At 37.5% G+C, this 124,320-nt stretch overlaps 8 protein-coding genes, 2 long non-coding RNA genes and 1 pseudogene across 46 annotated transcripts; 9 read left to right on the top strand and 2 right to left on the bottom strand.

Annotated features, from left to right (window-relative positions):
- Window positions 1-10,263: 10,263 nt before the first annotated feature.
- On the bottom strand, window positions 10,264-14,595 carry LOC103413298 (phytosulfokine receptor 2). Of its 2 annotated transcripts, none has more exons than XM_008351773.4 (3): window positions 14,234-14,595; window positions 14,000-14,135; window positions 10,264-13,897 (listed from the first exon to the last, which is right to left on the bottom strand). In XM_008351773.4, exon 3 carries the CDS (start codon window positions 13,654-13,656, stop codon window positions 10,495-10,497), a length of 3,162 nt encoding a protein of 1,053 aa, XP_008349995.3. In that variant the 5' UTR covers window positions 13,657-13,897; window positions 14,000-14,135; window positions 14,234-14,595; the 3' UTR covers window positions 10,264-10,494. The 2 variants fall into 2 exon arrangements, with proteins under 2 accessions (XP_008349995.3, XP_008349996.3); XM_008351774.4 differs by having other exon boundaries at window positions 14,000-14,106; window positions 14,234-14,523.
- A 5,512-nt stretch (window positions 14,596-20,107) lies between these two features.
- LOC103413299 (uncharacterized) lies at window positions 20,108-23,199 on the top strand. Its single transcript, XM_008351775.4, has 4 exons — window positions 20,108-20,627; window positions 21,822-22,043; window positions 22,237-22,349; window positions 22,506-23,199. The coding sequence occupies exons 1-4, from the start codon at window positions 20,433-20,435 to the stop codon at window positions 22,873-22,875; spliced, it is 900 nt and encodes a 299-aa protein (XP_008349997.1). The 5' UTR covers window positions 20,108-20,432; the 3' UTR covers window positions 22,876-23,199.
- A 3,050-nt stretch (window positions 23,200-26,249) lies between these two features.
- Window positions 26,250-27,456, bottom strand: LOC139189719 (uncharacterized). The gene is made up of 3 exons (XR_011573587.1): window positions 27,333-27,456; window positions 27,143-27,199; window positions 26,250-26,474 (listed from the first exon to the last, which is right to left on the bottom strand). It is a non-coding gene; the product is annotated as an uncharacterized lncRNA (long non-coding RNA).
- A 695-nt stretch (window positions 27,457-28,151) lies between these two features.
- On the top strand, window positions 28,152-31,078 carry LOC103448706 (protein DETOXIFICATION 19-like; annotated as a pseudogene). The gene is made up of 7 exons (XR_011573586.1): window positions 28,152-28,572; window positions 29,011-29,536; window positions 29,616-29,702; window positions 29,782-29,838; window positions 29,929-30,167; window positions 30,287-30,405; window positions 30,616-31,078. The product of XR_011573586.1 is annotated as a protein DETOXIFICATION 19-like (transcript).
- Window positions 31,079-40,792: 9,714 nt separating this feature from the next.
- On the top strand, window positions 40,793-43,918 carry LOC103448705 (protein DETOXIFICATION 18-like). The gene is made up of 7 exons (XM_070808876.1): window positions 40,793-41,317; window positions 41,500-42,041; window positions 42,329-42,415; window positions 42,499-42,555; window positions 42,658-42,896; window positions 42,977-43,095; window positions 43,181-43,918. Exons 1-7 carry the CDS (start codon window positions 41,009-41,011, stop codon window positions 43,319-43,321), a joined length of 1,494 nt encoding a protein of 497 aa, XP_070664977.1. The 5' UTR covers window positions 40,793-41,008; the 3' UTR covers window positions 43,322-43,918.
- Window positions 43,919-45,525: 1,607 nt separating this feature from the next.
- On the top strand, window positions 45,526-47,041 carry LOC103448835 (B3 domain-containing protein REM10-like). The gene is made up of 4 exons (XM_008388097.2): window positions 45,526-45,606; window positions 46,065-46,314; window positions 46,418-46,548; window positions 46,736-47,041. Exons 1-4 carry the CDS (start codon window positions 45,526-45,528, stop codon window positions 47,039-47,041), a joined length of 768 nt encoding a protein of 255 aa, XP_008386319.2.
- A 913-nt stretch (window positions 47,042-47,954) lies between these two features.
- On the top strand, window positions 47,955-55,750 carry LOC114819795 (B3 domain-containing protein LOC_Os12g40080-like). Its single transcript, XM_029089441.2, has 4 exons — window positions 47,955-48,171; window positions 54,348-54,747; window positions 54,827-54,957; window positions 55,123-55,750. Exons 1-4 carry the CDS (start codon window positions 48,091-48,093, stop codon window positions 55,405-55,407), a joined length of 897 nt encoding a protein of 298 aa, XP_028945274.2. The 5' UTR covers window positions 47,955-48,090; the 3' UTR covers window positions 55,408-55,750.
- A 464-nt stretch (window positions 55,751-56,214) lies between these two features.
- Window positions 56,215-58,301, top strand: LOC103448703 (B3 domain-containing protein REM10-like). The gene is made up of 4 exons (XM_008387973.4): window positions 56,215-56,501; window positions 56,919-57,282; window positions 57,405-57,532; window positions 57,848-58,301. The coding sequence occupies exons 1-4, from the start codon at window positions 56,436-56,438 to the stop codon at window positions 58,154-58,156; spliced, it is 867 nt and encodes a 288-aa protein (XP_008386195.2). The 5' UTR covers window positions 56,215-56,435; the 3' UTR covers window positions 58,157-58,301.
- A 3,131-nt stretch (window positions 58,302-61,432) lies between these two features.
- LOC139189324 (uncharacterized) lies at window positions 61,433-73,647 on the top strand. Of its 25 annotated transcripts, none has more exons than XR_011573126.1 (13): window positions 61,475-61,843; window positions 62,898-62,982; window positions 63,072-63,201; window positions 63,382-63,475; window positions 63,566-63,634; window positions 64,040-64,123; window positions 65,495-65,580; window positions 65,783-65,874; window positions 65,961-66,120; window positions 67,148-67,288; window positions 67,765-67,902; window positions 71,989-72,230; window positions 73,366-73,647. It is a non-coding gene; the product is annotated as an uncharacterized lncRNA (long non-coding RNA). The 25 variants fall into 25 exon arrangements; XR_011573141.1 differs by lacking the exon at window positions 71,989-72,230 and adding an exon at window positions 63,738-63,770 and having other exon boundaries at window positions 64,040-65,397; window positions 67,765-67,897; XR_011573122.1 differs by lacking the exon at window positions 73,366-73,647 and having other exon boundaries at window positions 61,464-61,843; window positions 71,989-72,355.
- A 10,905-nt stretch (window positions 73,648-84,552) lies between these two features.
- Window positions 84,553-89,546, top strand: LOC103430137 (B3 domain-containing protein At4g01580-like). Of its 8 annotated transcripts, XM_070808790.1 has the most exons (7): window positions 84,553-84,773; window positions 85,924-86,001; window positions 86,325-86,454; window positions 86,784-87,488; window positions 87,982-88,390; window positions 88,509-88,642; window positions 89,102-89,546. In XM_070808790.1, exons 4-7 carry the CDS (start codon window positions 87,423-87,425, stop codon window positions 89,408-89,410), a joined length of 918 nt encoding a protein of 305 aa, XP_070664891.1. In that variant the 5' UTR covers window positions 84,553-84,773; window positions 85,924-86,001; window positions 86,325-86,454; window positions 86,784-87,422; the 3' UTR covers window positions 89,411-89,546. The 8 variants fall into 8 exon arrangements, with proteins under 8 accessions (XP_070664891.1, XP_070664892.1, XP_008366490.2 ...); XM_070808791.1 differs by lacking the exon at window positions 85,924-86,001 and having other exon boundaries at window positions 86,784-87,483; XM_008368268.4 differs by lacking the exon at window positions 85,924-86,001 and having other exon boundaries at window positions 88,009-88,390.
- A 15,398-nt stretch (window positions 89,547-104,944) lies between these two features.
- LOC103448701 (protein DETOXIFICATION 19-like) lies at window positions 104,945-108,170 on the top strand. 4 transcript variants are annotated; one of them, XM_008387970.3, is made up of 8 exons: window positions 104,945-105,185; window positions 105,841-106,067; window positions 106,185-106,729; window positions 106,951-107,037; window positions 107,134-107,190; window positions 107,281-107,531; window positions 107,641-107,759; window positions 107,870-108,170. In XM_008387970.3, exons 1-8 carry the CDS (start codon window positions 105,173-105,175, stop codon window positions 108,053-108,055), a joined length of 1,485 nt encoding a protein of 494 aa, XP_008386192.2. In that variant the 5' UTR covers window positions 104,945-105,172; the 3' UTR covers window positions 108,056-108,170. The 4 variants fall into 4 exon arrangements, with proteins under 4 accessions (XP_008386192.2, XP_028944860.1, XP_017191257.2 ...); XM_029089027.2 differs by having other exon boundaries at window positions 104,946-105,185; window positions 105,837-106,067; XM_017335768.3 differs by having other exon boundaries at window positions 104,946-105,185; window positions 105,833-106,067.
- The last annotated feature ends 16,150 nt before the right edge of the window (window positions 108,171-124,320 follow it).

Genomic DNA, 124,320 nt, shown 5'->3' with positions numbered 1-124,320 from the left:
GATCAACCTCTGATGCCTCCTCCTTCTAGGGTTCTGTCCAGTACTGAGGCTCCAAATGATCCCCCTCCGGTGCCTTCTCTTTCTGGGGCTCTACCGACTGCTGAGACTTCTCCTAAGCAACCTTTGTGAAGGCTCCCTCTTGTGTGTTTATTTTGACTCATGTATATGTACATATTTGTAGCTTATCGGGGATATCAATAAATAAGCTTTCCTTCATTTCAACGTATTGTGTTAAATACACCAAAGCCTTCTTCGCTAAGTTCTTTGAATTTTCTTTTGTTGAAGCTTGTATGTTGAAGCTTTATGAGTGGAGCATGTAGGTTGGGGTAGTGTTCCCTTAATTTTCCGAGTGAGGAAAACTTCTCGGTTGGAGACTTGGAAAATCCAAGTCACTGAGTGGGATCGGCTATATGAATCTTAGAACGCCATTGTGCTCGATCCTGTGTCATGTCCTTCGTTAGATCCAAGTACTCTAAGTCTTTTCTTAGAGTCTCTTCCAAAGTTTTCCTAGGTCTTCCTCTACCCCTTCGGCCCTGAACCTCTGTCCCATAGTCGCATCTTCTAATCGGAGCGTCAGTAGGCCTTCTTTGCACATGTCCAAACCACCGTAACCGATTTTCTCTCATCTTTCCTTCAATTTCGGCTACTCCTACTTTACCCCGGATATCCTCATTCCTAATCTTATCCTTTCTCGTGTGCCCACACATCCAACGAAGCATCCTCATCTCCGCTACACCCATTTTGTGTACGTGTTGATGTTTCACCGCCCAACATTCTGTGCCATACAGCATCGCCGGCCTTATTGCCGTCCTATAAAATTTTCCCTTGAGCTTCAGTGGCATACGGCGGTCACATAACACGCCGGATGCACTCTTCCACTTCATCCATCCAGCTTGTATTCTATGGTTGAGATCTCCATCTAATTCTCCGTTCTTTTGCAAGATAGATCCTAGGTAACGAAAACGGTCGCTCTTTGGTATTTCTTGATCTCCGATCCTCACCCCTAACTCGTTTTGGCCTCCATTTGCACTGAACTTGCACTCCATATATTCTGTCTTTGATCGGCTTAGGCGAAGACCTTTAGATTCCAACACTTCTCTCCAAAGGTTAAGCTTTGCATTTACCCCTTCCTGAGTTTCATCTATCAACACTATATCGTCTGCGAACAGCATACACCAAGGAATATCATCTTGAATATGTCCTGTTAACTCATCCATTACCAACGCAAAAAGGTAAGGACTTAAGGATGAGCCTTGATGTAATCCTACAGTTATGGGAAAGCTTTCGGTTTGTCCTTCATGAGTTCTTACGGCAGTCTTTGCTCCTTCATACATATCCTTTATAGCTTGGATATATGCTACTCGTACTCCTTTCTTCTCTAAAATCCTCCAAAGAATGTCTCTTGGGACCCTATCATACGCTTTTTCCAAATCTATAAAGACCATGTGTAAATCCTTTTTCCCATCTCTATATCTTTCCATCAATCTTCGTAAGAGATAGATTGCCTCCATGGTTGAGCGCCCTGGCATGAACCCGAATTGGTTGTCCGAAACCCGTGTCTCTTGCCTCAATCTATGCTCAATGACTCTCCCAGAGCTTCATTGTATGACTCATTAGCTTAATACCCCTATAGTTCATGCAATTTTGTACGTCACCCTTATTTTTGTAGATAGGCACCAAAGTGCTCGTTCGCCACTCATTTGGCATCTTCTTCGTTTTCAAAATCCTATTGAAAAGGTCAGTGAGCCATGTTATACCTGTCTCTCCCAAAAGTTTCCACACTTCGATTGGTATATCGTCTGGGCCTATTGCTTTTTTATGCTTCATCTTCTTCAAAGCTACAATCACTTCTTTCTTCCGGATTCGACGATAAAAAGAGTAGTTTCTACACTCTTCTGAGTTACTCAACTCCCCTAAAGAAGCACTCATTTCATGTCCTTCATTGAAGAGATTATGAAAATAACCTCTCCATCTGTCTTTAACCGCGTTCTCTGTAGCAAGAACCTTTCCATCCTCATCCTTGATGCACCTCACTTGGTTTAGGTCCCTTGTCTTCTTTTCCCTTGCTCTAGATAGTTTATAGATATCCAACTCTCCTTCTTTGGTATCTAGTCGTTTATACATATCGTCGTAAGCCGCTAACTTAGCTTCTCTCACAGCTTTCTTCGCCTCTTGCTTCGCTTTTCTATACCTTTCACCATTTTCATCGGTTCTCTCCTTGTATAAGGCTTTACAACATTCCTTCTTAGCCTTCACCTTTGTTTGTACCTCCTCATTCCACCACCAAGATTCCTTTTGGTGTGGGGCAAAGCCCTTGGACTCTCCTAATACCTCTTTTGCTACTTTTCGGATACAACTAGCCATGGAATCCCACATTTGGCTAGCTTCCCCCTCTCTATCCCACACACATTGGGTGATTACCTTCTCTTTGAAAATGGCTTGTTTTTCTTCTTTTAGATTCCACCATCTAGTCCTTGGGCACTTCCAAGTCTTGTTCTTTTGTCTTACTCTTTTGATATGTACATCCATCACCAACAAGCGATGTTGATTAGCCACGCTCTCTCCTGGTATAACTTTGCAATCCTTACAAGTTATACGATCCCCTTTCCTCATTAGAAGAAAATCTATTTGTGTTTTTGACGACCCACTCTTGTAGGTGATCACATGTTCTTCTCTCTTCTTAAAGAAGGTGTTGGCTAAGAAGAGATCATATGCCATTGCAAAATCCAAGATAGCTTCCCCATCCTCGTTTCTCTCCCCAAAACCATGGCCACCATGAAAACCTCCATAGTTGCCTGTCTCCCTGCCCACGTGTCCATTTAAATCTCCTCCTATAAATAACTTCTCCGTCTGAGCAATTCCTTGCACCAAGTCTCCAAGATCTTCCCAAAATTTCTCCTTCGAACTCGTATCCAACCCTACTTGAGGTGCGTACGCACTAATCACATTGATAAGTTCTTGTCCTATTACAATCTTGATTGCCATGATTCTATCTCCTACCCTCTTGACATCTACAACATCTTGTACCAAGGTCTTGTCCACGATGATGCCAACACCGTTTCTCGTTCTATTTGTGCCCGAATACCAAAGTTTAAACCCTGAGTTTTCTAGATCCTTTGCCTTACTACCAACCCACTTAGTTTCTTGTAGACACATAATATTTATCCTTCTCCTCACCATCACTTCCACTACTTCCATAGATTTTCCCGTTAAGGTTCCTATATTCCACGTTCCTAAACGCATTTTGCTCTCTTGAACTCTACCCTTCTGTCCTAGCTTCTTCACCCTCCCCCGTCTAATAGGATCAAAGTACTTCTTTTGTGTGTCCCGGGTAAAGTTGATAGGAGCATATGCTCCCAAACAACTTTGAGTGGAGTCGTTCGAAAAGAAGTTTCTATGGCCCCCTTGCTCATTTAACACTGCATCCGGGTGCCGATGGAGATACAGCGACCCTTGCTCACTTATCACTGTGCTCGGGCCACACAGCGCGCCACTTACGGGTGACGCCCTAGCTTTAGCGCGATTTTGTTCTGGATTCATTTTCATAAGGATTCGACGTGATCATGGAGTGCCGGCTGTCGACTACCTGACGCCCTCCCCCTCCTCCTTTATCCGGGCTTGGGACCGGCCATGTAAGACATAGGCAACATCAAATAAAATGACTTATGATAATAGTACAACCCAAATGAATAATCAAAGTTCAAGTAAATATCTTATGGCATTAGTACAACCCAAATGAAAAGCAAAGGTCAAGTAAACGCCTTATAGCATTAGTACTACAACCCATATGAAAAGGCAAAGTTCAATTTCAAGTAAACATACTATTAAAGTTCAAAGAAATGCAATGCAACATAGTGGTTTACCCCTTATGCTTGACATCCTTGGTCGTTGAAGGTTTGGGAGGCTTTGGAGGAGCCTTTGATTTTGATTGTTGAGCATTTTTTGAAGCTTGAGGTGGCCAGGTAGGAAGAGGATGTATAAGGAGGCCGGCTAGGAACTTGTGAAGGTGATGCTTGTTGTGGTTGTGGATTAATAGAGATAAAAGAGATGTAGACAAATACACAACTTATAAACTTACAAAATAACAAAATTCAAAAGATTATAACAAATAAGAAGAGAAATAAGAACTTTCGTAGAACTTTAGGTGGTCCAATGAAGGTGCATCATCTCCTAAAGAAATTATATCATCACCCTTCGACTAATTTTGCATGCAAATTAATGCCTTCACCAGTTTAGGAGTTAAAGAACTCCTAAAATCCGAAATTACTCTCCTCGTAGTGCTAAAAGTCACTGTTCTAAAAATCCCCGCTTAGGTGTTAGGCCGGTCACCGCCCCAATTAATACTTAGCGTTTGAAAATTAAGAAAGGGTGCCTAGACCTACAGAGACGTCTGCCTAGGCACCCGCCTAGATTGCAACTCACTTAAACAGAAAATAGATAACTTTCATTTTGCATTTTATTTTTTTTCAATAAATTATAAAAGACTTGTTGAATACTTAAATAAACACACATTATATGTTTGTTTCTCATGTTTTCATTATGTTCCAATAACTCATAATATATATGTCATTATATTTTGTAGTTTATGATGAAATTATATATATTAAGTATAAATAAACACTTATTTATACAAAATATAATAGATTTAATTAAATTCGTCTAATCCGCCTAGGCGCCTGCCTAGACCCCACCTAGCCACCTAGGTGCTGATATATCTACGTACATAGAAGAAGTTCAGGAATATCAACTTGTGGTTCCATATGGCCATGATATATCTACGTACATAAACAACTAGTTAATTAAATATTAAAATTTTGGTCTCCAAGTTTAATAATGGTGTGATTGATCCCATAATTATTTCTCGATCTTACATGATTGATAAATAAAACAAAATACACAATTAAAAAAAAATGCTCCACTATATTTGGAGATTTAATGATAATATGGTTCTTAAGTTGGAGATCAAGTTAATTAGTCACGAATATGAACGGGAGAGCCAGGTCTAGGCGATGAACTCCGGCCAACTTCAGGAATCGCGACCCATGATGAGGTGACCCAGCGACGGCATATGAACACAGTTCGTTCAAATATATAACAGCCAGCCAGAAGAAGTTCAGGATCATCAATTTAAACTCACTTTTATCTCATTTGACTCTCTTCTTTTGTATGAACTTCATAGTTTTTCTCATTTCATGGCACAAGCATTATGCATTAACACTCCAACAGGGTAAACTGAACATACATATACCACTGTTTGGACCCGATTTTACACTATTGGTCCGAGTAATCAAGGCCGTTGAATGAACATTATTTTAGACCGCTGAACGACAAAGTGGTTGAAATGATTTTTAATTATTATTAAGAAATAATATTGTGATTTTAATCATGATATTATCTCTTAGTAATATTTTAAATTATCTTAACCTAATATTATTCTAAATCCGGGATATGCACGGCATCAGATAATGAAGCATGCATAACAAGACGATATTATGATGTCACTAGGAAGCTGTTAATGGGGTTGGATTTTGAATTAATTATTATCCATTTTAAATTATGATGATAATTATTAAAAAGTGAACGGGGATCAGGATGCATGCATGGATGGGTGCAAAGGTGATGGAATTTATGATGATGAGATAAGAAGCCTAGGTAGGCTAGGCTATGATGGTGAGATACGAAGCCTAAGTAGGCTAGGCTGTGATGATGAGACAAGAAGGCTTTTGGTGGATAGGCTTTCATTTTGTCAAAAAGTCATGGGTAGCCATCTGGAAGATAGGCTTTAGCCTATGCCACAGATCAGTATTTCAGTTCCGCAAGTTAGAGTTGCAGTTAGACTCTACAAAAGTATCTGGTCGAAAAAAAAAAAGTATCCAGCCGTGCTAAGCAGAAGATATGAATGCTATAAATACAAGGTGCGTTGCATCATTTAGACCATCTCCAATTCAACACACAAATTGCCCTGCGCAAACTCTCGCTCTACGTGAAATCTCTCAACAGCCTTGAGATTTTTCTTTTTCTTTTTCCCTAACACATCACCTTTTTCACCAACACATCTTCAGTTTGGACAAACAGCACTGTGAAGGCAACCAGTAAACATCTTCAGTTTGGATAAACAGCATTATAGAGTTTAGATAAACAGCATTGTAGCCGTAGAACCATTCGACCGCGAAGCACCTTCAGTTTAGATAAACAGCACTGCTCCAAGACCGACTTGTTACTTATCCAAGTCTCGGTCAAGAAGGATTTTCGAGTCCTTATTGGCAGAGGTCATCTCATCAGCCTTCTCGACAAAATGAGGTGTTACCAGGTTACTACATTCGGCACCCTGAGTGCCGAATTTGATATTGAACTTCACAGAACTATCAGCCTTGTCTTTAGGCTCTAGAACCCGAAGGCCGAGACGTTTTCATTTCTCGGCCGCAATCGCGAGATTCAAAAGTCAACAGTGAGCCCAACGTAACATTAATACATTTTCCCCGATCGAGCTCGGCCAACAAGTTGGCACGCCACGCACACAACCGAATGACGTAGTTAGTTTATTAATTACTAGGCATGCGCACCACATAGGCTTGGTAATTCGTCAGACATACTAACAGGCAACTCGCTGGGCACATTTGATCTGTCGTCAGTAGAAATAGTTTCGGGAATGACAGGTGACCAATCACTATCTGTAGCCAACTGATCAGTATCACGCAACATAATAGGTTATGTTTCCAACTCTGCCTGTAACACATCATCCATACCATCTCTTTGAATCTGCACTTCACTCCCTCTCTCCTCCTGAAATAGAGAGTCGGAAGAGAGCTTCACAAAATACGAAACTTCCTCATGGAAGGTGACATCCATGGTAATATAAGTTTTTTTAGTCGGAGGATAATAACATTTATAACCTTTTTTATTGTTAGCATACCCAATAAAGACACATCGGAGAGCACAAACATCAAGTTTACTCCATTGATGAGAGTAGACATGTACATACGCAATACCACAAACACTTTCGGATGAAGCTTTGATACAAAAACAAGATAAACATGTTTTTGTAGCACATCAAGCGTGTTTGAAAATCAAGAACTCTACTTGGAACACGATTGATCAAATACATATCAGTCAAAACAGCATAATCCCACAAATGATTAGGAACACATTTATCCAACATCAAGGAGCGAGAAACCTCCATTATTTGACTATTCTTCTGTTCGGACACACCATTTTGTTGTGGTGTAAACGGAGTAGTCGTCTGGTGAATAATATCATGATCACGAAAAAAACATGTCAAAGTGTGATTCACATATTCTCCTCTGTTATCAGACCTGAAGACCTTAACCTTGGTTTGAAACTGAGTAAACACCATTGTACAAAATTTTTGAAGAAGTAACGAAACATCACTCTTATTCTTCATCAAGAACACCCAAGTTAACCGAGTACAATCATCAATAAAAGTAACAAACCAACGGAATCCATTAGAAGTAACTTTCGCTGGACCCCACACATCAGAATGTATCAAATCAAATGGAAAAGTAACTTTAGAATCACTTACGGGAAAGGAAGCACGATGACTCTTAGTCATGCCACATGTTTCACACTTGAACTTTGAATCACTACAAATGCGAAACAAAGAAGGAAATAGATGTTTCATATAACTGAATGATGGGTGTCCCAATCGTCGATGCCACAACCAAATTTGATGTCTATCGTCCACTTTAGCACTTAAAACTTGATGATTATTTGAACCGGAAACAATAATATCCTTTATAGTCAAGATGTACAAACTTCCTATTCTTTTACCACGACCAATTATCTTCTGAGTTTGAATGTCTTGAAAATAACAATATGTAGGGTAGAAGTGAGCTGAACAATATAAAGTATCAAGAAGTTTTCCTACCGACAAAAGATTGCACTTAACATCGGGAACAAGTAAAGCACGAATCAGTGATAAGGTTAGAGTTAGAGGGATAGTACCTTCACCCTTCACATGGGAAGGTGCTCCATTTGCACTAGTAATATACGGATTTCAAACATAATCACATAACTCATCAAACACTCTAGGGTCACTAGTCACATGATCAGTGGCTCCAGTATCAATTATCCATTTATTTGTTCCACAAGATGCATAACAACACTATGATTATATTGAGTCATTGAACAAAATCACGAACAATAAAGGCACAAAAGATACGTAGCGGAATGAAAACAATTTATCAGAGCAACTTAGCAATCACTGTTCACGTACTGTAGAAGAGACTATTCATGGACTGTAGCAATCACTGTTTAAGACACTGTAGAGGATCACTGTTCATGCATTGTAGCTAACGTTATACTGTAGCGCGATACTATTCACTTTTCTTTTTTTTTCAACGAAGGAAATCACGAAAAATGTGGGCACAAAATTAAAGGACACAGGTCACCAAGAGCGAAGTGCTCTGATATCATATCAAACTAAACATGGTAAATACCAAAAATATATATATGACAATATTTGAGAATTTCTTATATATTCATTAATCTCCAAAGTGGAGTATATATAGGAGTTACAATTAGTATTACATATATACTTCACCAATGTGGGACAATAAACTACTATTTACACTTTAACTAATATATAACTCGCAACAGTTTTTAGGGTCAACAACCACATATAAATCTTGAAGCATTCTACGACGGTGAAAATGGAAAGGAAAATAAAAAGGAAAATTTTGAAACTTCCATGTAACAGTTGTATACATTTATATGTCTATCTCTTGAGAAAAACTTGCATAAATCCGTGTAAATGTGATTGGATTCCATTTGTGTGAGATGTGGATCAGTAGATTTTTTCTCTACTGATATGAACTTGATCAAAAGAGAAAGGATTCCTTAATATCCTAGTGCTTAAGATAAACACCCACCCTAACCCTGGTCCACAGCAAGAGAGAGATACAACCATGCCATCTCCTTTCATTAGTTTCTATCACTTCACAAGTCAAAAGACTTGGATTTTCATCATCAAACTTTACATAAAGGAAATTGGAAGCTCAAGTGCCACAGAAATGTTTTTTTCTCCTTGTCACAAATTATCTATAAAGATAAATGTTCCATATATATATATATATATAGAGAGAGAGAGAGAGAGAGAGAGAGAGAGAGAGGTTTTCTTGCCAGACTGAAGATGAACACTTTTGACATGTTATGAAAACAGACAATTAATCATGTCGATTCTTGGTTTAACGTACAATCAAAATTCAAAGTCTGACAATACAAGAATATTTCTAGCAACAGATATGCGTATAAAATACGCAAAGAAATATCGTTATATAACTAATTCATCTGAATGTGGACATTGTAAGGCAGCAAATTCATGCACAGAATGTGCTCAGTCCATTTTGGTTGTTAAAAGGCAGATGAGTGTAGCATCTGCTTTTGGAATCACCATCCTTTTGAATAACCGTGTCCAATGAGAACATATCTGTTTCGATAAATGCTACAAAGCTATTGTTGTCAATTTTTCTATTGGAGGATGGTGGTTCCCCAACTTTTACAAGATATCCCTCTCAGATTAAGTAAGGGCCACAAAGCCAGTTTATCAGTACTGAGGGTTCTGCTCATAAGGAAAATTAATAAATATGGCAGAAACATTTGAAAGAGAGAGCCATTAATTAGTTCAAGAGAAACTTACGGATCTTGAATTATGATGAACAAGCCAGCTTTCTGATAACTGCAGCAAATTGAAGATAAAACTGGTAGGGCGTAGACGAAAAGTAGTGGTCAAGAAAATTCAATTAATTCGAAAAAACAATTGCTATACATAAGCAGAAATTTACCATGAATTGTGAATGCGGATGACCAAAGCTGAACACATCCTTGATAAACATGAGTAAAGGCAGGAGAATATCCGGGAGCAAGTAATCACAATTACGGAAACTATTTATAGTCAGGGGATTAAGAGAAACTGAGACTTCAGGTATAAAAAACATGAAAGTATGTGTAGTTATAAGGCATAGATTCACATAACTCCTAAAGTGAATCTGTACAACCAGTCAACATAACATCATGTAACTGAAGCTCTCGGTCGCTCCAGACTATGTAGAAATTAAGGGATCTTGAAATGCAAAATGTGAGAGAAATCAATATCATACTTTTCCTACGACATAGAAGCGTACTTCATGCTCATAGAAAGGTGCTTCTGTTGTCACCTTGTTACACTGAGTTCATCATGTATGTACAACGAAATGAAATCAATTAAAAATCTAAGAAAACAAAATTAACGCATTTCAGGAGAAAAGAGGACGGAATTTTGTAATGCTTATTTCAGGTAGAAGCGGCCAACATGGCCGTTGTATACATATTACATCAGTATAACATAGTACCAAATGAGTTCTTTTTATAAGAAACCAAAGACCCCAACTATAGACTAGCAATAGTGTTGCTTTTCAGGTATACCTTTCCATATTGGGATGCTAATGGAACCTCAGCTGAGTTGCTGAGTTCCATAGGATGGAAATGCAACAAGGATGGTCATTGTTTCCCGCTCTCAAATCCTATACCGTCAAGGCATGACACAACTTCTTCAATAAAGGGCCTCTGCCTCGGATTGGGATCCAGGCATTTACAGGCAACACCAAGAACATCTAAAAGTTGCTTCTCATGATTCTTATTCCAAATTGACGAATCTATAATCTCTTCATCTCTCTTCTCAAATCTCATCTGAAACATCCACGATACCAAATCTCTGCAGTTTTTTCCTCTGCATACTTCTACAGGCCTCCTACCAGTAAGAAGCTCAAGAAGAACAACACCAAAACTGTAAACATCGCCCCTGCAGGTTGCTGTTAATGTCTGACTGTACTCTGGAGGAATATAACCCAAAGTCCCAACCAGATCTGTTGTAACATGGGTATCGTAAGGACGAAGTAACCTTGAAAGACCAAAATCAGCCAAGTGAGCTTCAAATTTTTCATCTAGAAGAATGTTGCTTGTTTTTATATCTCGATGCACTATATTTGGCTGACAACCCTTGTGCAAGTAGGCTAGCCCACGAGCCGCACCTTGAGCTATCTTAAGTCTTACATCCCATTTTAGAAGCGAAACACCATCAACACTTTCATGCAGCCAATAATCCAAGCTTCCGTTCTCCATGTAGGAGTAGATTAACAGTCTGTCATTACCATGCCGGCAGTAACCTTGAAGAGAGACAAGGTTCTTGTGCTGAGCTCTTGAGAGGGCTTCCACTTCAGCTTGAAATTCACGTTCCATCTGTCCACAATCCCCAGAAAGTCTCTTGATTGCAGCTTTTGCTCCATTCGGTAGGTTGGCTTTGTAAACCAGTCCATAACCACCACAACCAATTATGTTGGCTTGGTTGAAATTGTTTGTAGACTTTAACAAGTCTGACACTGTAAAATCCTTACAGTCTGAATTTTGGAACAGCACCAGTTTTGACGATGCAAGGGCTCCGGATATCCTGTGCGGCCTGCTGTCCTCATCAAAATCATCAATTTGATCCTTTGCTCCCCTCCTTGACATTTTAAGCAAACCAACTGCAAGAAGCAATGCAACCCCAACTCCTATGCTGATTACTACACAAAGGATGCTGTTTCGACCAAATCTACTGTTTGAACTGGATGGAGTTACAGGCTTGAGACTTGTACTGCTGATATCACCACATGGAGTGTACATTGCCCCACAAAGCCCCGAGTTACCGTCAAAACTTGAGCTGGGAAAGCTTAAGAACTGTCCTCCATTGGGAATCACTCCATGGAGGTGATTATTTGCCACGCTAAACTTTGACAAGAATGTGAGCTTGCTAAGTGATGGAGGGATCGAACCATAGAGATCATTGAATGATAAATCCAATGCTTCCAAGTTCTCCATCTCCGAGATGGAGCTTGGGATGGTCCCACTAATGTTGTTCCGGCTCCAATCCAAAACATGGAGCTGCTTCAATCGTCCGATCTCAGGCCACATTGCTCCATTTATTCTGTTATTGCTCAAGAGTATTGACGGAGGAAAATTTGAGACCTGGTTGTACTGCAGGCCAGTAGCACTCCTATTCCGTTTTACAAATAACGGGATGCCAGCAGAAGCAATAAGGTTTGCATGAGTGCAATTTGTAGATATGAGGCTTTTCAGCTCTGTCATACTTTTTGGGATTTCTCCCGAGAGTGAATTATTTGAAAAGTCCAAATAAAACAAGTTTTCCATCTGACCTATCCACAAAGGGATGGGACCATCCAAGCGATTCCAAGATAAATCAAGGACTTGCAACTTCCTGCAACTCAATAACCAAACTGGAATTTGGCCTTTGAGAGCACAATTCCCGAGTGCTAAAACCATTAAGCTTTCAAACCCACTTGCATTTTTCGGAATCTCCTCACCAAAGAAATTTTTTGAAAGAATTAGAGTTGTGAGATTTTTGCATTGCTGCAGCACAGATAGTGTCTCAGATAAGTTCACAAAACTGTTATTCGACAATGAGAGGAAGAATAGGGATGTGAGTTTGGCAAAGTCTTCCGGAATTGAACCCCTTAATTTATTCCTAGCAAGGCTTAACGTTTTCAACTCACGACAATTAGAAAGTGAATTTGGAAGGAAACCAGAAAAATGATTAGTGGCAAGATCAAGTGTGCAGAGTTTTGGAAGTCCAGTGAAATTTAGATCAATGGAACCGGATAGAGAATTGTTTCGAAGGTCAAGCACTCGAAGATTTGAACAGAGTGCCAAGGTTGAAGCTAATGGGCCAGACAACATATTTGAATGTGCAACTAACTGTTCTAGTCGTCTAAGGTTCCCAAACACATTTGGAAGTTCACCCAAAAATTGGTTTGAAGAAATGACTAAGGTCTTGAGGCTAGAAAGCTTACTCAGTTCCTTGCTTATCTGGCCGGAAAGAGAGTTCCCAGAGACTGAAAGCTGCTCCAAAGCCGAATACGTATACAAAGATTCAGGTAGATAGCCTGAAAATGAATTGAAGTCCAGGTGCAATTGTTGGAGAGACCTGCTGCAATTGTCTAAGCCTTCAAGACTTCCCACCAAACGGTTCCAAGACATATCTAGAATGTGGGTTTCATTGGAAGAGCTACAAATCCGAGGGTTGAACTGACCAGTGAATGAATTATTGCTTATGTTGAACACAACAAGATGTGAGAATCCTCCTCCAAGCTCAGACAAATCATCATGGATTGAATTGCTTGAAATATTCAGAACTCTGATCGAATTCAAACCGGAAAGCGCACCTGAAACTGGTCCGGACAGCATGTTATTGCTCAAGTCAAGAACCTCCAGGTGCTTCAAGTCTGAGAGCTCTGCAGGCAATCCACCTTCAAGATGATTCAGAGAAAGATTAAGCAACTTCAGCTGATCCAATCGACCCAAAGAGCGTGAAATCGTTCCACTGAGACTCATGCTGGGAAGAATCAACTGTGTGACTCTACTAGCAACAACTGTCCCATTGTTCACATTCCCACAGACAACACCATCCCATTGGCAGCAAGTTGATGTGTTGTGCCATGCTGTGATCATAGACCCATTTGTGAGGTTTCCTGCAAACTCCCTCAATGCAAGAAAATCATTTGGATAACAGGATTGGGTTGGGGAATTAAGACCGAAAACTGAACCAATACAGCAGGCCAAGAGAACCCATTTGAGGAATGCCATTGGAGTAAACCCCAATACCTCCATTGATGAAACCAAAGAAAATCCCCCCAACTCAATTCAACACCAACACTCCCATAAGAAATTCAAACGAAGAAACTTTCAGCACTCAAATCCCAAAAGACCTTAACTTCAACAACCCAGCTTTGCAACTTCAAGTGAAGCAAAACTTCCAAGTAATTCAGTAAAACAAGTGCAATCACCAATGCCCACTTGGGAATTGAGATCCCAAGACCACAAATATGGAAGTGCAGAAAGTTGCTTCAATCTGAATACACACAAACAGAAAAAGAAAAGAACTTGATAAATACTCACATCCCAAAGCAGCTCATTAAACTAACAACTTGCAAGTGAAGCAATGAAAACTTACCTCTTAAAAAATCAGCAAAGAGTCAAAGACCCACTGACCAGAAATCAGCAAACCCAAGAGCAAAAACCCCTTATTTTGCTGCAGAAGCAAGCATCCTCCTTCTTCTCCTTCACACCAAAAGAGAAATACCCAATTGCTGAAATTTCAAACCCACAACCCAAAACCATCAAAAAAACCACAAAAACAAAGAGTAAAGAAAAGGAATCATAAAAGGAGGAAGCTTTTATGGCCTACCTGAAACCTTGAACTCTGAATTCTCAAAGCCTACAGTGAAATGTGAAGAAAATAAAAAAGGTTCAGAATTTCACAAGCACTGGCATGCCTTTATGCAACCTAACATCTAACAGTGCGTGAGTGTGAGTGAGTGGCTACTTTTTCCACAAATGGGACTCCTCCAATTTCAAAACCCTCCCCCAAATTTTTGATTAAAAAAAAACAAAAAAACAAAAGAGAGAATAAAAAAAGGAAAGAAAAAAGCAGGGAGATAATTCAAATCAAATAAACAGTAGCGCAGAACAGAAAAGGAAACTTCTTTCTCTTTCTTGAGAATCTTTATTTTATTGGACAAACACAAATCCACTTTGGATGGTTTCGACCAAAGAAAGATGAGGGTTAAGGGCTGGTTTGGTATTGCTGTGTTTTGAAAAAAAGCTGCTGTGAGAATAAGCGGCTGTGCTGTCAGAATAAGCGGCTGTGAAATAAATCAGCAGAGTGTTTGGTAAACTTTTTTGTAAAAGTGCTTTTAGAAAAAAAAAGCAGTCTGATAGTGGATCTTTTCATTAAAGGAGCACTGTAGTTCTATGTGCTTTGAAAAAAAGCCAGTTTTCCAAAGCTACAAATTGCAGCTTCAGCTTTTTCCTTTGATTTCAGCTTATTCTCACAGCAGCTTCCAAAATAAGCCATTTTTTTTAAGTTTACCAAACACCAAAAACACTCCTAGCTTTTTTTCATAGGAGCTTTTTTTAAAATCACCTCAACCCCAAACTGGGGCTAAGTGGACTCTCTTAAATGTAATATTTTACATTTTTGTATTACATTTGTGCATCGTTTAATGCAAAAAGCAATGTGTGTATGTCATGTTAATTAACGACTTTATTTTATTAAAAGTTGATTGTATATATCACTTATTACATAAAATAGTATATCAATATTATACACGTAATATATGGATAATACTTAGGTACTCAATAGTGAGTATTCACCTTTTAATTTTACCCGATGATATTGTAACACATGTTTTATGATTTTAAGAAAATAAACATGTAATTAGATTTTCTTGAACTTAACAAAACAAAGAACACTTGACATTTCCTGTTTGAGCCAAATCAGAAAATGAGTACATAGAATATTCACTAGTGATATCTAAGTATTGTCTCTACTATATTATTTCGTATATCATAATAAACATGTACAACATAGATAATTTCTTCTAAAACTTTTGTATTGAAAATAAGTAACGCTACGTGACTGTGTCAAAATATCATAAAAAATCGCATATTTTAGATTTGAAACGGGGGACTCATTTCTCAAAGAGCTGACTTTTTTTTGTTCTCATGGCCAAATTTTTCTTGGATGTTTTCGGAGTTTGCTGAAGTCACACTCTTTGTCAATACCCCGATACCAACATCTGTCTCTTTCTTTCCCTCTTTGTTTCGTGGTGGGGCCCGGTTTGGTGAGGTTGGGCAATGTTTGGGTGCGGTCTAACGAGGATCCCTACTCTCAGTTTCACGCTCGCTTGACTTGCGTTGGAAGCACTTTCGTTAGTTTTGTCTGTGACAAGGTGTGGGAGGATTGTGCTGCGTGGTAAACACGCGTTGTAGTTGAGGGTGGTGGATGAGAGCGGTGAGAGTGGACAGTCAAAGTGATTAGATCGGAGGAGATTTGATGGGAGGCGGTGGATGGAGCGGCGCTAGGCGGACGTCACGGGTTTAGGTTTAACGGATTAGCCGTGATCCGGAAATATGTCAAGTTTTTGCCTGGGCCACCGGATTTTCGGGTCAACTACTCAACCTTCCACGTGAAATTACCCAACACATGTTTTATTTTTCTACTTACCATTTTTACAAATTTATTTTTAAAGAAATTAAAACCCAAATTCTTTGTTTGGGTTTTGTTTGGTTTTGCCATCTGATTTTTTATTTAGCTTTGAGGAGTTTAAATTTTCGATTCATGTCAATACATTCATGCACTACATATGAGCAAATTCGAGAGCATATACATCAACAAAATGTTACGTTCAGAAGAAAATTTAGTACCTGAATTCTAATAATTGATTTATGAAAAACAGTAAGAGGGATAAAGAAAGATAGTATGACGGAGGAAAATAAATAAAAACTATCATTCATCCACAATCCTTATTGTGACTTTCTCCTTCTACATCTCTCACACTATCTTTCCTCCACCCTTGTATAAAAAATTTGAAAAAATGTCATATGAGGTTATATACCTATTTTAATTCGTTATATAAACTAAAATTTTAAGTGATTTGTCATACCAACTTTTCGAAATCAATAATTTGTTATCTCACCCTAACTTTTTTAAGTTTTCCATCCAAAATAAGTTGCACAAGACTTGTGTTCAGGATTATTTTGATCATTTCAACACTCACTTCCCTTCTAATAAGTTTTCTTCGACAAATAATTATAGGGCTTCTAAAAAAATACAAAAGAATGGTTGATCTTGTATACGATGATCTAAGAGTTATCCGTTTGAAAAAGGGGAACGACATGTACTCATTTATCTATGTTTTGAAGTGAAGATGACTCAAAATATTGTCACTGGTGACCCTCCAATTTATGGTAAAGTTGGATGATATTCTTTATGTTGAAATGTTCGAAATAACCCTGAATACAAGTTATATGCAAGACACATGACTTATTTTGAATAGAAAATTTAACAGAGTTAAGATAAGATGATAATTTAATAATTTGGAAAAGTTAGTATAACAAATTGTTTTGAATTTGAATTCATATAACAAATTAAAGAAATATATAAGTTCATATAATATTCAACAATTTCTTTGTTTAAACTAAAAACAAAAGGATTATTACTCAATCTCAAATGAACAAGAAAATATAAATTGTGTGATTTGATAAATAAATTTTCGTTTTGTGATCCTATCATGAATTAGTAAGCGAGGTAGGTGTACTATCAATCACATCATGTCACGAGTAATTCAACAAATACATCAAAAGGTGTGCGTTTAGTTGAAAAGAACTTGATCCAAAAACTAAAACCAATACAATTATATATGACACCTTCATGCTTTGTTTTCTTTGTTAGGTGGGTAATAACAACTTATGTCAAAACATGTTTTCTTCTTGTAAAACAATCATGGGGTTGAAGTATGCAATTCAAATTTTACCTAATACAGACGTAGGGTCATATTTAAAGTAGTTAAAGTTTTGATTGCAATATATAACATATAACTAAAGAAATGTAAAATATCATACAAGATACTACAAAGAATATCTAACCACTAAGGTCATCTCCAATCGAAAGCTGGTTAGATGGTTCGTTTTAGCTCTCTGGCCTCCAAGAAATTAATAATTTAATGAATAGTGCAGGACCATATTTCTTACCATCTCCAACCGATGGCCAAAGGGTTATGGAGCTCGTTTTAGCCATGTCACAAAAAACCGTCTTCAACCAAGGGCCAAAAGGTCATCAGGCCAAAGGGTCATTAGGCCAAAGGGTCATCAGGCCAAACATAATTTATTATTTAAATTTAGAAACTACAACTACAAGAAATTAAATGTAATATAATTAAATATTTAAAATAAATTATGAAAGGAACATGCTTATGAAGGGAACTACAACTACACCCATTATAATTGTCCCACATCGGGCGTGGGAGATGAATGAGCAAGGAAACATGCTTATAAAATGAACACCCAAACTTGGACCAAATCACCTTTCTCGGCCCAAAAAATCTAAAACCATAATTAAATATTTTTTAGAAAATTTTGGCCCAAAAAAAAAACTGTAAAAAAAAAAACCGTAAAATAAATATGACGTCATCATGATGTCAGCCTGTGGCTTGGCCCGGGGTTGGCTTGCTGGTTTGGGCCAGCTGGTTGGCTCTTTTTTGTCTAGTGGGGCCTACGAGCCCTTTGGTCTGGCCTTCGGTAGGAGATGGCCTAATGAATGGCTCGTTTAGAAATGCTTGTTTGAAAGTAATTTTAAAATAAATGAAAGTGTTTTTTGTGAAAATATTTTTAGAACCAATTCTTAGTAAAAAAAATAAGTGAGTTCTGAAAAAAAACACTTGAAGTACTTTTTGGAAGAAGTGCATAATCGGCGCTTCTTCTAGAAAGAAAGCACTTCAGGTGCTTTTAAGACCCAAAAATATTTTTTTCCAAAATAATTTTCAGTCATTTTTAAAATACTTCCAAATGAACCCAAATTTGACTGCTGATTTAAAGAAGAAAAAAAAAACTCTGTCAAAAAATTGACAAAAAATCTTTCAACCACTAAAATTTGACTTTTAACGTTCAACCATATTTAATTTCATATCACCACTCCGTTCTTTATCCGAACATGTCGATGAAAGTCAAAGATTTTTTCAATATTTTTGGGGCACGGTTGGTAAAAGCTATAGCTAGTAAAGTTGTAAGTTGACATGGGTGAAAATTTTATTATGTTATTTTGGCAGTTCACAAATTTCTTTTCTCCTTGTGTTGATGTGTTCATAACTTTTGGTAAGTCTTGATGATTAAGCCTCGCAACTCACAAGTAAAGGCTTACACAAATCAAGGATTCATCCTTAAATTGATGACATTTTCCCACGATAGAAAACATCATGATAGCTTATTGATGGGATTTGCCTTTCAAGTAGTGGGATGGAAAAGGTTAACGCACTTTCAATCTGCATGCATATTTTCTTTTATTAAGAGGTGATGCTATCCGTACACCAGTTTTTATTTTTCATACACATTTTGATATTTTGCTTTTGAATTGAATGAAATGAAAATGATTTAAGGACAAAAATTAATAGTGCGAAGGATTAAAAAAAAAAGTATGAATAGCACTACTTTTTTGTTAATATTTATTTTTGCCTGTCCTTTGGCTAGTGGATTGAGTAATTGAGTTGAGTGCCCACTTATTTTTTAAGTTGAGCGTTGTGTATTGTCACTATCGTTTATAATATTTGAATTCAGAATTTCTTCAAAGTTTAGGGTTTTTAAAAAAGTCTTCTTCTTAGTAACATCCTCTCACCGAGTAATTGATATTCTCGTTCGCACTCTTCTTCTTTGTTGCTGTTTGATTGTCAATATCCATATGAAGAAATTAGGTTTTCGAATATGCATGGTATACCCTTCAAAGCTGGCAATAAGGTAATGAAAATGGATGAAATGTGTTGAAGTTTGGAACCCATTTGCTTTGACTGAAATGTTCCTCAAAAGTTTTGTCATTAGTCATTACTGTCACAATTTTGTTCTCATTAAACACATATGAAAAATTAGATTTTTAATTTTATTATATAAAAATTATACCGGGGAGGAGAAATAGAACATAGGATCTCAAGGGCATAAATAAGTACTCTTAGGTCATTTCCAATCGAAATGACTAAATACAATCTCGTCCATAATTATAGCCTTACAAAAATGTATTTTTATTAGTTTTAAGTTTATTCTTTAAATTTATTGGTTAATTTAATTAAACTACTATTAGATGTTTTCAAATCTAGCCGTTGAATTAGAATTATTTATTACAACTAAGGAGCTAACCCCCAAAAAAGGTCTAAGAGAAGGGTTAAATTTGGTCAGCATGATGCCCTTTTGACCAAATAATAGTCTTATGGGCTCCATAGAATTATAGTCTAGCCATCGGGTTGGAAATGAATTTTTCAGCAAATCAAGTTAATTTTTTGGCTTTACATTTTTAACCCTCTCTATTGGAGATGACCTTAAAGCTTTTACTACAAGCCCTTTACCAAAAAATAAAAAATAAAATAAAATAAAATAAAAAACCGGTTGGAAAAACATAAAGTTGTGTGTTTCACCATCTACATCCAAGTTTGGCTAAAACAGTGTGTTTCACTATATGCACTCAAGTTTTTCTAAAATAGTGTGTTTCACTATCTTTACCTGAGTTTGAATCTCTTTTTTTTCATCCTAATTTAGATGAATTACTATAATTATCCAAAGGTTTCTTAAAAAATAATTTTTGTTAGTCATAATTTGAAAAGTAAACACAAAAAATAAGACTAGGTAAGAAGGCCCAAAGCCCAGATATTAGGGCTTTGTTCCGTCTGGACAACCCGTTTTACAATTGATAGTTTGTCCTGACTGGACTCAAGAGACCAACAATGAAGATACTACTAGCACGCACTTATCCAGCGCGTGAGGGACACCGCAAGGCTTATCCAGTCGTCCTGTCGAACCCATTTGTACGGGCGCAGTGACATTGCAGAGAGTTCAGCGTTGAGTTAATGGCGGAGATCAAGAAATTTAAGACAATCGGAGTGGTGGGCAGCGGCCAAATGGGCTCAGGAATAGCCCAACTAGCCGCCACGTATGGCTTCGACGTTTGGCTCCTTGACACCGACCCGGAGGCTCTCTCAAGAGCCACCAAGTCCATCTCTAGCTCCATCCAGCGCCTAGTTTCCAAAGGGCAGCTCAGCCAGGTTGCTCTCTCTCTTTCTCTACTTTCTAATTTGGTTACCAATAAATATGATAAGAGGGAAGAAAATGGAACAAAAAGATTGAATTTTTTGGTTCTTTATGTTGATGTGGATATTTGTACTTTGTTAACTGGATAATCATATGCATTAAACTAACTGTAGTTGCAAGCTAATTGAGTTATTAAATTTAATAGTTCGTGGGGTGTGAGGTTCCTTGAATTTAAAGTTTGTAACATGCTATAATAGGTGATTTCTTCTCATTGATCATTAATTTCATCTCGTTTACCGGTTGAAGGTGGTGCCTTCTTCAAGCCAATCAGTCTTTGTTTTATGTAACTTTGTAGAAACCCTACCTGACTTTCTCAGGGCTTTAACAAAGTAGATTATGCATGCTTGGAACTGCTTCTTAGCAATATTTCAAGCTGCTCTTAAGCTTTAGTTTTATGACAGACTTACGGAGTTATTGCCATATTGGTGAAGAAAAACTATAGTTACATTCAATATTTTGCTCACAATACATGTATAGAATTAAAGGAAAACTAATGAAAAGGATTTGAAAACTTTGAGTTTTAATGATAAGGACAAAATAAAAGGTAAAATGAATAGTACCAGAATTGACTTTTTAGCGTAAAAATATGGTTTTTGTTAAAGTGAACAATACCGGGTGCTTTTCGTTAAAGTTCCCTAGAATTAAAGGAAATCATACACATGTTAACACAGATACACTCGCAATGGAGGGCCGTACCACGAGAATGGTTTTTCTTTTGAGATACCCTTATATTTTAATGGTACACTACATCCTACGTAGCCATTTGGAAAGGATATCTTAGTATTTATCCTTGAGGTAAAACTAAGATGGCGATGATGGCAACTTTATGCATTTGAGCTTGGAAAGCTCTTGGCACACTACTAGTTCAAAGTAAAAACCACTAATTGGAACCATTTTGGGGGAGAAATTCAAAGTTTCCATTATATAAATTAGAGTTTATTTCCCTAATAGGAGTTGGAGGGTTTACACCCATCTCCTTCCAAACTCAGAATTGATAAAATGTGAGAACATAAATGTTCTTCTTGTTTAAGGTTTCGTTGGTTTCTGTACCCTGTTGCGATTTGTTTCCTCCCGGTTTGTGGATTCATGCAAGTTATGCCTGTTCAATTATTGATGTTTTGACAAAGCATTTGTTTTCCATTTAACAGGATGTAAGAAAAGATGCTTTAGAGCGTCTACAATATACGTCAAATGTTGAAAATTTTTGTTCGGCAGATATTATTATTGAAGCTATTGTGGAATCTGAAGATGTGAAGAAAAAGTTATTTCTTCAACTAGATAAGATTGCAAAACGTTCGGCCATACTGGCTTCTAATACAAGTTCCATCTCCATTACTCGTCTTGCATCAGCAACTAGCAGACCACACCAGGTTATGCTTCTTCTTCTTATTCTGAGATTATGCTTATGATATGTTCAGAGAATAATGTGTGAACTGAGAACAAGTTGTGAAAGTTTTTTTCTTTTTAGTTCTTTGTTTTCTAATTTCTCGTGTTGATTAACCATCAACCAAAATATGTGACGTTAGAAATCTGATCGTGTCAAATTAACACTGTGATCTGCAGGTGATTGGCATGCATTTTATGAATCCTCCTCCTATAATGAAGCTTGTTGAGATTGTGCGAGGAGCAGACACATCAGATGAGACATTTGATATCACAAAAGCCTTGGCAGAGAGGTTAAGGGCTTGGATATGTTGAATTGCTTAATGAATGAAATCTTCCTTTTGTTTCCCGGCATATTCCTTTCACAATTATACTAAGTTACATTTCCCACTCATATACCCAAATAAATCCTCTGCCATCTCTTTAACTGTTGGCTGTTGACTTTGCAGGTTTGGCAAGACCGTAATATGCTCTCGAGATTATGCCGGGTTTGTTGTGAACAGGATCCTAATGCCGATGATAAATGAAGCATTTTATGCACTTTACACAGGTGTGGCGACCAAAGAAGACATTGATGCAGGAATGAAGCTGGGAACAAATCATCCAATGGGTCCTCTTGAGCTTGCAGATTTTATTGGATTGGATATCTGCTTGTCTATTCTGAGAGTTCTTCATGCTGGCCTTGGGGACAATAAATACGCTCCGTGCCCCATTCTTGTACAGTACGTTGATGCAGGTCGCCTTGGAAGAAAACGAGGTATTGGGGTATACGACTACCGTCAAACGCCTGAATCAGTAAAACCTTCATCTAAACTTTGAACCTGTGGCGTTTCGAGGATAGCTTACTGCGGAAAGAGATCCTTTCCGGATCTCTTCCACCAAGGCCACCGAATCAAGTGATCCGGACCTTCCAAATTTCATCTAACGTCCCACCTGTTTTGACCCCTTAAAAGTTGTGATAATATTTGGCCGTTGGATGAAATTTGGTGGAAGAGATCCGTTACTGCCATCATCTATAAAGTGGTTGTGGATTGTTTTACAATTTTCTAATAATGATTGAAAAGTAGTACCTTCTTTTTCCAATCAAAACGTAAACCACATGTAATTCCCTGGATTACTGCATTTTGCTTCTCGTTTGTTTTAGTTGTTTTGAACTTTTTATGAAGTGTAAAAGTAACAGTGATAGGTAATACTAATATGCACTCTATTTTAACTAGACAATGTACTGCAAAAGGGATTTAGATCCTCACCGGATCCCATTCCTGGGGATCCATCAACGAACACAGACCGTTGATAAAAAATCGTGTGGTCTTAATTAAATGTTTTTTATATTTTTAAAAGTAAAGCATCATCGTTTTGCGTGAAAAAAAAATAAAATAAAATTGTGACCGCATGATTTTTAATCAACGGTCCATGTTCGTTGATCCCTAAGATTCCTAGAGAGGGGATCTGGCAAGGATCAAACTCCCTGCAAAAGAAGTTAAAATCCATCAGTACATTGTTGTTGCAAATCACACGGAACTTGTAACTGAAGTGGTTAACCGCATTCACTCATGCACCCGTAGTCCAGCTTTGGATTCATTATGCTCTAACACCAATGGAGAATAGTTCTTTCCCCAAGTGGGTTGGAACTCACATGGCTCCCTCACTTTTTACCCGGAAGCACTGGAGCCAAATGGGGGATATTGTCGAGCAAAATACGATAACTCTATGGCTATAGGCTAGCTTGCATTATTTGTTTGTCAAACATCATTAGTTGTTGATTAACATTAGCAAATAATTAGTGTTGTAAAACATGTTTGCATTTAGTGCTTGCCAGCTCACTGATAGACCTGAGTGTGAAAAAGAAAACAAGAGTACTTGCTCTTGCTCAGTATGCATGGTTCATCATGACCCCACAAGGGACAGCCTTTTCAGAGAAGGGGAATGTTACTTACTTTTTCACTTGCATTTTTTCTTTTAACTATTTTGGTTGTTTTTTTATTCTGCAATGATATTTGATAATTTGAAATGTTATGATTTTTAGGCTACCCTTTAAAGATTAATTATGCAAATAACCAACAAAATAAAATGAAATCGCTTAACTGTTCATATAAAGTTGTCAAAATTTCAGTGTTGCAGTAAGAAACATAATTTGTTTATTTATTGAATTTAGTTAAACTTTTGCGTATATGTATTTTAAAAAACTTTATAAAAAAATAGACGGTTCAAATTGTCGTGCAATATTACAAGATGAAAAAGAGATTCGAGAAAGTAAAATAAAAATGTGTAAGAAAATTGCTAACATTTTTTTGAAGAATTACCTTCATTTGCTGATCATGGCCATTGGCGAGCCCCACTGAGCCCTAGCCCCAGTCCCATTCCGAAGCTGGCATTATTAGGCAGAGATCACCTTTATTGCTACTTGAGAGTGATTGGAGTGGAATCCAACGGTTGTATTTTCTCCTTTTTTTATTTTTTTTTAATTTCTGCAAACCCCACAGGTTTAATAATTAGATAAGAAAGAAGATAGAAATGCAAGGCAAAGCTCAAGTACTTTTGCTACACATAAAGTTCTGAGGAAAATTTGAGAGCAGAGAATTATTAGGTGAAGGAAAAGCTATGAAGTTCTTGTTCCAGTGTCCATGCTGTTCTTGTTTCTGCTTCATGAAGCCGAAGAAGGGCAAAGCGAGGGTGAAGGCGGCGGCGACGGAAGTGGCCAAGGAAGAGAAGAAGGTTGAAGCAAAAGAAGAGAAGAAGGTTGAATCCAAGGAAGAGAAGAAAGAATGACAACAATGCAGCTACCTACAACATCAGATTATATATGCTTATCAAACATGTATTTTGATTGTTGATTGTTAAACCCTTCTTTAGTTCTTCAAGTTCGATTTATATTAAGTGTGTACGACCATGAATGACGAGTTTGATATGCTAATAAGCGTGCATGCATTTTCGTGGTTCGATTCTAATGTGGGAATGCTGCATTTTGTTGTAATATTTGAGAGCTGGGGTTTCAAATCAAATTTCCAGTAGTACTCTCTAATGCTTTCAATTATACATGTTTTCTTTCAAATTATTGCAGATTTAAGGTTTAAGGCAATAAGTACTCGCATAATTAGCGCATTCATCATAGTAGAAGCTCCAGCTCCGTATCAAAGTCCCGGTTATCACTATCATCGATACCATATCTAACCTGATTAATGTATCACCAGATCTGTTTCTAAAGATTGTTCAGAGTGATTATAATTTGCTTATAACAGTGTACATGAACTAAATTTTTATTTCTTTGGTTTAATGCAGAATATGCAGATTCCACAATGATGTAAAATAATAACCAAATTCAAACGGTCCCTGCCTTACAATCTTCTGTACTTTTGCTATCTGGGTTTGAGATCGAATTGTATTCCAGACAGAATGAACAACTGAATATTCAAGGAAAATTCAGCTGTAGTATAAAGAGTTATATATACCTTTAGGAAATTAGATATTTTAATTTTGGTTTTAAAGATTAAAAACGTGTCATTAGTATTAATGAGAGTAGTACTCTTCTCTCAATTCGTAAGTAAGAGCTCTCATGTTAGACTATTAATGACGAGTTGGATACCTACTATTATGGCTGGTCTATGAACCAGCTGGGTTTTAAATGGATCTGGAAAGAGTATAAAATCCATTGTATCAGTAAAAATAGTGATTAAGCCGTCTTTATTTGGTATCTTTGTTACAACGATATCGAGAGGGATTTGCATTAATTCACATGTTGAACCAACTGTAATTAGGTATCAAATTCACCATCTACATATTAAAGTCGGACAAACTTAAAACAATATTACTTGATCAGATTGTTAGTGAGTTTTTTTGTTTAAATAAATCAAAGCATAATTAAGTGAAAGAAACATAAATGTATGCAGAGGAGAAACAGAATTCAGTACCTATAATAAAGAAATAACAAACAAATAAGTGATGGAAGCAAAATTGATCTCAACCACTATATAAAAATATCAACACTCTCTCTAGTCAAATTTCCTTTTTTTTAATGGGAGAATATAAGTTTTAATAAGGCAAAGGATACGTTTCTGTATTGAATTGTTTTCTTATCGAAAAGAATACTTCAATTAGAATGAGTGACACGCCCCGACAAGAATCAAGGTATGATAGCCGTCACGTGAATGTGACGTAACCAAAAGTGCAAGTGATGTAAGAAAGATGTGAATAAATTAAAACCGAAACTAGAACTTAATTAACTAATAAGGCGAGTGCACAGTAGTGGTTACAACCCATAACTACAAATATTCAGTGCATAGATAACATAAGGGTAAAACAGTCGAATTAGAGATGTACTTAATACACAATTGGAGATAAGCTCCTACAATATGAATGGGAATATGTCAAAATCACTGGGTAATCCTCGAACGCCACAGAGTAGGTCAGTTATCTAGGACCTGGAGAGGCGAAAAACAGAAGGGTGAGTGCACAAAAATAAAAGGTTTATAAAATTCATTTATTTTCTAAACATACTAACCCCTTGCTGTAAAACAATAAAATATCTCAACGGCAATATGAATAAAATCATGTGCTCAACAATCTATACTAGCAAGCATTCGGAGTCACCTAATATGACCTATACAACTGCACCTATTGCTCATCCATCTATGCTAACACACGAGTCGGAGTCATCTAATGTGATATGTACGACAGGACTAGCACCTACTTGGATCCAAGGCGAGCGTGCGAGGTGAACATCACGTGAAGGACTGACCCTGGCCCGGGGCGAGCACTAACACCGGTGTAGCAATGATGAGCGAACTATATGAATATGAGCATGCCATACAATTCAATCATTCCAAACAACACAATAAACTCACCTGAACTTACCTGCGTTTCCCGTAATATGACTTGGCATTACACAATAGCATAATATTTATGAGCAGGTAAAATGCATATGAATATGCCATAATCAAATATAAATCTCAACCACCATGGCATTATTTTAAAAGTAAGTAAAACGTGGCATAACATGCATAAATCAACTTAAAAGCATTTGTGGAAACTATACAATATATATATATATATATATATATATATATATGAAAAGAAAATACCCACTCACTGGTATGTCTTAGGATCGTAGCTCCCTAGTCTCGCTTGTCCTGGGGGTAAGTCTCCCCTTATATGCAAAACAACTAAATTAAATTAGTTAATAAGGACATAGACAAAAACTAGGAATAACTCCCCATAGTTTGCTTAAACAGAAGGTTTGAATATACGAAAATGTTCTACTCGAAGTCACGAACCCGTACATAAAAACCACTCACTGGCCGAAGGCTGGACGCGCCCTCACACGCCGCGCAACCCATGGCCACAGGCGTAGGCACGTGCACAGTAGAAGCTGACGGAAATATTCTGTTGAACAGTTAATGGACGTTAACGGCGTTACCTGACGCCGTTTCCGTCAAGTCTGGCGGAATATTCGTCATCTTCTCCGGTGGGTCATCACCGGTCGCGACCATCCGCCACCGTCTGAACTCGTTGGAAACTGGAAATCTTCGTCGGTTTCTGGGTAAAATTTCAAACCTTAATATCTTGCTCATTTCTCAACCATTTTTCACGAAATTTATATGGAAATGAAGCTCGTGAAGAGTAGAACAAAGTTGTACCTTCCAAAAGTCCAAAAGTGGACGGGAAATGGCCTGAAAATGGCCTGAAAATGGCTTGAAAATGGCTCAAAAGCTCAACTCCTTGAACGTGCCTGTTTCGACATCAACGCTTCTCCAAAACTAGTCTAATGGCCACGAGGAGTTGAGTATGAGCTTCCCCACATCCTAAAACCTTGTAACTCGGCCGGGATCACGACGACGCCAACTCGACCGAGTCGGAGCTTCCGAGTCGCTCTGTGTTGACCACTCAAAACTCAACCATTAGAGAATCGGTTGGTATGGTCGTGATCGTGAGGATGAGAGGATCACAATGGTGGTGTTTTTGGACTCGATCTGTGAGTGGTTGTGAAAGTCCAAAAAAACTTCTCTTTTAACGAAAAACTCTTTTTAAAGGTATAGTGAATAGTGCCAGTTAAAGGTAAAAATGTGGTTTTTCGTTAAAAGTGAACAATACCGGAAGTATTTTGTTAAACTCCCTTTTATTTATATATGTTCTATCTTTCTTCCCACACACCACACACCACATGCCATATCTTAATTAGAAACAGACGACATATTGATATTGCACAGCAGAAGAATAAAAGAAAAGCAGGACAAGACAACAATGGAGAACAGAGACATGGTAGCAAACACCAACAATACGACCCCGTTGTTGGACGCAGGTAATCACGAAGGAAGAAAAGAGGGGTGGTGGAATAAGGTGCTGGACTTAGAGGAGGCAAAAAACCAGGTGTTGTTTTCGTTGCCGATGATTCTGACCAACGTTTGCTTTTACATGATCCCTCTGATTTCTGTCATGTTTGCCGGCCATCTCGGTGAGCTTCAGCTTGCCGGTGCAACCCTTGCAAATTCTTGGGCCACCGTCACCGGCTTCGCTTTCATGGTAAGGTGATCCTTTCCCTCCCACTCTCTTATATCATGTCCTCCCATGTATGTACTGTTAGGAAAACCAATAGAACAGTAATCAAGAAATACGCAAATAGAACCGGTCAGAAACTTTTAATAAAGAATATAAGCGGAAACATGAAAAAACAATAAATAAGCAATAAAATGGGAGTTTTATACGTGGCTTATTGTTTGTTTACCATCACCCAATTTTATTTTTGATTAAAAGTTCGTAACCGAATTTCTTAGTGCGTAGTAGTATATCGAGACTTACATGGCTTTTTCAATTCACTTGCTTTTGTCTTTCAATTTTTCTAAATCAAACGTTCTCTTTTTTTTTTCTTGGTACTTTAGAAAGGCGAAGAACAGCGCTGATTAATAGATTGCAGGCCTCTCTTTGAACTGTTTTCTTGTCTATTATTATTTCTTGGTTTAGGTTGGATTAAGTGGAGCTCTAGAAACGTTGTGTGGGCAAGGATTCGGCGCAAAGTTATATAGAATGCTGGGGATTTATCTACAAGCCTCTTCCATCATTTCATTCCCGTAGTCTGGTTCTATACAGAGCCAATACTTATCTTAATTCATCAAGACCCTCAAATTTCAAAATATGCAGCGCTTTATATGAAATTTCTTATCCCGGGATTGTTTGCATATGGCTTCCTGCACAACATTTTGAGATTTCTTCAGACGCAATCTGTTGTCATGCCACTGGTCTACTTCTCGGTGATCCCAGTGGTTCTTCATGTTGGAATTGCATATAGTCTGGTACATTGGACAGGTCTTGGTTACGTGGGAGCTCCGCTGGCAGCTTCGATTTCAATATGGATATCGATGCTAATGTTGGCCTCGTACGTTTTGTGCGCAAAGAAGTTTGAGGTTACGTGGGAAGGGTTTTCATTAGAATCATTTCATTATGTCCTCACCAACTTGAAACTTGCTCTACCCTCTGCAGCAATGGTATGGTAAGTGTTCTTCAGTTTTTCTTACTCTCTGAGTGTATGAGATCTAATTTGCAAGTCTTCAACTTTTTTGTCTTTCCAGTTTAGAGTATTGGGCCTTCGAGATTCTGGTGTTCATGGCAGGAGTGATGCCAAACGCCGAACAAAACACTTCCCTAATTGCAATCTGGTAAGCATTCGGCTAGCTCTAAACTTATAATTTTTCGCTTGACTCTAGGAGATTTTTCCTAATCTAATCATATCTTCAGTGTGAATACAGAAGCAATTGCATACATGATTACATATGGCCTCAGTGCTGCTGCAAGGTTGGTAGAACAATAAATTCCAAGTTATCTCTTCGAGTTTTTCGATTCTGCAACACATTGAATCCAATATTACTTTTATTTTGTGTTTAGCACAAGGGTGTCAAATGAATTGGGAGCAGGCAATCCTGAGAAAGCCAAGAATGCAATGGCTGTGACTCTTAAGCTTTCTATACTTCTCGCTCTCGTTGTTGATCTGGCTCTGGCATTTGGTCACAATTTATGGGCCGGCTCCTTCAGCGACAGCAGTGTAATAATAAAACTATTTGCTTCCATGACACCATTGCTTGCAGTTTCAATAATTGCTGATTCTGTGCAAGGCGTCTTATCAGGTTCGAATCATCATTCTCATTTCTATTATGATGTTGTCAATCTGCTACTTTGCATTTGAGCTTATTCTCTTTCCCTTCTATTTCTCAAGTATCCATGAGAGCGAATTTTTGTATTTCAGGTGTGGCCAGAGGATGTGCGTGGCAGCACTTGGCTGTATATGTAAACTTGGGAACATTCTATTTGGTTGGCATGACAATTGCAAGTGTTCTTGCATTTAAGTTGAAACTATATGCTAAGGTGAGACCATTAACCTTATAGCTTAATTTTACACACCCATAGGATTAAATCCTTGGGTTTCTAAAAAAGTTGAGGCATTTGCGCACTCAATACTAAGATTACCAAAACCTTTAGCTGAACACAGAAGTGGAGCAAGCAGCTAGCTAGTAGTTGATTTGTTTTGTTTATCTAACTCAGTTCACGTTTTATGCTTAATTTCTTCTGGTGCAGGGGTTGTGGATTGGTTTAATCTGCGGTCTTTCATGCCAAGCCGCCCTACTTTTGGTGGTTACGCTACGCACAAAATGGACTCAACTGGATTTACCTCGTAATGCAGATGCAGTTTTGGCCTAACTGAAGGTCACATAGAAGTAGTAAACAACATAGACCACATAGGCAACCTATTTGACTAGTTTATGGAATTTTGAAGAACTTATTTATTGCAGAGAAAAATACTCTGGATGTTGGAGTTTTCTCGAAAGTAAATTATCAAAAATTAGTCAGTCGAGCGGAATTTGGGTGCTACTGGTGAACAAGTTTTACAGATTGAGAATTGGAACTATAGCTAAAAGAAACTAAGATGCATATACGTTTCCATCAGGTGGTTGTTCATTTCCTAGTAGCAGGAAAGTGACTACAATAAGAGAAATTCATGTAATATTTGTTCCATTCAATACAAATTCACCACAATAAATCTGAGGCATAATTGTATTAATCTTTATAACAATGACCACAAGAGTTATACACATGTATACTATCCCCTAAGATAAAATAATAGAGGAGATTGAGTCTCAACACGTTTAGCATGCCCTCGCAAGCTGGACGGTTGTGCTTGAGCTGGTCCATCAGGAGCAATATGGCCCGTCTCATAGATGTAATGGTAGTCGACTTCAACGTGTCGAGTGCGACGTGGGTGCTTAAAACAGGGGATTGGAGGTAAGAGAGATGACGTTGCTATTACCACACCATAAACCAGGACATCGTAAGTGCATATGAAGATTTTGTGAACTTATGATCATTAGGATCACCGGCATAGTCTGCATATGAATACGAAACAAGACTACGATACAAGAGCGGAAAGTGGCTTAGATCAAGTACATTACATTTATGCGTTTTTCTTTAGTACACATGGCTAATTGCACATGCTATATTATATGCACAATGATATTCATCAGCAGTTAGATCAGTCTCAAAAAATGCAGGCCCACTATTTGTTTCAAATAAAAATAAGTAGGAGGTCTTGGATGCTTCGAAGCCTTAATCTTCGTGATGAGTGGAGAAACATTGTTTGAGCTCGACTTGTTGAGCTTACACAAATAAAAAGATAAATTGTGGATCAAGAAATCTATTAGGTTGCTATATATAAGATTTCTTTTAAGGGGCTTGAAGTGTCAACAACGTTGGCATAAGTAATCTCATGCATAACATATTTAGTAGATGTTGTTGATAGGTAATTATTGATGGGTAAATACGTTGTTAGTATAACCGTTACAAAGGAATCAGGATGGTCTCAGGCTCGTGTTGGTTTTACAATGAAACACTACATTTAATTAAGCAGCATATACATCAGTTTGGACATCTTTAGCATTTTTGTTGTTGGATATATGTACTATATGCATTTAGCTAGGTTAGTCCATATGGATCATAATATTTGTATTAAAATAGATTATCAATACATTAGGCTCGTTCTTTTCCACAGTCTACAAAACATCTTATGCATGAGATTACACACAAAAATTCTATAAAACCCTAACCTTTTTTTAATTTGTTTACTGTTTCATTCAGTTTCATATCTATTTTCACAGTAAAATCTTAAGATGTGTTTCTCCTTATCGAGATGGAATGAGGATGAACTAAAGCTTTATGAACTTCTTTTATTTTTCCTCTCTCTACGAAAGTTGAGAAATTTATTAATCAATCTCTTGGGTATCATATGAGTTTCAATTATTTTTCTTATATGTCTATGTTGACTTTAAAAACTACTTAAGCCTATGTAGTGCGAAGTGCGTTTTTCTGCTGAATGTGGGTGTGCCAACTCGCCACCGAACTCGGTCGGCTAGTAGAATTGATGTGGTAGCAATAGTGATGTCGAATGCGTTGCTGATTTTTTGTATCCGAGCGATCACGGCCGAGAAAGGAACACGTCTCGGCCTTGGGTCCTAGAACCTAAAGACAAGGTTGCTAGTTTCTATGAAGTTCAATAAAGGTCCAGCTTTCAATGTGCCGAACACTAAGTAATCTAGTAACACCTCACTTCGCATCTCACTTCACCGAGAGGCTGATGAGATGACTCTTTCAATGAGAGGATCAAGGATTCCTCGTCAGTAGAGACTTGGATAGGTAATCAGCCGAACTTGAAGTAGTGTTGTTAATCCAAACTGACGGTATTTTCTCCTCTTTTTTTTTTTTTGTTTTTTTCATTTCTGAAAACCCCACAAGTTTAATAATTAGATAAGAAAGAAGATAGAAATGCAAGGCAAAGCTCAAGTACTTTTGCTATACATAAAGTTTCGAGGGAAATTTGAGAGCAGAGAATAGTTAGGTGAAGGAAAAGCTATGTAGTTCTTGTTCCAGTGTCCTTGCTGCTCTGCTTCTGCTTCATGAAGCCCAAGAAGGGCAAAGCGAGGGTGAAGGCGGCGGCAACCAAAGTGGCCAAGGAAGAGAAGAAGGTTGAATCCAACGAAGAGAAGAAAGAATGACAACAATGCAGCTACCTAGCTACAACATCAGATTATATATGATTATAAAACATGTATTTTGATTGTTGATTGTTAAACCCTTATTTAGTTCTTCAAGTTTGATTTATATTAAGTGTGTACCACCATGAATGACGGAATTTTATTTTTTAGAATTTGTGAATTTTCTTGTTTTTTTTTTTATCTAAGTAAATTTTCTTGTTTGGTTTGCCTAAAAGAACAATGTAATTTGAAATGGAAATTTGTTATTTTTAAACTCTCACTTATGGAAATTCTGAAATGACACATATTTACATTGAATTTAAACTTAGGAATTGAAAGTCCCAAATTCCAAGTTTCTACGCGGAAATTCTAAATTTCTATATTTATGAATCCAAACAAGGAAATTGATATACGTCAATTTATAAATTCTGATTTTTTTTTCAAAATTCCAAATTTATTTTCTTCATCCAAACAAAAATTGGATAGTTTTAATTTTGGTTTCAAAGATTAAGGAAACTTGTTACTAGTATTAATAAGTGAGAAGTCTCAAATTCGAATCTATTAATCACGAGTTGGATACTTACTATTATGGTTGGCCTATGAACCAGCTGGGTTTTAAATGGATCTGGAAAGAGTATAAAAGCCATTGTAACAGTAAAGATAGTGATTATAGCCCTTTTTCTTTGGTATCTTTATTACAACGATATCGAAAGGGATTTGAGTTAAGACACATATTGAACAAACTGTAGTTAGATATTTATCAAATTCACCATCTACAAAAAGCGGACAAACTTAAAACAATATTACTTGATCAGATTGTTAGTGAATCTTTTTAGTTTAAATAAATCAAATCATAATAGTGAAAGAAACATAAAGGTATGCAGAGGAGAACCAACCTATTATTTAAAAAATGACAAATGAGCAAGTGATGGATGCAAAATTGATCTCAACCACTATACAAAAATGTCAAAACTCTCTCTAGTTAAATTTCCATTTGTTAATGGGAGAATATAAGTTTAGAAGGCAAAGGATACGTTTCTTCATTGAATTTTGTTTTCTTTATCAAAAAAGAAAACTTCAATTAGAAAGGCAAAGAATACTTCAACTAGAATGAGTTTACAAATGTGTTTTCATGATTTGAGTAACTGAGTAACTGTTTGAATAATAAAATTCATATTATCCATAAAAAATGTGGTACGAAAATGTGATTTTTCTAATATTTTCATGATCACCAACAAAAAAGCGTAAACGACTTGGTGACTAATAAGCTAACTACGTTCTTCTGGTGAATGTCATGCATGACTCAGTTGGCGAGTAAAATTGATGTGGTGGTGGTGTCAAATGTGTTGCTGACTTCAGTTCTCGGCCTTGGGTCCTATAACCTAAAGATAAGTTTGCTAGTTCTGCGAAGTTCAATAAAAGTTTAGCTTTCAATGTGCCGAACACTAAATAACCCGGTAACTCCTCACTTTGAGTTTATCTTTCAATGTGCCGTACACTAAATAACCTGGTAACACCTCATTTTGTCGAGAGGGTGACAACTGATGACATCTTTGATTTGGATTAACAGCATTGGAATCATAGATTCAGGCGACCGAAAAATACCTTCAATTTGGATTAATAGCTATCCAAGTCTCTAATGTTACTTCAAACATTAGGTATGAGAGTTAGTGGCTTCTCAGAGAATGAAAACGATTCGCGTAGAGTGAAATTTTGCGCAAAGTATTTTTGTGTTAAGTTGAAGTCTTTCTACGTTGCTAAACCACTTCTATTTATAGGAATTGAATATGTACTTGGACGTGATGTAGAGTCCATGTCGTGGATCACCAGAACATCTTTTGATGATAAACCAAAACTCTTCTTCCGATAACATCACACATCTGTCAATTAGTATTTCAAATATATAAGAATGGGGTGTGATATCCACACACCCCATTTTACTTCTCACACACTTTTTTAATTTTTGGTCGTCGGATAAAATGAATTGAAGAATATCAACGGATAGAAATTATCAAGAGGTGTGTAAGAAGTAAAATAAGGTGTGTGGATATCACACCGCTATAAGAATGGCATATCCCATTTTTATCCATATGTTGATCATCCCATGTTGCCTAGCTACTTGTGCTAATTACCCTTGTGATTCTGCATGCAAACTCATTCAAATATGCAATTGACTTGATATTATGTTCACTTGAGGATCGCAATACCTCCTTGCTGCACATGTTAACTGCATGGGGTTGGCAAATTGCCAGCTACGCAATACCCTTTTACATAGGCTCAGCAATATGCCACGAGTCCAACCGATTACCTGCTTATTTGCAACAGAGTCCAAAGACCCCCACAACTTTGCCTTTCACTCACCAGATAACTTTTCCAAACTTTGCTTCTATCTTCAAACCTAAAGATATTTATATGATATTACTGAATAAAATCAGTAATAATGCCAAGAAAATCTCTTTTTAGAGCTATCCAACGGCCTAAGTTTTATGATTAGATGATGCGACATCGGGTCCAAACAGTTTGTACAAGATCTCTCTTTATGTAAATCTTGACTCCCTTACTGAGTATAACGTTGATATTTAATACTAATATCGTTGTTTATATCATTCAAGTTGCTCGATCACACTGTGCATCTTACCCCTGCACAAAACCTCCACATTGTATACGCTCCCGTTTAGTCATATGCCCAATTTAAACGAGTCGGCTGGGTATGTGTCTACTTTGTATTGGTTTGGTACCGAGGGAATTTTTTAAAAAATGGGTATAAAAAAAATTGAAGCTCTAAAAGGTGTTTGGTAAATACTTAAAAACAACTTATTTTCACAGTTTTGTGTGAAAAAAGCTGAAAATGTGAAGCAGCAAAAATAAGCTTATTCTCACAACACAGTAAAAACAATTTTTTTTTAAAGCATAGCAATACCAAACCAGTCTTTTATCATATCAGTACGACGGTGGCCCTCTTTATCGACGATCATTTTGTGTGACCCAATCATCGATACAAAATGATGATCTTTATATATAATTTTGCTGTTTATAAGGGTAAATTATATTTTACCCATTCAAGTATAGGATCAATTACAATTACATACAACATCTTTAAAACATTTCAATTTCATACATTTAGTTATATTTCTTTTCAGTTTCATAAATCCGTTCAAAAATCTGTTAAGTTAACCGTTAAGTGATAATGTGATAAATATAAAGTCCACATTTGTGCTGAAATAGATGCCAACTTTGCACCTTGTGAATTAAAAATAATGAAAAAAGGATTCGTTGATGAAAAAATCAAGGGTAAATTACATAGTAGCCCCTCAGGTTTGAGGTCTATTGCAATATTATACAACATCTTTAAAACATTTCACTTTCATACCTCAAGTACTAATTTATTTCAATTTCATACAACCATTACATTTTCCATCCATAGATCTGTTAAATGCTGACGTGGCTGCCACATATATGTCACGTGGTTGCCAAATGTCTGCCACATGGCAAATAAAATAATTTTTTAATTTTTTTTTAAAAAACCTGTCTGCCATGGATCTGTTAAATGCTGACGTGGCTGCCACATATATGCCACGTGGTTGCCAAATGTCTGCCACATGACAAATAAAATAATTTTTTAATTTTTTTTTTAAAAAACCTGTCTGCCACATATCTTTTTTTTTCTTGCTCTTTCTTCTTCTTCTTCTTCTTCTTCTTCTTCTTCTTCTCTTCTTCTTCTTCTTCTTCCTCTTCTTCTTCTTCTTCTTCTTCTTCCTCTTCTTCTTCCTCATCCTCCTCATCCTCCTCCTCCTCCTCCTCCTCCTCCTCCTTCTTCTCTTCTTCTTCTTCCTCCTTCTTCTTCTGGGTTGCAGGGGGTTCGATCATTCTTTTTTTTTTCTCTTCTTTTTCCTCCTCCTCCTCTTTCTTCTTCTCTTCTTCTTCTTCCTCCTTCTGGTTCGGTCCTTTTTTTTTTCTTTTCTTCTTCTTCTTCCTCCTCCTCCTCTTTCTTCTTCTCTTCCTCATCTTTCTTCTTCTCTTCTTCTTCTTCCTCCTTCTTCTTCTGGGTTCGGTCCCTTTTTTTTTTTTCTTCTTCTTCTTCTTCCTCCTCTTTCTTCTTCTGTTCTTCCTCCTCCTCCTCCTCCTCTTCTTCTTCTTCTTCCTCCTCCTCCTCCTCCTCCTCCTCATCTTTCTTCTTCTCTTCTTCTTCTTCCTCCTTCTTCTTCTGGGTTCGGTCCCTTTCTTCCCTTTTTTTTTTTCTTCTTCTTCTTCCTTCTCCTCCTCTTTCTTCTTCTCTTCTTCTTCTTCCTCCTTCTTCTTCTGGGCTGCAGGGGGTTCGGTCCTTTTTTTTCTTTTTTCTTCTTCTTCTTCTTATTCCTCCTTCTTCTTCTGGGTTGCAGGGGTTCGGTCCCTTTTTTCTTCTTCTTCTTCTTCTTCTTCTTCTTCTTCTTCTTCTTCCAATTTCAGGTTTTTTTTAAAAAATTAAAAAATTATTTTATTTGCCACGTGGCAGACATTTGGCAGCCACATGACATATATGTGGCAGCCACGTCAGCATTTAACAGATCCATGGATGGAAAATGTAACAGTTGTATGAAATTGAAATAAAATAGTACTTGAGGTATGAAAGTGAAATGTTTTTAAAATGTTGTATAAGATTGCAATAGATCTCAAACCTGAGGGGCTACTATGTAATTTACCAAAAAAGGGAGACTTTAGATGCGGTCCCTAGTTATGAACAATCTTTGACTGAAACCTTGTTGTTTTTCAAATTTTTATCCAAGTCCCTAAAATTAATTGATAATTTATTTCTATGTACGTTACTATATTTTTTAAATTAAAAATTAAAACTTATAGTTGTTTATAGTAATGAGATTTTAAATAAAAAACCATAATTTGTGGGATTAAAAATATTAAAATATAAATATACTATTGTGTGTGTGTGTGTAAACATGGGTACATTCATAAAAAAATAACCAAAAAATTATTGTATCAAAACATGGGTACATTCTTCAAAATGGGTACATTTAGCAAAAATAAAAATGGGTACAAATAAATAAAAAAATATGGGTACAATACAAATAAAACTTTAAAAAATATGGGCACAAAAAGAAATTAATATATGGGTACAAATTAAAATTGAAAGGAAAATTGGTACAAATTAAAAAAGGGTTGCAAATTAAAAATGGGTACAAACTAAAAATAAAAATATATGATAAAAAATTTAGCCATAAATATAAATATACTAATTGTAACATTTTTAATATTAAATGAATATATTTAGAAATAAAAAATATTTTATTATTGAAATAATTAATGATATTATTAATACAAAGGACCTTGATCAAAAATTGAAAAGTAATAAGGTTTTAATCAATAGAGTAGTAAAAATAAGGATGAAAACCTAATTACTCCTAATTAAAAACTAAAAAAAAATTGAAAAGAGGATCTGGGCAAAGCTTGCCCCAATAACCCCATCTTTTTCTCGACTCCATCCCATTTCCTATGTGGTTGTCCGTAACCAAGAATTTGATTCTTGGTTTGGGACGCTTCTTCTGTCGCCGCCTCCTCCTTGATTCGACTCCATCCCCATCTGCCTGTTCGTCTCCAACAAGTCCATCAACGACATCCTTACCGGCTTTGCCGTCCCCGACGCCGCACCCATCTCTCCCGACGACCTTCTTCTCCCCCCTCGTCGGCTTCTTCCGTCACAAACGATGCCGCCGCGGTAGCTTCATGCACTGCTACAGCTTCTTGAACTGACAACGATCCGTCCTCATTCAGCGTCGTCCTCAATCACTGTCTTGGCGAGTCTTTCGTGACCTCATTGGCCGCGAACAGCACGGAGCTTTAGCATGAGAACATCAAGGCGGGGGTTGTCCACATCCACCTCGTCGGATGGAATTGAGGTGTTGGGGTTGAACCGAGTGGAGCCCCTCCATCGGATCTTCCTTTCGCCCTACTGAGTCATGTTGAGATCCAACTCGAGAGTGACGGAACGGACCCAGCTACGAGCGAGTTGTGAGATCGTGGGTTCTGGTGATGGTGATTGGAAGTGTATAGGAGAGTGAACTGATGTAGAGGACTGGATTATTGGGGACGACGGCAAAAAATAAATAAAAAAATTCCTTCACCAAGCTGCCCGATCATCTTTTCAAAATTTTAAGTTTTTAATTATAAAAAAATTGATTTTTTATTAAATAATATTTTATTATTATTTTTTATTCACATGGTTCAAAGTTGGCATTCATGTCAGCACAAATATGAACCTTACATTTAACCTGTCATCATTTAACGATTAACTTAATTGATTTTTTAACAGATGTATGAAACTAAAAAGAAATATAACTAAATATATAAAATTGAAATATTTTAAACATATTATATAAGATTGCAATTGATCTCGTACTTGAAAGGGTAAAATGTAATTTACTCAAGAAATTATTTAGACATGACTACGTTAACTAGCTACACGGATCGAGAGATCTCTGCTTATCGATCATAAATATATTTTGACAAAAAAGAGAAGATCATAAACATAAATGAAATAAATGTGTGTTCTCAGAGCATTTGCTGCATGCGGCCACCAGTGGCAGCGTCTCCATTATTTATCACGTGAAGGTTAATCCTTTGTCGGCCAACTACAATTTCTCAACAATTATTTGCCTTGATTTATTGTTCTTTTGCTTTTGTTCATCAATTCTGAAAATCGTGCTTACCAGAAAATAGACAATTGCAGAAGATAAAAACAAATGATAGCTGAAAAAGCTGTTGGAGTGATCTCAGGCGGTTGGGAAGATACAATGCACGAGTCGCACGAGTGGGAGTGGCTCGGATATTGATGAATCCAACCAAACTGCTGCACAAAATTGAAAATGTTTATATATAATTTGAACAACCTAGTATTAGGATATAGGGTTATTTCTAGCTTCATTTGTGGATGAAATATATTGGAAGTGTGAATTTCACGTTGGGAAAATGAGGTATTTTACGTGTACTTATAAGTTATTAGACTAACTTTATATATTGTCAATTAGTTTTGTGATGGAACCTTAACTTACTGTAAACTTATTATGGTTTACTTATTTTGTGGTTTATCCCAATTCACGACTAATATAATTGGTTGAAAGGATGTCGGATAGTATGTAAACCTTAACATCAACCAGTCGCTTTTTCATTTGCAAAGTACAAAACCTACTAGATATTGGCCGACTAATTTTTCTTTCGATTTGTAAATCTTGATTTAATCCTTTTTTTTTTTAATTTTTTAAATTTATTTATTTAATCAAAGTAAATTCAATTACCCAGAAAACATACATATTTGGAGGCCTCGATACACTTAAAACAAAGATACAAGAAAACAAACCTCAAAGCAATACCAATATAATTTTAGACGGTGGGATTTATGCTACTTATTATACTGACAATATGATTCAGACTGTATGTTTGACACATGTAAATTTGATCTAAAAAATAGTTGGGTATTGGTCTATTCTATGACGAAGCATCCGAAGCATAACTGCATACTCTAGCCTTAACTCTCTTATTACTTTGGTTAAGTTAGCACATGAGATGAGATTCAGTATGTTGGTGGATCCTACCTATATTAGAGAAATTGTCCTAATGTTATATATGAAAAATGTGGTAAATGTAACATTATTTTGATCTCTTGTGTAACACATGTAAATCGTACCTCTTTAGAAAATTGATACAAAATATAAAATATGGGGAATATGCCAATATGTGCAGATATCAAATTTCTTTTCCACGTAACAAACCGAAGAATACAAATATTAATTTTGGACGATAAGTGGTAAGTCTATAAACAAGTCAGCTTTGTCATGTCACCTTATAGTTTTGCCGATATCTCTCAGGAACAGTTAGGAAAAGTATAAGAAAACAAAGAGAAGCAGCAGCAGAAGAGGAAGGGGAACATATAGAAAAGAAGAGGAAGTAGAAATATAGCAATGTTGGCAAGCTCTGGAGGTTTAGAGAGGAGTGAAAATACTGAAGTGCTCTTAGTAGAGGCAGGTGGTGGCGGTGATGGAGATCAAGAAGGAGCTAAAAAATTACCAAGGTGGTGGTGGAAGAGAGTGTTGGATGTGGAGGAGGCCAAGAAACAGGTCATGTTTTCACTGCCAATGGTTTTTACCAATCTTTTTTACTACTTGATCACTTTGGTGTCAGTCATGTTCGCCGGCCACCTTGGCGACCTTGAGCTGGCCGGTGCAACCCTTGCCAATTCATGGGCCATTGTCACTGGCTTCGCTTTCATGGTAACTTTTCCACTTTTCCTCACTCATACCATAGTAATATTTTTTAATTTCTTCAAAATCTAATACAAATTTTGGAAAATGGTAGAAGGACAAACATAACTAAAACATGAGTGTAGGGAGAAAAAGAATGTGTGGTTATTATTTTGCTTTTAGTATTCTAATTGTTTGAAACTTTGGTGTAGGTTGGGTTAAGTGGAGCTCTAGAGACGCTTTGTGGCCAAGGGTTTGGTGCAAAGTTGTATAAAATGTTGGGCATTTATCTACAAGCTTCATGCATCATATCTTTCTTTTTCTGTTTCATCATATCTATAATCTGGTTCTATACTGAACCTATACTTATTTTACTCTATCAAGATCCTCAAATTTCCAAATCCGCTGCTGTTTTTATGAAGTTTCTGATTCCGGGATTATTTGCGTATGGATTCCTGCAAAACATCTTGAGATTTATTCAGACACAATTTGTTGTCCTGCCGTTACTCTTTTCGCTTGTACCCGTTGTTATTCATGTTGGCATTGCTTATGGTTTGGTACATTGGACAGCTCTTGGTTACAAGGGAGCTCCACTAGCAGCTTCAATTTCGTTATGGATATCCGTTGTTGCGTTGGCCATGTATGTCGTCTGCTCGAAGAAGTTTGAGCATACATGGCAAGGATTCTCTTTAGAATCATTCCATTATGTTGTTTATGATTTAAAACTTGCCCTCCCCTCAGCACTAATGGTATGGTAAGTATCACATTTTTCATTACTTTTAGTGTTAAAAGTTAACAATGCTGCATTCAGCTTTTTGGAAACCTTTTCTGCATCAGATATAGAACCGTAACATAGAAGATACAACTAAAACTGAAAGAATTTCAAAACCGAATTATAAACCAAATGAAGGGTTTATACTTTAAAGCATAGACATCAGATTCAGGTGCTGCATAACAACTATAATTTAGCAGAGTTATTGTCAATAGGATTCAGTACTTAATTGCATTATTTAACTTAAAACTAGTGCAAAATATATCCAGTTTGGAGGAATGGGCTTTTGAAATTCTGGTGTTGATGGGAGGATTGATGCCGAATTCGAAAGAAACCACTTCACTAATTGCAATGTGGTAAGCTTCAATGTACCTTTTTTGTCATCTAAACGTATTCTTGCTTCCTACCTCAAGTAACCTTTTTATAATCATCTCTTCAGTGTGAATACAGAAGCAATTGCATACATGATTATGTATGGCCTAAGTGCTGCTGCAAGGTTGGTCGACTAACAATTCTTGTGTTGTGTTTTCCCTTTAATTTGTTCGATTACTACGTTCTGTTTCGTTCATTAAAACAAGGTTTACTTATTGTGGCGTAGCACAAGGGTGTCAAATGAATTAGGAGCAGGGAATCCCAACAAAGCGAAGAATGCAGTGGCTGTGACTTTTAAGCTCTCTCTGCTTCTTTCTTTTGCTATTGTTTTGGCTCTAGCACTTGGTCACAATACCTGGACTCACTTCTTCAGCGACAGCCATATAATAGCAGATCAATTTGCTTCTATGGTACCATTGCTTACAATTTCCATAGTCGTGGATTCCGTTCAAGGTGTCTTATCAGGTTAAGATCAACCACTTTTTTGTAGGGTTAGTTCTACATTGCTCTTTTTCCCGTAACTTAGAGGATTTTCGGTATTTCAGGTGTGGCCAGAGGATGTGGGTGGCAACACTTGACTGTGTATGTAAACTTAGCAACATTCTATTTGATTGGTATGACAATCTCCAGTCTTCTTGGATTTAAGTTCAAATTACATGCCAAGGTAAGATAATACATTAATAATTTGATTGTTTTGGTTTTATTTTATTTTTTCAAATCACATTTCGGTGCTTCATTTTTCGTTGCAGGGTTTGTGGATTGGTTTGATCTGTGGCCTCTCCTGTCAAGCCGGCACGCTTTTGTTCTTAACACTGCGCACGAAATGGAGCGTGTTGGATTTACCAGATTTATCAGATGTTGAAGAGAATGAAAAAGCAGTTTTGGTGTGAACAAATTTTCAGAAATTAAGACGTGATAAGATCATATAACCGTGAGAAGTTTATGCATTGTTAGATGCATGCATTGCTTAATAGAAGGAAGGACGTTAGACTGACTGCAAGAATGGAATCCGTGTGTTGTGCTTAAACTAAGCCTAAAACATGTATTTTTTTAACAGCTTCTAAATAGACACGTAGGGTTTGATCCTTCATTGTGCGGTTCTTTGGAGAAATACTAGTGCAGTCACTTTCTCCCAATGTTTCAAAAAACGCGCCTAGACGGCTTTGGGGCAGGGTGATGATGAAAACGCCTCTGCCGAGCGAGAGTAGGCTTAAACTTGCTTAGACGTGCGCTTGAGGCATTCGACTGGGCCTTTTTTTTTTAATAGAGACTTGGCAATGAAGAAGATGATGAGACTCTAAACTACTGAGCCGACTGAAACTCTTATGGGCTGTTAGTTATGGTATTGTGGGCTGGGTATTCCTTAGGTCCATTTTCATTTGGTCATTTAGAGACACGTGTAGCTAGATGTAGTTATAGGCTACAAGGAGTGGCCTTTTGTGGAGGTTTTGTACTAGAATAATGTTGAGATCAAAATTTTTAACAAATTTGCAGACTGATCAAAACTGAAGTAGTCATTCAATAATAAACATTCATATAATTTGGTTTGCAAAACTTGATCTCTTTAACATTACCCTTCATAAGGGGTCCAAACTTTTTTTTGAGACCGTTGAATTTAACCTAACAAGGTAAAGTTACTCAAAGAGAAAGGGAAATCTTTTTGTTTTTTTTAAAGAAGAAATGATATTATCTGCACTAAGGGGAGGGGATGAGTTTAACCTCACAATAGGCTAACAATAATGTGGTTCAAATTCGCTTTTGACGAGAATCGAACCTAAAACCTCTCACTTACAAGTGAAGAAGAATATCACTAGATCGTAATACTAAGTGGCAAAAAGGAAAACTTTTTTAATTGAAAGGGAAGGCTCCTTTTTATCAAAAACTAAAGGATAATGTTAGGGAAACTAAATTTGTAGACAAAATTTCAAAAAAATAAAGAACATGAAAGTTGATGATTGATTTATTACTTAAACGTTAATTAACGTGTTCATTCTTATTGGTAACACATCATTTAGTTTGTAAATTTTATCCATAAACTTAGCCTTCCTAACTAGGAAACAAACTTAAAAGTAAAGTTACCCAACAAGAAAGGAAAAAGATCTTTTAATTAAGCCGCAAGAGACCGATATATAAGAAGAACAAATAGGAGTAGAGAAAAGCAAAAACAGGCTGCATATATCAAGCAATAAACTCATAAAAAGGTCTAGATGCAGTGCCATTAATTGTGGTTTGGTGGCCGCTTCAAATTCGATTTAATATTCCTAGTAACTTGGTTTCTCTTAAGTAGTGTTTTAATTAGGAATTGTGTTGTCATTTAGTAATAGTCATTTTGATGCAGTGTATTAAGGAGGTTGATTAAGTAGGGATCTTGATATTCGGGATGGTTCTTTAAGTTTTCAAATCTAGTTAATATCCCTAGTAATCAAGTATTTAGAACATTGTGTATTTTAGTTATGTGGTTGAGTTGGAACTTGGTGATTATTATTTCTTATGTTGTAGTGGACTAGGAAGTTGTGCTAGTATTTAATTAGGTTGTTGCTAGGCCTATTAAAAGGCTAGAATTGTTAAGGAAGAAGGGATTATGTATTTTGAATTATTTTATATAAACAGAGAGTAGTTCTCTAGGGTGCGTTTGGTACGTGGGACGGGACGGGACGGAATGGGACGAGGCGTTCCGTCCCGCGTTTGGTGCGCCAAAAATAGGTGGAACGGGCTGTTCCACGGGACAGATTTTGGGTGTTTTTGCGTCCCACCTGCCCCCCTGGAACGGGTTTGTTCCACGTCTGTGGAACACAATGTTTTACCATTTTAAGACAGATATACCCCATGTCTTTTTCAAAAATTACACCTTCGTTCCGTCCCGTCCCGTTCCGTCCCGTCCCGTCCCGTCCCGTTTGCATACCAAACGCACCATATATGTTCTTTGGGTCTAATTGTGCTTGAGATTTCAATAATCATCTCTCAGTTTTCATCCCCGCATTACATTTACTGTGCTATAGTGGGCTAGGAACTTGTGTTTGTAGTTCTTACGGTTGTTGGCTAGGCTCTCTAAATACTCGAACTATCTAGTCCGAAAGGAATACCAAACGTCAGAATGGCAAGGAAACTAGTGAAGCAATCACAAAAGAAACAATCTTTCTACACCATCCTACTCAGTGACTACGCGCGGCATCTGGTATGTAACATCCTCAGACTTTTTTCTCACTATAATTACCAAAAGCCGGGTTGGGCAGTATCCTTGTGTGTACCATGTTTGTATTGCCGTATTATATTGATAAAGTGAATGCAATCTCAGCTGGAACTGGGACTTGCTCAAGGAGTTTGTAGACTTGTAGTAACTCAAATTTAACAATCAGTGTTATGTTGTTTTTGGTAACACTAACGTGCCATATATTCATCAGATCAGATGAGTTTCCATGTTCATAGTTTAGTATTGAGAAGCACATATATATTGGTTTTAAAAAAAGCAATTAAATTTTGTAGCGTATACCACCTAAGTTCGTCAAGAACTTCAATGGATGGTCACCTTGCAAATGTGTTCTTCGAGGCCCCAGTGGATTACGAAGGACTGTGGAATTGGAAGAGAGAAATAATGGCTTATTCTTCAATGTTGGTTGGCAATATTTTGTGAAGGATCATCATTTAGAAAACGGGGATCTTTTGGTTTTCAAATATGATGGCGAATCAAAGTTCAAAGTCGCAATCTATGATACTACTGCTTGCGAGAAGGATGTAGAGATAGCTGATAGCTGGAGGATTCGCAGTTCTGTTCCTTTGTTTAACAACGGACATGCTCGAGTAAAAGAAGAAATTGTTGAACTTGAAACTGAAAACTACAACGAAAACTGTGAAAACAAAGTGTTCATTTCTGGAAGAAAGAAATGTAAGTTATTCGCTTCGACATTTAAGAAAGATCTGTATGTGCTATTTATTTTCTCTAGCAGCTTTGTTTGTTCTTTTCTTCTTAAACTGTTGGTAATGTACAGGGAACCATCTTATATCGGGGAAGATACCTTCACACGATCAAAGAGAAGCAACATCAACTCAACCCGTCTTGTCCAAATCGAAGAACTCGTGTTTTATAGCAATCTTTAACAATCCAAGGCGATATCGTGCGGTGAGTACGTTAATTATCATCCAATTCTGAAGCTAACTAACTAACTAACTATATATATATACATATATTTTTGAAAACTTTCCCTCTTATGATTGCAAATGGTAAAAGAGATCGTTAGAATATCATAAGCACTGCACTATATATGGAATTTTTTCTCCATTGACGTCGTTGATGTTCTAAATTGTAGACAATCCCAAGGAAACTAGCCGTAGCTGAAGATGTTTTAAATAAGAAGAGTATAATGATTCAGGATTCAACTGGGAGATCATGGCTCGTTAAACTTAACGTTCGCGGCAAAGGTTCTCAGTGTCGTGTGGATATGGCAACTGGTTTGGGAGAATGCGGTAAAGCCAACCAGGTTTTACCTGGGGACGAAGTCGTTTTTGAGTTTGTCAAGCAAAGTCTTTTGCAAATTCATATCTACAGAGTGGAAGCATTAGGAGGCAAATCACTGCGATTACTTCCTCGGAATGTTAGAGAAAACGAGCCTTAAGATTGGTATAAGCGGCTTTGAAGGCGGAGCAATGATGAAAACACCTCTGCCCAGCAGAGCAAGCATAAACTTACCTAGACATGAACGAGGTGCGCCGAAACGAACGACTGAAGCGCAGCGTTTGACTATGAATTTGTTTTTTTTTTCTTTTGGAAATGCTTGGCAACGAAGAAGAAGAAGATATTACCTTTAATTTAGATGATGAGATTTGGATGAGTGATTCTTTTTTTATCTTTTTTTTAGTATGTTTGTGAGTTAATTTTTTTTGTGATTTGCACATTTTTAAATGACAATGGGCATTTGTTTTACATATTATATATATATACACACACATTAATAATTTTAGGTCTCGTGAGAGTATCCCCTAATGCCTCAAAATTTTCGTCCAGAAGAAGCTGTCCATGAAATTACTTAACTTTGCCATCGCTTTACCTACTTGTGATTCTTTCATTTCATGCCATCAGCATTCCATTTGAAAAACCAGACCAGCACATATTTTAACTAAACAAATTAAAACATTTGAAAACTAGCTTTTTGGCAATTGGCATGCTGTCATGGTGCATCAAGATTGGACATTTGATTAGACTCCCAGCTTTTGGGCCTACTGAAAATCTTATGGGCTGTCTGTATGGCTATCGTGGGCTAGGTATCCTTAGGTCCATTCGCATTTGGTCATATAGAAAAGGTTAAGTTACCCAAAAAGAAAGGGAAAGCTCTTTTAATTGGAAGAGAAAGCTCCTTTTGTGGAGGTTTTGTACGGGGTGCCAAAATTCTCGAAAAAAATAAAACTAGGAAACATAAAGCTCCCCAAAACGAAAGGGAAAGCTCTTTTAATTGAGCCACAAGAAACCGATATATAAGAACAAATAGGATTAAAGAAAAGCAAAAACGAGCTGCAGATATCAAGCAGTAAACTCATAAAAAGCTTTGAAGCGTCTGATTCACTGAAGACCAGAAGGGTTGTCAGCTGCTCTTGTTTCAATAAGCCAATCATTTGTTCGTAGAGTCCCGAGCGAACTATCTAGTTCGAAAGGATACCAAAAGGCGGAATGGCAAGGAAACTAGTGAAGCATTCACAAAAGAAACAATCTTTCTACACTATCCTACTCGGTGACTTCTCCCGGCATCTGGTACGTAACACCCTCAGACTTCTTTCTCCCTATAATTTTAAGATTCATGAATCAAGAATCAAGAATCTCTCTCTTCTTTCTGCTTTCTTGATTTCTGTCTGTTCGGTTCTTTTTTTCTTCCAAGACAAATCTTCGGCGCCCTTAAGTTTAATCAATATGTTAGATTCTGAAAGATGCCCATGAATTCTAGCTAGTTGAAGGTTGATAATAACCTGTTCATGGTTCGTGTTTGAAACTACTTCTCACTAGCGGGTGCACATTAAGGAGGCAAATTTGCCACCATAGCACGTCTACCGGAAAAGTGAGGTTTCTGAGGGTCATACTGTTGGAGTATGTGGCCAAGTGGCCAACTTTTGATTAAACAAATCAAAAAGGAAAAAAAGACAAAATAATTATGTCTCTTCCTTGTTTTGGGGAAAAGAAAAGGGAATTTGTCTAAAGTTTTCTTGGTCTATGTGGGAAGTCACGGATGAGTTTTTGAAGTAGAAGTAATTGCTACTTTTGATGAAGAGTAGTAATGAAGCCATAAGAGAGGAAAAAACGTAGCAGAAAAAATAGAGCAAAAACAGAGGTGCTGCACCCCCATTTTGAAGAGAAGAAAGAAAGGTGATTTTCTTTCTTTGTTGGTACTCACTCAATCAAAGTTGTATTTGTGTATTAGCTTTGAGCTTTGTATAGAGAGGAAATTATTCACTATATTTCCCTCTCTATTTGTTTCTTTGGTGAGTGAGAGTTATTGGATGTATTGGGGTTTTGGGTTGTGAGATTGCCAACACTTTGTAAACTCCCATTTGGTTGATAGTGGATTATTGGGTGAGCTCCTACTGCTCCGAGGACGTACTCCAGTTACACTGACTGTTGAGGAACCTCGTTAAAATCTTGGTGTCTTTAATATTTTGTTCTTGAATTTCATTTGATAAATTTCCTGTGGGTTAGCTTGAGTTGGTTCCAACGGGTTTGGTGCTATCCTAGCACAACAATTGGTATCAGAGCACTGGTTGCTCTTGGGTACTGTCTAGTTGCCAAAGATGTCAGACGGGCAAGATGAAAATCCTTTTGGAAGCAGCTCCGGGTTTGCAAGAACTACGGTGCAAAATGCAAAGTTCGAAGTGGAAAAGTTTGATGGCACAAACAACTTTGGGATGTGGCAATGTGAGGTCAAAGATGTGTTGGCTCAACAAGATCTACTTACCGCTTTGGGAGAGAAGCCAGAAGCTATGTCGAAGCCGGAATGGGAGAAATTAAATTTGTGGGCTTGCTCTTCAATTCGGTTGTGCCTTGCAAAAACTCAGAAGTATTTTGTGATGCGGGAGACGGTAGCAAGTGTGTTGTGGCAAAAATTGAAAGACAAGTATATGACGAAGAGTGCAGAGAACCGGCTACACTTGAAGAAAAAGCTCTACCGCTTCCAATACAAAGAAGGTACAAAAATGATTAGACACCTTGATGCTTTTAATAAGTTGATTGCCGACTTGTTAAATTTAGATGAGGATATTAAGGATGAAGATAAGGCCTTAATATTGTTGAATTCCTTGCCGGACTCTTATGAGCATTTTGTTACCACTATTATGCATGGTAAAGAAACTGTGAAATTTGAAGATGTGTCAAATGCCTTGATGAATTATGAAATGAGGCATAGAGATAAAAATCATGATAGTACCTCTGAAGCTTTATTTGTTAGAGGTAGATCATCGGAGAGAAGATCATCTTCTAGTAGGAAAAAATCACAGTCTCGACCTAGAGGAAACTCTAAAGGTAGAAAACCTTTGGAAAGAGATGAATGTGCCTTTTGTCGTAATAAGGGCCATTGGAAGAAAGATTGTCCTAAATTGAAGACCAAAGGCAAAGAAAGTTCTGAAGCTAATGTTGCTGAGGTTGAAACAAATTTTTCTGATTTTGCTTTAACCACTTCCTCATCATTTGATTGTGCTACTAAGTGGGTGTTGGATACGGGTTGTACTCATCATATGACTCCTCACAAGGATTGGTTTTCAAGCTTGAAAGAGTTTGATGGTGGCGTTATGTTCATGGGAGATGACAATCCTTGCACAACAAAAGGGATTGGTACAGTTCGTTTGAAGTTGCATGATGGCATGGTTAAAGAGTTGACAGGTGTTCGGTATGTACCGAATTTGAAGAAAAATCTTATTTCTTTGGGTACTTTGGAATCTAAGGGTTTCAGGTTTCATTCAGATGGATATACATTGAAAGTTATTTATGGTGCACTTATTGTGATGAAAGCTCCTAGATGTGGCCATTTGTATTTATTGCAGGGAAGCACTGTGACAGGTGAAGCATCTGTAGTCTCAGAAAATATGGGTACATCTGATTCAGATACTACTAGACTGTGGCATATGAGATTAGGCCATGCTGGTGAGAAAGCTCTACAAGGGCTTGTGAAACAAGGTCTTTTAAAAGGTGCCACGACTTGTAAACTTGATTTCTGCGAGCATTGTGTCTTGGGGAAGCAAACTAGAGTGAAGTTTGGTACTGCTGTACATCAGACGAAGGGCATTCTTGATTATGTGTATTCGGATGTTTGGGGTCCTACAAAGACTCCCTCTTTGAGTGGTAGACATTGGTTCGTGACCTTTGTTGATGATTATTCAAGAAGGTCTTGGGTCTACACTATGAAGCATAAGAGTGAGGTGTTAAGCATTTTCTTGGGTTGGAAGAAAATGGTTGAGAACCAGACTGGGAGAAAGATTAAGATTTTGAGGTCGGATAATGGTGGTGAATACACATCCGATCCTTTCTTTAAAGTTTGTAAAGAGGAAGGAATTGTGAGACATTTCAGTGTTCGGGGAACTCCACAACAAAATGGAGTTGCAGAAAGATTGAATCGAACCTTGCTTGAGAAGGTTAGATGTATGTTGTCCCAGTCGGGTTTAAGCAAGTCATTTTGGGCAGAAGCAGTTAATTATGCATGTCACATCATCAATCGGTTACCCTCAGCTGCTGTTCAGGGTAAGACACCAATGGAGGTATGGACTGGAAAACCTTCTTCTGATTATGACTATATCCGTATTTTTGGTTCACCTGCTTATTTTCATGTGACTGAAAATAAACTTGATCCTAGAGCCAAAAATGCTATCTTTCTTGGTTTTAGTAGTGGTGTCAAAGGTTACAGGTTGTGGTGCCCAGAGATGAAAAAACTTGTAATCAGTAGAGATGTGACATTTGATGAAGAAAGTATGTACAAAGTCTCTGAGAAGAATGTGAAAGATGTCCAACAGGTGGAGCTTGAGAAAGTTGCCTCTGGTACTTCAAATCCTATTTCCGCTGATGTCGAAGCCACTACAAGTGAAGAAGTTGGAGACCATGAGGATGTTGAAGAAGTTGAACTTGAAGATTCTATTCAAGTTGAAGAGGAAGTTTCACCTCAAGAGTCTATTGCCAAGAATAGAGGAAAGAGACAAATTACCAAGCCAGCTCGGTATAGTGATTATGTTGCTTTTGCTCTTCCTATTATCACTGAAGAGATTCCATCCAATTATGAGGAAGCCATTGAGAGTGAGGAGAAGAAGAGGTGGTGCAATGCCATGGGTGATGAGATGAATTCTCTCTTGAAGAACAAGACTTGGGAGTTAGCTAAATTGCCTAAGGGCAAGAAAGCTATCGGTTGCAAATGGGTGTATGCCAAGAAGGAAGATGCTGATGAGAAAAGCAATGTGAGATTTAAAGCAAGATTAGTTGCTAAAGGGTATGCACAAAAGGAGGGCATTGACTACAATGAAATATTTTCTCCAGTTGTGAAGCACTCCTCAATTCGTATTATGTTAGCTCTTGTTGCACAATATGATCTTGAGCTTGTGCAACTCGATGTGAAGACGGCTTTCCTACATGGTGATTTGAATGAAGAGATCTATATGTGTCAACCGGATGGGTATATAGTGAAAGGGAAGGAAAATTTGTTTTGCAAATTGAAGAAATCACTTTATGGCTTGAAGCAATCTCCAAGGCAATGGTATTTGAGGTTTGATAAATTTATGAGAGGCCAAAATTATTCTAGAAGTCAATATGATCATTGTGTGTACTTCAAGAAGTTGCAAGATGGGTCTTTCATTTATTTGTTGATATATGTTGATGATATGTTGATTGCCTCAAAAAATGTTGAAGAGATTGAAAAATTGAAGAAGCAAATGAAGAATGAGTTTGAGATGAAGGATCTTGGTGAAGCGAAGAAGATCCTTGGCATGGAGATCACTAGAGATAGAGAGAAGGGTTTGGTCAGTTTGAATCAAAGACAATACCTTGAAAAGTTGATTCGGAAATTTGGAGTTCATGATTCAACCAAACCGGTTAGTACCCATTTGGCTCCTCATTTTAAATTGAGTTCTCTACAGTGTCCTAAAAATGATAAAGAGAAGCTGCAAATGAAAAATATACCATATGCAAATTTGGTTGGTAGTTTGATGTATGCAATGGTATGCTCTAGACCGGATATTGCTCATGCAGTTGGCATGGTGAGTCGATATATGCATAATCCAGGTAAAGAGCATTGGCAATCAGCTAAGTGGATATTGAGATATCTCCATGGTACTCGAGATGTTGGTTTATGCTTTGAGAGGGATGACTCTGGTATTGGTCATTTTGCAGTTGGTTATGTTGATTCAGATTATGCAGGTGATCTGGATGGAAGGAAGTATACTACAGGCTATGTGTTTACTATGGCTAAAGGACCAGTTTGTTGGAGGTCCATTTTGCAGTCGTCTGTTGCCTTGTCTACTACAGAGGCTGAATATATGGCAGTTGCTGAAGCTATAAAGGAGGCCATTTGGATACATGGGCTGATTAGAGATTTGGGGGTTGATCAGAAGCAGGTGGAGGTACATTGTGATAGTCAGAGTGCCATTTATTTGGCTAAGTATCAGGTTCATCATGCGAGGACCAAGCACATAGATGTGCGTTATCACTTTGTTCGTGAAATTGTTGGTGAAGGGGAAATCATTCTCCAAAAGATTCCAACTAAAGACAACCCCGCTGATATGTTGACTAAGGTTGTTGGTGTAGCCAAGTTTGTTCATTGCTTGAACTTGGCTCACATTTTGCCTATATAAAGAAGGCGTTGAGCAGTAGGAGTTTTGGAGCATTTGGCTCGGCATGAGTTGTTCTCTTGCTAGTGTTTGGGAGTGATGTTGTGTGTTAATTGTGTTGGTTGGCTTATCATGACGTTTTTCGGAACTTGGCCAAGGTGGAGATTGTTGGAGTATGTGGCCAAGTGGCCAACTTTTGATTAAACAAATCAAAAAGGAAAAAAAGACAAAATAATTATGTCTCTTCCTTGTTTTGGGGAAAAGAAAAGGGAATTTGTCTAAAGTTTTCTTGGTCTATGTGGGAAGTCACGGATGAGTTTTTGAAGTAGAAGTAATTGCTACTTTTGATGAAGAGTAGTAATGAAGCCATAAGAGAGGAAAAAACGTAGCAGAAAAAATAGAGCAAAAACAGAGGTGCTGCACCCCCATTTTGAAGAGAAGAAAGAAAGGTGATTTTCTTTCTTTGTTGGTACTCACTCAATCAAAGTTGTATTTGTGTATTAGCTTTGAGCTTTGTATAGAGAGGAAATTATTCACTATATTTCCCTCTCTATTTGTTTCTTTGGTGAGTGAGAGTTATTGGATGTATTGGGGTTTTGGGTTGTGAGATTGCCAACACTTTGTAAACTCCCATTTGGTTGATAGTGGATTATTGGGTGAGCTCCTACTGCTCCGAGGACGTACTCCAGTTACACTGACTGTTGAGGAACCTCGTTAAAATCTTGGTGTCTTTAATATTTTGTTCTTGAATTTCATTTGATAAATTTCCTGTGGGTTAGCTTGAGTTGGTTCCAACGGGTTTGGTGCTATCCTAGCACAACACATACCACCAATAGATATGTGCTTCTCAAGCACTGTGTTTCTTATGTGATTGTATTGTTCGCTTACTATCATGTTAAACCCTTTTTTTAGATCCGCATATTTAATGGCACATCATATGTCATTTATGTTAATATAAAGTAGGTTTTATCCTGTATACAAATTAATTAATTGGTATATTGGAAATTGGCATGGCATCTCCATTAAGATTAGGTAATGTATTTGCAGACTTGTAGTCGTCAGATTGGAGTTTCCATGTTAATAGTTCTGTTTTGAGAAGCACATATTCTTTGGTTTTACAAAATCAATTACATTTTGCAGCGTATACCACCTAAGTTCGTCAAGAACTTCAATGGACGGTCACTTTGCAAATGTGTTCTTCGAGGCCCCAATGGATTACGGAGGACTGTGGAATTGGAAGAGAGAAAGAAGGGCTTATTCTTCGATGATGGTTGGCAATATTTTGTGAAGGATCATCATTTAGAAAAAGGGGATTTTTTGGTTTTCAAATATGATGGCAAATCGAAGTTTAAAGTCGCAATCTATGATACAACTGCCTGTGAGAAGGATGTAGAGATAGCTGACAGCTGGAGGATTGGCGGTTCTATTCCTTTGTTTAACAACGGACAGGCTCGAGTAAAAGAAGAAATTAATGAACTTCAAACTGACAACTACAACGAAAATTGTGAAAACAAAGTGTTCAATTCTGGAAGAAGGAATTGTAAGTTATTCGCTATATATTTTCTCTAGCAGCTTTGTTTATTCTTTTCTTAAACTGTTTATCAATTTGTAATGTGCAGGCAATCATGTTATATCGGGGAAGAGACCTGCACACGATGACAGAGAAGCAACATCAAATGAATCCGTCGTGTTCAAATCAAAGAACTTGTGTTTTAAAGCAATCTTTAACAATCCAAGGCAATACCGTGCGGTGAGTACGTTAATTATCATCCAATTCTGAAGCGAACTATATATATTTTTGAAAACTTCCCCTCTTATGATTGCAAATGGTAAAAGAGATCGTTAGAATACCACAAGCATTGCACTGTGTATGGAGTTTTATCTCCATTGATGTTGTTGATGTTCCAAATTGCAGACAATTCCGAAGAAACTAGCCATAGCTGAAGATCTTTTAAATAAGAAGAGTATAATGATTCATGACCCAACTGGGAGATCATGGCTCGTTAAACTTAATGTTCGCGGCAAGGTATCTCAGCGCCGTGTGGATATGACAACAGGTTTGGGAGAATGTTGTAGAGCCAACCGGATATTACCTGGGGACGAAGTCGTTTTTGAGTTTGTCAAGCAAAGTCTTTTGCAAATTCATATCCGCAGAGTGGGAGCATTAGGAGGCAAATCTGTGCTACCCGAAGAAGCTTAACTCCAAGTTTGATGACCTTGTCAATACTAATACTTTGAGAAAATGTTTTAACTACAACATTCACATATCTATTTCACTGTCCCACTAGACATTTTTGTATGCTCATTTGTGTAATTCACTTCGTTGATTGGCGCAACAAATGCCTTTGGAGATGCTTGTTTCAAACTAAAGACAAATAGGAAAAAAATTGGTGAGTTTTCAGTTTTTCTGTTTTCTAGTCTAACGCAAAATCTCAAATTTTGAGTGTGACAATTTGGTTAGTGTATTGGACATGTTAGAGACAAACTCAAATCTTGTTTTCTTGATGGAATGTAAATATTCAAATTTTAGACCTCTATTCTCATATTTGGGTTTCAGAAAGGTGGTGGATATATATTTTGATTTTCTTCTCTAATGCAAAGACTCGAGAACAATTTACATGACACAGATTCATTATATATGACCTTTGCTATCCAATAATTCATTGCCAAATTCAATTTTTCTCTCCTACCAATATATCATTAGATCTGAACACTACATGACGATGTACCTTATCCATATAAACTACTCTCAATCTTAAAACTCATTTTAAGTTTTAAGCCTTTGCATTGGAGTAGAAAACATAACTCATGCGCATATTTGATTTTCGATGACTAAAAGTTAAAAGCGGGATCCTACTTTAAAAGATAAAAAGTGACCTTAATTTTACTCAATCCATCTTAAACAGTAACTACATGAAACACTATAATTAGAGTCAAATACAGACTTCATAACTTTTAGTGGTAAAAAAGAGAGAGTGAAAGACAGGAGAGACACGACTCCTGAGATGAGAGACACGACTCCTGAGATGAAAAGCATTGACGGAAAGTAGGAAAAAGTGACAAGTAGCTGAAGGTCTTGTCTCCTCATGACTTCAATTAGGACTCTGATTCTCTGCCACTTAAATTAAGAACCAGAAGAAAGCTGTTCTGGTTTGTTGAACACTTACTCGATTAAGCGGCGAGGTGGCACTCTCTCGAATCCTTGCCGAGTCGACACATTTGGTTCAAATGGCAAGGAAGCCAAAGAAACCATCTTTTTTCAAGATTCTCGCTGGTGACTTCTCTCAGGGTCTGGTAAAAGATCCATCCTCCCTCCCTTTTTGCTTTTCGAGATGTTAATTTTCGTGTTTGTATTTTTCTCACTTTTGGGGGTTCATTTGGATAACATTTTAATTTTCTAATGTATTGATTAAATTTCTGTTGAAAATTGATATCCCAGTTCATGGTTCATGTGTGGGTTTAGGGTTGTTGTTGTTTGTATATTTTTCATATTAATGTTTATCATTCAATAACTGTAGGTCCATCTTTAGAGAACCAATTTATGTGAGGTTTACAAAGATTTGGTTAAAGCTATAGGATTATTTTTGTATTAGTATTGATAAGGTCTTTTCTTTTTTGATCTCTCATATTAAAAGGAACATATAATAAGGTCTCTTCTTTTATTTAATTGAAATAAAATATGGTCTTTTAAGAAGTTATTCAATTTTGTAGCGTATACCACCTGCGTTTATTAGGAAGAACTTCAATGGACGATCACTTTGCAAATGTGATCTCAAAGGCCCTAGTGGAATACGGAGGACTGTGGGATTGGAAGAGAGGGAGAATGGCTTGTTCTTCCGCAATGGTTGGCAGGGTTTTGTGAAGGATCATCGTTTAGAAGCTGCTGATGTTTTGGTTTTTGATTATGATGGTGAAACTAAGTTTGATGTCAAAATCTATGATAGAAGTGCGTGTGAAAAAGATGTCGGAGCAGCCGTGAGGAATACACAAAATCAAGCTAGAGTAAAAGATGAAACTGGTGATCTTGACACTGAAAACTATAACGAAGTGCGCAAAATCAGACCGACTGGCAGAAGTAAGTTAAAATCTGTTTTAGTTCTCTGCAACTAGTGAAGATTTGTATATGATCTCTAACATTTTTTGTATCTGATCTCTAACATTTTCTTCGTTCCTTCAATCGTGTTTTGGATTGTGTAGGCAATTACTTCATTTCTGGGAAGAGGCATTATCATGTGGAAGATACAGCAACCGGATCCATCTTGTTGAAATTAGAGAATCAATGTTTTCTAGCGTTTTCAAACAAGAAACATTTACTACGTTGCGTGGTGAGTACTTTTTCACCCACTTCATAAGTCAGTTCATGTTTCTGAAAAAAAAATTTGCGATTGGAAAACATTGAAACCGATCATGAGATACAATAAAAAACTATCGATGTTATTTTCTTGTAGTGTCAGTTAACTGGAGAAAAATTCCCAAGAAATCTTTCTTCAGCGTTCCACTTCATTTAGGGGTGCACTATAATATAAGTTTTAGGAAAGATTATGAATCGTTTACGTGAAAACTCTTCTAGCGTGAATAATTTTTTTAATTTGTAATTTCGTGGTCAATTTTCAAGCAAATTTACCCATGATGGATTGCAGAGGATTCCGAAGCAACTAGCTGTAGATCATCGCCTTATGTCTAAGAATGCTGTAACTCTTCAAGATCCAGCTGGGAGATCATGGGTTATTCAACTCAGACTCAGAAGGGTTATTTCATCTCATCAGTTGGACATGTCAACAGGTTGGGTGCATTGTGTGAAAGCGAACCGGATTTCGCCGGGAGACACCATGATTTTTGAGTTTGTGAAGCAAGGTTTGATGAAAGTTCATATTTTTAGAAAAGGAGCAGTGAGAGGCGATAAGTGTCGTCTGGTGCTTGCTGGCCCTAATGTTAAAGCCGAAAGCTAGTTGCTCCCAGAGTTTCACATCACAAATTTACCATCCTTTTGTAAAAATGTTGTGACTGCAGTATAATTAGCTTATCTATTTTGGTTAAACAATGATCTTATTTAATTTAAGAGTAAACTTTATATAAGTCTCATTTTGTAAGTCATTATTGGATTTAGTCCACTTTCTTTGTAAAGTCCGTTCATTGATTATTCACGTCAACTTATTTTGATTATACTATTTTCACTATCTTCAATTTTGTTTTAATTTTTTTATAGAAGCAATATAGGGAGATCCGATCTTAGGATCTTGAATGCAATAATAAATACTCTTAACCAGATAAGCTAATAGTTTCTTGCACTTATGTTTAGTGCCCATGAAATTTCACTGATTTTTTTTCTGGTAGCTTTTTTATTCAGGGTAGGATGCACTAGAAATGTGAATGCCATGTGAATTGGTGCTGGTGGAACCTTTCTTTCCTAATTTGTCACAATTGAGTTCGTATCAACAGTTACGTCCTAACTAAAGGAGCATTCGTGAATACTTGGTCAATCCCAAAATAGAGGTTGATTTTTTTTTTTTCGTTTTTTTATTCAAGCATATATTCAAGAGGTGGGAATTGAACTGGAGGTCTTGGGTGTAAGAATGAACGCCCTTGATCAACTAAACTGCAAACTCATTGCATTAAAATTTAACTTAAGAACGAGTGAACTAAAAAATTTATTGACCGAGTAAAATAGTTGTTGATTTCAGTATAACCTAAAAATAATTGTACTTGGAAAATTATTGGAACCTGGCTTCTCTGCCCTCCCACTCTCATATACTCTCATCCCCTCATATTTGTACGATCACAGTTAAGCCACGTTAATATTTTATATTATTATTATTTTTTGTCTTATTATCTTTATAAAAAAATCAATATAAAATGTTGACGTGGCTTAATCGTGACCGTACAAAATAAGAAAGTGGGAAGTCGGAGTAGCCGGGTCCAAATTATTGAACCATGTACAAGATTGAAAAGTCTGAAATACAATAAATATACTGATAAGAGACAGTAGTGTATGAAGGAGGGGTAATGTTTTGTAAAAGCTGAAGGATATACGTCTTGCAAAAGCGACCATAATAATTTAACTCTGCCAACCAACTTGCTTACATTCGAGTCATAACTTGGTAGCAGTCAATTGACAAAGAGAAACAACGTCATAACTTGTACTTACAAAAGAGCCAGATCGTGCCACAACCTAGTTTCATGTTTATTTACAAGAGAGTCATAACTTTGGTAGATGGCACTAAAAAAACTTCCTTATTCGAGTTTGAATGTATTACATTAATATACAGTACATGAGATAACCAAGATGGTTCATTTTCTACCTAAGTGTAAAAACAAGGAAATAAGAGAACGCATTTATAGTGAGATGATTCACCGTTTTATCGTTTGCACGAGAAAAATATGAATGCATATTTTTCTGTTAATGTAAATTTTGAAATTATAATTTGTTTAGGGGAAGGGATGCAAGAAACTCGCTCTTGCTCGTCAAGATAGGAGAAGGGGGATGATGACGTCTGTACCATTATTTTGCCCAGAACCAAACCAATACCCTGTTAGCTCGCCAAGTTTCTTAACTCCCTATCCTTTTACCCTTCTGCAGAAAAGACGTACGGAACTTAGAGACCACCAAAAGATATCGAAGTCCGATTGAAGCTGCTAGTTACTTTTATAGTTACTGTGCTAGCTAGCTGCAATTTTTCTGATGAACTGCACTAGTTAACTTTAATTGTTAAGCAACTAGCCAACTACCCTTCTTCAGCGACTTTAATAGTTACTGTACTAGCTAGCTGTATACAGTGAACTGCTAATTTAGTTCATGAATTATCACCTGAGTGAAAATTAGGTCGTTCAAATATTTTTTTCAGAAAAATCAATCATGGAATTATAATAATCTACCAATTACATCCCTAATATTGTATTTGAAGCTACTTGTTCAATTTTCCGTCGATTTAAGTTACCTTACTTGTATTGTATGTGATACACGTTGGATGATTTTACATAAAAAAAATAGTGCATGGAGTTAACTTTAGAGGGTAAATTAGAAGTTAGATTACAACCTATATGAAATACTAAGTGCTTATAGGCAAGAAAATAACGGAATTACACTTTAAAGTGTGTCAAATGAATTTAGTTGACGAAAAATTGGATAAAATAACTTTGAATATAATAGTAGGATAATACGAGCAATTTTTAATGAATTTAGGGACTTATTTTACAGAAAAAATAATTTAGGAACCTAATTTTTACTAAGGTGATAGTTCAAGAACTAAAATTGGCACTTCATCCTTATATGTGACATAGTGACAGTGAGGTAACGTATTATGAGTTACGCTGATTTTCTTTCCTGTTAAATTGACCGTGGTCGAGATATTTTCTGTCACTACAACCCAAAATCGAGTCGAATACTAAGTTGAGTCTATGAGCTTTAGAGCAATTTCAGTGTGTAAAGGCTCCTAATGACAATAGACAATTCAATCCCCTCAAGTGAACATTAATTATCTTTAATGAATAGTAATTGCATATTGCACCTCCATTCTTAAACGGTATAGCCAAGGCATTTCGTATTAAAATATTAGTATTTTTATATTTTATAAAATAATAAAAATAATTTTATTTGTAACTTCGGATATGGTTTTTAACTGATCTTGTCATGCCCACATTGAATGGTAGATTGATAATTTTACATAAAAAAAAAAGTGCGTGGAGTTAACTTTAAAGGGTAAATTAGACGTTAGATCACAACTTATATGAAATACTAAGTGCTTATAGGCGAAAAAAGAACACAATTACACTTTAAAGTGTGTCAAGTGAATTTAGTTGACGAAAAATTAGATAAAATAACTTTGAATATAATAGTAGGATAATACTAGCAATTTTTAATGAATTTAGGGACTTATTTTACAGATTCCGTTGTGCCACGTGTCGTTACTTGTTTATAATCGTTGATAATAGATTTCCGATAAGATTTTTAACCAATCATGTTGCACCACGTGTCACTATCGGTTTAGAATCTTTGATGATAAATTTTGATAAGATTTTTAACGAATCACAACGTGTCACGTGACATTATTTACAATCTAATCCTTTCTTTTTTTCTCCATATAACACACTATTTATCCTAAAAAGTCACACACCAAAATCAAAATCTCTATCCTTCATAGTTTATAAATCTTAAGTTCTTACAATATATTTTTCAAGGATTTTGTAAGAAATCGATAAGTAAGAAAAAGAATTGTTTCAGCAAGTCAAGAAAGAGAGCTAAGTCAACACAACGCTGTTGAACATAACATATCTAGGAACTCCGAAGTCCCCAGCGTTTTTCTTCCTCTCCAGCTCCTAACCAAACCTCTCCTTCCCCCTCCTCCCCCCTCCTTTCTCCTTGATTCTCATCACGTTTTGATGATAAATTGTTCCTGCTTCCCACACCAAACCTCTCTCTCCTTCTTTCTTTCTCCTTCATTCTCATCACGTTTTGATAACAAAATTGCTGCAGGGTCTTGTCTCCTCACGAGTCCTGACATGACCTATACTAAGCATAGCATAGCAGCTAGCGGAGGAGTACTCTCTTGAATCTTTGAGGACCGGTTGGTTCAAATGGCTAGAAAGCCAAAGAAAACCATCTTTTATCAAGATCCTCGCCGGTGACTTCTCTCTGTCTGGTAACATCCACATCCTCCTCTTCCTTAAACTTCCTTTATACGTATCAAGATCTTATTTTTTCTGTTTGTGTTTTTTATTTTAGGGTTTCATTTGGATAACTTTCTGCATCTCTTCAAGTTTAATCGATATATTGGATTATGGTTCATGTGTGGGTCCGCTTATTTTATAGCAGATTACTTAGGGTTTGATGTTCTTGCAAAAACAGAGCGCTGCTTATGGCACCTTGCAAGTTCCTAATTTTGATAGTATTAAGCTGTTTCGCAATAGAGCCAATCAACTACTCTCTGTGATGAGAAGGCTAATTGTTGGATGGTGATTATTGTTTTTATTATTTTAATTTTATTATTTGTTTGATCTTATTCTATCTTCTCTAACTGGTAATTCATATTCTAGGTCAAGGTTCATCTCTAATTATTTGTGTACAAATATTGACTGGCTACACAGAGACGTTGTACAAAGTGTTGTCTCAGCTTCACAATTAATATCCCATCATATGTTAGTTTTATTCTGTAACTTTGTATATCTTATCATTAGCATTCTGTCTGATGTCCACTGCTGAGAATTATGGCTATAGGACATCAATGTTTGCACATTATTTGCAATTGATGACTATAGATAGAAAGATAGCACTCTTAACATTTTTTGGTGTCTTTTTAGTTGGATGCCATTGATATTGGTAGCCTTCAAATTTGAGACACCAACCATTAGTGTATGCTTTATTCTTAAAAAGTAATTTCTTGTGCATTTGTGAGTAACTGGGGGCACCAATAGAATTTATTGGGCACCAATAAAACAAAATAAAAAAACAATTAAACCTCTCTCCCCTTCACAAAAGTCCAACTCCTCCCCTTCATTCTCTCTGCTCGCTTCCCCTTCATTCTCACTCTCCTCCCTCCCGTATCCTCTCTCTCCCTCTTCTCTTTCATGTAGTAGGGCGTCCGTCCTCCGGTCACCAACGACCATCAAATTATATCTCCAGAATCCTCTTCCCTTCCTATTTCCAACCCTTAAGTTAGTTTCTACAAATTCGTAGCTGAATTTTCTCAATTTCAGATCTAAGAAACGGTGACCGCGGGGTTTCAGGCCAATTTTCGGCCAAGAGGTAAAAATGATCCTCTCCTCGTGGCCGTTCCCTAGTGTAAGTGATTTCTCAAAATAAAATCTTTCAGTTTTTGGATCGATTCTAGATTTTGAATTTTAATTCCATTTTCTGTATGCATGTCGAAGATTGGGGACGAAGAAGGTTGCCTGGGCCGAGAAGAATGGAAGCCTTGGAAGGTTGTGGGTGAAACTAAGGTGAACAAGGTTCTTCTAAAAAAACTAAGGTGAATAGGGTGATTTTCTCCTTAACCACAAGGTAACTGATATTACAGTTAAAGTTGAAGCTCCCAGTCTTGAATCTTTTGGATTAGTAGGTTCTAGTTATTCTTTTTTCTATCTATAACAATATTGCTTCTTGTGGAGCACTTAGAAATCTCATTTTCTTCGCACTGTCATATTAACAGTTTTCACTAACTATTGGCATTTCTTTTTGCAGTTCCAATTTCAGTTGTTGCTTCTTTTAAAAAATGAAAAAGCTCGTCCGAAACAATTTGTCAATAGCGAATGCATTGAGGGAGTCTTCCCTCCTTGTAATGCTCTAAGTTTGTTCTCTTTCATAGAATTAAGTGCAAGTTGAATGGCAAATATGCTAAAGATAAGCATAAATCTCTTTCTTGTAGGTTGTGAGTTCGATTGGAAAGGTGTAACGGATTCATCCCCTTCCATTAACTGAAAACAGGGATCCAAAGGTATCCTTATGAACTTGATTTATACATTACCTCTTTAAGTAATTTCCTCTTTAAATTTATTTAGCGTTCTTAGTTTCTCTTCTTTCATTGTTGTATATTTGAGGGATAAGAGAACCGCACAGTTTTGTGGCTGAAGGTAAAATTCCTTTTTAATTTTCAGTTTTTTTATTGCACACACTTTTAGCTTAAGTGACTCTAGAGTTTAACTCTCATCTGTAATTTTAGTTGCTGTATATTTTTTTCCTTGCTCTTTTTTTTTTCGGGTAAGGATATCATATATGATATTAGGTGGGTAATGTGAGGACCAGTTGGTGGGGCGATTGTTCTGTGCTTATTGTATAGCTTGTGAAGCAAAAAAAATCTGAGCATAATAAAATTACTTAATAAATTTATCTTATTGTTTAGTTTTCAGAGCCACCAAGTCTATCTATATTCACCAAGTCCATCTCTATTTCCAGTGCCTAGTTTCCAAAGGCGAAGTTGAGCCAGGTTGGGAACTCTCTCTATCTCTCTTTACCTTTTGTTTTATTTCTCAAGGAAGTTGATTGGGTTGAACAAAAAGGAATAAAAACAAATGAAAACAAATTGAAATTTGTTGGTGCTTGTGTTGATGTTGAATTTGTAATATATAAGACCCAAAAATTAGATAAATGGTTCACCTTGATGTAAATTGATAACATCAAGCCACTAGTTCAAAACAGTGAGTCTTACCTTTTGAATGTGTTTTTGATGTCATAATTGATAACCATATCCATTGATCGAAAATTTATGTACTCGCAAGTATACCACTTGTGAAATGTTGAGACTCATAAATTTATCTGCTGAAAAATTGATCTACTTGCACTACTACAATATTAGCTTTAGGTGGCGGATATTAGACAAATCCTGTAGGATAAATTATATCCGACACATCATTTAATTAGTGGTGGATATTCGAAAATTCATGTCGGTTATATCCGACATAAAGTCCTGACGGATATTTAATGGCAGATATAAAAAAATCATGTCGGTTATAATCGACAGTATTATTGAATCTTTTTTTTTATAATATTTTTGACATATTCTGGCGGTTTTTAAGTTAATGGTGGCAGTTATAAACGGACAGAAATTAACTATTTTATTATTTTACTTTCTGTCGGTTATTATTTTAGTATTCTGACGGTTATAACCGACAGAAATGAAAATTTTATTATTTTAAAATGTTATATTGATTAAAAATAAATAAATAAAACAATTATTATTTTATTTTTTAAAATCGTAACAAAATTTGGGAGGAAAATTTAAAATTTTGGTAGAGAATTTTGGGGGGATTTCTGCCGCATTTTTTCCAAAATAAAATCCTTCCATCTTACATCACATGGCCTCTGTAGTTTCTCCAAAATTCCATTAAACCTCACAAATTGAAAAACCATTAAACCTCTCCCCTTCACAAAATTCCAACTCCTTCCCTTCATTCCCTCCGCTCTCTTCCCCCTTCATTTTCTCTCCTCCCTCCCGTTTCCTCTCTCTCCCTCTTCTTTTTCATGCAGCAGCCGCTCCGTCCTCCTGTCACCAACGAGCGTCAAACTATACCTCCAGAATCCTCTTCCCTTCCTCTTTCCAACCCTCAAGTTAGTTTCTCCAAATTTGTAGCCGAATTTTCTCAATTTCAGATCTAAGAAATGGTGACTGTGGGTATTCCGGCCAATTTCCGGCATAGTCTGCCGTAATTGGATCTCAACCAAGAGGTAAAAATGATCCTCTCCTCATGGCTGTTCCCTAGTGTAAGTGATTTCTCAAAAAAAAAAAAAAAAAACTTTCAATTTTTGGATCGATTCTAGATTTCAAATTTTAATTCCATTTTCTGTATGCATGTCAAAGATTAGGGACGAGGAAGGTGAATCATTGTTGTTTCCAACCTGGGCCGAGAAGAATGGAAGCCTTGGAAGGTTGTGGGTGAAACTAAGGTAAAGAGGGTTCTTGCAAAAAAAATTAAGGTGAACAGGGTGTTTTTCTCAATTGCCAAGTACAAATAATTTTGCTTCGATTTGTTCATCTCCTTCCAGATTTAAGTTCCATTTTTTTTTGTTTTATATTGTTTTGGGATATGTGAATGTAATTTTTTGGATATTTCTTTGCTTCAATTCTCTCTAATTTTTTGCTGTTTAGTTTGAACTCCCATCGCGGCATCATCATCTGCTCTTGCTGCTGCTGCCTTTGATGCAGAAGTTCTCAACCATTACATCGGAATCAAAATTCTGGTACGCCACTTGACCTTTTGATGTAGTGCTTCCCCGTACTTTCCCTTTGAGTGATTGTTAATTTTGTTTCTGAGGATTTATGATAGGTCAAGGTCCCCACACACGTCTAAAGCTCCGTTTGGTTTTGGTGGATGAATGAAACTACCATTTTAAGGCTCTCCTCTGTCTTTAATTCATTGATTGGGAAGCAGCTGAAAAAACCACCACCAGCAGAAAAAAACCCATCAAACTTATCCAATTTCCCAGGTGGGTTTTTTATTTTTTTGGCTTTTGACTCTGACTTCCATTTGGGTTTTTGATTTTTGCCTTACTGCATTGAGATGTATTTTGTGGTATTCTAAGGATATGATGACATATATGCCTTTTTCAAATTTTGTTTCATCCTTTTGCCTCCAGTTTTCTCAATTGAAATTTGACAAAATCAATGTCTTTGTAAGAGATAGAAGTGAGGCAAATAATGAGTAGAGAATATTTCCAGTTTTCTCAATTTGGTTCTTTTTATTGGTACTTTTCCAACTTTTCATTCTATTTTTACGGACAAATACTTGGCTATCATTCTTATATACAATCAGAAAAAATGTGTGTATTTCGTGCATCACCTTTTGTTCTTAATTACAGACGATAAGTTATATGGCAGAACATGTTGTAAGTACTGGATCATTTGGAATCATTTTGAAGGGGACAAGAATGCTCAACGAGAAGGGAGAATGCTCTCATGTCCTTTTAATTTTTTTTATTATTAATATATTTTATGTCGGTTGTAGCCGACAGAGAATGATTTACTTATTCATTATTAAAATTTCCTGTCGGTTATAGCTGACACAAATTCTGTCGGTTATATGTATTTTCTGTCGGTTTTAGAGTATTTTTTGTCGGTTTTATCCAACAGAAAATGCTTTTATTTATTCATTATTAATATATTTTCTGTCGATTATATCCGACACAAGTTCTGTCAGTTTTGGATTATTTTCTGTCGGAAAATTCATTTCCTGACGCTGGCAAATCTGTCGCTTATTATATCCGTCACTGCATCCATTTTCTGTCGGATTTTGCATAATATCCGACAATAATATATGTTTCTTGTTGGTTTTTGGACCGCCAGCAATAGATAATTTTGTAGTAGTGTTGCCACATCAGTTTTTCGTGTGGAGTGTTAGAGACTCATACTTGCAAGTATATGCTTTTTATGCAGATTATAGGAAACAATAAAACTGTAAAGGCATGCTTTTGTGTATATTTTAGTCATTTGATCCACGTGCTTATGTGTTTGCAGGTAGAGATAGCAATTACTGAGGCTCAAGTATTATGAGGAGCATGTCAATCTTAAAAAACATGTTTGAAGGTGTTCAAGAAAATGTGAAGTCTTTTAAGTGGCAATTTCCTTCAAATTTGGTGCCTGTTTTGTACTTTGACGGTTAGTTTCATATTTTTTAGTATAGCTCATTGGTTTTAGACCTTATTTTTTTGAATGTGTGATTAGTTATGGAAGACTACAGCAAACATGCAATTCTGTGCAGTCTATTAACTATATATATATATATATATATATATATATATATATACATTTGGGTGCCCAGATTAATGGGTCCTTTTAAAAAAAAAACATATTACAACATGGACACCGATGTATAGAAATTATATAATTTTTCAAAGGTGTAACTATTCATTGTGCCACCATTATCTAATTGGTGGTGATTGTAGCAATAGAGACTTCTATATAGGACATGAACTTCTATTTAGTGGTTGTTTGGTGGCAATTGGGGTTTGCCACCAATGTCAGTGCCCATTGTTTATAATAGACACCATTGAAAAGGGTGTCCTTTAGCCAAAATTCTAGTGGTGGTTTAACAGCTTGAAAGTTTACTGATTCCTGCTTTTTATATATTGCAGGAAGTTCCGTTAGTCGGGGCCGTACTTATTTGCAGTATTGGGCGTTTTCACCAGTCACTGTGTGAGCAGTCGTGGTGACTGAAGGTTGCATGCAGCTGCAGTACTATGCTTTTAAGCTTGCTTCTGCTGCAAGGTAAGGTAATACAAATATTTTCCATTTTGATGGGCTATGGCCATTTCTAGTGAGAGAAACTGTACAGTTGATACGTTTCTCTCTATACATGGTGTGGTTGGTTATAAAGATAGTCGTTTTTTTATAGTAAATGTTAGATGTATAGCCTTTATTGTTTATTACTCATTTGAGTTATCTCGGTATCGACTAACAGCTTAGTTGAAGCCATTCACTCCATACACCCTTACCTTCTATATTATGACTTTGGAATTTTTGAATTCTTGGTTCAAAAATCCATAGTAAATATGATATTTATACATTCAGAGAGTGTTGCAAAGAGTAAAACGTATTAATCAACTTCGTCTCATATGTGGGATTCACCCACCAGCGTGACCTTAGTTGTAATCCAATAAACTTATACGTAACTATAGTTCTCTACCTAACCAACTACTAGCCTAGTTGGGTGTGAAAATTTAATAAACATAAAATAACATGTGTGCGTTCTCAACTTAACCAACTACTAGCCTAGTCGGTGTGAAATTTTAACAACCATTAAATAACATGTACGCCTCAGTTGTAATCTAATGAACTTAAATATAATTATAATTTTCAACTTAACCAACTACTAGCCTTGTCGCGGTATGAAATTTTAACAATCATAAAAGAACATGCGTTCTTCATTTGTAATCCAATGAACTTAAACATAGTTATAGTCCTCCACCTAACTATAAACCTGGAATACCAGAGGTCAATCACACAGTCTCTCTGTCCAAAGATATATCCAACATTAAAAAAAATTTTAAGTAAATTTTTTTTTTCTTTCTATAAAAAAAAAAAGAAAAGAAAAGAATTATAAGTTAAAAAAAAAATCTCATAAGAAGTCCTTCTGTGATAGTGTCAGCAATTGTAGGCCGAATGCAAAAGGAGAATATTTCATTAAGTACAGTTCCAAGTTGATGAATGACCCCGGTGGAAAGTACAAAGTTACCCATGCTTATATACCAACAGATACAGAAACATTAGTTTAGTTTGTTTTATAAAAAAAAAGAAAAAAAAAATTAACTAGGGAGAAAAACTATTCCATTTGGTATACTCACAAATTGGCAGCTGATCCTGCCTTGAGATGATTCAACTCTTGAATTATATTTTCCTAGTGTTGTTTCAACGGATCATCACAGGCACAACACTTTGCGAGTTCCATCCAAGGACGAGGAATCCAGCTTGTTTCAGAGTTTCACGAAAGTAAATCCTTTGGGAAACCCACTACACTGTGATGGTCCAAAGTAACCAAATTGATCTGCTATAAGTAAAACCAAATTGGGTAATTAAACAGAATATTACATAAAATAAATATTGAATAATTGAACCATTAGAGAGATTCGTTAAAAAAATTATACCTAATCGATTAAGTATTGCATCACATCTATGTAGGTGCTCACATCCTCGGAGGTGGCTAGATAGATGTGTGGAGCGTTAGTAAGCCTATACAACTTTGTCTTTGTATTAGAGAGCACAAACCCATATGGATTGGTTGTTCTGGAGTCGACCACCATGAAAATAAATTTCTCCAAGAGTATGCAAAATTTAGAGTGCCGTGGGCACCCTTCGGATACCCTGAAACAATAATAAAAACCAACCAATCTTTAAGCAGACAATATGAAACATCATATTGTTTCAGGGTATTCGAAGGGTGCCCACGACACTCTAAATTTTGCATACTCCTGGAGAAAATTTAATTTTCGTGGTGATCGACTCGAGAACAACCAACTCATATGGGTTTGTGCTCTCTAATATGGAGACAAAGTTGTATAGGCTTACTAATGCTCCACATAACTATCTAGCCACCTCTGGGGATGTGAGCACCTACATAGATGTGATGCAATACTTAATCGATCAGGTATAATTTTTTAACGAATCTCTCTAATGGATCAATTATTCAATATTTATTTTATGTACCATTTTGTTTAATTACGCAATTTGGTTTTACTTATAGCAGATCAATTTGACTATTTTGGATGGTGTGGCCATCACAGTGCAATAGGTTTCCCAAACGATTTACTTTCGTGAAACTCCGAAACAAGCTGGATTCTTGGTCCTTGGATGGAACCTGCAAAGTGTTGTGCCCGTGATGATCCATGTTGAGACAACACTAGGAAAATATGATCAAGGGTTGAATCCTCTCAAGGCAGAATCAGCTGCCAATTTGTGAGTATACCAAATGTAATAGTTTTTCTCCCTAGTTAATTTTTTTATTTATAAAACAAACTAAACTTAACCGACTCCACTTAGTGGGAAAAGGCTTTGTTGTTGTTGTATAAAACAAACTAAACTAATGCTTCTGTATCTGTTGGTATATAAGCATGGGTAATTTTGTACTTTCCATCGGGTTTGTTCATTAACTTGGAACTGTACTTAATGAAATATTCTCCTTCTGCATTCGGCCTGCAATTGCTGACATTGGCGCGGTAGGTCTCGGGTTCGAGACTTGGGAGCAGCCTCTCTATAAATGGGGGTAAGGCTAGCCGACATTCACCTCTCCCAGACCCTGCTTAAAGCTGGGAGCCTTGTGCACTGGGTACGACCAAAAAGAAAGGAAAAACTTTAATTTTTTTTTAATGCTGGATATATCTTAGGCAGAGAGACTGGAATGGACCTCCGGTATTCTAGCTTTATCGATTAGTTTGTTGTGTACCCTTTTGTTAAAGTTTACACTTATTATGCTAGTAGTTGGTTGAGCTGAGAACTATGTTATTAGTTGGTTTAATGGAGAACTATAACTATGTATAACTTCATTGGATTACAAATGAGGAACTCATGTTCTTTTACGATTGTTAAAATTTCATACTGCGACAAGGCTAGTAGTTGGTTAAGCTGAGAATTATAATTATGTTTTAAGTTCGTTAGATTACAACTGAGGCGTGCATGTTATGTAATGGTTGTTAAAATTTCACACCAATTAGGCTAGTAGTTGGTTAAGTTGAGAACGTACACATGTTATTTTATGTTTATTAAAGTTTCACACCAACTAGGCTAGTAGTTGGTTAGGTAGAGAACTATAGTTGCATAAGTTCATTGGATTACAACTGAGGCCACATTGATAGGTGAATCCCATGTATGACACGAAGGTGATTAATACGTTTTACTCTTTGCAACGCTCTGAATGTACCTATTATATTTTATTTGGATGTTTTTGAACAATTGAGCGCCCAAATTTCAAATTAGAAACTGAAAAAGTGATGGTTAATGGACAAAAAAATGTTCATACAAGTAGGCATATATTAGGAAAACCTAACTTTCGAAATATGCATGTATAGGTCATAAGTGATTTGAAAAACTATATAGGATTGTTAAGGTGATGGCGGATCCCTAATGCGTTCTTAACTTGATTTCTACAAAACTGTTTCCTTTTTCCCATTTTTAATTTTGCATATTAGTTTGCTTTTATTAATTAAATTCGTTTTTATTAAAATAGGACATAAAATTAATCATATCAAATTTAATTTCGTAGCAAATGCATGTATAACACGCTTCCTGTGGATTTGGATTGTTCTTCTGCAACAGGAGACAGTGGTTTATCAGTGTCACTACGAAACCTTTATATATATATACACACACACACACACATGAAACCCTTTAACAAGAGAGATCCCATTTTTCTAAAAAAAAATGAGAACACCATCTTGATTGTTGGATTGACTTTAATGAAATTGTGTGGTTGAAATTAAATCACAAGCCATACAATCTCAAGCACACAATTTCATTAAAGCCAATTTAACGATCAAGAGGGTATCACTATTTTTTTAGAAAAATGAGGATCCTTCTTGTTAAAAGATTCCTATATATATATATATATATCCCTCCCTATTTCTGATCAACTGACTAAAAATCAAATGAAAAGAACAAACATAATTAAATAAGTGTGTAATGAAAGAAAAGAATGTAGTTGCCATTTGAACAGAGAACATCACAAGATTCGCTGTCTTTAATGTCTTACAGATAACAGATGGGAGTCCATATATACAAAATATGGGGTGTCCTATATTGTCGATACAAAAGCAGTGTTGGTCTACAGTAAACTAAACTCTCCGTCGATGCTTTTCCATTTGATACAGAAACCATGGCATCCATGAGGCTTTGCTTTATAGCTGCTACTCTAAGCCGCCAGACTAAGTAGCCCTTACCATAATGCAATGCCATAACCGTTTCTGGTTTCTGCTAAGGTGTTTCATCTGTCCATGAATTCCAACACTGCCAAAACGAAGGGGGAGAAAAAGTTGTTGTTATTGTCACTTTCTACGCATAAATTCTTTATCGGTTCTTGAGTGACAGAAGACCATCACCTGGAGACGAGAATGTAAGAATCTTATTTGGACTTAACAAGTTGTGATAAAGGAGAGGTTACATGTTGATAATATAATCCTATAGAGTTTGAATATGTGGAAAAGTTAACATCCTATTTTTGTGGAAACACATTCAAAATGCTTTGAATACAAATTGTTCCTCCACTACTCAATAACTTCCACGTTGTGATGATATGGGACAATAACCAACTCACCCATGATAGATGGAAGTTGGCTGCTAGTCATCAATTAATAAAAGGAATTCCCTACTCACAAAGCATTGGCTCTAAGTCTAGGGTTCTATCACCATAAGAGCATAGTGCTTGAGTGAGTAGAAGACTTTCCTTGGATGATTACTTGCAGACTAGGGTTCTCTTGTTCATCCAACTCAATATCGTCTTCAAGCATCCTTAAAAGCTGTACTTGATTGTATAGCATTAACCTTGTGTGTACACACACACATACACACACACACACACATACATACCTATATATAATGATGCAATGGTATGTGGTTTAATGATCGCTAGTTTAGCATGTTTATCTAAGATGGTCAAGTTAGCTACTGTCCCAAGAGGCGTGTCTAGGCAAGCTGTTAAATCAAATTAGACTGACATGAGAGCTTAAGGAAGACAGTTCGAAGAAAACACCATGTCATGTGATTCATTAGTTGCGCATATTTGTTATCAAACATTAGACATGGATACATGATATTTGTGAGACATGACATTGTTTTTTTATTTCATAAAGAATGTCAAGTCTGGTGTGTGACGAACAGTCGGGCATAAAGTGATGAACTTCCGAGTGATGCACTGTTGTTAGTGTTGGAAATTATATATTATAATTAATATTATAATATTTAATTTGTGTATGAAAGAAAAATAAGAGTAATGTGTTATAGTTAAATTCAAATTCATGAGTTGTATCTGTTCGTTGGAACTTTAGGCAATAATCATACTGTTTCAAAAAATGTGGCCTAAGTTCTATATAAACTCAAGCATCCCACTTGTCTAATATAAAAAAGAGAAGAGTTTCCTCTAATGTCTTTGTGACATCTCACATCGCCCAAGGGAGTGATCTTTCAATGTATATTCCCATCCCTACCTAGCATGAGGCTTTTTGGGAGCTCACTGGTTTCGGGTTTTGTAGGAACTTCGAAGTTAAGCGAGAAGGAGGCCAGAGCACTCCCAGGATGGGTGACCTACTGGGAAGTTGCTCGTGAGTTCCCAAAAACAAAACCGTGAGGGAATGGTCAGCCCAAAGCGGATACTATCGTGCTACGGTGGTGGAACGGGCACGGGATGTGACAAATAAACGTGAAATCTTGTTCCTGGATTTGACTGTTATAATTTACATATTCGTATTATTGAGACTTTATATTATTTTACGAGAAATTATATTAATTTATTTGAATTTAGATTTTAAATTAAACTAGTCACGAAGTTGAAGTTTGGAAATTAATTATCTAAAATTCGTAGACCTTTCGAGGTCACAATTTATATTTTTGGATAGATCTTGAAATCACGAACTTATAGGCGAAAGCCGTTTGCAAGTCCGGATTATAGCGGTACAGTTGCGGACATCTGAAGTGGTGTTTCTAGACTATAAATTTTAAATTTCTTTAAAACTCCCCGTGGAAATGGTGACCAAGGAAAAAAAGGGAGAACCAACCCAATTCATGGGGGAGTTTAAGGGAACCAATCAGGAAAAAGAAAAAAAAAATAATAAGAAAGAGGGGAGTTGCGGGAGAGACAGGGAAAAAAGAAAAGAAAAGGGGGAGAGACCAACGGGAGGAGGGGAGGGAACACACAACCCGGACCCCCTTTCCCCTTGACCCGACATTCCTCGACCCGACCCGTGGCTACAACAAATTCCGACTGGTTTCCCGTCCATTTTTCTGGCGATTAACAACCTTCCACCCCTACCAAACAACTCCCTATCCCTCCCTTTTCCATTTCCACCTGAAATTAGAAGGAATTTGGTTTTGTTTTAGTGGAAAATAATCCGACGAGATTTATGGGTGTCGGCGGCAATTCCACCGGTTTTGTAGATATCGCCGATGACCACCACCCTTGTCCAACTCCTCTTGAGGCCTGGATCAAAGCCCAAATCAGTTTGGGGGCGGCGGAGCTACAATTTTGACGAATTGGAGAACACCCAATTCTAGGGTTTCGGCGGGTTTATGGCAATTGGAGGCTTTTCCCGGCCAAATTGGACTTGGCCATAGGTATAAAACTTGTTCTACTCATTGAGAGCTTCATTTCTGTAAATTTTGGTAATTTTTAAAAATAGTTGATTTTTTCTGGCAAGTCGGGGTAGCCTGGCTAGTGGGTTAAAGACGTCCTTTTAAGTTCAAATAAATGCCTTGGTTTCATAATTGATATCCGTATGACGTAATTTGATTGTTTGGACTTAGTTTCATTACGATACCTTACTTTGTCAAAATATGAATCTACGACCCAACCGTTGGATCGTCACCAAACCTTAATGTGTGATATAACATAATATTTGTGCATCATAGAAACTTACGGATCGGGAATCCGACGTGCGTATCTTCCCTAATTGGATTTCTAAGTTAGTAAAATAAATTGTTGACCGCCACTTAATTATAGTAATTGGTGGAGATCCGACAGTCGGATCGCGATGGGAATATAGTATGTTGTTTTAGAAGCATAATGTGGACTTTGGGAAGTTATGGATCAAAAATCCAATGTGTGGATCTTCAGGATCAAATTACGTAGAGTTGTGGACCCTATCGTTGACCGATAGTTGATTTTTGGTCAACACGTCTCGAAACGTTTTAAATTACAAAATTAGTACTTCACAACTAATTGAAGTCTAATGGGCCTATATTGGTGAGATAGCGACTTGAATACATGAGATATGATTATTATCTTAATTTCTTATATTAGTATTGTTTATACCATATTTAGGGCTTTCGTATTTAGATCTCGTACAAATAATCATAGGACTTAAATGTAATTATGTAAGAAAGGAAGGGGCAAATATGTAATAAGTGAGGAGCCCTTATTCTATAAAAGGACTCCTCACCCTCACAATTGGGGGAGGCCAATTCCTAGGCCTTCTCACCCTTTCTCAAAGTTCTCACCTTCAGAGCTCTCCCTCCCTCAAATAAATACATAATCAGTGTAGACGTAGCCCAAACCTTGGGGTGAACCACGATACATCTTGTGTTATTTACTTTACTTGCAGATTCACGGTCAGATTTACGTTGTTCCAAGACATCTGGTTTTGTGCATCAACATTTGGCACCATCTCTGGGAAACGATACGAAAGGTTGTGTCGATTCTCTTTCATTTTTTTCACCTCCACAGTGAATCTGCAGAAACCCAAGAGCGAAACACCGGCACAGTCACTGCAAAACCCATGTCTTCCGCTTCAACGCCCAGTCACGGCAGCATCAATGGAAACAGTCACATTCCTTCATTCTCTCTCCTCTCACTAACCCACACAAAGACAGATACACTCTCTTAATCTCATCTCTTTCTTCCATCCATCGAACCTTACCTAAAAAAAAAAAAAAAGCAAAGGACTCATCAATTCCTCACCATTTCAAATCCCTTCAATACTCGGACCACCTCAAATCCCTACAACCAAAGAAAACCAGATCGCAGAGTTTGATGCTTTCCTCAAGTCATAAAATTACACCTATCACCGTCAAAGGGCCTGAAGATGAAGGTCCCAAGACCGTGAAACTTGTTTCAAATAAAGAGCATATGGGATTCAGCAACGTCAATGACCACCCAGCAAGTGACACCATTGATTTATCCCATAATAATTTAAAGCTCGCCCTCTCGTTCATCGATTCTTGGCCTGGCCCGACCCGAATCACCATCACCGAACCGGCCAAGTTGGGCACAATGACTCGGCGGTGTTTTCACTGTAGCAGCAACAGACACAACTTGCGCATGTTCCCAACACGTGTAGGGTCCTCCTCCTCGTTCCTCTCCTTATGCGGCGACAGAGGTGTAAAGTTGTTCGGCGTGAGGTTCAACGATGGCTCCTATCATTTATATTCGCTCCCTGTCTTCTCCAAATCGTACGGCAAAGGGAAAAAATGAAAAGCGCCGTGAAGGCGAGCCAGAGGCGGCGGACATCGAACCCCGTCGACGCACGATTTACGATACATGAGGTTGAATAAGGGTAACGCGACGGAGGATTGGATTCCAACAGCTCTGTGAGCTCTTTTCTTGGAATCGAAACGCCAGTCGTCCGCCAAGTCACTAAGTCGCAGACTCACACTGAAACCATCAGATCCAAAACCGCGATCGCAGCTCATTCCTGCAATGAATTTTGCACCGCATGATCTCGGAGGTTCGAATTGAAATGTGGCCGGATCTGTCTCCCTTCGGCAGCGTTTTGGCGAATCCGTTTGTGTTTAATGGCGATTTGAGCGAATGCTTTGAGAGCCCTGGGGTTTTGTTCTTGGTCTCGGTTTTGCTGTTCCAAGGTGGTGCAATGGATTTGTCAAAAGTCGGCAAGAAGATTCTGAGCTTCGTTAGGTCCGCCACATTGCTCGGCCTTCTTCCTTCTGCATCTGATCGTCCTGAGGTTCCTGCACGAGTTGCGGCCGCTGCAGCTGTTGCTCGTGCTATTGCTGGTCCTGAGGTTCTCTGTTGTGTACATGGTGGTCGGGTCGGGTTGTACGACGGGTTTCATCCCAGAAGTTCGCGAGAATGAGTGGTTCTCCTTCACCCGGCCCAAATACAAAGACACCAACAGCACTCGTCGCGACCAACTCACGCATCAAGGCTATTACAAGATCACATGAGATGAGCGAGAAATGGGCTAAAGAATCCAACAGCTCTCTGACTCGGTGGGCCCTCCTGTGTTCGCTCTTGGTTTTGTCACTGTACACGATCAGCTCATGGATGGATACCCTAGCGATGAGGATCGAGAGGCAATCTTCCAAGCATACATTAAAGCGTAAAATGAGGACCCAAAGCAAGGAAGGAGCAGTCATAGCCATGTGAAATCATTTGTCAAGAAAAGCAAAAGATGACCTTGCAAAGCAACATGGGTGGACAGAGAATGAGCGGGGAGATTAAGAAAATGAAAAGGAAAAGAGAAAAGAAGAAAAGCAAAAATTTTCCTATGATTACGATTCATTTTGTCTGCCAGGTGAAGAGACATAGAGAGTGGTGGAAAAACAAAAGCAAAACAGAAAACGAAAGAAAAAGCAAAGCAGAAGACAAAAGCAAAAGCAAACGCACCAACGATCTGCAACTGTCGAAGCTTTTGTGTCGAAACCTTTATTTTTTGTATGATGTAATTTATTTTTCTTATCTTTTGGAGACATCTGTATAAACCCCATTAGAGGGTAAAAAACAAAAAAAAAAAAACGGCAAAGCCCAAAATAAATGGGCTGGAATGTTGTGTAGAGAGCGAAGGCCTATAAACCTAAAATAGCACAAACCAGGTGATCAAAAGTACGTCCAGTACTCCACAATTATTCGGCAACCTGCCGCTATTACCACCAACCAGGTGATCAAAAGTACGGCCAGTACTCCAAAATTATTCGGCAACCCACCGCTATTACCATCAACCAGGTGATGAAATGTAAAACTCGTACTCTAATATCATTTGGCAACTAGCCATTCATGCCACCAACCAGGTGATGAAATGTATAACCCGTACTCTCCTTCATGCCACCAACCAAGTGATCAAAAGTACTCCCAGTACTCCAAATTATACATGAGCATTATTCATGTCATTCATACATAAACATTCATGAGCATCACTCATGACAATCATACATAAACATTCATGACCATCATTCATGTCAACATTCATGAGCATCACTCATGTTAACATTCATGAGCATCACTCATGACAACATCCATGAGCATTACTCATGTTAATCAACATAAACATTCATGAGCATCACTCATGTCAATCAGCTTCAAAAACTTTATTTACAGAGCTCTAGCTTCAAAAGCTTCATTTACATAGCTCTAGCTTCAAAAGCTTCATTTACAAAAGCTCTAGCTTCGAAAGCTTCATTTACAAAAGCTCTAGCTTCGAAAGCTTCATTTACAGAGTTTCAACTTCAAAAGCTTCACTTGCAAAGCTTCACCTACAAAGCTTCATGCAAGGTATACAAATACCGCATCCGAACAACCGCCATTTCGGCCCATACATGGATTCAATTTGAAGTCTCCAGCCAATAGACTTTATTTACCGAAGACTTGAGGGACTACATTATGTACCATATAGTGGGCCTCAACTGGGCCTCATGAAAAATACTTGGGGGACTTAGCCCATTACTCGTGTACTGAGGAGCGAGCTCTTATTTTATAAAACAGACTCCCTCACCAGAGAGCATCAACTCTAGCCCATCATTCATGTATTGAGGAGCGAGCCCTTATTTTATAAAAGGGACTCCCTCACTAGAGAGCATCAACTCTAGCCCATCATTCATGTATTGAGGGGCGAGCCTTTATTCTATAAAAGGGACTCTCTCACCATCACTAGAAAGCATCAACTCTAGCCCATCATTCATGTATTGAGGAGCGAGCCCTTATTCTATAAAAGGGACTCCCTCACCATCATTAGAGAGCATCAACTCTAGCCCATCATTCATGTATTGAGGAGCGAGCCCTTATTCTATAAAAGGGACTCCCTCACCTTTAACGCCACAAGCCGAGCCAACCAAGGTAATATAAGCCACGAGCCGAGCAGCCTCGCAGTATGGGCCACTTCTAGTTGAGCATCATTACAGATTAAGCACCACCTCATATCGAGCGTCAGTTCAAGACAACATCTAGTTACTTCGGCCCACACATGGACTGAATTTAAAGTTTCCAGCCAAAAGACTTTCTTGACTGAAGACTTGGGAGACTACTGTTTATACCATATTTAGGGCCTCCGTATTTAGATCTCGTACAAATACTCATGGGACTTAAATGTAATTATGTAAGAAAGGAAGAGGCAAATATGTAATAAGTGAGGAGCCCTTATTCTATAAAATGACTCCTCACCCTCACAATTGAGGGAGACCAATTCCTAGGCTCTCTCACCCCCTCTCAAAGTTCTCACTCTCAGAGCTCTCTCTCCCTCAAATAAATACATAATCAGTGTGGACGTAGCCTAAATCTTGGGGTGAACCACGATACATCTTGTGTTATTTACTTTACTTGCAGATTCACGGTCGGATTTACGTTGTTCCAAGACCTCCGATTTTGTGCATCAACAAGTATCATTTATGAATATGAATTGGTCTTATAAACAAGATTTCTATCGAAATGTGAACTTTATATATTTAGCCATAGACCTATGCTAATTAAATATGTTTTGGCTTGTGTACTGATGATGTTTGTGGTATCTATGTGTTTAATTAACTTTTTAATAATGTGAATGACAATTATGGGATCTAAATATTGTTTGATAATTAATTGGGTATGATTGCCAAATGAATACCTATTCGAACTTGGCATTATTACCTAGCATGAGATGGAGATGAACGTCAAGAGATGATTTAGGTACTTTATTAGGTTTTTAGTAGAAATAGTAATTGAGGGAATTCCTTGTGTTGTGCTCCATATGACTAGATGCTGGTTGATATGTGGAATCGATAGCATGTATGCGTATAACTATGTATAACTTTTATGCTTGTATGATAAGATAGTGGTCATGAGAAGTTGATAGTGCAAGTGATTCCGTTGAGTGATGGTTCGGAATCATATCCTTGTTTGGATTCCGTTGAGTGGTCCAAAGTCGCATCACTTTACTTGTTGGTTTCTTAGATTTGATATCAGCTACAGAGATGTAGGCTTGGCTTAACTATGTCACTCTAGCCTTAGTTTTAGTATAATTGTGAGCAATGATTTTGAGAATCTTGTGGATTGAATTAGAAAAGCTGTTAGACGTTTGGGTGACTCTTTCAGGATTTTCTATGATTTCTTAAAGTATGAATTTAGAAGATATGGTTATAGTTGTTATTATTCTGGTCAAATTAGTTAATTAGAGTGGATAGAGAATTGTATTGTGCTTCATCGATTCTTTGATATGATATATGTTGTGAATTGCGGTATCATGTTGCGACATAATGACTTATATAGAAGATGGAAGGGAAATCATGATTTTCAAGTGGATTAGTTATGTAACCCCGAGTCTAGTAATTTCATGCTTGTCAAGTTCTATTGATTGATTGAGAAATGTTATACCTTTCGGCTTAAACGGAATGTGTTATATGTCAATTATAGTGCACGATGAACTACGAATGGCTTGATCCCTGAGTAGGGTACGTAGGCAGTCTAACGAGAAGGTTAGATGCAGCCATAAAGTGTACAAATTTTACTACGCAATTCAAGGCATGGCATGTGCTTGGTATATATCTCTAAGACGAGTATGTTAGATATATGGTTATTTGATGACGTCACGTGTCAATCCTGGACGTACGTCGGGATCGGGGCGTGACAGTCCTAGTAAAAATCTGAGTCGTGTCTTGAGAGTACGGAATATATGAAGTTCGCCAGAGTCCGAAGATTGAAGTGCTTTGACTTCGGATTATAGATTGTTGAATCTTGGGAGACAGACGCCTATCGAACTACAAGTACAAGAGTAGGGTAAAATTCTGTCCTTAGGACATTACATTTATGCAAGCCTCAATCTTCAAGTTTGTCAGTTTTCTAACTTTCTTTCTAATTGTTTAGATTAATCTTATACATAAATTGATGTTGTGAATTTTTTTATGATTATTATTAATGGAGTTCTTGTGTTATTTTCATATTTTCTAATATTGCTCCAACAGTTAGTTTAGTGATAGCTTAATGACAATGCTCCTGGTTATGTACGTTCTTTCTCGCGAGGTCGCACGTCCTATTTCTTGTATGAGGAGATACACTAGAATGGATGTGAACTAAGTGTGTTGATTGAGACTATGCCTCACCCTATGTGGGTGAGTGGGAGATGTTGGATTTATCTTATGGGATAAATAAATATCAAAGGATATTCCACCCACATGAGGATATTAACCTCCTAATTATCTATGTGATAATTAGATGAAAATCAAGAGATATTCATATTAGAATATACTTGGGATTTCATGGGCTTTTTAGTCTTTGTACACTCTTCCCAACCACCATATAAAGAGACTTTGGAGAAGAGATAAAACACAAGAAGTACAAGCTTTTCCACAGTTCAAATATTCTAGTTAGGTCTTTAGGGCTATCACTTTTGGCTCTAGGTCTTGGGAGGCGCAAACCAAGGGGCAACCCAACATACTGTAGCCAACCCGATGACCTACGAGGTTCTAGACGTGCACAGAGGGTCAAAACAGTTGTTCGTGTTTGTAAGAGCGTGTTGAGATTCAAGCTTCCGCATAAAAGATACACACGTCCTTCCGAATTTATTTTTAGTCTTCCAACAGTCTTAAATTAGGACTCTGATTCTCTACCACTTAAGTTAAGAACAAGAAGAAAGTTTGTTGCCATTCTATCGAATCCTTGCCAAGTCGACACAGTTGTTTCAATGGCACAAAAGCAAAAGAAATCATCATCTTCAGTGCGAAGTATGAGAGTTAATCTCCTTCCTAACAAATGTTTCATTACTAACACATAAAGAATAAATCAATTAAGGACACGTTTACTAATCCGTAATCAAATTGAAATTAATTGAATTGAGGAGGAATTGGAATGAGGTGGACTCAGAATCGGATTCCTGTTGAAGCTGTTTACTTAAATATTCTGGAATCGGAATAGAAATGATACTAATTCCATAAAGCTGTTTACTAATTTAACAGAATCGGAATATAAACCAGTATGATTACTAAAATACTCTAGTCCCAAATCAAATATTTTCTATACTTTTTTTTATAAAATTTGATGTAATATATAATAGTAAAATTTTAACAATTCCTGTGTTTGTTATTTTTAATAAAACTTGAATTCTTTTTACTCTTTTTTTTAATCTTTTTTTTCACTTTTTTCTCTTTCATGAGTAAAAAACTCATTCGACAAAAAAAGTTAAAAAACCCAACAACAAAAAAAAAAAAAACAGGAGTCGGGAGAGGTTCTGGAACCTTCACGGTTCCACTTCCACCACAACCTTCTTTACTCTCCCCCTTCTGCATCCTCAATTGGTTTTTGCCATCATCTCCTGACCTTGTTCTTTACTCTCCTTTTGTCGGGTCATCGAGTTGTAAACGATGAACTCCTTGTTGGCAGCCATTCTTGGATTTCTCAACCCCTTGTCAGCCGCTCAATGCTATCTGTAAAAATGTCTGCAATCGAATTAGGAAAAAAACCAAACTGTAAGTCAAGTTCCCATTTTTCCAATTCGATTCTCAATATGCAAATCATAAGGTTTGCTTTTATCTATATACTCCTCTGCATCTGTCTCTCCACAACTGGAATTGGATCTGCGGCTGTCGAGAGTTTGTTGGTAGAACTGTTGGGGCTTGGCAGTCTAGGAGGTGGTGCGGTGGTGTGAGTTGATTAAGGGGTGGGGATGAGTGTGCTTTTCATGGTTGAATCGTGATGGGGCATGCTAATTTCGGTAGAGAAGTCTGATTCCAGAAGTTGGCCTTCTTCCGGAATTCAAATACCTCCTCCGAGTTAGTAATTGGATTCCAGCAATATTAGGAATCTGATTACTGATTTTGGGTGGAGCCCACGAATATTTTCATCCCCAAAATTTAGTAAACGCCGGAATCAGTTGGGAAAGAATTCAATTCCCATTCTTCTACCTCCATTCCGGTTTAGTAAACACGCCAAGTGTGTTTCATGTTGAAAATATGTGTTTTATTTACGAAAAGGGGATACGTGTATCACATACCTAGACATGTACTAAAAAGAGGAAATTGTAGCGAGGCTCTATAGATTTTAATTCAATTGGAAAGATGGTCTTCAATTTTAACTCCATTGGAACAATAATTCTCATAACATGACTGGTTTTGACGGAAGTTCTGATGAAATTGAAAAAAAGAACCATAAATGCACGTTTTGATAAGTTAAGAGACTAATGGTCATATATATTAGTTGAGAAATTATTTCTCCAATTAGGTTAAAGTTGAGGGACCAATCTTACAATTTTCTCGCTAAAAATGTATTATATCCTTTAAAACTTTATTTTAATCTCACTTTATTCTTTAAAACTCAAATTGCACCAATTTGCCCTCCAAAGCTTTATTTTGAATTATTTTCTCACATTTTGTTAATTTTGTTAAAAAATCGGTTAAGTTAGGTGTTTTTTTTTGTTGTTTTGTTTTTGTTTTTGTTTTCTTTTGTTTTTGTCGGTTGTTGTTGAAAGGGTTAAGACCCACTTATTTTAATTGTGATTGCACCTTTGGATAAGAGGTGCGGCGGTGATATAGGGAACGAAGGAAGAGTTGGGAATTTATGCATTTTTCTAGTTTCAAAAAAAAAAAAAAAGAAATATCAAAAATAATTTATAGAGAATAAAAAAAAAGGTTATTATGATTTCAAATAAGCCAACATGGCAACTACAACAGAAATAAGTAGGCCTCAACCATGCATATCAGCGATTTGATGAACTTCTCAACAGAATTGTCGGAATGTGAGTAAGCCATACAAAAATTGAGTTTCATGAGGTAAAATGTTGTAATTTGAGTTTCATATAAAGTTGGATTCAAATGAAGTTCTAAATTACACAAGAAAAAGGATAATGGTAGGAAGATTAAATTTTTAAACTAAATAATATGGTTGTTGATGATTGGATTGTTAAGTATAGATTAACGTGGTTATTTCCTATTGGTGACACATTATTTAGTTTGAAAGTTTAATTTAAAATTTTAGTCTCTCTAGCATTAGCTTAAGAAAAAATAAGGGTGAAAGTTTTGGACAAAAATAAATGTGTCAATCATAATAATTTGATATCGAATGTATCATTTATTAGCGTAAAAGCTTATAAATATTAATGAACAATATTATTAGACTATATTGTAGTTATGCAAAACCAGGCCTAAAAAATTTCTATCTCTAGAATTTTTTTCTCTCACCTAGGACAACCCCCAATTCCCTTTTCGTCGTCGACTCCTTCATTTGGTTGGGGTTGACAGGCGACCCCTGCTAGGGGTGGGCATAAAAACCATCAAACCACAAAACCACATCGAACCATATGAAAAAAAAAACAAAAAAAACTGTGTTGACTGGAAAAGTCGACTTTGAGTAAAAAACCGAACCGGATCGTTCAAACTGGTTCCGGTTTTGGTTTCGAATGAACAAGAACCGGCCGAAACGGAACCGAACCATTTTATTAATAATAAATTAATTAATTATATATACACACACATGTCATGGTATAATAGGTTAAAAAATTAGTTTCACCAAATTGAAAAGCAGGGGATCTCATCCCAATTAGGGTTCACCCACCTCACCCTCACCTCACTCACGTCTCATGGCCTCACATCAAACCCCCTCATTTCACACAATCGACCACCTACTCACAACCTCTCATCCAGAATTTGTGCGATTCCTTAGGCAGCTCACAACCTCAACTCTCTGTGACGGCCCTCATCATCCCTCATCCATGACAACTCATAAATCTTCGTCCTCCGTCCTCCCTCCTTGGATTACGTAAGTTTCCTTGTTTTTGATTGTGAACTTGCTCGGTTGCAATTTGTTGTTTTTTTACTGCTATTTTGTTTCGAGCTTCATATGTTTTGTTAGTTAAGTAGTGATGTAGCAGAATCAAAGGTTGAATCAATTGGGAATTTCTGTTGTGTGATAGTGTCCAATTCTCTTGTGACAAAGTTTGATGATGCTAAGTTTCTAGACTCGATCGATCTTGGTAGTTTTTGATTGATTCGGGGCTTTATGATTTTGGTAGATATATAGTTCACTGTTTTAGTGTCCAATTCTCTAGATATATATAGGGGTGATTCGGTATGGGATACCGAACTGAAACCCGTGTCCCGATTCCCAAACCGCAATTTTCGGGAATCCCAAATCTAATACCGATCCCAAACTAATTTTTTGGGAATCCTAATTTTCGGGAATCTTGAAATAATTTCGGTATTTCGGGGCAAATCGGGAATTCCGAAATGATTTTGGGCTTTTGGACTAAAATTTGACATATTATGTTTTGGGCTAAAATTCAACCTTTTATATTGGGCTGCCAATCTATTGCAGACTAAATTTTCTTAATAAATTTCATAGGCCATTGTAAGTTACAAGTATACAACCAAACCAATATGTTGCAATAAAAATAAATTTAATCTGTAACTTACAATTTAATATGTGCACAGATTAAATTTCATGGAGGACCTGAGCATCAAAATTCCCATTAGTCATTAGCGTGCATTTCACTCCTCCTTCCCCTGCTTATCTGTCCTAGTCATTTACAATGCCAAATGCCAAACGCCAAACTTTTTCGTGTTTCCCATGCACACACAGACATACATATATACATTTACACCAGGAAGGATAAATCATACACAATTTATATGCAATGGTTGAGATTAAATCTCAACACAATCCAACGGCTATTAAAATTCTAAATATATATTTAAAAATTAAATAATATATATATATATATATATATATATATATATATATTTTGGGGGTTTGGGATTACCGAAATCCCAAAAACTAGTGACCGATTCCCGTACCGAAATTTTCGGGAATTTCGGTTTGGTTTTGGAAATTTTTCGGTTCGGTTTGGGATTTTTGGGATTTTTTTCCATCCCTAGATATATAGTTCACTGTTTTGTATTGATTTTGGTAGTTCTTGATTGATTTGGGGCTTTATGAGAATAAAGACGAGGCTGCGAAGAGAGAAGAGGTTATTGGTCGCATTGATCAGGTATAAATATATAGTTCACTGTTCTATTGTCGGTTGTGAGAAAAATCAGTAATTTGATGATATTGGAAATGACTTGGAATTTTTTCGCAATTGGCGGGTCGGTTTAAAGCATTAGCAATGTTGTGTTGTTTTGTGCTTACTGTCAATTATGTGTAATTGTGACCTAAAATAAAAAAAGTCGCTTCCTTTGGGACTCCTAGCTTATGTTTACCATTATTGTCGTCATTTACACGCCATAGATTTGAAGTCTTGCATTTCCCTTTGGTTGGATGGTACTTTCGTTCAATGAGGTAATTGGTAATACTGAGTTTATTTTTATGTAGATTGTGAAAGGCTGGGTGAACGTGAAGCAATTGACAAGTCAAAGAGGCTACACAGATCAGATGGTGGAGGATGCGAATGCTGTCATTTTCACTTTTGGGTCTTATCAGTTCCAACGATTACTTCTTGTAGGTATGTTCTGTTGGAACTTGCCAGTGGTCACTGGTGTTGGATTTGTTGCAACTTTATAGAATCAGTTTTAGGAGATGTATTTGAATGCATGATGATTTGGTGTTTAAATAATTTAATATTCAGAACTGTAAATAGGTAAGAACCGAATACAAACCGATGTGAACCGAACCGTACGGTTCTAGTAATAAATTTAAGCTTGTCTCAATCTTCTTGAGTTTGTCTCATATCTGGACTTTTATGCTCTTTTCTTCCTCCGTTGCTTCTCTCTGTTGTTAGTTCTTCATCGTCAACCTTCACGACTCAATCTATTGCGTGTCTCCGATTGGCAGCACACTTTGGTGTTGGGTGGTCGTTAAAGTGCTGCTTTTAGCACTATTTGTTAAGATTATGGGAGCGCTTTTGCACGGGTGACTTGCTCACTCCCATTTTCCGTTCATCCAGCTTGTTCTTGGGTTCTTTCTCCTGGCGGTAGTGGCGGATCGACGATGGCGGCTCTACTTCTATAGACCTGTGGTGGAGTCAGCAGTATTCCAGATCTAAAGTTTTTGTTATTATAAGCTTGCTCTTTTTGGATTTTTATATTGTATATCCGTTTCGACTGTGCCTTGGATTGGGACTGCCCTTAAATTTTCTAGATCATGTAATAGTTTTTATATTTAATGAAAGTTTCTAGTTTAACTAAAAAAAAAAAAAAAACCACCAGTTATGCGTGTCACATGTCAATAGGGTTTAAGACAGAAGAGCATCAATGCAAAATGAGCTGACGAGAAGTACAAAAAGCAATAAATTGCTGCAGGGTCTCGTCTCTTCGTGACATGACCTATACCAAAGCGAACCAGAAAAAGTTATTTGGTGAACTCTTCTTTTGTTTTGTTCTTTTATTTTTTATTTTACCGAAGTTCTCGTGAACTCTTTCTAAAAACTGAGCGCAGCAGCTAGCTTGAATCTTTGACAACCAGTTGGTTGAAATGGCTAGAAAGCCAAAGAAACCATCTTTTATCAAGATCCTCGCCGGTGACACCTCTCAGGGTCTGGTAACATCCACATCCTCCTCTTCCTTAGCTTCCTTTATACTCTTCAAATGGCTAGAAAGCCATAGAAACCATGTTTCATCGATATATTCTCCATCAGGATTATGGTTATGTGTCAGTCCGCTTATTTTATAGCAGAATTCTTAGGTTTTGATGTTCCTTTTATAGTTTTGAAATTTGCTTTTATTCTGAATGTTTGCAAAACCGAATACAGTCATATAGCGGACTCTACTTAGTGGATAAAGTTTTTTTGTTGTTTGCCGATCCTACTTTGTGAGATAAGAATTTGTTGTTATTTGCAACACCGGAGCACTATTCCTTTTGTATTAGTATTAATCACCATTTTATACAATTTAAATTCTGGTTACCGCGAATTTTTTCTTGCTTGATCTCGCATAGTCTAACTAGCTATTGACATTTCTTGCTTGGTTTTATGGCTTTTAGAATCTATATGACATGGTCTTTTGGATTTTAAAGAAATTACTAAAATTTGTAGCGTGTACCGCCTGCGTTTATTATGAAGAACTTCAATGGACGATCACTTTGCAAATGTGATCTTAAAGGCCCGACTGGAATTCGGAGGACTGTGGAATTGGAAGAGAGGGAGAATGGCTTGTTCTTCCATGATGGTTGGCAGGGTTTTGTGAAGGACCATCTTTTAGAAGCTGGGGATTTTTTGGTTTTTATTTATGACGGCGTATCAAAGTTTAATGTCAAAATCTATGATAGAAGTGCATGTGAGAAAGATGTCGAAGTAGCCAAGATGAATAAAGGAAATCAAGCTAGAAGAAAAGTTGAAGTTGTCGACATTGACACTGAAAACGTAAAAGCTGAAGTTGTTGACATTGACACTGTAAACTACAGCCAAGACCGTGAAAAGCAAATGATATTTTCTAGCTGGAGTTGTAAGTTTTGCACTATTTTACTTCTCTGCATCTAGGAAAGATTTGTATTAGTGATCTCTAACATTATTTTTTGTCACTCCTTTCGTCTTAAATTGTGTCTCGAATTTTGATTGTATAGGCGATCATCTCAAATCTCGAAAGAGACCAGTAAGTAATTATGTTGAAGATACATCAACAGCATCCATCCTGTTGGAAACAGAGAATCCATGTTTTCTACACTTCTTAAACCATCGGAATCGTCTATATAATGTGGTGAGTACCTTGACACCTATTTCCAAAGTCAATTTATGTTTCTGAAAATTTTCCGCGATTGTAATTGGAAAACAGTGATAGAGATCCTTGGAATATCTTTCAATGACTCAGATAAATGGTAAAGTGAAGAGTAATATGATTGACTTTTTAGTGTAAAAATATACTTTTTCATTAAAATGAACAGTACCGTAAGCTTTTCGTTAAAGTTCTCTAAATATTATCCATGAAGATGAAATATAGTAGTTAAGTTGCATTGTGGAAGTTTATTGGAAAATCATATTCAAAAATATTTCCTCAAAATTCAACTTCTTGGGGGTGCACTATATTATTAGTTTGAGGCGTGAGCACTAAGATTATGAATCGTTTACATGAAAAATCCTCTAGCACGAATATGTTTTTAGTTTTTAGTTTCGTGGTCAAGTTTCAAGCAAATTTATCCATAGATGTTCCAAATTGCAGAGGATTCCAAAGCAACTAGCCTTAGATGAAGGCCTCACGGACAAGGATTCCGTAACACTTCAAGATCCAGATGGAAGATCATGGTTTGTTCGACTCAGAACCCATTACACTGATCGTTTCGATTATTTGAATCTGTCAACAGGTTGGAGAGAATGCGGTAAAGCCAACCAAATTTCACTTGGGGACACCATAGTTTTTGAGTTTGTGAAGCAAAGTGTGATCCAAGTTCATATTTTCAGAAAAGGGGAAGTGAGAGGTAATGTGTGTCGTCTGGTACTTGTTGCCCCTTATGGTAAAAAGAAAAGATAATTGACCCAAAATTCAACTTCAGAAATTTCCATGTGTTTATTTTTTTCAGAAGAAATGTTGTGACTGCTATGTAAGCTTAGGTATTTTGCACCTTTTGGTTAAAGGGATGCTGTTGCTTAAATTAGTTCCCCAGTTACTGTTCTGTGTCTCTTCAGTGCCTTCTATTCTGTTCATTGCCTGGAATATTTTGGTCCGAGTAAGATGCACCGTTTCAAAAACATTCATTAAATTAAGGGAACTTTAACGAAAAAGAAATTGGGTGAAAGAATGCTGGAAATTGGCCGGAAACTTCCCTAACTTTAAACATTCATAACTTTGTCAATACTCAATGAAATCAAATGATTCAAAACGGAAACCATAGCTCTCGAAGAGACGAAGAGAATGGTACCTCGCACGATGTCTAACTAGCCGTGGTTTGGCCGGAAAATGCCTTGAAAGCCACGGAGGTCGCCGGAAGATTCAAATGGATATAACTTCTTCAATACTCAACGAAATTGGATGAAACAAAAGGAAAGTTGTAGTACTTAGCGAGACGCAGAGATTGATACCTTGCACGTCAGCCAACTCGCTGTGGTTTGGCCGAAAATTGCCTCGAAATGGGTGGTGCTCCTTGCCGAAAAACGTGGAGAAACTCCACCGAGGTGGTTTCTTCGTGGTTTGACATCTAAAACGTGTACAAAAGTTTAGTCAACAACTAGAGATGAAGGAAGGATTAATTCAAAGGTCTAGAACCTTACTCTCACGCCAGGGAATCGATAATCGCTGTCGAACAAGGTGGCTCAGCCGCGGTGATGCAGTTGCAGAGTTGAGAGATTGAAGTGAGAGTCTAAGAGGGATGAGGAACATCCCACATGTGAGGGTGACATCTGGTGGTTGTCTCCAAAGCACCATCTCGGTGCTAGCTATGGAAGAAGGGAGAGAAAAGACTTGCTAGGGGAGAGAGAACTGAGATAGAAATAAAGAAAGAGAGAGAAAGGGAAGAAAAAGAGCGGGAGAAATAAGGGAGAGTGAGGACGCACAGGTCGAAAAGGAAAAAGGGAAGAGGGACTGGGGGGACAAAGATCAACGGTGGGCCCCTTGGGCACACCATTTAACACCCAAAAACAATTTTAAAGGAAAAGATCTAGTTTAAGATGCAATTTCACGAAATACTTCTTTCGTTCGGATTAAAATCGGGACGGGTTGTTACATATGTTATTGTTTGGAATTTTGAATTAAGGGTTTCCTGAAGTTAGGGTTTTATGACTTGAATTGAGTATTTTTAAATTTTTTTCTTAATTGGAGTTTTAAACTTCACTTTGTGTTTGCATGTGTGTTTTAGACCCATTCTTCCTGGTCAGATTAGAACCCTAGTTCTAAACCTTAATTCAAAGCAATCATCAAATCAAAGAAATTATTCAAAACATTAGAACCCTAATTCCTAATTTGAGTAGAGTTAAGTTTCATGAAATTTACCACAGAGGGAAAGCGATGTCGGAGGTGGAAGAGAGAGGGTTGCCGGAGGAGGAAGAGAGTGCGAGGGAGAGTTGAGGGAGATGGTCAATAGAGGGAGAGTTTACAGAGAGGAGAGGTGAGGGGAAAGTGGGCAAGTGTTTGTGATTTCAGTTTAATCCCGAGGTTATTGTGCGACGAACAAAAGATATTCGTCCTGAAATAAATTTAAATTTTCACAAAATTATTTTCATGCACTCCAAATTTTCAGCACATTGCGTGACAAAGAGTCATTAATTGTCGCGGAAATGCCATTCGCACTACGAATAATATTTTGTTTGTCGCGCAATGAGCTGAAAATTTAATTTATCCAGGTAAATTTTTAAAAATTTATATTTATTCAAATAAAACCAATTTATTTATGACATAAGATAATTAAATTACAAAAAAAAATTCATTTACTATGTTTTACATGGCAAGTCGCAAATAAATTGCATTATTTAGCATCTGAACTATAATATATAACTTTCGCTATCGTCACTACCACATTTTCGGTATCCCAATCCTCCTTTTCGATAACTAAGTTATCGTCGTCGTTCGGGCCCACTGCAACATCGTATCACGGAAGATCACCGAGGTCAATTGTAATTTACTAAATCAGTATTTCGATTGAAGATACTCCTTGTATCTAAAACTGTTCTTGGATAAGAGTTGTATCTCGAAGTGTTTCCGCATCATTTTCCATTGAAGATTCTAAACGTTGGTCAGCGACTTTGTCGACGTCGTCGTCAGTTGGGTCTTGTTCTACTATAGCATACACGTTTCTCTGATCCATCTTCTGAACAACTTTCCAACCTCTCCCGGCTTTAGGGTCATCTAGATACACAATCTGTTTTGCCATGTTTGCCAAAATGTAAAGGTTGTCATCGTACCAAGTTCTGTTAATGTTCACAGATAGTAAGCCATGGTTAATTTTAACACTTCCCTGCCTATTTGGGTTTGTATCAAACCATCGACACTTAAACATGCTCACTTGGTATCGGTCTTTGTAAAGCAACTGCACGACAATTGTTAGTTTACCATAGAAATCAATGTCTATACTTTCACCTCCACCTGGGACATGGACACCACTGTTTTGCATACATAACTTGTCATCTCGTCCAGTCCCCAAAAACTTAACGCCGTTAACTTGCCAACCCGAGAACAATTCAGCGATAATTAAGTCGAACGCCAAGTTATATAACACTTCAATGTAAGTGGAGGAATTCGATGCTTTCAATTTATTCACCTAATATTATACAAAAACATACATGTCATTTAAGTATGCCATTATCTCGTCACAATTGTTCAGTACGAACCAATTCACTACCTTTATGTCATTTTTGGAAAACGACTCGCCTCGTACTGGATCTCCAAATGGTTGTGCGCTTTGGGCAAAAATAGAAAGTTTCTCCTTTCTCACACCCCCATCATTATTGCGCTAAGGACGATTGAAAGTCGTCTCCACATCTTTTAAATACATTCCACAAAAAGTAAGTGACTCATATTGAACCCAAGCCTCTATAATTGATCATTCGGGCTTTGCCCTATTGTGTACACTTTTTTTCAGCACCCTGAGAAGCTTGCCAAAATAAAATGATAAGATACACATTAGTAAGCATGGGCTAATGATGCATAAATAAATGATGAGGATTATATACCTTTTTATTGGATACATCTAGCAATAGTTGACAGGACCAGCAAGCAATGCCTCTTCGGGCAAGTGAACCATCACATGGATCATACTTGTGAAGAAAGCTGGAGGGAATATCATCTTAAACTTACATAGGACTTGGACAATGTCATGGCGCAACTGATTAACGTCCGTCTTTTGCAACGTTCTTGCCGTCAGTTAGGAAAAAAAATCTGGACAACAACATGATTGGCTTCACTACATCTTTCGACAATAGGTGTCGAATACCAACAGGAAGTAGGCGTTGCATAAACACATAGCAGTCATGGCTCTTTAGTCCAACAAATTTACCTTCATCAACATTCATGCAACACGCGATATTAGAAACATACCCATCAGGAAACTTTACAGACAATACAAACTTTAAAAACTCTTTTTTGTCATTCGGTTTCATGGAAAAAAATGCAAGATCCCTTATGGCTTTATCACATCCCTATTCATCCATAAACTCTCTTCAACTTCAATCCTCATTCGCCTGCAACACATCAAACTTCCACCGTCGGAAACTCTGCTTGAAAAGCCCATTCACATAAATCCGTTGCTTCTCATTAGTTTGATCAACATCCTAATGAACCTACAATAATGCCAATAACAATAAATTAGTAATTTAAAAAATATTACGTTTTAACAAAAATAATTGTTCATTATTTACTACAAACTTACCGATAACTCCCGTACCATGGACTTCTTCAACTCCTCAGGGACCATTTTCCAAGACTCATACTCGGCAGAACAATCCTCCGCACCAAATTTCCAATGTCATGCACAAATTCGGCGTACGCCTCAACCATATTTTTACCTCCAAAGTACGGCACTTACTTCCGTCGATATCTCTCTGATTGCACTACAAGTTTCTTTTTGCCATAACCTTCTCCATAATCGGCCATTCCTTTTTAAACAAATTTTTTTGAAAACTAGGGTTCTGAAACTGCGTTTATATAGCACTAGGATACCTTTGTGCGATGAACCCATTAGTTGCACAAATCTCTATGTTCGTCGCACAAAATGCGTCATAAATGCACAATAAATGGGAAGGTTTGAACACAATATGACCGTACTTTGCGTGACAAACACTTGCTATTCGTCACGCAAAGTAATCTTATGCGAAGAGCATAGCATCGCGCAATATATTTAGCGACGAATGAAATGATTGTAATTATAAAGTTTACAAACAAATATTCAATTAAATATTTATTCTAAAAATAAGTAATACTTTAAATATTTATTCTATAAATAATTAATATCTTAAATATTTATTCTATAAATAATTAATGCCTAAATCCATAAAATTATTTTGAGCATAAGTACCAAGATTGAAAACACATACAAACGGAGGATAGGGTGCTTACATTAGGCCTCAATAAAAAAACCAAACAGGAATTAAAACCTAATTAAGTCCAAATGCATAACTTATAAAAAAAAAACCTCAAATTTAAATATTGTCATAAAAAACATAAATTTAAAACTATTATTTCGATGGTTCTGGTCCATTCCGCAAGACTTCATAACGCCACCGATTGTAACCTCTTTCCAATGCATCGTCCATCAACTTCATCAACTGTTCGTTCGTATCATCATCAACATTATACTTACATTGTTACACATATGTGCAAATAATTAATTCCAACATATAACTAAAAATTTCACAAACTTAATTATTGATCCATCAACAATATACTTCCTAATAGTTCATCCATCATAGCCTTCTTCATATTCACAGGCACATCTTTCCAAGAACGCCACTCAGCAGTGGGACAATTATTCCCTATGGCTATAGCAATCGTATGTGCGAACTCAAAATGTTGCCTCAAATCATTTGGGTTGGCGACATGCATGCTCTGATCCTTATTTTTGTCCTCCATCTGTTCTTGAAGAATAAAGAGAACAGAATTGTGAAGAATAAAGACAGCAGAAGCGCATATTTATAGGAAGGTTAGGGCATTTACGCGATGAAGGCTTTGTCGCGCAAACATTTGTATTAAATGCAGTATTGATTCCTCTTATTCACCTGTAGTGAATGGTCACAACTGACAGGAACTTGAGCGACGAATCCTTGGTCATGCAAATGTCCCCTTTTCATCGCGCAAGTTTTTCACGCCAAAAAAAACTACCCTGCTTTTTCTTGCTGACTTTACGCGATGAACATTTTCGTCGTGCAATTTTTTTTCCCTATCCTGTCTATTTTGCGAGATGAAACATTTTTTCCGTCACACAAATACGTCTTGTGCAATGAAATATTGTTCGTCGCGCAAACTATTTTTTCTACTAGTGTACTAAAACTTTCTCGTTTTCTCTTAAAACATAAATTTAGTAGAATTAGTATTAACATTGTTAAAACTTCTAGTTTAAGTGTGATTGTGTAAATCCTAGATTAGATTTGATTTTAGTTTTCTCTCTCTGTGTCGCCGGGCCCCTTCCCTTGTCAGATAAAATAGGCCACAACATGTTATCAGCACGCTTCTACTATTGTGCTTAGGAGTCTGACGTGGAAGTTTTCTGCATCAAACCAGTTCACCAATATCATCACGCAGCCAGGTTCTTCCAAAACAACGATTTTTATCTCGATATTTTTACAGCCCTGATAGCATGAACATTCACCATAATACATGACCCAACTTTATGTTTTTCGAATTTTAGATTATACATAAATTGTGTATGCATTATATCCATAATTGTTGAGTTATGTGAATTTGATATTGCCATGAATTGCATCAAATATCTACTCATGCATCAAATTATTTTATGAATATGCATTGAATTAATATGAAATTGAAAAAAAAGTTATTATAAAGTTTTTTTTAGGGTTTTTTTGAAAACCCATCCATGTTGTTAGGCTTTTTTTCCCACAAGACAAGAACCCGAACCTGGAGCCACGACTCTAGGCCCGATCCCTAAACCCAACGCTCAAATAGCATCACCTCCCTTGAACCTTGGAGTAGCATGGCCTGTAGCCATGCCCAGCCACTTCCAACTACCTCCCTGACGACCTGCAGTCGTCACCGATGAGTCTTTGCTTGAAATTCGATGTTTTCTTTGAAATTCATATCACAAATTTCTAGGGTTTTACAACGTTGATAGTTTTTCACTCTCTATTTCGTTTTATGCATTGTTGTTGAACCCAAGGCCTTCGTCGTGATTTTTTGCACCACGACACGATCGTCTGAAGCAGTGGCGCCGGTATTCTTCTCCGACGAGTTCACTTAGCTTGAGATGGGGTGTCTAGATCAAAAACCCAAGCCCACTTGGGCTTGGGCTGTTTCTCGACAAAGTTTCAACCCTTTGGGCTTGGACACTTCTTTTAGCCCGTATCATAGAGCCCAATTAGGCCTTTATTGGACTCAGCCCGTGGCTTTGGTGTCCCCATGTCCCCACCGCAGCAGAACCAAGCCTCTGAAGGGCTTTCTGAGTTCCATGCACCCAACCGCACCAAATCCTAACCCATAGTTGGTGATTCGGTACACCTGGCTTGCGATGCACTCGATCGCACCCCCTCCCCCTCCCCAGGAACACATATGTTGCGAAGCAGCGAATCCGTGCATATCTGTCTTGGGTTTGTAGCCCAACAGAACCGAACCCAACCCAATTTTTGGGCCTAGGCTGCACGTTTCAAACTACTCAGCTCACCCATTATTTTGGGCCCCGAGTGTTTATTGCCTTTTTTTTTAGGTAATTTTGGGTTTTATAATTTTTCACCCACACTTTAAATTTGGCCCGAAGTTCAAATAATTAATTCAATTATAATTATAGACTTGAACTATTTGCATATTTCCTTGTTGCATATTTCTGTATATATATTTGCATTTGGCTGTAGGATCTTATGAACTTGAAGGTCATAATTATTTCAAAACTTAAAGTTTCTATAAACATGCCTTGTTTCAAAACCTGAAGTTTTCCATAAAAACATCACCCATGAAAACCCAAAGCTTTTTCATGCAAATTTAAACTAATACATGTCTATTAGAACCTAAATGTTCTACTCCTATGTGAATGGATTGATATTCTTCTCCATTACACTAACCACATCTTAGCTATCTATTTTGTGATAGGAACATGTCGAATTTGAACAAACTCGACTTCACCGCTTTGGAAGTCTCTAGAATAAAATACCTCAAGTGGGTCCAAGATGTGAAGCTTCACCTCACTGCAAAGAATTTGCGTCCCGCCATTGAAGATGAAATGGACAACCCAGTTGGCAAAGCTGAGAAAGCCACTACCATGATCTTCATCCGAAGACATATTCATCACGCATTGCAAACCAAGTACCTTGCTGAGAATGATCCATGAGAACTATGGGTCACTTTGGCTGATCGTTTTCATCACCAAAATGACATCTTCTTGCTTGAAGCAAGACATGACTGGTGATAAGCTCACATTTATATATATTTTACATCAAATTCACTTGTCTTTTCTTAGTTAGTTCCTTATCTTTTTGAGGTATTTACTTTGTTTTTGTGTTTTGTGGGATTTTTCAAGCAAAGAAAAGAAAAATAGCACAAGTGGGATTTTAAGTGACAAATTCGTCAAAACTGCCTGTGCAGATCAGCTAACATTGGAAGCAAGTTGCGAACAGCTCAGAACGAATTAGAGAATGAGCCTTATATTTTTAGAAAGCTATGGATGTCTATTTTCTGGAGCATTTCACGGATTGCTAATATCATGTTCTTAGAAGAAGTTATGGCCGTTTTAACACTGAAAGGTTACCAAGAGGCTGAGCAGTTTATAACTGCAATGAAAGCAATAAACCCAATAAATCTAGCAGCCAAAACTGATGCAGCCAAGAACAAGTCAGCTGACACTTATTCAAATATAAAAGGGAATGGAATTGAAGATGAGGATTAAGAGGGAGTAATTGGCATAAAGGCTACCTAAAGAGTTACAATTGTTTTACAATTTCCTCTCACTTATTGTCATCATTAAATTGCTATTAGTGGGTGAGTTAAGGAGAAAAAAATGATACAGTAAGAATTGGTTTAAAAACAGCGTTGGGGAAGGAAGGAAAGGAGGAGGAGGCCTCGGTCGATTTTTTTCGGTTCTATCTTCTCAAACTCATGTCCATCTTTTGTTTTAACTTAAGGATTGTGTGTAACTAAATTTTTAGTAGTTAGGGGCTGTTTTGAAGCCCCGAATATAATTGCAAGTTTGTTATGACATTTCGTTTGAATTACTTTTATGAATGGATGAAAATTGTTTCACTACTTGTCTCATTGATGAATTCTTTATTTATTTTCTATCGATGCATACTTAGTAAGCATATCTAGGATTCTAATGCTATGAATATGTGTGTGCCTGCCCTTGTCGAATGAGGACCTACATATGTTCTGAAGTAGTACTTGTTAATTGCGATTAACATGTGAACCAATTTCTAGGATAAGTAAGACAACGCTAGTACTTACAATGCCTTGTGATGACTCAAACTCTTTTTGTTCTTAATGATTTCTACTTGTTAAATCTATGAACATGCCATTCTAGATTGCATGCTAGGGACTAAGTTAAGTTGAAAACGTTATTCTCTTAACATACTACATAAGAAAGAGTAATAGGTTGAGTTCTAACATTGAGCCAACTTGAGAATCTTTATCCGGAAATAAATGGAATTTGAATGAAACATAACATGTTTGCATGATTATTTGGTGGTGGATAGCAATTCCCCTAACTCATTTTTTTTTTAATTTGTGAACTATTTAAAATTTGTTTCTGTCTTGTTTTTGTTCGATTTAATTTAATAGCAAATCAACTCCAAAAATCCCAAAAAATTGTGTGAGCGTAGCTTTGTGTGTCTAGTGTCTTCATATAAAATTTCATAGAATTTAGATAAGTGTAAGTTGGTCTAATAATTATGTTTTGGTGACTGGCCAGTAGGGACAGCAGCCCAGTTTTTGTGACATTTTAAGTAGTTAGATAAAACAATCTTTTGCGGGAAAGACCCTTATTTTCATATGCTACAATTTAAAAATCTTAGTGTTAATAAGGAAAATCAATAGGACATTTGTGTGCTACTTTGTGGTGTGCTTTTAATCCTATCAACTGGCAGCATTTGTGCTTCCAAGTTTTTAAGTCTGTGAATAAGTATAATTCTGAAGTTTGTTGAATCTTATCACTTCATAAGTTTTGTAACGAAAACTTGACCAAAAAGGATCTCTTGGATAAGACCTATTCGACTTTTTCTGCTACTAATATTGTCATGCAATAATAATATAGAGCTCAGAAGTTCACTAAGTTTTTGGATTTGATCTCTGTTTTACTTCTCTCTGAAAAGCAGAATCAGCTGTTGATGAAGAATCATCAAGCTCGATTTACTGTGGCAACTGATGTGCCTAAAGCACACTATAACACAAACAAACGCCCAAAATGCCAACATAGGCGTGGTAGAGGCGGCCAGAAGCCACCCCGTCAAGGTCAACAAAGCCAATGGCCATCTAAGGGAGGAAATAAAGACTAGAAATGCCCTAACCTCGCTCCCAAGGCCCCAAACTTCAAGAATAAGGGTAAAGCACATGAAACCATGGATGCGGATATGTGCTATCGTTATGGTTCAAATGACCATTGGTCCTTTGTTTGCCGAGGTCCTCAGAAGGTTGCAGTTGAATATGATTCTTGTCGTAAGCAGTTTGAATCAAACTTTGTCTAAGTGGATGAACCGGATAGTACCAAGATGAAGGTTTCTAACTTTCAAAAGGCTATTACCCCTATGGAAGATTAGAATCTTAGACATAAACTATTTTTCTAGTTGAAATTTAGACATTTGGGCCGAATTCCACTTAGTGGCCAAACCCTTGTGTTTTTAGTTAAATTTTGAACAATTTTCCTTTATGTTTGGATTATTTGTTGGTGATTTGTTTTTGGGTATTAATATTTAATTAATTACCATACTTGAATACTTAAAATTATTTTGAATGGATATTTGTTTTTAGAACTTTTATGCATGTGACCGATTCAAATTAATTTTCATTCTAGGTATGACTAGTGAGGAAGTTAGTTGTCTGGTAGATAGTACAACCATGCACACCGTTTTACTTGAACGCATCTATTTTACTAACTTCATATCTAAAAATGCACTTCTGACAACCTTCTCAGGCCCATCCAACCTGATCGAAGGATACGGTAAGGCACATATAATGTTGTCCGATGGTACAATTTTGACCATTGATGAGGCACTTTATTCCCTTTGTTTCGAAAGAACGTTGTTGAGTTTAAAGAACAGTAGAGATAATAATTACCACACTAAAACCTATGTAGAAAATGAAGTTGAATTTCTATGCATAACTTCCTACGAATATGGCCAGAAGCATATTCTAGAGAATACAGAGCGTATCCTGAGTGGTCTGTATACTACGACCATATGCCCTATAGAAAGCCACTTTGTGGCTGGCCCTACCTCTTGGACCGCGCACGAAATTACACTTTGGCATGATCGTTTGTGAACCCTGGACAAACAGCGATGCGCCGTATCCTCAAATCACCACACGGGCATCCACTAACTTGAAGTTTAGGTTCAATTCAAGGAATCGCATGTCAAACATGCTCCATAGGAAAGCTTATTATTAAGCCTTCTTATGACAAGATTTGTTCAAATCCTTCTATTTTTCTACAAAGGATTTAGGGGGACATTTATGGACCGATTCACCCTTCATACGGATCATTTAGATATTTTATGGTTTTGGTTGACGCTTCCACATGTTGGTCACACGTGTGCTTGTTGTCCACAAGAAAAGCTGCATTCTATAAACTGTTGGCTCATGTTATCAAGCTCAGGACTCACCACGATGATTATCCGATCAAATCTATTCGAATGGATAATCTGGAGAATTCACATCTAAAACTTTTGATGACTATTGCATGTCAGTTGAGGTTGAAGTTGAACATTATTTACCCCATGTTCACACCTAGAATGGCCTGGCAGATGCATTCATTAAACACTTACAAATGATTGCTCAATCGTTAGTCATACGTACCAAGCTCTCGTTCGCTGCTTGAGGCCATGCAATATTGTACGCAGCCATGTTGGTCTGCCTAAGGTTTGTTGTGACCCAACCATATAGCGCCATTCAGTTGGTTACCGAATACGAACTTGACATATCGCATATGCGTGTTTTTTGTTGTGCGGTCTATGTGCCTATTTCGCGGCATTTGCATACAAAAATGGGGCCTCAACGTAAGATGGGAATCTATGTCCGATATGGTTCTTCTTCGATTATTCGCTACTTAGATCCCCTCACCGCTCAATCTAAGACTGAAGTGCAACACATATTAGATCTTTAGAGCATAGCTTAGAGCATGCCAAATGCTTTCACCGATCTAGCATGAGTGACAACATCACAAATTTCAGCTGTGAATATGCCTGCAAAGATGGATATACCAAATGTACGACAGACTTCCCTCTTGGAGGCCCGGGACGCCAACTTTGGCGATCCACGTACATTAGAAGCTAGCTAATCATTTGCCCCTACACATAAGCATGGCAAACCTCTTGGCTTAAAGGATTCACACCCCCAGAAGAGGAAACCTATGGCACATGCATCTGAAGAGCCTACCGTGAATCCGATTGTTGCTTACTCATTATATCTAACTTATGAGGAAATTTTAGATTACGGAAGCATCCTTGAAGAGACAAATCCACCTTCCGAGAATCATGAGATTTCGGTCTATTATGCTAGCTTAAATGATGTTTGGTGTAGAAATGAGATGATCGTTGATGATGCATTAGTGTATATAGTAGGTCATGTTGAGCGATGACATTGAACCCCATTCTGTTGATGAATGTCGACGTATAACTTATTGGTCAAACTGGAAACAAGCAATCCAAGTCAAACTTATTTCGCTTGCAAAATGTAAGGTGTTTAGACCTATAGCTTCTACTCCTCCACATGTGAAGCACGTTGGCTACAAGTGGGTTTTCGTTCAGAAACATAATGAGAAGAACAAAATTGTGCGTTACAAAGCTCGTCTTGTTATGCAAGGCTTCTCACAACGCCCAAAGATTGACTATGACGAAAATTATTCACCCGTTATGGATGTGATTACTTTTCGATACCTTATCAATTTGGTAGTTTCCAAAAAATTGAGTATGCAGCTGATGGATGTAGTAACTCCGAATCTCTTTGGGAATCTTGATACGGAAATTTATATGAAAGTTCCTGAAGGACTTACATTGACTGAATCAAATATTTCCAAACCCCGGAACACGATCTCAATTCGGCTGAGGCATTTACTCTACGGCTTGAAGCAATCCAGAAGAATAGGGTATAACCGTCTGAATGAGTATTTGACTAGTTAGGGATATATGAACAACTAACTATACCCTTGTGTGTTCATTAAGAAGTCACATTTCGGTTTTGTAATTGTTGCAGTATATGTCGATGACATGAACCTTATCGGAACTCTTGAAGAGCTTGCGAGAACTGCCACACACTTGAAGTCAGAATTTGAGATGAAAGATTTAGGACTGATACTGTCTCGATCTCGAGATAAAGCATCGTTCAAATGAAATCTTAATATGTTAAACAAACTACACCCAGAATGTGTTGCACTGCTTTAATGATGATAAAGCAAAGCTTTTGAGTACTTATATGGTCGTTCGATAGCTGGATGCAAAACAAGATCCCTTCCGTCTAAAGAAAGATGATGAAGAGATTTTGGAGCCTGAAGTTGCTTATCTAAGTGCGATAGGTGCTTTATTGTACTTAGTTCAATGCACTAGACCCGACATCTCCTTCGATGTTAATCTTTTGGCAAGATACAGTAATGCACCAACATGCAGACATTGGACTGGTGTTAAAGATATTTTCCACCACCTTAAGGGTACTATGGATTTGGGCTTGTTTTATCCTTATGGATCCTCGAGTAATGCCGCACCCCCTTATCTCAAGTCGATTCTTGCCTTGTTGGTTATGCCGACGTAGGATACTTATCTGATTCGTACAAGGCACGCTCTTAAACGGGTTATGTCTTTACTATTTGAGGCACCGCAATCTCTTAGAAGTTAACTAAACAAACCTTAGTTGCCACTTCGTTTAACCATGCTAAAATTCTCGCCTTACATGAAGCAACTCAGGAATGCTTTTGGTTGAGAGCAATTGTGGGCCATATTCGAAGCTCTTGTGATCTTTACCTCGTCGTTGATGTCCTGGCGACGATTTATGAAGACAACGCAGCATGCATCGAACAACTCAAGAAAGGTTACATTAAAGGAAACAACACCAAGCACATTGCACCAAAGTTCTCAATCAACAACAAGAGCATCAAAAGATTGAAGTCACGCAAATCTGTTCACAAGATAATCTGGCTGACCTCTTCACCAAATCACTACCGAATGCGACATTTCAGACGCTTGTTCAAGGAATTGGTATGCGTAAACTTTCTGAGTTATAACATTGCTAGGTCTCTTTAGAATTGTGTCAAACTATAGGGGAGTATCCTGAAGTATACTTGCTTGATCTTAATGTACTATTTTTCCCTACGATTAGGAGCATTTTTTCCACTGGCACCCACATTGAGTTGACCATATCCCTGATGACGTCCCGTAGATGTTTCATTTGACTTTGTATTTCTAACGCATTTTTCCTTAGACTATGAGTTTTGTCCCTACTTGGGTTTTTACCATAGCCATAGGGTTTTTTTGTGAGACTTCCTTAGCAAGTTCCTACCTTAGTGAGAATAATGTGTTCCCAGAATCAGTGCTGACGAGTCAACTTCCTCAACCTCTACATGATGTCGAATCTACTTGAGTATTCACACACTCAAGGGGGAGTGTTATAAACTATTCTAGTTTAAGTGTGATTGTGTAAATCCTAGATTTGATTTGATTCTAGTTATTCTTTCCTATATGAACTTGTATTCCTTGGAGGAGAATGATTTCTTCTCTCTGTTATTACTATAAATAAAGGCACTACGTAAGGGGGATAACAAACACATTCCTCTACACAATTCTACAAACACATCTCTCAATTTTCTCTCTATGTCGCTGGCCCCCTTTCCTTGTCAGATAAAATAGGCCACAACAAACATGACTAAAAAAGTTCAATTAGTTTCAAGGATTAATAGAGTTGTAATTGGTCCTTACATGTCATTTTACAAGAGGGTAAAATTGGCATTAAAATTATACTAAATGTGGGTGAAAAAAATAAGACAATATGGTGAGTTTATTAGCACTCATTATATATTATACCAATTGAACTGTAATATCACTTCACGGGGTTTAATGTTTTATTAAGTGGGTCGGCCCAAACACAATTTGTTTCATAAGTGGCCTAGGCTGTCCCGTTTGACAGCTTAACTTTTTAATCAGGATTTTCCATAATCATCATTATTGTAAATTCATAATAACAAACTTACGTACCATATGGCATGTGTTCCATTTGGAAATGACGAATTAACTAGTTAATCCAAACAAAAGACTGTAAAAAGAAGAAAGAATGCAAGAACTTCACCATTCAGTAGTTGTACTTGAAACTGCAGCTCATGAATTTCACATTGCATAGGAGCCCTCATGAATTTTCTATCAGGTAATGTCTGATCGAGGAGTCCAATTCTTGCATGGTACAATTAACAAAAGTATGCGCATTTGGCAGGAGATTCCACAGGTTAATTTAATCCACGGCCCTAAAACCATACTAGATCGATTGGGTAACTCAGTACAACGAAACAATTCAACTTATCTACAAATGTCTCAGTCTCACCTTGGTATGAAACTTGGTCTTGAAACCAAGAATGCCTGAAATAATCACCTCATTCATACATGTGGCTAGATTCACAATTTCACATACAAGACGAGCTTTTGCCACATCCATCCTACGGCCACGCTTGAAAGAACCTTTAAAACAAATTTGAGTTGGTGTGTATTAATTTTTTTTTTATCTTATTCATTAAATAAGGCTATTAAGATGCTTTTGTTTAAGAAAAATTATGTAAGTAGGAGCCGTTTTCATTAAAACTCTCTATAATCTAACGGTCAAGTAGTCGGATTTGGGAGATGTTTTGTAGAGATGATTTTTTTAAGATAAACCTAAAAATAGATAGTTGGATTGTTAAAATACAATGTAGAATGATCCCTACAAAGGATCCTCATACGTATGAATTTGTTTTTTTTTTTTTTTTTTTTTTTTTTGCCAAACACAATGTTTAGATTTTAGTTGTATGTTAAGGGATGGGGATGTTTACATTAGGGTTAGGTTCGAATCTGTTCCCTAGCCCCATCGACTTTTTGAGTTAGGAATTTTGCCAAACATTAAGGATAAGTACTGTACCAATTTCATATATAAAGAAGCGGATCCAAAAGTCTACGACTGAAGAATGTACCAGAAAGGTTGGACCGAAAAAAGAAAATATACCAGGAAAAAAGTCTATAATTGAAGTTCTTAAAACTAAATCAAGGATTATGGTTGCATTCAACTGATCAGAAAAGAATAGAAAAGTCTATCGTTAGTCTACTTAATTTCTACGACAATATTCAGACTATATATATATGCCTCTTTTGCCATATAAATTTCTCGGACTTTGTAGTTGTGTCATTGACCTCCTCCTCCTCACAACTCAGCAGTTTAATTTACTAGTTTTAACTTTATAATAGATATCTTCCATTGATCTTCTAGGTTGCGGAAAAAATGATTGTTGAAGGTGAGACATTCAACCTTTCTTTCTTATTACTTCGTTTCTCGAGAATTCATTTTAGTGCAAACTACGAGAGAGTAATGTCATTTAGACTCAAAAATTGACGTATTTGCATACACACTTTCTACTACAATTTGATTTTACGTATGTTTATTAGAATGTATTAGTTTATGTGCATGTAAATAACATTATTGTCCCAAAAGTGGAGGTCCAACTCCCCTAGACTATAGCCAGCCTAACTTAACTACAAAACAAAATTTTACAGCATATAAACTTAGCTATATTTAACAATTTACAACATATAACTCAATTGCAAAACTATTTATAATATCACAATTTCAACCTCTTTACTCAAAAACCATAGTTCCAATCCTATTAGTTACATGTTTCAACTTTCAAGTGCAAATATATCAATTGATTTGTTATTGCGTTGCCGTATTGTTATTTATTTATGTATTTATTTGTAAAAAATTGACTCACAAAAATGAATAATAATTTATAGAAAAATAAATAAATTACATTACTCTCTTCAGAAATTCTGATTCTGTCCTTGAGTGTAACTTCAGAGTGCAATTATTACTCTGGAAATTAAAAGATCAAAACTTGTGTAAGATCTTCAACTTGAAGATATTACTAATGCACCCAGATTATAGCTAGGCAGGTGGGAATGGAGAAGAAGGATCAAAAGGAAGGTGGTGGAACAAACTGGTAGATGTTGAGGAGGCCAAAAAACAGATTTTCTTTTCATTGCCAACAATCCTCACCAATGTGTTCTTTTCCTTGATCCCATTGGTCTCGGTCATGTTTGCTGGCCACCTTGGTGAGCTTCAGTTAGCTGGCGCAACCCTAGCCAATTCATGGGCCAATGTTACTGGTTTTGCTTTCGTGGTAATTTCTCGGTCATTAAGCTGTTCTATTATGGCGCAACCCTAGCCAATTCGTGGGCCACTTATAGACATTAATCTAATAAGATTCTCGTCTTCTCTTTTTCATTTTTTATCTTAGGTTGGGCTGAGTGGAGCTCTTGAAACACTTTGCGGGCAAGGCTTTGGTGCAAAATTGTATAGAACGTTGGGAATTTATCTACAAGCTTCTTGCATCATATCGACCCTCTTCTGTTTCTTGATATCTATAATCTGGCTCTATACAGAGTCTATACTAATTTTACTTCACCAAGATCCTCATATTTCAAAATCTGCAGCACTTTTTTTGAAATTTTTGATCCCCGGATTATTCGCTTATGCTTTCCTGCAAAACATGTTGAGATTTCTTCAGACACAATCTATATATGTAACGCCAATGGTCTTCTCAGTGATTGTCATTGTTATTCATATTGGCATCACATATGGTTTTGTGCATTGGACAACTCTTGGTTTTAAGGGAGCTCCACTAGCAGCTTCAGTTTCACTATGGATATCTGTTCTCATGCTGGCTTTCACTGTTAATTGTACAAAGAGCTTTGAGAGCACATGGGAAGGATTTTCATTCGAATCTTTCGATTATGTCCTCACGGGCTTGAAACTGGCCCTTCCCTCTGCAACAATGGAATGGTAAGTGTGCAATCCTCTGAAAATTTTCACTACTGTTATGTCAAGTAATGTTCTCATGCCAATATACTGAGACGCATTTAGAGAAAATCCTATATGATTAACATTGTATCTGATTCATAGCCTAACAACACGAAAGCCAATGACACGCAAAAGTTTATCTATTATGTTTATGTTTAAAGTTTAAAGCCCAAATTTGTATTTGCTTCTTTCATCGTTTCTAGTTTGGAGGAATGGGCTTTTGAGATTCTGGTGTTCATGGGAGGATTGATGCCAAACTCAGCAAAAAACACTTCACTGCTTGCCATGTGGTAAGCTTCATATATTTCTTCTTAGACTTCTCTCCTCGAATGTACCGGTTATTTCTGGCTTACTCAAGCTGCATGCCTTCGTTCAATATAATTCAGTGTGAATACGCAAGAAATTGGTTACATGGTTACATATGGCCTCAGTGCCGCTGCCAGGTTAGTACTTTCTTCTATTCCCTTATTATAAGTTTTTTGATATCCTCTTTCTATTGCATGGATTGAAACAAAGCGTCCACATTGTGGCAGCACAAGAGTGTCAAATGAATTAGGAGCAGGCAATCCGGACAGAGCTAAGAATGCAATGGTTGTCAATCTTAAGCTCTCTGTGCTTCTTTCTTTTGCAATTATTCTGGCTCTTGTGTGTGGTCACAACATTTGGGCTGGCTTCTTCATTGACAGCAACGCGAATTACGCGGTACTGAAAGAGGACTTTGCATCAATGACACCATTGCTTGCAATTTCAATAATAGTTGATTCTGTTCAAGGTGTCTTTTCAGGTTCAAATTCCCCACTTTTTCTAATAGGGATAGTTCTATTTGATTTGAATCTTCACATTTTTCCTGCGTTTTTTCTTGGTGTCCGTTAATTTGGTTATCCGGTTTTCAGGTGTGGCTAGAGGATGTGGGTGGCAACACTTAGTTGTGTACGTAAACTTGGCAACATTTTACTTCGTTGGTATGACAATTGCTGTTTTGCTTGGATTTAAGTTCAAACTTTATGCCAAGGTGAGACAACCTTGTAGTTCTTGATTTATCTATCAGCAAGCAGAATTTAACTTGATTTATTTTGTTAAATAGTTCAATTAATTCAGTTTTCTGTTTTTATTTTGGTACAGGGCTTGTGGATTGGTATAATCTGTGGTCTCTCCTGCCAAGCAAGCACGCTTTTGTTGATTACATTGCTCAAGAAATGGACTCAATCAGATTTACTTAAAAATCCAGAGCAGGAAGCACCAGTTTTGGTCTCAATTGATGTTAGCGAAAGAAATACAAACATAGACCACTTGGGAAAATCCAGTTGATGCTTATATCCAATTAATATCGTAATAATACATGGATTTGCAGAAACAAGAAACTATATTTCTCAAATAAAGTGTTCCAAATTTGCTTTCAAATTATACATGATTTTTATTTTTATTTTTAGACTCGACTGTACGAGGGGAATTAATCAAATTATACATGATTAATTAACTAGTTACTCCAAAAAAAAGACTGTCAAAAGTAGAAAGAATACAAACTGAGCTGTTGTTCAACTAGTTGCCAGCTTCTATATACAAGAACTTCACCATTCGGATGTCGTACTTCAAACTGCAGCTGATGATGAATTTTCCGATCTATGAGTCCAATTCTTGCATAATACAGTTAGCAAAAGTATGCTGCCACAAATAATTCTATCCACAACCCCTAAAACCAAGAAGGCCTCAAATAATCATCCCATTCAAATATGAGGCCAGATTCACATACAAGACCAACTGTTGTCAACCTATTGTCCCTAAAAATTACTTAGCCTACATCCATAGCCAACCTTAAGGCTAAGGGTGTATAAAAGATGTCACCGCACAGGGCTCCCGATTCGAAAAGGCCCCCAAATTTTCATTACATGTTTTAAATGCGCAAGATAATACTAATCACGGTTCCATCGTTAGTGATAATTTCATGACATTGAAGTCTTTTTGCACATAAAAGGAGAAGAGAAGCAAGCTAGCTTCGCCTACCTCCCATGTATATCTAGCAATGGTAAGAACTGGTTGCTTGCAACTGTATCGGCGGCCGGGGATAGCGCTCCGCGTTCTCTCTTACGAAATCGAAACGAGATAAATGAGTTCGAGTTGACCTTGATTGTGCTAGTGTCAATAATTTAGGTTGCCTAGTATGGCTATAAACAGGTCATGTTTCAGGTCAATCCTGGTTAACTTTTCTAATGTCATCAAGTGTTGCACATCATATATAGACAATGAACTTTGGCCTGTAACTTGTTATGTTTCCGTTGAAGGTAAGGCTGTTCTTAAATCCATACATCCATTCGTTGAAAAGAGTGAGGGACTAGAATAAATACTGAGGCGTGATACAGATAATAGAAAAATTAAAAAGTAGACAATTTCAGTCTTCGTAAAACATTGCAAGATGAGATGAAGAGTTGAAAAAATATAAGGAGAAGGTCAATAGCATCCCCTCCCCTAGAATTTAATATCTAAAATGAAAGGCTATAGTAAACTCGGGTATTAGTTTAGGGACCATGACGGGCTAAGTAATTCATGTTATTAAGAATTCCTTTATAAGGACATGAACTAAGTTCCTTCCATAATATCATTGCTCAAATTAATTGGTAACATTAAGCTCATAGGTTTTACTGTATAACACTCACCTTTATCAAACTTACACCAAAGTCGTATAACATCGAACTCATTTTAAACCACTGTGGAAGGCCTAACCCCTTAAAATTTGTTTGTGTCCCACTTTGCCCCTCGCCGTCTAAGTCTGTTAACAAATTTGTTAAACTACAAATGTGGCACAAATGGACCAACTTTTGCTTAACTGTCTGCCACACGGTCACTATGTGGCCCAAAAAATTAATAAAAACCCATATATTTTTTCAAAACCAATTAACTTAGATCTAAATCATTAAGTTAAGAAATTAGATTAAATAGCGACTCAGTACTATAGTCTAGTAATATTCTTTTTTACCAGTACTATAGTCTAGTTGTTCGTGGCAGGAATTTCCGTCGGGGATGTTTCCTGGCCGACGAGCACACAGCTCCCCTGGAGGTTGGCGCCGGTTGAGGGCTGCTGTCGGGCTTCTGCTTCGCTGTGTCGGGCGTTGTCGGGCAAGTCTCGTCGGGCAAGACTCTTCGGGCAAGACTCTTCGGGCAAGGCTGAAAGAGAAGGACAGCGTTAACTTTGAGAGGTGCCTTTGTGGGGCCTTATGTGTAGGCCTTGAGGCTCACAATCAAGGTTAACATTTAGGTGCTCAGGCGTGCCACTGCCATCTTTAGCATGGCAGATGTAAAATAGCAGTCGTGCTTTAGTTGTATGTATGTATGTATGTATCCAAGAAACCGTGTTAGTTATAACAAGTGCCTTTGTGGGGCCTTAGGTGTAGGCCTTGAGGCTTCCCATAAATAACTAAACCAGTGCTCGAACGCATCATATTCATTCTCGTGATTGTAGAAGTTTTCTAACTATTATACTTCTGATTACCCGAATCCAAGAAATAGGATGAACCCAAATAGGTGCCTTTGTGGGGCCTTAGGTGTAGGCCTTGAGGCTTCCCATCAGAGTTCATTCTTATAATTAGACTCTTTAGGTCGCTGAACGGAATGAATCCAAATGGATGCCTTTGTGGGGCCTTAGGTGTAGGTCTTGAGGCTTTCCATTAGAATCCATCCATGCTCAAGCGTTCTATGATAATCATGGCATAATAGAAAGAAAACTAGAAGGTAGGTTGATTACTTGCGCCCCAAGTAACTTCAGACTTCTCGTTTATCAAGGACTGTCGTGGATGGGTTAAGTCCACATAAGGTTCTTTTTTATGCCTTGAGGCCAAGGACTTTTAACTGATCAGATTTACATGCCCGAGGGCTTAGGACTTGGATCTGGTTTGAACACTGACGATATATTCAAATCGGATTCAAGTACTGAAAAAGCCTCTTAATAATCATGTTGCTAGAAATAACTTGCATATAACTGGAAGTATACAACATATTGAAAAGACAAAACTAAAGCAAAGAAGGTTGGGCAAGGTTAAACCTTATCGGGTAAGGTTGCTCGTCTTGCAGGTCCTTATCTTTGTAGTTTTGTCAAAGGTCTGAAAGCTTAGAGGGGTAGAAAGAGAGAGATTACAAAAGATGAATCGATACTACAGCAAGGTTGAACAAGGTAGCAGAGCTATTACAAAAGGTTGAAGAGAGGGTTATCCTGAAAGGGATGGAGATTTATCCCGAAAGGGATGAAGGCTGACTACAGCTTTGTTTTGAAGGCAAATCTGGTTTTGAGCAGAGTTTGTGCTTGCATTTGTTTGTTTGATTGAGTGTCCTTAATCCTTGATTTTCTTTCTTCTTATATAGACAACTCGGCTTGGCCTTTGGTAGCAGCAGCTTTGGCCGAATGCGGTTTGAGGGTGATGACTCATCAGCTATTTTACATGTAATGCCACCATAAAGTACTTTATGGGCTGTGTAACTGACCAGCCTACACCACTTGGCCTTTGGGTAGGTAAGCAAGTGGTCTTCATGAGCTGCATCAAGTCAGAAAAGGCCTTCTCCTGCCTTCTGGGCTTCGACTGGGCTTCGGCTATCTTCCCTTTCGGGCCTCCTTTTGGGCCAACTCCTTTCTTGAGCCCAAAGTTCAAGTTTTGATCTAAACAGTGCCCCCTTCAATTAATGTTAAGGTTGGAATCCCAAGCGCCAACATTAATTGAATACCCGCATGCGTGTATCTCAATCTTTTGGAACTTCGTGTTCCTTCGACAGGATGAAGGCAACCCCGTGTCCCTTGAGCTTCTCACGACCTCTGAACTACCCTCTGGTTTTCTATAAATTCTGGCTTGGAAACTCTTCTATCAAGCCATCAAATCATCTTCATTCTTTTCTTCCATCTTCCTCGAGTATTTTGAGAAATGGGTTCTTTAAGCTTTGAGTGGGGTTTCCTAAAACTTCCTTTCCGTGAGAAAAAAGGCTTTCATCAAAGAACTGCTATCTCCAACACCCTTGGTCGAACGCCCCGCTATCTCCAACACCCTTGGTCAGGCGGTTTCCTCTTGACGGTTTGTCTCCCTGCTTGCTGCGGTGATAAATCGGGCTTGACCATTACATATGTTGATGGTCCTGTCTGAGGAACCTCTACCAGGCTCATATTGGCCTCACAACCCGATCACCTGATTGGGTTCCATCCATGAAGTCATTGGAAGACCAACTGAATATACCATTGCATCCAGGAAGAGAATTGATTGTAATACGTTGGCCTTGAATCTTTTGTAAATTTCATCAATTTGTCGAAATGAAATATACATTATCTCAGCAACTCTTGTCTTTCCATCTTGAATGTTTGATAAATACGCATTGCATAATGATATCCCGAAGCTCGCTTTACTTCGCATCCTCTTCGATATAACAATCTCTGACATCCCACAACGTAAGACAATACTTCTTTAAGAATTTAACGTTAATGGGATGTTTATGCTTGTTTCCTTCAAGGTCCGCCAGGTAGTATCCCCCTCTATCTAGAACACGACCAATAATGAAAGGACCTTCCCATGTCGGGCTCCATTTTCCAAAACCCCTGAGCTGAGCTCCTAGAGGGAGGATTGTCTTCCATACTAAATCCCCTTCCTTGAAAGATTTCATCTTCACCTTCTTGTTGTAAGCTCGGGCAACAGCTCGTTTCCCTTCTTGAATCTGGTTCAAAGCTTCAATTCGGGCGGTATCCAAGTCTTCAATTCCTTGACACATGGCTTCGACATACTCTTCGCTATGCAATCTAAATTGATTTTGAATTCTTAAAGAACTCACATTGATTTCCACGGGGAGCACTGCATCCTACCCGAAAGTTAAAGCATAAGGAGCTGTCCCTGTTCCTGCTCTCTTAGAAGTTCTGTATGCCCACAAAGTGTTCCCCAGATTCTCATGCCATCTTTCTGGACTATCCATCACCATCCTTTTGATAATGTTGACCAGGATCTTGTTGCTAGCTTCTGCCTGACCATTTGATTGAGGATAGTACGGACTGGACTGGATCATCTTTATTTTGTACTTGCCTGCAAATTCCTCAACTTCTTTTGAAATAAAAGATGGCCCACGATCCGTTACTATGGTCTCGGGCACTCCATATCTGTGCAGGATTTTGGTCTCGATAAAATTCTTGATTGTGGCTGAATTTATGGATTTTACTGCTGATGCTTCCACCCACTTGGTAAAGTAATCCGTTGCCACAATTATGAAGGTATGCCCTTTGCTAGAAGCTGGATAGATTTGCCCGATGAAGTCCATTGCCCATCCTCTGAAGGGCTAAGGCTTGACCACTGGATTTAAAAGTACTGAGGGCACATGCTGGAGAGGTCCGTGCCTCTAACATTCTTCACATCCTCGGGCATAAGACTTACAATCTTTTTCCATGTCGGGCCAGAAATAACCATACCTCCTAAGCAACCATCTCATCTTTGTTCCAGCCTGATGTGCTCCACAAACTCCTTCATGTACTTTGGCCATTACCCTCATGGATTCTTCTTGGCCCAAGCATTTCAATAGTAACCCGTCTGGAGTTTTCCTTAGCAAGTTCTTTGCCCATAAGACATACTTAGTTGCTTGCTGTCTATCCTTCTTGCTGGTAGGCGAGGAAGGATCATTCAAATGGTGAATAATAGGTGACCTCCAATCTTCTATCTCGGCCTCTAGCACCATTATATCTAGACTGAATCCCCTTTCTAAGATGGAAGGGAGGTTTCTTCTTTGGATTTCAACATCTACCCCAGGTTTCCTTTCCTGTATTGGCACTCCTGCGGCTAGTTGTGCCATCTCGTTGGCCGCTAAATTGGATTCCCTGGGAACATGATTGACCGATATCTCAGAATCCCAGAAATTCAATAATTGCGTAGCTGCCAAGTAATACCCCGCCATGGTAATATGTCTGCACTTGAACTCCCCATTTAACTGGTTTATTACCAACTCTGAATCTCCAAAGACCTCTACCTCTTCTGCCCCTAGATCCATCAAGATTTCCAGACCAATAATTAAGGCCTCATACTCTGCCCGATTATTAGTATTCCCCTGGTAATCCAAGAGAAATGAATAATAATGATAAACTCCCTGAGGGTTTACAATTACAATTCCTGCTCCTGAAGCCTTTTGAGTGTGGGATCCATCGAAATACAACTTCCAATGAGTGATCCAGAGACCAGCCACTCTTCTTATCTCTTGCTGGACCCAGTCTTCTTTGCCCGAAATATCTTTTCTCGGCGGGATCCAAATGCTAGTAACTTTTAAGCTTCCAGGGATATTGATCACCTCACTTGAAGATTCTTGATGCTCGGTCAGGAAGTCGGCAATTGCTTGACCTTTGACTGCCCTTTGGGGTACGTATTGAAAACTGAATTCTGATAAAGCTAGAATCCATTTCCCAATCCTTCCTGTGAGCATTGGCTTTGACAACATGTACTTTATCACATCTGTCTTGGCGATGATGTGCACGTGACAAGGTAACATGTAATGCCTTAATTTACTGGCAGTGAAATATAAAGCCAAGCATAATCTCTCTATCGGGGAATACCTTGTTTCTACCTCGGTCAGAATTCTACTGAGGTAGTACACTGCCTGCTCCTTCCCGCCCTCATTATTTTGGGCTAGCAAGCTTCCGATTGATTTTTCAGAGGCAAAGATATACAGCTTCAAGGGTTTTCCCCTTTGTGGTGGCACCAACACTGGTGGAGAAGTTAAATAGGCCTTGATGCTGTCAAAGGCTTGTTGGTGCGGTGGCTCACATTCAAACTTTTCTTTATCTTTCAACCTTAGTAAAGGAGTCAGCGGCTGGATCTTGCCTGCTAAATTAGCAATGAATCTCCTTAAAAAGTTGATTTTGCCCAGTAACCTCTGGAGTTGCACCTTGTTGGTAGGTGAAGGTGACTTCATTATTGCCCAAGATTTGTTCTTATCCACTTCTACACCTCTTTGATGCACCAGGAATCCCAAGAAGTTGCCTGCTCTTACTCCAAATGCACACTTCTTTGGATTCATCTTCAATTTGTGGATCCTCATCCTTGCTAATGTCTGTCTGAGATCTTCCATATGTTGTTCTTCTGTTTTGGACTTGACCACTATGTCATCAATGTATACCTCCATGCTCTGGCCAATTAGATCATGAAAGATGGCATTCACTGCCCTCTGGTAAGTTGCACCAGCGTTCTTGAGCCCGAATGGCATGACCAGATATTCATATGCCCCCACATGACCGGGACACCTAAAAGCTGTTTTATGTATATCTTCTGAAGCCATCTTTATCTGATTGTAATCGGATTCCCATCCATAAAAGATAGGACTTTATGTTTTGCCACTGCATCTATGGATAAGTCGGCCATGGGCATGGGATACTCATCCTTTGGTGTAGCGCCATTAATATTTCTGTAATCCACACAACATCGTACCGCTTTTGTTACAGCTTTTAAAACGGGTACGATGTTGGCCAACCACTCCACATATTTGGCTGGTCTGATAAAGCCAACTTTCACTAGCCTTTCAATCTCTTCTTTGACCTTTTCTTCTATCTCCTTTGACATCCTCCGTGGTGCTTGCTTGACAGGCTTATATCCTTCCTTGATGGGCATTTTATGTTCCACCAAGGTTGGATCTAACCCTGGCATCTCGGTATAATGCCAAGCAAAGCAATCTTTGAATTCTTGCAAAAGACAAACAATCCTTGCCCGATCATCAACCCCCAATAAACCACTGATCTGTATTGGCCTTGGGTCATCCTCTGTTCCTAAATTAATGACTTCCAGAGGATCCTGGACTTCTGGTGGTGGCTTATCTGGTTCTGTACACAAAAATTCGACCAGCTCCGGGCTCTCGGGCAAGTCGTCTGGCCCATCCAGATCATATATGCACTCGGCCATTTGAATGGCCCCATCCAGTTCTTCACTGCAAGATTCCTCCTTGCTTTCATGCTGGCTGGTTGAAGTTTCCTCCTACCATTCACGCTCTTCTCTGTCCAAGAGCTCCTTTTCTTGTCTTCTTCCCTTCCCGTATATCAGCAGTCTTTTAATCAGGGATCTAACTGCCATTACCTGATCTCTCTTCTTTTGTCCACTCATTGATGGTGTAGGGGATTTGGGAGGATACAAGGTCTATCACACTCTTCTCTAGTAAGGAGCATTCCTTGTTCTAAAAGCTTTTGGGCCGTCATCTTGGTAGGGTGGTCGTTCTCGTCAGCTCCTGAACACTTCAAGATTCCTACATTGGGGTTGTAGAAACTTGCTTCTGCAATATTGGTTGTGGGGAGAAATGGCCGTGATTCGGCCTCTACCATATCCCAAAAGCCTGGTCCTTCTACGCCCGCCTCATGATAGACAGCCACTTGTTGATGAAGAGTAGAGGGTATAGCCAAACCTTGGTGGATCCAATCTCTTCCGAGTAAGGCCCCATAAGTGGAGGTGCAGTCCACCACAAAGAACGCCAGCATTATCTTTTTAGATCCCAGATCCACCTCTAGAGGTAATATTCCATGAGTCTTAGTGATAGCGCCTGAGAAGCTAAAGACTGTGAGGTCTGTGGGAATAAGATCCTCCGTACCTCTTCCCATTTTCTTCATCTGCTTGGCCGGTAACACATTAACAGCTGCTCCTCCATCAATTAGAATTCTTTTGAAGGGCACACCTTCCAAGTGGGCTGTAACATATATAGGTTTCAGATGATTGGCCAACGAGCTGTTCGGGCGGCTAAACACCATCTCGTCCGTGTAAATCCTTAGAGGACCACATTTGGATGCTTCTGAGGATTCAGCCTTGCCTGAGCTTTCTTCTTCAACTACCTCTATATTGACATGTGCCATCATTGGCTCAGTTGTCAAGTAATCACCCTCCATAGTAGCGGGTTGATCAGGTCTGGCACCAAACGTGGCGAACAACACATATGTCATGTTGATATGGAAATTATTAGGCTCGGGCGAACCTTCTTTATTGTCCCCAATCTGGTCCATAAATTCATCCAACCAGGCCATCGCATCAGCTGGAAGTAATGGTTCTGGTGCCCCCTCCTGTTGCTGTTGATTCATGCCCGCATACAGTGTTTGTTTTGGGACTTCACCAAAAGGATCCACCAATGGCAGAGAAGGTGGTCTCCTTTCAGATGAAATATTTTCAGCATGGTTAGGACCTGGCTTCCACCCAGGAGTTGGCATCATGATTAGATCTTCTTGAGCTCTCCTCAAGATCCTGTACTTCCCGGGGTGTTGGCTCTGCGGCACGTGATTCCCCTCGCCTTCCGTCTTGCTGTCGGCTTTTTCCACCTCTTTCTTACTTCTTCAACGGAGCTGACCACTTCCTCCAGATGCTGTTTTCTCCAACTTTTGATTTTTGGAGGCTTCAGATGTTGTGGGGGTCTTTAAGGAATTCATGTAGGCTTTGTGCTGCCTTTGAACCCTCCTGATCATAGAGGCTCCCATTGGTTTAGCAGGCTGTCCGTTCTTCCCAACTACATACTATTTTCGCCCGAGGTGGGCAGGATTTCCTTTTCTACTAGGATTGATCATGCTATCAATCTTCTTGATTTCCCTCCCCATCTGGCCACATTGAGGATGATCTGCACTCCGTCGTATTTTGGCTTTCATGTCTTCCGCTTCATCAGAAACCTCATGGTTTCGAAATACTTCTAACAAAGCTTTGGGTTGGGAATCACCTCCTAGTCGTTGAAAGACGCTTCGGGAAGTCTCTTTTTTCGTTGCCTGCTTAATCTTTTCGCAGGCTTCTCTTCTGACGTCTTCTTCCTTTCTCCTGATTAATTCACGGTCAATAAGTACTCCAGCCGGGGGATTTTCAAGCTCACACTCACACTGGCACTTACTGCACATAACCATCCCCTTGATTATGGCTGCTTTTGGATATTCGGGTGTTTTAATCACCCCTCCTGTAGGTTTTTCAGCCAATCTCTTCTCTTCTGGTTCCTTTGTAATTCTTTCTTTTCCTTTCTCAGCCCATGTCATATTGATCATATTTACAGGGACTTCTGAAAGGGGAACTGCAGGTTTGTCTACCACCAGCTTTTCAGGCGGGCTGGTTTTAAGTCTCTTTCCCTCGGGAGGAACCAGGTCTGTTTCTTCTCTGAAGCCTGTGGAAGCTTTCTCCAACCTTTGCAACATTTGTAGTAACGTAGTTTGTAAACCTTCTGGCATCTTGAAATATATCTTCTGATCAAGGGATCCCACCGGGCGTGCCAAAACTATGTTCGTGGTAGGAATTTCCGTCGGGGATGTTTCCTGGCCGACGAGCACACAGCTCCCCTGGAGGTTGGCGCCGATTGAGGGCTGCTGTCGGGCTTCTGCTTCGCTGTCGGGCGTTGTCGGGCAAGTCTCGTCGGGCAAGTCTCTTCGGGCAAGACTCTTCGGGCAAGGTTGAAAGAGAAGGACAGCGTTAACTTTGAGAGGTGCCTTTGTGGGGCCTTAGGTGTAGGCCTTGAGGCTCACAATCAAGGTTAACATTTAGGTGCTCAGGCGTGCCACTGCCATCTTTAGCATGGCAGATGTAAAATAGCAGTCGTGCTTTAGTTGTATGTATGTATGTATCCAAGAAACCGTGTTAGTTATAACAAGTGCCTTTGTGGGGCCTTAGGTGTAGGCCTTGAGGCTTCCCATAAATAACTAAACCAGTGCTCGAACGCATCATATTCATTCTCGTGATTGTAGGAGTTTTCTAACTATTATACTTCTGATTACCCGAATCCAAGAAATAGGATGAACCCAAATAGGTGCCTTTGTGGGGCCTTAGGTGTAGGCCTTGAGGCTTCCCATCAGAGTTCATTCTTATAATTAGACTCTTTAGGTCGCTGAACGGAATGAATCCAAATGGATGCCTTTGTGGGGCCTTAGGTGTAGGCCTTGAGGCTTTCCATTAGAATCCATCCATGCTCAAGCGTTCTATGATAATCATGGCATAATAGAAAGAAAACTAGAAGGTAGGTTGATTACTTGCGCCCCAAGTAACTTCGGACTTCTCGTTTATCAAGGACTGTCGTGGATGGGTTAAGTCCACATAAGGTTCTTTTTTATGCCTTGAGGCCAAGGACTTTTAACTGATCAGATTTACATGCCCGAGGGCTTAGGACTTGGATCTGGTTTGAACACTGACGATATATTCAAATCGGATTCAAGTACTGAAAAAGCCTCTTAATAATCATGTTGCTAGAAATAACTTGCATATAACTGGAAGTATACAACATATTGAAAAGACAAAACTAAAGCAAAGAAGGTTGGGCAAGGTTAAACCTTATCGGGTAAGGTTGCTCGTCTTGCAGGTCCCTATCTTTGTAGTTTTGTCAAAGGTCTGAAAGCTTAGAGGGGTAGAGAGAGAGAGATTACAAAAGATGAATCGATACTACAGCAAGGTTGAACAAGGTAGCAGAGCTATTACAAAAGGTTGAAGAGAGGGTTATCCCGAAAGGGATGGAGGTTTAGCCCGAAAGGGATGAAGGCTGACTACAGCTTTGTTTTGAAGGCAAATCTGGTTTTGAGCAGAGTTTGTGCTTGCATTTGTTTGTTTGATTGAGTGTCCTTAATCCTTGATTTTCTTTCTTCTTATATAGACAACTCGGCTTGGCCTTTGGTAGCAGCAGCTTTGGCCGAATGCGGTTTGAGGGTGATGACTCATCAGCTATTTTACATGTAATGCCACCATAAAGTACTTTATGGGCTGTGTAGCTGACCAGCCTACACCACTTGGCCTTTGGGTAGGTAAGCAAGTGGTCTTCATGAGCTGCATCAAGTCAGAAAAGGCCTTCTCCTGCCTTCTGGGCTTCGACTGGGCTTCGGCTATCTTCCCTTTCAGGCCTCCTTTTGGGCCAACTCCTTTCTTGAGCCCAAAGTTCAAGTTTTGATCCAAACACTAGTAATATTCTTTTTTACTTGTAAGTAAGAAATCTTAAGTTCAAATCTCAAGAATGACGAGTTTGTAACCAATTTAATTTCCACACTTTACTATAAATATATCATTGGATAAAAAAAAATAGATTACAAAGGAAAAAAAAGGAAAAGAAGAAAACAAATGGATGGATTTTTTTTCTTGAACTTATAGTTGGTATGGATGGGTGGCACGGGACTTCGCAGGTATTTTCAAGGGGGCAGGTGGCCTGGGGAATTTCTCTTGCGAGTCTAGTCTAATGGTGGAGGCGTTAGCGATACGGGTGGCTTTGTGGGCTTGTGTGGAGAGGTTTTGATGTGGTTCAGGTGGAAATGGATTATAAATGTCTCGTGGATATGATCAATGAGATTTCTCAACCTAATGTTGTTATTGGAAGCCTTCTCCTTGATATTCAGTGTGTGCAAAAGCAATTGAGGTCAGTAGAGTTTTTTTTTTCTTCCTGTGTATGTAACAGGGCAACGTATATGGTGGCTTCTTTTGTCTCGCAATTGGGTGGGTAACGTATATGGTGGCTTCTTTTGTCTCGCAATTGGGTGGTTTATATACATGGGATTGTTTTGAGTCAGAGTGGTTGTTTAATACTTTGGATTATGATGTAAACGTATCTATTCGAACTTAATATATTTCTCTTTTGACAAAAATAGCTAAGCGACGAAATAAAATAAAATTTAAGAGGCGCCACTTAGTACTATGGTCTAATGGTATTCCTCCCCACTTGTAAGTGAGAGGTCTTAGGTTCGATTCTCGCAAAATGCGAATTTAAACTACATTATATGGTTGTCATTGTGACTATGAGGCTTAATTCACTCTCCCACCCCCTTAGTGTAAATTATATCGTTTGTTAAAAATAAAAATAATAAAATAAAAAGTGTAAGGGGCAAATCGTCATCGAATTGAAGTACAAATGCAAAAAGGAAATCGAGTAAATATGCCCAGATGGCGCAGCTGCTTTGCTTCATCAAATTTTCATTTTGAAATATTGCTCCAACAGTTATGGCTATGTATCTGGATTGCACACTAAAACTCTTAAATAATTTTAGCTGTTTTTTTTAACAGATGGATTGCACATTATCATTGAGTTCTTTTATTATGGGAATTGTTATTAGCATTCCAAAAATCTCATTCTACACTTCAAACTTTCTATATTATGAAAGAAAAATACACTTGCGAGAAGTGTATAATGAGATTTTTAGAGTGCCAATAATATTTCCCTTTATTATTTCATATTTTTTTTATTATTGATCCAACAGCCTGGGCCTCAGAACAACGAAGTACCAGCAAAAGCAATCAAATTAGGGTATCTTTAAAGATTGCACATTATCACTGTTTTGATTATGCTATTAACATTTCTCCAAATTCTGCAACAGTTTACAAGTGCATTAGCAAAGTTGTTTCACAGATGCGGATGGCTATGTTATAATGTATAGTGCATACTAGGACCACAGTGAAAGCCAACCTTCCAGGAATGAAATGTCATACTTACAGTAATTCAGTAAATAGATCCAACCGAAAGACCAACAGATTTGGTATGAAATGTTGTGTCAAACAAACTTTAGAATTTCTGTAAAAGATTTAGACAACCAGTTAGGTGTAAATTTATGCAATAGTGGGAAAGAGTTATGTGTGTTAGGACCAACTTTTATCTGTACTAAAAATGTGTTGACCAATCAGAGAACAATTGTCAATTGTTATACCTATATTGTTTTTAATGAAGAAAATAAGCATCTCAAACAAGATGACTTTCAAACTGACCATTATGTTTTTAATAATTTTAGCAGCAAAATTTAGTTTGTTTATGAACAGTTCAATGAAGAGTCTAATGGAAAAACAGTTAAACAAGAAATATGGAGACGCAGAATAATATCATGGAAGATAATTTAAGAAGATAACAAGATATTCTGTTTTAGACAGTAAACTTGTATTTACCCTGTTACTTTAGCGAATTGATTTGTTTTCGAGTTGTACGTTAAGTATTGGAACTGATATTATGGAATTATGTGAAATAAGCTTTTGGATTTTGTGAAATAAGCTTTTCAGTGTTTGAGTCACGTTAGATTGTTAAAGAATTTAGCAAAAAGGCTTTCCAGATACAGCTGATTTTTTACTTCCAAGGTTCGTGCATGTTTCTCCATAATTTCATCGGTTAACTTTTTTTTTAGTTACATTTCCTTTTCTGTTCTAAATTATTGGGGAGCATTTTTGCTCACCACCATAAACTATGATGTATGTTCACCATACACCTAATCAATTGACACGTGTCATTTCACTTAATTTTAGTTAATTTTTTTCAAAATTGAAAAACTAACATTTAATGTGAAAGTTAACTAGAGTTAAGTGAAATGATACGTGTCAATTGATTAGGTGTATGGTGAGCATACACCATAGTTTATGGTGGTGAGCAAAAATGCTCCCAAATTATTGTGTTTTAGAGCTGCCTTTGTTATATCAACTTTGAAATTTGAACACAATTTTCTGAAATATAATGTTTTTTTTTTGAAACTTTACATATTTCTGAGTATGCACTGTATTTGTTAAGGTATTTTTCATTCTTTTCGTGTTGGTATCTTGAAACAGACAATGTGACTATCTGAAATATTCAGTATTGCAGGGCGGCTTAGTATAGCATTTGCAAAGGTTTTTTCTCCTTCCCATCTCCATTTACATATGATGAACGCAATTAAGAAGTCTATTGTGTGGTAACATTTTATACCAAATTTTCTGGAAATTTTCAACAGGCAAATTCAGTTGATCTTTATACTTAACGATGGGATGACATTATTAAGAACTGAAAAGTAACATTTCCTTGGTTGTTTTTCGTTTGTTGTTTTCTATTTCTTTCTCCTTGAAATGGTTGTTTTTCTTTTATTGTTTCTGATTATTGATAGAAATTCAATTTAAATACTTTTGGAAAGGTAGAGATAGAACTATGACTTATAGTTTCTTTAATCCCACGACAACGCGCATGCATCAGTTTCTAGTATATCTCTATTTGTATGTGTGTGTATTATGTAAAGAAAGAGACGTTGGAATTGCAAAACCGTACGCAAGACAAAAGGAGTTATTTGGGGTGCAAAACTGTAGGAAATCAAAACGGACAAAACATAAAAACCACAACAGGACAAAATCAAAACGTAAGTCAATTCAAACCGGCAAAAAAAAAAAAAAAAAACGGTTTGATTGCACGTTTCATATTTAGGGGAGATAACTCCTTAAGCCAAAATCAATTGACTTTTAATATTGGTAACTAGCATATGGGCACACACAAAGTGTGTGTGAATTTTTTTTTTTTTTTTTTTTTTTTTTTTGGAAATATAATGAGAGAGGAAGAGAGTGATAGAGAATGTGGGAGTGGCAAGTTTTTTATTTATTATTAAATTAGAGATATGTTAGGATTACATGTAGGTGAGGTTATGAAAAAAAAAAGCAAAATGTTATTGTGTGAAATTACATTTATGCCCCATATCTCTTATTCACGTTCTGTTTTAATTAAAAGGTTAAACTGATAATAGGATTTTGGTTGACAATAAGTGTTTTATTAATTAGTAGAGATAAAACAAAACGTTATGTATATAATATTGGTAATAAAACAAAACATAAATATATTTAAATATTTAAGTAAAAACATATTTACTCCAACATTACCCAATTCCTCAAAGGTTAACTTTGTTTAAATTGGTATTTTTCTTGGGAAAAGCGATTTTCCCAAAAGGTTGTAACTAAAGAATGTGTGATATTCGCACAAATTTTCGTGAAATACGAGTTATCCTTGGCCTTATCGATTGTTATCGACACTTCGTGAAACATTGGGTAGTTATTTATAATGTTTTAAAAGATTAAGAGAAATTTAGGACTACCGCTAAAAATTTGGTAGTTATATGGACTGAACCCAATATTTAAATATCAAAGAAAGCCCAATACTAAACATTAAAGGACTTGAAGTGGACGGTGAAATAAAGGCTTTTTAGCCAAAATGGTCCTTAAGATTTGCATAACACATTACTTTGATCCCCGAGATTAAAAATCAATAGAAATGGTCCCTGAGATTGTCCACCATCCATTATTTTGGTCATTCTGTTAAAAATTCCGTTAAGTATCCCGGATCTCTTAGCCTGAAGTTTGGGCAATTTTCAAAGCTTCGTAACTCAATCGTTTCTCAACTAAATTCGACCTATAATATATCAAAATGAAAATAGGAAAGTGTAGAACAAGATTATACCTATTTGGAAGCCCAACGGTTGCCGATGATGGCCGGAAAATAGCCTGAAAAGTGACTAGTCCGTGGGAAAACTAAAAAGGTCGCTAGAAACTAGGTGAACTTTAAACATTAATAACTTCTTCAATACTCAACTAAATTGAGTGATTCGAAACAAAAATCATACTTCTCGACGAGATGAAGAGAAAGGTACCTTTCTTGATGGCTAACTCGCCGTAGTTTGGCCAGAAAGCGGCTCGAAATGGCTAACTCGACAAGACCAAGACAACTAGTTAGCCATTTTCGAGCCGTTTTCTGGCCAAACCACGGTGATTTAGATGTCAGATAGGTACAATTCTCTTCGTTTCGTAGAGAAGTAAGATTTTTGTTTTTGAATCACTCGATTTCGTTGAGTATTGAAGAAGTTATGAACGTTTAAAGTTTACCCAGTTTCTGGCGAGTTTTCCAGTTTTCCTGCGGAC

Source organism: Malus domestica, chromosome 11, assembly GCF_042453785.1.
Source record: "Malus domestica chromosome 11, GDT2T_hap1".
Classification (NCBI taxonomy): Eukaryota; Viridiplantae; Streptophyta; class Magnoliopsida; order Rosales; family Rosaceae; genus Malus; species Malus domestica.
Note: the sequence above shows the minus strand (reverse complement) of the source record. Positions and strands in the feature narration are given on the sequence as shown.

Bases quoted from the DNA above. Each gene is read 5' to 3' on its own strand.
- LOC103448705 (XM_070808876.1), top strand. From the start codon at position 41,009: ATGTTGGCAAGCTCTGGAGGTTTAGAGAGGAGTGAAAATACTGAAGTG. The intron at 42,556-42,657 runs GTTGGTCGACTA...ATTGTGGCGTAG, and splicing joins GGCCTAAGTGCTGCTGCAAG to CACAAGGGTGTCAAATGAAT. The intron at 42,897-42,976 runs GTTAAGATCAAC...TCGGTATTTCAG, and splicing joins CGTTCAAGGTGTCTTATCAG to GTGTGGCCAGAGGATGTGGG.
- LOC114819795 (XM_029089441.2), top strand. From the start codon at position 48,091: ATGGCAAGGAAACTAGTGAAGCATTCACAAAAGAAACAATCTTTCTAC. The intron at 48,172-54,347 runs GTACGTAACACC...TACATTTTGCAG, and splicing joins GTGACTTCTCCCGGCATCTG to CGTATACCACCTAAGTTCGT. The intron at 54,748-54,826 runs GTAAGTTATTCG...TGTAATGTGCAG, and splicing joins CAATTCTGGAAGAAGGAATT to GCAATCATGTTATATCGGGG.
- LOC103413299 (XM_008351775.4), top strand. From the start codon at position 20,433: ATGGCGGAGATCAAGAAATTTAAGACAATCGGAGTGGTGGGCAGCGGC. The intron at 20,628-21,821 runs GTTGCTCTCTCT...TCCATTTAACAG, and splicing joins CCAAAGGGCAGCTCAGCCAG to GATGTAAGAAAAGATGCTTT. The intron at 22,350-22,505 runs GTTAAGGGCTTG...TTGACTTTGCAG, and splicing joins ACAAAAGCCTTGGCAGAGAG to GTTTGGCAAGACCGTAATAT.
- LOC103448703 (XM_008387973.4), top strand. From the start codon at position 56,436: ATGGCAAGGAAGCCAAAGAAACCATCTTTTTTCAAGATTCTCGCTGGT. The intron at 56,502-56,918 runs GTAAAAGATCCA...TCAATTTTGTAG, and splicing joins GTGACTTCTCTCAGGGTCTG to CGTATACCACCTGCGTTTAT. The intron at 57,533-57,847 runs GTGAGTACTTTT...GATGGATTGCAG, and splicing joins AACATTTACTACGTTGCGTG to AGGATTCCGAAGCAACTAGC.
- LOC103448835 (XM_008388097.2), top strand. From the start codon at position 45,526: ATGGCAAGGAAACTAGTGAAGCAATCACAAAAGAAACAATCTTTCTAC. The intron at 45,607-46,064 runs GTATGTAACATC...TATTTTGTGAAG, and splicing joins GTGACTACGCGCGGCATCTG to GATCATCATTTAGAAAACGG. The intron at 46,549-46,735 runs GTGAGTACGTTA...TCTAAATTGTAG, and splicing joins ATCCAAGGCGATATCGTGCG to ACAATCCCAAGGAAACTAGC.
- LOC103430137 (XM_070808789.1), top strand. From the start codon at position 87,423: ATGGCTAGAAAGCCAAAGAAACCATCTTTTATCAAGATCCTCGCCGGT. The intron at 88,391-88,508 runs GTAAGTTTTGCA...TTGATTGTATAG, and splicing joins GATATTTTCTAGCTGGAGTT to GCGATCATCTCAAATCTCGA. The intron at 88,643-89,101 runs GTGAGTACCTTG...TCCAAATTGCAG, and splicing joins GGAATCGTCTATATAATGTG to AGGATTCCAAAGCAACTAGC.
- LOC103413298 (XM_008351773.4), bottom strand. From the start codon at position 13,656: ATGGAGGTATTGGGGTTTACTCCAATGGCATTCCTCAAATGGGTTCTC.
- LOC103448701 (XM_008387970.3), top strand. The intron at 106,068-106,184 runs GTAATTTCTCGG...TTTTTATCTTAG, and splicing joins TTACTGGTTTTGCTTTCGTG to GTTGGGCTGAGTGGAGCTCT. The intron at 107,038-107,133 runs GTAAGCTTCATA...AATATAATTCAG, and splicing joins ACTTCACTGCTTGCCATGTG to TGTGAATACGCAAGAAATTG.